At 45.8% G+C, this 139,744-nt stretch overlaps 6 protein-coding genes, 1 long non-coding RNA gene, 1 other non-coding gene and 2 pseudogenes across 63 annotated transcripts; 7 read left to right on the top strand and 3 right to left on the bottom strand.

The window, feature by feature from the left end:
- Positions 1-6,972: 6,972 nt before the first annotated feature.
- Positions 6,973-7,334, top strand: Cox7b-ps4 (cytochrome c oxidase subunit 7B, pseudogene 4; annotated as a pseudogene).
- A 4,245-nt stretch (positions 7,335-11,579) lies between these two features.
- Positions 11,580-11,686, top strand: LOC120095499 (U6 spliceosomal RNA). The gene has a single exon (XR_015632467.1). It is a non-coding gene; the product is annotated as a U6 spliceosomal RNA (small nuclear RNA).
- An 8,013-nt stretch (positions 11,687-19,699) lies between these two features.
- On the top strand, positions 19,700-29,991 carry Znhit3 (zinc finger, HIT-type containing 3). 2 transcript variants are annotated; one of them, XR_015630916.1, is made up of 6 exons: positions 19,711-19,803; positions 19,950-19,981; positions 21,509-21,583; positions 22,507-22,587; positions 27,203-27,641; positions 29,307-29,991. XR_015630916.1 is itself a non-coding variant. In NM_001398850.1 (5 exons), the coding sequence occupies exons 1-5, from the start codon at positions 19,718-19,720 to the stop codon at positions 27,382-27,384; spliced, it is 456 nt and encodes a 151-aa protein (NP_001385779.1). In that variant the 5' UTR covers positions 19,700-19,717; the 3' UTR covers positions 27,385-27,896. The 2 variants fall into 2 exon arrangements, 1 of the variants encoding a protein (NP_001385779.1); NM_001398850.1 differs by lacking the exon at positions 29,307-29,991 and having other exon boundaries at positions 19,700-19,803; positions 27,203-27,896.
- Positions 27,555-60,832, top strand: Pigw (phosphatidylinositol glycan anchor biosynthesis, class W). Of its 5 annotated transcripts, none has more exons than XM_087573503.1 (2): positions 27,555-27,641; positions 59,158-60,832. In XM_087573503.1, the coding sequence occupies exon 2, from the start codon at positions 59,160-59,162 to the stop codon at positions 60,675-60,677; it is 1,518 nt and encodes a 505-aa protein (XP_087429629.1). In that variant the 5' UTR covers positions 27,555-27,641; positions 59,158-59,159; the 3' UTR covers positions 60,678-60,832.
- Myo19 (myosin XIX) lies at positions 27,714-57,148 on the bottom strand. 4 transcript variants are annotated; one of them, XR_015630914.1, is made up of 27 exons: positions 56,942-57,148; positions 56,193-56,320; positions 54,742-54,885; positions 52,377-52,515; positions 51,911-52,059; positions 49,502-49,615; positions 45,644-45,776; positions 44,455-44,524; positions 43,908-44,010; positions 43,250-43,346; positions 43,060-43,136; positions 41,342-41,432; positions 40,821-40,992; positions 39,070-39,143; positions 38,206-38,327; positions 37,938-38,051; positions 37,507-37,683; positions 37,027-37,179; positions 36,020-36,127; positions 35,116-35,186; positions 32,862-32,965; positions 32,183-32,300; positions 31,628-31,794; positions 31,390-31,519; positions 30,434-30,519; positions 29,340-29,639; positions 27,714-28,473 (listed from the first exon to the last, which is right to left on the bottom strand). XR_015630914.1 is itself a non-coding variant. In NM_001163736.1 (26 exons), exons 3-26 carry the CDS (start codon positions 54,751-54,753, stop codon positions 28,342-28,344), a joined length of 2,895 nt encoding a protein of 964 aa, NP_001157208.1. In that variant the 5' UTR covers positions 54,754-54,885; positions 56,193-56,320; positions 56,942-56,999; the 3' UTR covers positions 27,714-28,341. The 4 variants fall into 4 exon arrangements, 2 of the variants coding, with proteins under 2 accessions (NP_001157208.1, XP_087429833.1); XR_015630915.1 differs by having other exon boundaries at positions 32,183-32,248; NM_001163736.1 differs by lacking the exon at positions 32,183-32,300 and having other exon boundaries at positions 56,942-56,999.
- A 67-nt stretch (positions 60,833-60,899) lies between the features above and the next one.
- On the bottom strand, positions 60,900-66,655 carry LOC148003016 (uncharacterized). Of its 2 annotated transcripts, none has more exons than XR_015631897.1 (2): positions 66,408-66,655; positions 60,900-61,019 (listed from the first exon to the last, which is right to left on the bottom strand). It is a non-coding gene; the product is annotated as an uncharacterized LOC148003016 (long non-coding RNA). The 2 variants fall into 2 exon arrangements; XR_015631896.1 differs by lacking the exon at positions 60,900-61,019 and adding an exon at positions 65,613-66,329.
- A 95-nt stretch (positions 66,656-66,750) lies between these two features.
- On the top strand, positions 66,751-98,631 carry Ggnbp2 (gametogenetin binding protein 2). Of its 32 annotated transcripts, none has more exons than XM_087573056.1 (14): positions 66,751-66,851; positions 67,438-67,633; positions 76,482-76,562; positions 77,747-78,000; positions 80,294-80,392; positions 84,172-84,297; positions 84,385-84,498; positions 91,465-91,668; positions 92,599-92,773; positions 92,859-93,053; positions 94,094-94,241; positions 95,252-95,526; positions 96,650-96,898; positions 97,995-98,626. In XM_087573056.1, the coding sequence occupies exons 2-14, from the start codon at positions 67,541-67,543 to the stop codon at positions 98,196-98,198; spliced, it is 2,217 nt and encodes a 738-aa protein (XP_087429182.1). In that variant the 5' UTR covers positions 66,751-66,851; positions 67,438-67,540; the 3' UTR covers positions 98,199-98,626. The 32 variants fall into 32 exon arrangements, with proteins under 32 accessions (XP_087429182.1, XP_087429177.1, XP_087429180.1 ...); XM_087573051.1 differs by having other exon boundaries at positions 91,465-91,674; XM_087573054.1 differs by having other exon boundaries at positions 66,751-66,867.
- A 2,616-nt stretch (positions 98,632-101,247) lies between these two features.
- Dhrs11 (dehydrogenase/reductase 11) lies at positions 101,248-111,945 on the top strand. Of its 13 annotated transcripts, none has more exons than XR_015630805.1 (7): positions 101,248-102,243; positions 105,840-106,049; positions 109,551-109,645; positions 110,217-110,346; positions 110,878-111,013; positions 111,206-111,271; positions 111,393-111,945. XR_015630805.1 is itself a non-coding variant. In XM_087573034.1 (7 exons), exons 2-7 carry the CDS (start codon positions 105,930-105,932, stop codon positions 111,432-111,434), a joined length of 546 nt encoding a protein of 181 aa, XP_087429160.1. In that variant the 5' UTR covers positions 101,977-102,243; positions 105,896-105,929; the 3' UTR covers positions 111,435-111,945. The 13 variants fall into 13 exon arrangements, 9 of the variants coding, with proteins under 9 accessions (XP_087429156.1, XP_087429154.1, XP_087429155.1 ...); XM_087573034.1 differs by having other exon boundaries at positions 101,977-102,243; positions 105,896-106,049; positions 110,921-111,013; NM_001014119.2 differs by having other exon boundaries at positions 101,985-102,243; positions 110,921-111,013.
- Ube2i-ps4 (ubiquitin-conjugating enzyme E2I, pseudogene 4) lies at positions 107,520-108,288 on the bottom strand (annotated as a pseudogene). The gene has a single exon (XR_015631895.1). The product of XR_015631895.1 is annotated as a ubiquitin-conjugating enzyme E2I, pseudogene 4 (transcript).
- Positions 111,946-113,462: 1,517 nt separating the features above from the next.
- Mrm1 (mitochondrial rRNA methyltransferase 1) lies at positions 113,463-119,752 on the top strand. 3 transcript variants are annotated; one of them, XM_087573443.1, is made up of 6 exons: positions 113,522-113,827; positions 113,941-114,140; positions 114,298-114,391; positions 116,979-117,111; positions 117,193-117,312; positions 117,454-119,752. In XM_087573443.1, the coding sequence occupies exons 1-6, from the start codon at positions 113,720-113,722 to the stop codon at positions 117,531-117,533; spliced, it is 735 nt and encodes a 244-aa protein (XP_087429569.1). In that variant the 5' UTR covers positions 113,522-113,719; the 3' UTR covers positions 117,534-119,752. The 3 variants fall into 3 exon arrangements, with proteins under 3 accessions (NP_001102302.1, XP_087429569.1, XP_087429570.1); NM_001108832.2 differs by having other exon boundaries at positions 113,463-114,140; positions 117,454-118,846; XM_087573444.1 differs by lacking the exons at positions 116,979-117,111; positions 117,193-117,312; positions 117,454-119,752 and adding an exon at positions 114,525-114,930 and having other exon boundaries at positions 113,522-114,140.
- Positions 119,753-139,744: the final 19,992 nt, after the last annotated feature.

Genomic DNA, 139,744 nt, shown 5'->3' with positions numbered 1-139,744 from the left:
TCAGATCTCATTACAGATGGTTGTGAGACACCGTGTGGTTGCTGGGATTTGAACTCAGGACCTTGGGAAGAGCAGTCGGTGCTCTTAACCACTGAGCCATCTCTCCAGCCCACCTTACCCTCTTTTAAGATAGGATCTCACTATATATCCTAGCTGGCCTACTACACACAGAAATGTGCCTGCGTCTGCCTGAGGTAGTGGGACTGAAGCCACGTGTGACCACATCTAGCTTAAAAAGTTCTTTGATCCTTAAGCCATCTCTGCAGCCCTGGGAATCCACCTTTTAGATGGTCCCTGTGTGGGAATCCTGCACAGATCCTCCTCTAAAAGCCCCACGGAGATCCTCCACTGTCCTCCCTGCCCTCCAGTCTTTGCTTTGAAGCAGTGGTTTTCAACAACTATGCCTTTGAAAGGGAATCTATCCTAAGTGGCCCAATGCTTCTAAGAGCAGGGCCAGTGGCCTGGCTTCCCAACATCTCTGTATTCACAGCTCCATGAAACACATACATCTGTGGAAACCGAGGGACTAGGAGTCCTCTTTCACTAAGTACTTGCTACCTTTGCCAGAGTGAGGTTTCTGCATACACAGATCTGACCAAACTTCCCCCATAGCTTGCTAGTAGCCAGAGTGGTGGCCAATAGCCCAAGTAGTTCCTTTGTGGAGTGGAGAGAGGTTGAATTTTTTTTTTTTTTTTTTTTTGCTGATCTGATCCACAACCTTCCTTATGCCCACTCTGCCCCTATTCCTTAGCTTGGGTGAGGGTTTAAAGAACAAAGCCACTGAAATCAAGGTGTTTCTGGCATGGTGGCAGGGATTCTACTGACAAGAACTTCTGGAATCATCGAGAGTTACGTTATAGATCCATTGCCAAAGTATCCAGGGCTGTCTTTAGCCCACTACAGCCATTCACTGGCCACCCCTGACTGTGCTAAGACTCTGGTAATGATCATGGGAGACCTTTGAACTGCAGTCACAGACCACCAGCTCCCGCCAAATCAAAAGCTAAGAATGTCATCGATAGCATCTGTGATCTGTGGCAAATCCTGCCCTGCTCTGAGGTGACGTACCTGGGTTATTAAAATCATTCCTATTCGGCTCCAGAATCAACTTCCTTTGAGATGAGAACTGTATTTCGCATTTGGGTTGAGAACTGCATTTTGTATTTATACGTTTAGTCCCAGCACTTGGAAGAGAGAGAGGCTGGAGTACCAGGAGTTCTAGGCTAGTTTGAGCTACATGAGACCTTGTCTCAAACAAAAACCTAACAACAACAACAACAACACCTCAGAAAACCCAACAGTGAAGGTTGGAAACAGCACAGTGATTAAGAGCACTGCTGTAGGGGCTGGAGAGGTGGCTCAGTGGTTAAGAGCACCCGACTACTCTTCCAGAGGTCCTGAGTTCAATTTCCAGCAACCACATGGTGGCTCACAACCATCTGTAAAGAGATCTGATGCCCTCTTCTGGTGTGTCTGAAGACAGCTACAGTGTACTTATATATATAATAAATGAATAAATCTTTAAAAAAAAAAAAAGAGCACTGCTGTAGTTGGGTGATGGTGGCTCATGCCTTTACTCCCAGCACTCAGGAGGCAGAGTCGGACAGATTTCTGTGAGTTTGAGGTTAACCTGGTATACGGAGTGGGTCCCAGGACAGCCAGAGAAACCCTGTCTTGGGGAATGGGGGGGGTAACGCACGCTACTCTTGCAGAAGACCTGGGTTTAGTTCCCAGCACTTACCTGGTGGCTCACAACTGTCAGGAACTCTAGTTCTAGGGGATTGTCCCTTTTCTGACTGGACACCCTGTGACTCTGTCAAGATAACACAACAAACTGGCCTTCTCAGAAGTGAATTACTGTTTGTTGCTACATGGAGCTTGAAGGCATATGGTAAGTAAAAAAATTTGAAAGCATTATGCTAAATGAAGGAAGACCACACTCCATGAAGGACCACATATCACCTGATTATATGAAATGTTTAAGCCATGTAGAGACAAACAGAGAGGCAGAAAGTAACTTAGAGGCCATCTTGGCTGAGAGGGTAAGAGAATTTTTGAAGCCATAGGTGAGGTGTCAGGGTTCCTTTGTTTTAATTCTCACTGGGATTTGAAGGTGATTTGTCCCTTGAACGAATACAGGAGTTAATGACCAAAGTCATGTGTTAATGGTATTAAGGGGGTGGAAAATGCCTTTAATCTCAGCTCTTGGGAACAGAGGCAAGAGGACATCTATACGGAGGTCAGCCTGGTCTACATTCCAGACCAGTCGGGCCTACACGGGGAGAGTCCTGTCTCCAAAGACAGCAACTGCAACAACAGAAAACTATCAGGCACTGACAGCATGAACTGAAGTTCCCAGGAGAATGAACACCACACCTGTGATAAACATTTTATGGCTGACTGATTAAAATGCCAGTAACTGTCAATAGCTGGGCTGTTACAGATTGGGAAGTGAATCATCGTGGGCTCTCTACAGCACCCTAACAGCCAGTTAGTGCCTGCCACCTCTAGGTGTGACCTGACATCCTTGTGACGGGCAGGAACATCGATTTGGAATTTACAAGCGTACATCTAGCTTCCTTTGCCCTAAAGGCTATAAATGTCACCAGATAACACCTGAGCAGAGATGTCCTTGCTTTGCGGTCACCACCTACGGGAGACTGGCATGGAGGAAGGTCAACTCTGTGGAGGTGGAGGTTCCTCACTTCACCTTTACTCGGTGGGCTGGCCGATCTTAGTTATCAACCAAGATTATTATTTCCTGGGGAGAGGGAACCTCATTTGAATACTCACCTCCATTCGGTTGGCCTGTGGGCACATCTATGTGGCATTTTCTTAATGGTTAATTGATGTAAGAAGGGCCAGTCCGTGGGAGTGGTGTCACGCCAAGGCACATTCCGCCAAGACTGTATAAGAAAAACAGCTCAGCTAGCTTGTGGTGGTGCATGCTTTTAATCCCAGCACTCCGGGGGCAGAGGCAAGCAGATCTTTGTGTTTGAGGTCAGCCTGGTCTACAGAGTGAGTTCCAAGACAGTCAGGGCTACAGAGAGAAACTCTGTCTCAAAAAAAAAAAAAAAAAAAAAAAAAATCCAGCACTTGAGAGAGACGAGTAGATTTCTGTGAGTTGGAGGCCAGCCTGGTAGACCAGCCTGGTCCACAAAGAAAATTCCTGGCCAGATATGGCTACACAGGGAGATCCTGCCTTAAAGACAGGACCAACTGAAAGGAAAGGTAGCTGCACATGAACTAGAAGGAGCAAGGCTGTAAGCAGCCGCCTACCGCTGGTTTCTGCTCTAAGCTCCTGATTGGAGTTCCTGCTTTGGCTTCCCCCACCCCCACCCCATGACAGGCCTGTAAGTCACATTAGCCCGTCCCTCCCCGGGTTGATCTTGGTCATGGTATTCTCATGGCCTGAGAATTTATGACATTGCCTGGCTCTTATGACAAGTGTCTTTACCTGCCCTGCCGCTTCAGCAGCCCCACCAGCAATGCATTGTCCAAGAACCTTGATTTAGGTAGTGGTGATGCAAGCATTTAATCCCAGTACTCCGGAGGCAGAGACAAGCAGTTCTCTGTGAATTTGAAGCCAGCTTGGTCTACAGAGTGAGTTCCAGAATAACCCTGACTTGAAAAACCAAAACCAACCAAACAAACAATCCCTTAATTATGATTCTCTTTGTACTGTTACTATTAAAAAAAAACAAAAACAAAACAAACTTCATAAAAGCATTAGTACAATGGAAGATGGTATTGGAGGCTTAAATCTGTGTGCCTAGGCCATGGTTGCTGTGTTTTATAAAAAGATAAGGAGGAAGGAATGTTTGGTGGAGGTGCAGTAAGGTGTGAGGAAAGGGGGTGTCTCTGCAGGCCTATGCTGAGGCATCCCTTCTCCCTGAGGGGCCAGCCACACAATGGTATAGCATAGAGTAGAGTTTATTCAGGGCATGGGGAGGGGAGTTGAGAAAAGAGGAGAGAGAGAGAGAGAGAGAGAGAGAGAGAGAGAGAGAGAGAGAGGAGTGGAGGCCAGCGGTGAGCAGAGAGAGTGGGGAGGGGAATGGAGAGAGAGAGGGAAGAGGGGAAGAGGAGAAAAGAGCAAGAGAGTAAGAGAGTGAGGAGGGGGCAAGCAGTCCCTTTTATAGTGAGTCAGGCACTCCTGGCCGTTGCTGGATAACAGGGGGCGGAGCCTAGACTAAATGCCAACAATGATCGCTCATATTTGGCTCCAGAATAAAATGATCTCCCTCATTTCATTTGAGGTGAGTTTTGCATCAGTGTTGGTTACAGGGCTCCAAATAATTATGCACTTTAGATTTATTTATTTATTATATTATATAAGTACACTGTAGCTGTCTTCAGACACACCAGAAGAGGGCATCAGGTCTCATTACAGATGGTTGTGAGCCACCATATGGTTGCTGGGATTTGAACTCAGGACCTCTGGAAGAGCAGACAGTGCTCTTAACCACTGAGCCATCTCTCCAGCCCCCAATTATGCACTTTAAAAAGTGCTTTAGAGCCCAGCGTGGTGACCCATTCCTGGGGTCCCAGCACTAAGGAGGCAGAGATAGGCAGATCAAGAGTTCAGCTACCCAGTCATTTTGAGGCTAGCTTGGACTACATGAGACTTGGCCTCAAAAACAAAAACAAAACAGACAAATACCACAGCCAACCAACCAGGCAAATAGTGAATTGTTCGGTGTGTGAATTATATCTCAACAAAACTGTAAAAGACAGTCATTCATCTTTACCCAGAGAGGGTCTGTTGGTACCTTGTGGGTGACAGCAGTGACTTACGTTGTCTTACCTCATGGCCCTGAGTAGCCTTTTCTGGGGTTAAGTCCAATAGGAGAATAAAATGATCTGACTGAGGTCTGGCTGTGAGAATTAGGTTCATTCTGGTCGTCTGCTTTCTTCTCTGCTGATACTGGGAAGCCAAGCCCTTGGGGACCACGGGAATGTGAGTAAACACTCTGGGAAGCTCCACAGAAGATCTTATCCCAGCCCCCTGCTGCTGTGAGCCTGTTTCCTTTAGTGTAAGCACATTTGGAGGGGGAAGGGGGAGCATGGGCCAGAAAGAGGACCTGTCTCCTATTTCAAGGCGTTTTTACGCATCTGTTGCTACTGTAAGACATTTAAGGGTGTGCTTTCTGTCCACTCTGCTATCTTACAACATCCTTCTCTTGTCACAACTTGTGATCCCCAAAGCTTCCCTCAGCCAACTAATCTAGCAGTTCTCAACCTTTCCAGTGCCGTGGCCCTTCAATACAGTTCCTCATGTTGTGGTGACCCCTCAACCACAGAATTATTTTCATTGTTACTTCATAATTTTGGTACTGTTATACATAGGGATGTTAATATTTGTGTTTTCCAATGACCTTAGGTGACCTGAGGGGGTCGTGACCCACAGGTTGAGAACCACTGATCTAATCCATCTAAGTTGCATAATAAGCTAGGTGTGAGAGGAAAAGGGGATGGGCTGCAGCCATTTCCGGTCCTGGCAAGGCAGGGAATTTGTCTGGCTCCTCTCTCCATTGTAAGACTCAAGGTTGACCAAGCCTTTTCTCAGTAGGTACTGAGGGTACCTGGAGTCACAGCGTATCTTCCATGATCGGAAAATGCTAGGCAAGTCCTAGAGACAAAGTTGGTTGGAGGCAGAGAAATGGCCTTGAAGGAGCATTGGAGTGAGGTAGATCAGGTTTGGAGTCCCAGCCCCATCCCTTCCTATACAGCTACCTAGGTAGGTGCTTGTGCTGTCTGGGACTCAGCTTTTCAGTCTGTACCTCAGAGACAGCTGAGTTCTGTCACTGGGGTGCTGCAGGCAGGGACTGTGTCCTTCATGAAATCAGGATCCTGATACTCCAGTATGAGGGGCTGGAAGGTCCAGGCTCACTGCTCTAGCCCTTCATCCCTCATCACCTGTCTCTGCATCAGTCCACTGTCCTCACATGCCTGCCCCCTGCCTCTCCATTTCTTAAGCTGGAATCACCATCACCAGTTAACTCCTCATCACCTCAGCTCAGTCAACCTTCCCCATCGCCCGCCCACACACTGCCTGCTGTAAGTGCTGCCTTCTAGGTTTCTGTATCACCTAGCCACGATGCTGTCAAACAGGAGGAGTGCTGATAGTTTACAGCTAGTTATCTATCAAAGTTGACGTTTATTGAGCCCTTCAGATAGACCTATCTCTTCGAATCTGGAGAACTAGGACTCAGACCTCAGCTTAGACTTCAAAGAACTTGTTTGCCTTGACTGTGATGACAGGCAGCGGGAATCTGTATGTCTCTAGAACAGAAGGAGGCTAGGAGTGCCACGCCCACTTGTGCTACTTTCTTATAGAATCATAGGGAATCAGAGGTTTAGCTGTTTGAGCTTACTCCAGTAAGAATACAGCATCCGCAAGTGTCTGGGCGTCCAAACTGCCATGACCCAAACAGGCAACCTCAAATCCCTCAAATCCCTGCCAGGTGAGTTGCACCCCAAAAGGGTTTTTCAAATACAATGGCATTTATCCAACTCCTACCCAAGGAGAACACTGGTGTAGTTCATATAAACCCTTTGGGTGCAGTTGGTTCTTTTTTTATTTTTGTCTTTTTGTTTGCTTGTTTGATTGGTTTGGTTTTTTGGGTTTTTGTCCATTAAAAAAGAGCCTCCAGCTGGGTGATGGCCATGCACGCCTTTAATCCCAGCCCTTGGGAGGCAGAGGCAGGTGGATCTCTGGGAGTTAGAGGCCAGCCTGGTTTACAGAGTGAGTTACAGGACAGCCAGGGCTACACAGTGAAACCCTGTCATTAAAAACCATAGCTAGGGGGTTGGGGATTTAGCTCAGTGGTAGAGCGCTTGCCTAGCAAGTGCAAGGCCCTGGGTTCGGTCCCCAGCTCCGGAAAAAAAAAAAAACAAAACAAAAAAAACAAAACAAAAAAACAAAAAAACAAAACAAAACAAAAAAAAACATAGCTAGGACCGCAGAAAGCCATTTTGTTTTTCAGGACTCTGCAAGGGTAGCTGGGGTGAATTTGCACCCAGGTAGCAGCTGTACCGCAGTTCCATCCTTGTCTCCGAGATGCTGCCCTTGGCCAAAAACGCACTAAGTCGTCTCAAAGTTCGAAGCATTCAGCAAGTGGTGGCAAGGCAGAGCCATCAGAAGAAGACACTACTTTCCATGGCAAATATGGAAATGCTGTATTAGCAGGTGGAGGCATCTTCTGTGTTTCTGCATGGACATATACAGCCACACAAATTGGAATAGAATGGAACCTGTCCCCTGTTGGCAGAGTCACCCCAAAAGAATGGAGAGATCAGTAGTCATGCCAGCTGATACAATAATCAAGGAATAATCAACTCATAAATGAATGCCAAGTCAAAGAATCATGTACTCAATAAAACATGGCAGATTGAAGAAAAATAAATAAATAAAGTACCTTTGAAACCTTAAAAAAATAAGAAAAACATAGCTAGGACTGGAGAGATGGCTCAGCAGTTAAGAGCATTGACTGCTCTTCCAGAGGTCCTGAGTTCAATTCCCAGCAACCACATGGTGGCTCACAACCATACATAATGGGGATCTGCTCTCTTCTCGTGTATCTGAAGACAGCAACAGTGTATTCACATACACGAAATAAATAAATCTTTAAAAAAACCATAGCTAGCTAGCTAGATGATATATATAGATATAGACAGTGGTACCCATAGATCTTGTAACTCTTCCCTCTCCCTTTTTCTCCCCTTACTCCCTCCTCTCTCTCAAGTGTCTTGAGAAACCTACCCTCCCTGCCACCCTCTACCTCTGACCGTAAGCCATACTGGGTTTGCGTTGGGGGTGGGTGTTAGACCTTTCTCTGAGCCTTGAACATCTGGACTTGGTTCACCTTGTGTCCTAGACTGGGCCTAGCCAGGTGCAGCAGTGCAGGCCTTTAACCCCAGTGCTTAGGAGGCACGGGCAATTGAACCTCTGTGAGTTTGAGGCCTGTCTAGTCGACAGTGCCAAAACAGCCAAGACATACAGAAAAAAACCCTGTTCAAAACACCAAACACTCAACCCCCCACCCCAATAAAAGGGCCTAGGAGAATTTTAGGAGAATTAAATTGAAATCTTGCATAATCTAGTCCTACAGTTCCTACTCTGGGGTCCCACCACCTCTCCAGACCCCACAGACACCAGAGGGCTTGAATTCATATTCCATGGACTGCACGGACCTCACCATCCCCTTCTGGATTACACTAACGGTCCATATGTGGTTGGATGCAGTTTGTCCCCTACAGATCTCTGTGTTGGAGGCTTATACCCACTGTTGTGATGTGAGAGACAATAGGGCCAGAGGCTGGAGACATGGCTCGGCTACCTCGGAGCTGAGCTGCTCTGGAGGACCTGTGTTTAATCCCCAGTGTTTACATCATGGCTCCCAGATGTCTGACTCCAATTCAAGGGCAAGAGTCCAGACCTCAAGTTGCAAATCCCTTTGCTGAGGAATCCTGATGTTTCTGTTTGGCCTTAGAGTGGAGGGAAGGGATGTGGGCATGTATAGAAACTGGTTGGGTCTTATCTCTGGAGATGGGGGTTGGGAGGAGACAGCCAGCCAGCCAGACAGACAGGCAGACAGACAGACAGACAGAGACAAGACCATCTCACTTTCTGGCGTGTGCATGGGGCAGTGTACATCGTGCTATCGCATAGATAGCAGTACCCAGTAGGTTTGCTGGCTAGAAGGAAGACAAGACCATGGAAGGTTATAGGACCTTCCTCCGGGGTTTGTTTTCCTACAGAATCCATAGGGCAGTCCTGGGATGGGGGGGGGGGTGGCAGTGTCAAATGCCTGTGACTTCCAGGTCAGGTACAAACACAGTCTGTCTACCTTAGAAGCTGCCTGCCCTCTGGCCTGGCATTGCCTTCCCAGATCAGTTTGGTTTTTTTTTTTTTTTTTTTTTTTTCCGGAGCTGGGGACTGAACCCAGGGCCTTGCGCTTCCTAGGCAAGCGCTCTACCACTGAGCTAAATCCCCAGCCCCGATCAGTTTGGTTTTTAAATCTGTGGGGAGTGGGCAGATCATCTCTGAGGATGATCAGTCTGAATGGTAGTGGCCTGGAGTAGTCTGACTTCAGAATGGTGGCTGAAGGCAGAGCCATTTCTCTGGTCAAGTCCAGAACACTTCAGCACTTTGGCCTGGACAGCACTCTCGGGCGCTAGTGGTACTCCATAGAGGGGACCAGTTGTGCTCACATAGAGGGCTAGCCATGGGGAGGAGAGCTATGACATGGCAGAGGGGACTGATAAGTGCCCATGTCTGAGTGGCCCCAGGTTGGTCAAGAGGAGGAATTTGGAGATCAGAGCGCTTTGTGGTCCTGCAAGGCCTGGGAAGCCTCAGCAGTCTGGCATGGCTTCAGCTCAGGATGGGGTACATGGTTCTTGTTAGAGATTCACACCGTCTATACACCATCCAGCCCCTAAGCCTGGGCTACCTTAACTGGATATACTCCACAGACTTGGTTTTCTCTGTGGGCAGTCCCTGTCTTAAGGTTCCAGGACCCCAAACCTTCTGGGAGGGACCAGCAGTGTGTGTGTGTGTGTGTGTGTGTGTGTGTGTGTGTGTGTGTGTGTGTGTGTTGTAGTGGGTGTTTGGTGTAAGCTGTTGAGGTTTGGTCTGTTGTAATGTATTACTGTAATGCTAAATTTTATACTGGAAGGTCTAGGCCTATGAGTGACTTACCAAGTTTACAAGCTTTTGTTGTGCAAACCTTGTTCTTTGATTTAAATAAAATTGGTTATAGTCAATTACTAGAGGAATTAGAGGTAGGTGGGTTTTGAGTTTACCCGAATTGCTGTAGTCCTCAAGGAACACCCCAGGACCTGGCTCCTTCAAAGTTCCCTGTAGGCAAGAGCCATGCCACTTGTTTAAAAATGCTTCCAAAACCAAAATGATAACGTGTGTGTGTGTGTGTGTGTGTGTATCTGTGTGTATCTGTGTGTATGTCTGTGTGTGTGTTTGTGTGTCTGTGTGTCTGTGTATGTGTGTGTATGTCTCTGTGTGTGTGTATGTCTGTGTGTGAGTGTGTGTGTGTGTATCTGTGTGTATCTGTGTGTATGTCTGTGTGTGTGTTTGTGTGTCTGTGTGTCTGTGTATGTGTGTGTTTGTCTGTGTGTGAGTGTGTGTGTGTGTGTGTGTGTACTTGTCATGACTTACATGTGGACGGTACAACCTTCTGGAATCAGCTCTCTCCTCCCATCATGTAGGTGCCAGAGATTGAAGTCAGGTCAAGTTGGTAGCAAGTGTCTTTACCAGCTGAGCCATTTTGTGTCTCTCCCTCTTTTCCAGACACAGTCTGTGCTGGCTGGTTTTGTGTATCAACTTTACATAAGTTGGAGTTATCACAGAGAAAGGAGCCTCCCTTGAGGAAATACCTCCATGAGATCCATCTGTAAGTCATTTTCTTAATTAGTGATCAAGGAGGGAGGGCCCCTTGTGGGTGGTACCATCCTTGGGCTGGTGGTCTTGGGTTCTATAAGAAAGCAAGCTGAGCAAGCCAGGGGAAGCAAGCCAGTAAGTAACATCCCTCCATGGCCTCTGCATCAGCTCCTGCTTCCTGCTCTGCTTGAGTTCCAGTCCTGACTTCCTTTGGTGATGAACAGCAATGTGGAAGTGTAAGCTGAATAAACCCTTTCCTCCCCAACTTGCTTCTTGGTCATGTTATTTGTGCAGGAATTAAAAACCCTGACTAAGACACAGTCTCACCTCTAATTGGTGATCCTCCTGAGGGCTGAAATTACAAATGTGTACCACCATGTCTAGCTTATTAATGTCTTCCTTTTTTCTTTTTTAAAACTACAGTTTATTTATTTTCTGCGTATGAGTGTTTTGCCTGTATGTGTATATGTGTTCAATCTGAGTAGCTGGTGTCCTTGGAGGACAGAGAGTAGGTTGGATCCTTCAGAGTTCCTAGGGTCACAGGTGATTGTGAGCCACCATGTAAGTGCGGGGAACCCAGGTCCTCTGCAGGAGGACAAGTGTTCTTAAGCACTGAGCCATCTCTCCAGCCCCTTGACATCTTTCTTAATGATATAAAAAACCAAAACATTTAAAACCATTAGATAAGTCTTTTAGGCAGTAGATAAGTCTTTTTTACTTCCCAGAAGATGTTTACTGTCCCAGCTGCATATGTAGCAGAGGATTGCCTTATTGGGTATCACTGGGAGGGGAGTCCCATGGTCCTGTGGAGGCTCCATGACTCAGGGTAGGGGAATGCCAGGGTGCTGAGGCAGGAGTGGGTGGGCAAGTAGGGAGCACCCTTATAGAGGCAGGGGTGGGAGTGAGGGTTATAGGGAGTTTGTGGAGGGGAAACTGGGAAGGAGGATAACATTTAAAATGTAAATAAATAAAATAACCAATAAAAAAAACGAAAAGAAAAAAGATGTTTACCGCTGGACTCTGAAACACACTATCTTCGTAGATGAGAATGAAGGCTTCGACTGCCTGTGTCAGCCTGTCTATACCCTGCAAACAAACCATCCTTGCACAGGCCTCCCTCAGGTCTTCCCCTGAACTTGCTGGGCTCTCAGGAAGAAGGAAACAGGTAATAAGAGTGGGGCAGGTGCTCGCTTCGGCAGCACATATACTAAAATTGGAACGATACAGAGAAGATTAGCATGGCCCCTGTGCAAGGATGACACGCAAATTCGTGAAGCGTTCCATATTTTTGAGCACCAGTGGAAGGGGAAGCCCTGGGTCCTGCTAAGACTGAACCCCCAGGGAACTAGTCTATAGGGGGAGGGCGGCAATGGGGGGAGGGTTGGGAGGGGAACACCCATAAGGAAGGGGAGGGGGGAGGGGGATGTTTGCCCGGAAACCGGGAAAGGGAATAACACTCGAAATGTATATAAGAAATACTCAAGTTAATAAAAAAAAAAAAAAAAAAAAAAGAGTGGGGCAGGTTCTGGAATGTTCAGCAGCTCAGAGATTCCTAACAGTCTTCAGGGCCCAAAGAGGAAGGGCCCTGCAGGTCACTGATCAAACCTGAGCCTTCATGTGCTCTTACCGTCTGGAGACTGACCATCTAGTGTACACCCTGAACTTTGAACTTTTCAGTCCTGTAGATGCCTCCTCTTTTTTTTTTTTTTTTTTTTTTTTGTGGTGGCAGGGGAAGCCTGGGTTGCGACAGGGTCTCTCTATGCAGTCCTGGCTGTCTTGGACTTGCTATGTGACCAGGCTGACTTCAGTCTCACAGAGATCCACCTGCCTCTGCCTCCTGTGTGCCACCATGCCTAACATAGATGTCTCTGTGCAACAGAGGTGGAAAAGAAACCATGCTGAGTTAACGCAGAAGCAGAAGAGCTGGGTGAAAGCCACCTTTTTTTCCTTTAACATGTAAACGGCTTTCAGGAATATTATGAGCCTTGCACCTTTGACATGTCAGCACCAGGCAGCGTCAGCCTAAGGTGACTTCCACATCAAATGCATTCCATTTCATTGTAATTACTGTGTCCGTCTGCCATTGTAGTTGGGGATTCATTGCACTCAGAGCTTATAAATACACTGGGAACAAAAGGCATTCAATCGGGCTGGAGAGGTGGCTCAGCGGTTAACAGCACTGACTGCTCTTCCAGAGGTCCTGAGTTCAATTTCCAGTAACCACATGGTGGCTCACAACCATCTATAATGAGATCTAGTGCCCTCTTCTGGTGTGCCTGAAGATAGCTAAGTTACTTATATACATAAAAACTAATAAAAAAAATTTTTTTTGGTTCTTTTTTTTTTCGGAGCTGGGGACCGAACCCAGGGCCTTGTGCTTCCTAGGTAAGCGCTCTACCACTGAGCTAAATCCCCAGCCCCCATAAAATTTTTTTTAAAAAGGCATTCAATTGTTGGCACTGAATTTTCTTTCTGTATAGACTATATAAAAGTCCTTCAGGGGCTGGGGAGAAAGCATTCTCCAGGCAAGTATGGAAACTTAGGTTGGAATCCCTGGCACTGACATAAACAGGCATGGTCCCAGTGGGCCAGATGGAGGCTACCTTGGAGCTGTATTTGAGGGGCACATGACCAGTCCATCCATTGTTGGAGTCTTGTGCACACATTGATAAGACGTCATCTGGGCTGTCATGGTGACCGGTGAGATGAGCACGCAGAGTAGACCATCTGTTCTAGCCCATGAAGTAGTTAAGCTAACCTCTGACCCCACTCACATTCCTGGGGCACCCTGAGAATGATGCCAGAAACAAGACAGCATGTCAGAGGTGGTTCACAGGAGGGCATATGGACAACTACCCCATACCAATCCACTAACAGCCTGGCCTGGGGGTTCAACCCTACCTACTACTTTGTAAAACTACAGAAGCTCCAGAATTTAGCCACTCACTGAATGGTCAGAGTGCAATCTTCCACTTGGATGACCTTCCTTACCAAGGGAGAAAGTTAGTAAGGTGCCAAGTTAGGAAGAGTCACAGCTGTTTTGTCTGGGCTTTTGTCAGTTTTGCACAATAACCAAATAGTGTAGTCAAGCATTACCTAGAACCGTGCACCAGTGCCTGGCCTCAAATCCACGTCTCCTTGTCTCAGACTCCCGAGTACTGGAATTATAGACTTTTTTCACAGGCTCCAGGTCACTTTATAGAGAACTTCATTGAGATCAGTAAATCTGTTTGGGGGGTAGGGAGGAATGGTGGCATGTACTTATCATCTGAAATGCCAGAGGTGGGGATAGGAGGATCCCTGGGGTTTGATAGCCAGGTTTAGTGAGAGACTCTGCCTCAGGCAGAGTTGATGACAGTGGGCAGACAGCAGTATTTGTACGACTCTGTATCCTGAATGCTTGAATTAAAGGTATGAGACATTACACCTGGTAAAATTGCAGATCTACTGAGGAAAAGCAAGACAAACAACCAGAGACCGAGTGGAAAGGGCTTCAAGGTAGGGTTACCCCTCACTACATATATTTATACTTCAAAATATAAGTATAATTTGTTTTGTTTATTTAATTTTCATGTGCATGAGTGTTTTGCTTTGCAGGTATGTTTCATGTATGTGTGCACATGCCTGATGCTCAGGGAAGTCAGAAGAGGATATCAGAACTTTTGGAACCGGAGTTTCAGATGGTTGTGAGCTGCCGTGTGGGTGCTGGGTTCTAGACCTGGGAAGTCTTGGAAGAGCATCAAGTGCTCTTAACCACCAGGCCACGTCTCCAGCATTTTTTTTTTAAACCCTTGTACTTCTTACAGCTTGATGCTCACACCCATCTATGAGCAACCACTACCAGGACCCAGGGGAAGGCTGTCCCCATTTCTATGGAATCGTGCTCATGTTTATGAGCTGTCTCATTTCCAGAGAAATCATTTTTGTAAATGATTATTTTTGTAAATTACCTCAGCCCATCGAGCACTTGCAAAATAGCACTGCTGCCAAATAAACTATAAAACCGTTGAGTGGCATCAGCATTCATTCAAAGCTGGATGTGGCAGAGACGGGCTCTCTCTGTGTACCTCTGGCTGGGCTGGAATTCCCAGGACACAGAGGATCATGAGTTCCAGACCATATAGCAAGACTGTCAAAAAAAAAACAAAGTTCACACACACGCAAAAGCTGTCTTGCCTAAAAAGAAGTATCAAGGCCTCTTACTTCGGAATCTCAGCTGAGATGAATACCAAGGATGTTGGAGGCATAAAGGACAGGGTACAGCTAGTAGGGGGCAGATGCAAATTACTACAAAATTCAGAGCAATGTGGATTAGCAAGCAGGTGGAATGAGGAATACGTGTGCCTGCCATTGCCTGACAGGAAGCATTTCTCCGAAGAAAGGACACATTTACTGGGAGCTACAGGAGGGACAGAAATGTACTGCCTCAACCAGGAAATGCAGAATTCCAGGAAGATGAGTAGAGAGCAGGGAAGGGAGGGGTGAAAGTGAGCGGGAACACTGGCCTGGAAAGCAGTCTTCAGGAGGAGGTCAGCGGGACTGGCCAGGGTGTCTGATAGCGTTATCACGGGTTTAGCTTATCCGCCAAGCACTAACACAGCCCTGAGCACTGCGAAAACAAGTCATAGTTTGGACGGCAAATTAAATGCACCTAATGGCTGCTTCGGAGAAACCCTGAGCCTATCAACTCCTTTTCAGGGGAACGGAAAAGGAAATGAGTGATGGTTGTTTGATGGTTAGAGTTCGAATGCTATGTGCTTCCACCCACCCTTGGGATTGCAGCCTGAATTTAACGAGGTTCCTCCTGACCCATTCCCACGTTAGTGTCCAGCTCTGTGGATGAGTCAGTGAATTAGGTCCTGTAAAAAGTTGACGAACAGAATCCCTGTGCTTTAAGCAAGGGCAGACAGGACCAGCCTACACCCACTCTGGAAATTTCCCAAAATACAATGGTCCATCCCCTTTGCTGTGAATTTTCAGGACCATAGGGGCTGCTTGCAATACACAGCCCTGATGTGGGAGCATGTGCCTAGGATCCCAGCATTCAGGGTGTTGGGCAGGAGGGTCAGAAATTCAAGACGACCCTTGGCTAGTGAGTTGGAGGCCATCTTGGTCTCTATGAGACCCTATATACCCCTCACCTTGAGAGGGCATCGTTCCTCAACAGGGGGACAAATGTTTGCTAGTTATGTGTGGAGGGGAGGTATGTGTGGGAGTCAGGGGACAACTTGCCAGAGTCAGTTCTTTCCTACCAGGTTGGGATCTTCAGGTTTGGCACCTATGCCTGCTAAGCCATTTCTGGGGCCTACCCTTTCCTACGGATGGAAATGAATGTGAGCAGGTGAGCCCACGGGAACACTCTCCTGAGACCACCGTTTCTCAGTGTCGTTCAGTGGGAGCACGGGATGGATATTTTAGAGTAGCAGAGTGGAGCCAGAATGGAGCAAAGCACGACCTTTTTTTTTTTTTTTTTTTTTAAATTAATTTCTTTATGTAAATGAGGGCTGTCTGCAATACACCTGCATGCCAGAAGAGGGCATCAGATCTCTTTCTAGGTGGTCATGAGCCACCATATGGCTGCTGGGAATTGAATTCAGGACCTCTGGAAGAGCAGCCAGTGCTCTTAATCGCTGAGCCATTCCACATGTCTCCAAACAACTTTTTTTTTTTTTTTTTTCGGATCTGGGGACCGAACCCAGGGCCTTGCGCTTGCTAGGCAAGCGCTCTACCACTGAGCCAAATCCCCAACCCTTCCAAACAACTTTATTAACCCCAGGTCTCCAGTAAGAGCATAGGCGGTACAGGTGAGAAGAGTATACACTGTGATGGACTCTCAGTATCCCAGGCAAACTTTTTATGTAGCCTTGAATTCCTGATCCTCCTGCCTCCACCTCCAATTCTGGGATTAGAGGCTTGCATCACCATGTCAGACTTGTGCATTGCTGAGGCTTGAGCCCAGGACCTCCTGATGTTAACCAACGAAACTACATCTCCACTCTCAAGAACAGATAGATCTGCCCTAGCTCACCGCTTCTCAACCTTCCTAATGCTGGGAGCCTTTAATACCGTTCTTCATGTTGTGGTGACCCCCAACCATAAAATTATTTCAGTTGCTACTTCATAACTATAATTTTGCTACTGTTATGAACCGTAATGTCAGTATCTGTTTTCTGATGGTCTTAGGAAGCCCCGATAACGACCCCACAGGTTGAGAAACCCTGCTCTAGTTATAACTCCAAGTTCCCCAAGCACAGCCAGATTCTGATTAGGCTAACATAGGTGGCCAGCTTCCAGATGGACTACCACTCTCCTGGAGTTTACATGAGCTCCGGCTTAGTTTCCAGTCTAGCTCTTTTCTAAACTGCCAACTTAATCTGCATAAAGTGGGGTGTGAGCTGGGCTCTTAAGAGTATGCGCTACACCAATGCAAAGGCGGCCTGCAGCGCCCTCTAGCGGTGGCTGTTGCTGGTGTGCAACACTGCGAGAGGCTCCAGAGTCTCCCAGGCGCCTGTCTGCTGGCTTGGTGCCTGAGTTCTGAAACCTTTCTTTGCTGTCTTGCTTCTCTCCAAGGTTTTTCACTGCTCTTCAGGCTCTTGTGGAGGACTATGAGGCATCTAAGATGGGTTTAATAGTATTTCATAGACAGCCAGGGTGTTCCCATTGGGATCTCAACTGTGGACAACTGGAATCATACCGTCCTCGGTATTCCCCTGCCTGGTCCCCATCACACTTCCTTTCCTGTCCTGGACATTGGATAAAGACTGACAGTTATCTCTGAAGCTAGGGGCATCCAGAATAGAGGGAGCAGCATCTCCACCACAGAGAGTGTGCGTAGGAGAGATCCCCAGTTTCAGCCTCTACGTACAAATACACAATAAAATCTGGTGTGGTGGGAGACATTTTATACCCTTACCACATAGCACACAGATTCAAATGCGATCATGGATCAGTTGCTGCCCTTCTCTGGTTGTTCCACTTTAATTTGGACCTTCTAGAAAGCTTTGTGTTCAAACCAGAAGTGGTGCTTCTTTTGAGGACTAGGAAGTCAAAGGGTTATCGGGTCAGTGTGGATTCGTATTGGATTCTAAGCAAGCTCTGGACATGCTGACAGAGGCAAAGAATGAGCCAAAGGGGCCTTCTGCTTTAGCGGAAGGACATGGTTTAGGGCCTGGACAGCATTCCATCCGTTCCGTGACACTGAAGAAGGATTCTTGTTCATTCCCCATACTTCCTACGGAGGCAGACGGAATTGTACTGGGCTGTCCTGAGCTACGTACCCGACACTTAGTAGCCTATGCTGATGGGGTCAGTAGCAGAGACCCAGGAGAGTAGAATCCTTCTGAAGATTATGGCAATAGCCCTCTTGCCAGCTACCTGTTAAAAATTATGTATGATTTCTATTTGCCTTTCAATAGCTCAATTTAGATCTGAACATCTACTTTCATTGATAATAGGGCTCATAGGTAGCAACCAAGCCCTCTATGACCCTCAAAGAATGGGAGTCAGGGTTCAGGCATGTCCTAGTTTGCAGCAGGTCCATCTCAGCAGGCTCAGATGCTCATGGGCACACTTATTAAAAGGGACCCTAGAGCAGGGCTGGTGGAAATAGATGCAGGCAGATCTCTGTGAGTTCAAGGCTAACATGATCTACAGAGTGAGTTCCAGGACAGCCAAGGCTATACGAGAAACCATGTCTCAAAAAACAAAAACAAAACCAAAAACAAACAGACAGACAAACAAAGGACCCTAGAGCCCGAATGGACCACACAGAGGAGCAGGCATTGGGGGCGATGGGCATGATTTAAGGTTCTGGAAGCTGAGGTTAGGCTGGACCAAATTCAGAGCTTCAGAGAGGAGCAAGATTCCTAAAAAAACAGGATTTGAAGTAGGGTGTGGTGACACACCCTGTAACACAGACTCTTAACACAACTGACTCCATGATGGACATTCAATTCAGGCTTTAAAACTCAGAATGTAGACAGCACCACCTGCTAAAACTAGAACAAAGGCCTAATCTCTCAAAGCCCATCATTCTGGGTAAGTCTCTAATGTACTACCTAGCTTTCTAGCTTCTGTAGTTCTGCTTCTGCTAATGATTGCTAACTCAAGTATGTTAACAGATAAGGTTTTTGTACTCAAAAGCTCAACCTGAGAACAGCTCAATGCTACACTGGGATCCCAAACACTCAGTGTAGTCGCTAATGTAGACTTCCATTTGGCTTAACCCACGTCTGAGCAGTCTTCTCTGGTGAATAGTCTACACCTTTAATCACAGTACTTAGTTGGCAGAAACTGATAGATCTCTATGAATTCAAGGCAAGCCTAATCTACATACAAGTTCAAGACCAGCTGTGACTCTGTCTCAAGAAACTAATCAACCATGACTATGTCTGTAACTAAAGTCTATAACGGCCTTTGAGGCTAGTTATATCCCATCTTTTCTGACGCGTTAGCCTGGATCCCTTTAGCCTAGCCACTGATCTGCTCTATGGTCAGTCCACTCCCGCCATGGCTAGTAGTGGCATGAAGCACAAGAGAAGCTAGGGGCAATAGTTAAAGAACGCTCCTTTTCAGAGTCATGCAAATGCACGGCTTGACACTAAAATTCCAGTCTCGGGGCTGGGGATTTAGCTCAGTGGTAGAGCGCTTACCTAGGAAGCGCAAGGCCCTGGGTTCGGTCCCCAGCTCCGAAAAAAAAGAACCAAAAAAAAAAAAAAAAATTCCAGTCTCTTCCTTCAACCTCTCCCCATTCTGTTTTCACTTCAAGCCTAATGGTCCTAGGGAAGAGACCATTTTCTAACCACCCCTAGTGTAGAACTCACAGTTGAGATTCAATAAGCATTTGTCAGCGGCTCAACCTCAAGAAATGTCTTTTGGGCTGGGAGAAATAGCTTAGCGGTAAGGAGCGCTAGCTGCTGTTACAGAGTTTGCTTCCTAACATTCCCATTAGAAAGCTCCAGGGAATCTGACATCTTTTCTAGCCTCTTAGGGCAGAGGCATCCCTTACTCCGACACAGGCGCACACGTATACAAACAATTTTTTAAAAATGTCTTTGACTAGGCATGGTGGTGCACACTTGTGATGTCAGTGTTAGGGATGAAGAGACAAAAGAATCCTGAATTCCGTGGCCTGATCTAATCGTTGGAAAACCCCCTGACGCAGCTGCTCTAAATACATATCGACTGTATCGACACTCTATATGTGAGGCCTGGAACAGAGAACAGGATCAATCCATTGCTTCTGACTGCCAATAAGTGCGGAGCGCTGTGATTGGCCCTCGTTTTTGGTAAAAGGGTGAGCGCAGAGTCGTCTGGGAAGTCATGGCGTCGCTAAATAGTAAGACTGCGATCTGTGTGATCTGCTCGGAGAAGCCGAAATACCGCTGCCCAGCTTGCCGCGTGCCCTAGTGAGACAGAGCTTGTGGGGTTTGGGTACCGGGTTCGGAGGGAGACCCGGGTTGCGGGCGGGAGGCTCGCACTGCAGCCGGTGGTTGCGGGCCAGGGATGCGTGCTGCGGTCGCTCGTGCTGACCGAACCTTCTCTCTTGTTACAGCTGCTCGGTCGCCTGTTTCCAGAAGCACAAAGGTAAGATTCCGGATCACCGTCGCTTGCTCCTTCTTTGTACTGTGCAGGCCCCATGCCCCTTAGTCCCATGACGCAGGAACCCGAAGCAGAATTCCCGCCAGTTCAATGCCAGCCTGGCTACAGGCTGAGATCCTGTCTCAAAACAGCCCAAAGCAAGTCAACTGCTTTCTTGGGAAAGTCTTAGCTAATTTATTCGTCTTGACAACATTCTAGTGTAGCCCCTCACTATTGCAGAAGCTGCCTTGGCTGAGGTAAATTAACCAGCAATGGTTGTCTTTAAAATAGTGGTTGTTTATTGTTTACAATAGGAGAAGTTTTCTATTTCTGTGTGTGATATTTTGACACAGGTTCTTTTCCTTTCTTTTTTCTTTTGTTTGCTTTTCAATAAAGGATTTTCCTGCGCAGCGCTGGCCGTCCTGGAACTCGCTCTGTAAACCAGGCTGACCTCAAATTCATAGAGATCCGCCTGCCTCTGCCTCCCAAGTGCTGTTTTATTTTGTGCTGAGACAGAGTATTTCAAATTCACTATGTATCCTACACTACTCCCAGACTCACGATCCCCATGCCTCAGCTTCCCAAGTGCTGGGATTAAAGGTGTAAGCCACCACCGCCCAGCTGAGACAGGTTCAGGCTTATCTATCACGGTCATGCTTTCTCGTCCCCAAATGCTAGGATTATAGGACTACAGACATATGCCACCAGAACTGGCTAAAATAAATTCCTGACCTGTTGAGGAAAAAGAGCTGGAGCAGAAGAGATGGCTCGGCCGTTAAAATCTTCTTGTTGCTTTCCCAGAGGTTCTGAGTTTGGTTCTCAGCACCTGCCTACTAGGAGGCAGCCTGTAGGTCCAGTCCCAGGGGATCTGATACCCCTCCCCCTTCATGGGCTCTGACTCCCTCTTCTGGCCTTCGTTAGCACTGCATGCATGTAGGTAGTCTCTCTCCCTCTCACATTGTGCTGTTCCCCCCCCCCCTCCCCTCCACACCCCCCCTCCGTCCGGGGCACAGACCTATCCCTGCCAAGATGCTTTCGTTCTGCCTGCTAAAGCTCTCTCCTTTACGTCTCTGGGCTTCCTCAGGTAGACTTAAACCAGACTTTTCTCACTTTCTCTATGTTTTCCACGGTTATTAAACCCCTCTGACCTGGAAGTGATGACCGTCCTTCCCGTCTCTGTTCCTAGTGGCTCATGGTACATACATGCAGTGTGTGCAACTGTTGAGAAACTGTTGTGCTTATAGAAGTCACTGCCATTAATCCTGGGGAAGGGCCTGTGAAAGTGTGGGGGTGGGGCACAGCTCATAACCACTTCAGTTCACAAGCTCAGCTAGCTTCCTCACCCCTTCTGCCAGATTCAGAATTACTCGTGGTTCTCTCTGGCCGCTCGCTTGGTTTGACCTGTGTCTCCCTCTGCGTCTCTCTCTACCTAGGACACATTCAGGACACTGGGCTTGATGGGGGATCTGCAGCCTTGTTGGCTGGCATGGAGGGGTTGTGTTTGGGTATGCCTGACATTTATGTCTCTCTCAGAGCAGTGCAACTCTGAAGCACGTCCTGTTGAGAAAAGCCCAACAGTGGTTCCCGTAAGGACTGAGGAAAACAAAGGTGAGGTGGTTGGGTTGTTTTGTTATTGTTGTTTGTTTCTTGAGACAGAGTTTCTCCGTGTAGTCCTGGACATCATTCTATAGAGCAGGCTGGCCTTCCTCTCTGCCCCCTGAGTGCTGGGATTAAAGGCATGTACCACCTCTACCTAGCATGGTGGTGGATTTTAAACAAGCGACCTTGAAGGGATCTCAGCTATAAATGGGAAGGAAAGGAGAGGTGGTAAATGGGCAGGATACAGGAGGATGCCTTTTTGGGGAGCAGCAATTTCAGCAGCCCTAGTCTCAGGGTGGAGCACAAATTGTTGCAGGTGGTAGCATGAGCATCCTGAAGCATGGCCCTGGGGAGGGGGCCCTGGGGCCTGGGGTTAGTCTCACGTAGGAGGCTTCCTTTGAACTGGGTCACCTCCTTGCTGGAGTCTCCTCAGATTTAGAGCGGTAACAGGCTGTATTCCACTCATGTATTTCACGTACCCATGCTTTCATTTGTCCGTAATACCTCCTGGGTGTTGTGGATCTGCATCCCCTTTTGTGCCTCATAGAGGTTCTTAAGTGTCAAAAGAGCTGGGCCATGTGTCCTTTGAGGAACGCCTAGTATGGGCTTGGGCATATCTGCCTTTGCTGAAAGCGTGGGTATTATGCTTGTCAGGGTTTTATAGGGCCTAGTTTAGTCATAGCCCTGGATCGTGACGAGGGCAGGTAGTGTGCTATCTGCAAACCAGACTCCTTGCCTGCAGACCATAGGAAGCATGAAGCACCCGCATTCTGCCACCTTCCCTTTAGTTAGTTGTGAAACCAGAGAAGCAAGCTGTCCTTGTATTTGAACATGACTACTGGTGTGCCCTCACTGTGGCACTCCTGCACATACCTTGCCCACATGGTTGCCCTGGCTTTCTGAGGCCTGACATTGTGCTCTACACTCCTCAGGTGACGACTCCTCTATAGCTGATTTCCTCAACAGTGATGAGGAAGACGATAGAGTGTCTGTGCAGAGTTTAAAGAATCTAGGTAAGTCTTTGCTAGGCTTGTTAACTGTTTTTTTTTTTTTTTTTTAAAGATTTATTTTATTTATTATATATATAAGTACACTGTAGCTGTCTTCAGATACACCAGAAGGGGGCATCAGATCTCTTTACAGATGGTTGTGAGCCACCATGTGGTTGCTGGGAATTGAACTCATGACCTCTGGAAGAGCAGTCGGGTGCTCTTAACCGCTGAGCCATCTCTCCAGCCCGGCTTGTTAACTGTTAGCCATTTTGTTTGTGCTCTAAAGGCAGTGAAGCCTGGGAGAGTGGAGCATGGACCAAAATCTCATGCAACAGCCACCTTTGTGTGGCTCACTTTACCCTCAGTGGTAAGAAGAGTCACCCGACTAAAGTGTCCGATCACACAGACAAGCTGCACTTGGCAGAAACATGGTTTTCCATAGAGGCATATAAAGAAATGACAATAACCAGTTGTAATGAATGATGTAAACTATTGGCTACACCTGGGAGGGACATGAAAACATGTTCCAAGAAAAGAAGCCGTGTTATTGAAGAAACTGAGGTCACAAAAGTCTTGTTTCTTGAGAGTTTTCTCATAAATTCTGAAAATTCCCTTGATATGACTGTTCTTGGACAGTATTCTGACACCATTTTTTCCTTAGCATAGAATGTGGTTGGGTCTCAGTTGTTTCAGTAGGAAGCTCGAATATCAGGACTACTGAGGCAAGGCCTCTGCTTCTGGGTGATAGATTCTCTCTTAATTTTTATTTTTTTTTATTTTTGTGAGAGAGTCTTATTGTACAGTCCTGGCTGGCTTAGAACTCACTGTAAACCACACTGGCCTCGGACATGATGCCATCCTCCTGTCTCCATGACCTCATGCTGTTTCTATCTTGAAGAATTGCTATTGTGTACTGTGTGTGAGAGTGCGGTGAAGTTCTGAGGACAGCTTTTCAGGAGTCATTTCTGTCCTCTGACTCTGGGGTCTGGGGATCAAACTTGGTCCACCAGGCTTGCACAAGAAGATGTCCTTACCTGTTGAATCACCTCACTTGCGCATATATATATTTATTTATTATAGGTGAGTATATTGTAGCTGTCTTCAGACACACCAGAAGAGACCATCGGATCTCATTACAGATGGTTGTGAGCCACTCTGTGGTTACTGGAACTTGAACTCGGGACCTCTGGAAGAGTTGCCAGTGCTCTTAGTTTATCTTTAAAGATTTACTTTTAAATTCTGTGCACCTGAGTACAGGGACTGGTGGAGGCCAGAAGGGGTGTTGTGTTCCCTGGAGCTGAGGGGTTGTGGGCCCCTCAGCATGGATGTGGGAACTGACACAGGTCTTCCAAAAGAGCAGCGAGTGCATGTGACCACTGAGGCACCTCTCTGTCAGTGCATCCCGCCCCGTGGGCACATGGAGAAGTCAGGACAGCTCTGTCTCAGGGACGGGACTGGTCATCAAGGCTTGGCAGTAGCACCTTTACCTGCTGAGCCTTTGCCAGCTCTTCTTTTTATCCTTTTAAAATGGGATTTTTTTTTTCTTTTTTAAGGAGGTAAAGAGATTGCTTAATTGATAGTGCTTACAGTATAAGCTTTATGACTTGTCTTTAACCTGTAGCATCTCTATTTATTTAAAAACAAGGAAAAGAGCTAGGTGCTGTAATCCTAACATTAGGGAGGTAGCCACAGGAGGATCCCAGTACCTTGTCGGTAGTCAGTCTATCTAAATAGGTAAGAGACGCTGCAGTGTGTGTTCCCCGCACCCCGTACACACACACACTAAGGTGGAGTGGACTGTGTGGCATGAACCTTTATCTCAGCACTCCCAGCCGGGGCTACACACTGTGAGACCCTGTCTCAAAAAAAAAGTAGAGGACAGTTGCAATTGAGGAAGAAACACACTGTGGACCTCTGGCCTCCAGGTGTTACACAAATGGGATTTATTTATTTAAGATAGTCTCATCGTGTAGTTCTGGCTGGCTGGCTGGCTGGGAATGTGCTGTATAGACCAGGCTGGCCTCAAACTCTGAGAGATCTGCCTGCCTCTTCCTCTGCAGTGCTGGGATTTGGGGCTTGTTTCTAAGGCTACTATGCAATGTAGCATGCAGTCTTGTCTAGCCATGGGATTCTGGCAGCATATTGGTTTCAGAGCTCCCATTTTGCACATGCCAGATGTTATGTTGGGATCCTACTGGTTTGCAGGTTGGCATGATTCTGCTCTTCAAAATATAGTTCATTTTCTTTGCTTACCTTTCTCCTTTAGCCCCAGATTAGGAAGTTTTCTAGCTTCCCTTAGTACCTTAGATTTACTGGTATTTTAGTACTATAGTCACATTTGAGAACAGTTGATTTGCTGGCCTTACAGCAGTCTGTGGGACAGAGACCTGTATTCCTGTCTTCAATGTTCAGTTTACAGTGCAGTCATAAAAAAAGACTGGGTAATCACCAGAGGGGGTATGGTGTTCACCCACATTTTAATCGTGTGCACGAATGCTGATGCCACAGGAACCAGAGGAGTCGGACCGTCCTGGAGAATAGAGTTGTAGGCCAGTGCTTAACCGTTGAGCTATCTCGCCAGCTCAATCATGCAGAGTTTTGTAGCACTGCTGCTGTGGTCCTTGTAAGAATGCTGTGGAGTTGTCCTGGCCTTTGGGGTTGGGAGCTGAGGTGGGACACAGTGTCGGAAGAAGGCCAAAAGACTGATGGTCTCAGTCTCTGGCTTTGTAACTCTTAACTGTACTGATTGCTAGCAGCTGATGGCTTCTGGAGACTTAACACTCTTCTTATTCTATGGCTGAAGACTGCTGCAACTCTCTCTCTCTCTCTCTCTCTCTCTGCTTTCTCTACTTTACAAATCTGTGCTTTATTAAATGCTGGAGACTTAACTCTTTCTTACTGTTCTGTACTTAAGCGTTAAACTCTGGTGAATCCACACATGCATTTAGCGTCGGGTAATTAAGTGAAAGGATTTATTGCTAGAGCTCCTTTCTCTGGTGAGGAGCCTCTCACTGGCCAGGGTAGGCTCAGATTGTAGCTCTTTGAACCAGAGAGGAAAGGAGTCACTGTCACTCACAGACCACATACACTGGGCGAAGTGGAAAATGGCTACACCACCTTCCTTTATTGCTTTCAGCCTTTGTATAGCTTAAAAAGTTCTCTACGTAAGAAAGAATTACCTCATAGGTAAGATGTTAAAAGGGGAGTTTCAGAAGAATATCAGTAGTTCAAATATCAATCTTAGTAGTTCAAAGCAGTGTTTTGTCCGGTAAAGTTGTAAGTTCAAAGCAACAGTCTTTACATGGTCTTGCCTTATAGTACACACCGGTGGCTTCATTCTTGGACCTGAATGTTTTCCTTGAGAACAAATTTATCCCAAGTCTGTATCTCTTTTCAGTGTAATTATGAATGAAGGCTTATTGCATTTATTATTATTCAGCCTTTACTTACTACTAGGAGTGGGCACAATTTATTCTTGATTCTGACTTTATTACATCGTTCTAGAAAAACTAAAACCATCTTTTAAAACTTTATTCCTAAAGTTATTTGAATCAAATCAGAAATTCTATAAAATCATTAACTCATCTAAATAGCATTAATTTATGGAAGTTCATCTTCATGTTTATCTGCAGGAAGTGTGCTCAATAGGGTGGGCTGATGCCCAGGAACCCTTAGGCTATGTAATAGTGGCAGGAAAGGCACATCAGCTCCAAGAAGCAGTCCTGGGGTGAAGTCTCTTGGGGCTTTGATTCTCTGAGCTCATCCATCACAGACCATGCAAAGACAGTGGGTCATCTCTGGGAAAGTCACCATCTAGCTCACCTTTCCTAGATGGCTCCTCAGATAACTCTTATTGGTGCTAATCTCACAGGCCAGAGGAAGCATTGAGTGTCCCCTGTCATTCTCCACCTTACTCCTTTGAGGTGGAGTCTCAGTGAACCTGGCTCACACCTTGGCTAGGCTAGCAGTTTGCAGAACCCTGTGACCCACCTGTCTGTCTTGCTCAGTGCTGGAGTTATAGGTATGCACAGGACCACGCTTAGCCTTTAAGTGGGTGGAGGAATATGAACACTGGGCCTCATGCTTTGCACAGCAGGTACTCTTAACCATTGTATTTTCTCTCCAGCTCATCTCTTTTGTTCACATGTATATTGAAGTTTAATTTGTGATACAGTAATCTTTCTGATGTCCAAGGCAGCTTGATTCCAGAACCTGTTTCTCAAAAACGGCACAATGCATATAACTGATGCACTTTAAATCATCTAACTAGATTTGGATGCAAATACGTACATGTAGTTATGGTAAGGAAAAAAATTCACATTTGGTACAGATGATTTTAAAAGGGTTTTTTTATGGGGAGGGGTTGTTTTTTGAGACAGGGTTCCTCTATGTAGTTCTGACTGTCCTGGAACTCGATTTATAGATCAGGCTGGCCTTGAACTCAAAGATTAACCTGCCTCTGTCTCCTGAGTACTGAGATTAAAGGTGTGTATTAGGTTTTGATGCTGGTTGGTTGTACAATCTTAGGATATGGGGTGACAGCATAGTGGTGGAGATATAAACTCTTCATAGTTGATTACACTGGAAACACTTAGATTTCAGCCACTTGAACTTAAAGCTGGTATTGATCTTTAAGGTAAATCAGAAACTTTAAGAAGCTTACTGCTCAACCCGCACCTGAGGCAGCTGATGATTAGCCTTGATCAGGGCGACAACAAGGCGAAGCTGATGAAAGCCTGCATGCAGGAGCCCCTGTTCGTGGAGTTTGCAGACTGCTGTTTAAGAATTGTGGAACCATCCCAGAACAAAGATTCTTAAAACTGGATATGCTGTCTGCTCAAGCCGCCCGCCCACTGCTCCGAGGAGGAGGTTTTCAGGCTGTGGTAGCACGTGTGGGTCTTTTCTATCACAGCGCTCGCTGCAGAGCCTTTGTGAAGAGGAAACTTGCAGCCCGGAGAGATGGCTCAGCAGCTAAAGAGCGCTGATGCTTTTCCAGAGGACCCCAGCACCCACTTGACTACTTAACAACTGTAATTAGCTCCAGAGGATTGGACACCCTCTTCTGACCTCTGCAGGTACTGTATGCATGTGGTACACATCATATATACAGGGAAACTACATACATAAAGTACTTAGAGAGTTGGCTATTTATATTTAGATGGTGGGTCTAAATTTTATTTCTTGTACAGTTCAGAGTTACATCATAAATACCAAGTGTATCCATTTGAATCGAAAACTGATAGTGTTAAGAAATTTAAGGTGTGGTTCTCTTGACCCTGTATTGTTCATTGTCCTTGGTAACATTAAATAAATCAGTTTATTAAATATTATTCTTCCCTTAATGAATTATATGCAAGTTTTCCCCCAGCCAAAATTCTAGAGCCAATTTTAGGGTGACTTGGCCCTTTAAAGTGCTTGTGGATGGCCCAGTGTCCATCTTGCTGTAGTGACATTCTGGATGGACAGTTACATCTGATGAGTCTGAGCCTAAAGACAGTAAGCTGGGATGTTGTGGCCCTAATCCTGGCTTGGTACCCAGCACCCCCAGATCCTGCCAGTGCTGAGGCCATAGCCCTGGAGGGTGGCACTTTGGCCATGAAGCCCTGGCTTAGGCTGGAATCTGCTTGCACGTGCAGTTGGAGTCAGTTGGAGTTGCTGTGGGAATAGCTTGGCACTTGTGTGTGGGATCAGATGTCTTTGGCAAGGCAGCTGGCAGGAAAAGGGCTTGTGGAAACAAAGCAGTAAAGATCACTCAGGCAGGTGGGGGTAGAAGAGTCACACTTGGACTGGCCTGTGTCTTTCTAGCAGCAGAATCTGATTAAAGCCAGTAACATTAGAGGCTGAAGGGTCAGGGCAGATGTCAGCATACTGAAGTGGAGACTTCCTGCAGTGGAACTTTATTGAGCCCTAGGGAGAAAGAAGATGCATCCTATGAGTGGCAGGACTCAGATAAATATAGGAATAAAGTCTCACATCCATTCATTGTGAGACAGGAAATACTAGGAAGGCGTCTGTTACTATAAGGGTATTGGCTGTCATCTTGTGACTAGTTATACCTGGAAGATCAGAACACTTCTGTTTACCCCTTGTCAATTTCAGAGAGATAGTCTATACATATATAGCATCTTGTTGACTGCATTTCTTTCCTCTGGTCCCTTGTACTAGGCTAAGTATTAACCCAGGCTTACAGAGGAGAATATGGAAGTTCTGAGATGTGCCATCACCGAGGTTATCCAGGGAAGGGGCTGAGCTAAGGCCAGGCTGTGAGGGTCTGCTCTCAAGTGGAACAGACTCTACAACACAAAGGGCTGGGCCATACGTTGGCTGACAACCAGGAACCATGTGATAAAATCTAAGAAACTGCCAAATGCAGTTTCATTTGAGGTGACAAATTATAGCCACACTCAATTCTTACAAGTAGGACTAATTATGTTCTACGTAGGCTAACCATGGCACTCTCTAGTCTTTACACACCTACCCTGTAGGATGTTGCTTGTACCCACATGGTGGAGGACACATGGCTGTGTGACATACACACCTAACTGAGGAGCTCATATTGTGGGGCAGAGCCAAGCCTTCAAAGGCACACTGTTTGGAAGGGTTCTAGAACTGAAGGCTCTTAAGAGTCCAGGTCATTAGTTGAAACAATGGCAGTAATCCACACCTGTAGTTTTTGGCTTACCCAGCAGGGTTAGGAGCCCGGTGCTGCTCCAAGCTTTGTTCCCTGCCTTTCTCAACAGGTCTCCCATGACTATCCCAGAACGAGAACATACCTGGGGCAGTGCTCTGATGGATGTGATACCAGCCTGATCTTGTTGTGGTGTCTGGACTTTGTTGCTGGGGCCGCTTGCGGGAAGCCGAAGGCAGGCATGGGCTACCAGTTTCCTCTGAAAGCCACGCATGCCATCAGCTGAGTTGGCTAGCACCAGTCCCAGGGGCCAGAGGTGGATTATTGCTCCCAGGAACCTAGTGTGTGCTGGGGACAGCGAGGAACGCAGGGTACCGGGAGCCTGAGGCATGAGTTTTTCCTCCATACCATCCAGTTCTTTAGAGGCAAGACAGGCCATTCTGATCTTAAAGAGAAAACATCCCTTTTAGCTCTCTTTAAAAAAATAAAATAGCTGGGTATGGTGGTACACACCTTTAATTCCAGCACCCAGGAACAGGCATATCTCTCTGAGTTCTAGGCCAGCCTGTTCTACATTCCAGGCAGCCAGATGTATACAGAGAAACTCTGTTTTAAAAAGCAAAACAAAGGGCTGGAGAGATGGCTCATCGGTTAAGAGCACCCGACTGCTCTTCCAGAGGTCATGAGTTCAATTCCCAGCAACCACATGGTGGCTCAAATAAATAAATCTTTAAAAAAAAAAAAAAAAAAAAAAAAAAAGCAAAACAAAATAAAAGGTGACGTGTGTATGTAGTGTATGTGTTGGGTGTGAGCATGCTTGTGAAGGTCAGAAGGCAGCTTTTGGGCCTTTGTTGCCAACCGTGAGGGTCCCTGGGGTTGAACTCAGGTGGGATGGGCTTGGCAGCAAGCCCCTTTACCTGCTGAGCCATCGCACAGCCATCGCACTAGATCTTTCTAGCAGATAGAAAATCATCTTGACAAGGTAACTGGAGGCCTTTGGCTGCAATGCCCTGAACTAGACTGGCTGCACATGGCAGAACGTAAAGAAACCGCAGTCCTTTGACAGTTTGTTCCTGGAGCTGCACATGCCACTCAGCCAACCTCATGAAGAGGACGGACACAAGCTGAGAGGCTTTGTGGCCTAACAATACACCCACACCACAGCGGCAGACATTCCCTCTCGGCCTGTCAGAAGCCCAGTCTTCAAGTACTGCCCACCCTGGCCCCAGTCATACTCACTCTCCACTTATGCCATGCGTGCTTGATGACTGTGGCAGCTATGTGTAACCTTCTGATGTGTTTCCGAGTTAACCAGGACCGAAAAGCTAAGCAAACAGCAGACATCAAAACCATTAGAACTATTAGTTGCGTGGCCAGCACCAGAGGGAAGTATGAAATCTGTTCTTCTAGTGACACACTCTGTCAACACAAAAGTCGTTCCTGAGGGGCTGGAAAGATGGCTCTGTGGTTAAGAGCACTTACTGCTCTTGCAGAACACCCAGATTTGGTTCCCAGCACCCACATGGTGGTTCACACTCTCTTGACTCCAGTTCCAAGAGATCTGACTCTCACTTCTGGCCTCCAAGGGCAGCTGCATGCATAAGGTAACACAGTCTTACACGCACATATAGGCCCCCTACCCCCTGCCTCCTGACATGGGAGTAAATCTTTTTTTTTTTTTTTTTTCTTTTCTATTTTTCGGAGCTGGGGACCGAACCCAGGGCCTTGCGCTTGGTAGGCAAGCGCTCTACCACTGAGCTAAATCCCCAACCCTGGGAGTAAATCTTAAAAAATGCAACACTGTTCAGTCTTGCAGATACCCACACACTGAAGGGCCATCGGGAGCTCTCACTGCCAAGGGCCCATCTCAGGCTCAGTCCACAGCAGTGCCTAAGGAAGAGGAATCTGGGTTATCTGTGCCTTTACAACCTTTCGTTTGTGTAGATTTGTACCTCTGTGGTATAGCTCTTGCCTAGCATGACTGAAGCCCTGGGTTTGACTTGTGGCATTGCAAAAAAACAAATTCATATTGTTTTCTTGGAGACAAGGCCTCTACGTAGTCCAGGCTGGCACCAAACGAGATCTTCCTTCTCAGGCCCCCAGTGCTGGGCTCCCAGGTGTGGCACTATACTTGGCCTTTATGAGATAAGCCTGCCAGGATGGTTGGCCACACCGCCATGGACCAGCTCACCTACCTGCCTGAATGATCACGGCCGCCCGCCTCTGCTTCTCCTGCTTTTGGAGCCGGTGTCGCCTCCAGCCACACTGGATGCAGCGGGCACACTGCTCTAGCATCTGGGCACGCCCACATTCCAGAAGCTCTAGCTGAGAGAAGGGAATCTATTGAGGTGTGTGGCCTCTCCTCCTCCTCCTCCTCCTGAGGAGGGCCTACACTCAAAGCTGTACCTGTAATTCACCCCCCAGCCAGTTTACCATGGAGTCAGTCATGAAAATCTTTGTCCTGCCACAGTATAGTGGGATTTGTGCAGTCTTAGCTGGGTCACTGGGAGTGGTTGCTGTCTGAATTAAAGCTGGCAGAGCATGGAGAATGTCCTGTAGTAGAGGCTGCAGTGTGGCCTCCTTGGCACACAGAGGCTGCTCTGGGGGTAGGAGAAAGGCTTCATTAGTCCCTGCTTTCCTGTATGCTCCGAAGCCTGAAGAAATGGACTGTGCACTCCTAGAGCTCTTTAAGCCTCTTTCTTGCAGTTCTAGATCTAGTCGTTTCTTTCTTATCCCCTTTTTTTGTGAGTAGAGATAGCCCTTGTGTCCCCCAAAGTCCTGGCTGTTTGGGGGTGTTCTGAAGCCTCCTTGGGCAGCTGGCAAGGGGAGTTGGAAGCCTGCAGAAGGGAATCCCAGGCTCCTTGGCCACTCCCTCAGCCCCACCCCTTACCCCTTCCAGTCAGTCATGTGTAGAAAAGGGAGAACACACCCAGCTATGTGATAGTCCTCCCAGACTTGCAGGGCTGCCTCCTGTGTGGGAGGATTTACCTGAGGGCTCTGACCACAGTTAGCTGCCTAGAGCCTCTCTGGAGACAGAGGCCACCAAAGCAGATGCTGGAGACGAGAGATGAGAGACATCCACAAAATGGACCAGCGCCCAGAGGGGCTTGGAAGAGAGACAGGAGAGCAAACCATGGAGAGAGGAGAAAGAAAGGGAGAGAAGGGAACGTGACACAACTCCTAAGAGGAAGAGAACTCGCTGATGGGGCCCAGAAGAGTGTGGGTTGGGGAGCAGCTGTGGTTGGGCTGAGATCTGTCCTTGGGTCTGTCCCTCCACCTTTCCTTAACATTTCTACATTCCTAGAATGGACAGCTACACTGTCAGACAACTTCTCTCCCCAGCCTTACTCACTGCTACTGTGTGGAGTTGCTCACATCCTCTGGCTTATCTCATGCCTGAAGCTTCTGTCCAGATTATGTCATGTGCAGTGGTTGTCACGTGGTTAATCCAGTTTATCTCCTCTCGTGGGATTAGCCAAAATGCTCACCCATGTCCACCTCTCCCTGGCACCAGAGGAAGCTCTCTGCCTACACTGTTGTCAGCTAGGGTTTATTGCTCACATTATTCCAGCAACCATTAGTCTCTGAACCCTCCTCCCCAAGGATGCACAGGGAAGTCCTCCGTAACTTAGGGGTGAACAAATGATGAAAAGCAGGCCCCACTCACCAGAGGACCCTTTGGCAGGACACAGGCTCCTGAGGCCAGAGGATGTACGAGGTCGGAGTCTTGTTAGCAATTTATATCTTTCCATGAAGTTCTGGTGAGAGACCCTAGAAGCCAAAGCAGGCAAAAAGAGAATGACTTTGTCAGCCAGGTCCCTAGCTGGAACTCAAAGCCAGTGCTGCCCTGACGATCACACTGGATGAATGGAGGAGGGTGTGTTCTAGAGATGCCCAGGGTCACTCAGTGGGAAGCCTGCAGATACCATGTAAAATTGAGTTTGTGGCTGGCAAGACAAATAAAAATGCCGGTTGCCAAGCCTGACAACCTGAGTTCCATCCTGGAGACCCATCCGGTGGAAGAGGAATGGTCTTGCTAAGTGGTCCTCTGACTTCCATGTGGTGTGGTAGGCGTCCCTGGTGGCAGTGGGGTGCTCACACGCACTGAGGACAGACAACATGTGCCTGCACGGTTCTTGAAACACTCCAACTCGGGTCTCCCCAAGACTAACCCATTTTGCTAAACTGTCCTGATTCAACCATCTGCCCCAGAAAACAGCAAGTTCTCTCTACAGCCTGGAAGCTGAGGCCTCACACGAGTCTGAAGAACTGTCCAGTTCTCTTTACTGTCAACTATATCTCAGTTTGCCCCATTGCTCCCAGTTTTCACAGCTAATCCTGCTCCATGATATCAGCAACAGCCTCCTCACTCAACTTCCGTCTATCCTAACCCTGCACCCGCCCTCCAGTGAGCAGACAAGGATTCTCTGAGAATACAAGATACTGCCACTCCCTTCTCACACCAGCAGCTTCCAGTGCACTCAGAGCAACTGTGACGGGTCTCGAGCCTGCTCCATCTGGCCCCTGTTCGCTTACATCCTGCTCCTTCTCGGTGGCCCAGTCCCCTGGTACCTCACTATGGCTTTTCTCTGTTCTAAGTCTCCCTGGCGGGCCCTTTCCTTTTCTCTGGGCCTACACGGATAACCAGCCCGTGGATTCTCCCTGCATGCCAGCAACAAATTCTGTTTCTCAGCACTAGTTGTACTTACACTTGTGTGTAGGTGTGTTATCTGCGTTAAGTGTGTGCATGCCTGCACAGGTGAAGGCTTTAATTTGACAATGGAAGCCTTTCTCTCTAGCTCTCAATTTTTTTGAGAGAGAGTTTCTTATTGAGCCTGCAGCTCACTGACTGGTTGGTTACACTGGCTGGCCAGTAGACCCATGAAATTCTGTGTCCATCTCCCAGAACTGGGACTACAATGCTTATTGCCATACCTAGCTTAAATAACATGGACCGTGGAGACCCAGACTTCGGTCCCAGCAAGCTCTTTACCCATGAGCCATTTCCCCAGACCCTTTTAAAATTTGTTTACTGATTCTTTAAAAAATTGGCTTTGTAAATTAAAAACATTATATATATGAGAGTTTTGCCGGCGTATATGTCTGTGTAACATGTGCATGCCTGGTGACTGTGGAGGCCAGAGGAAGGATTCCGATGCCCTGGAACTGGAATTAATAGATGACTGTTAGCTGCTATGTGCATGCTGGGAATTGAACTCCAGTCTTTCTGGAGAGTAGCCAGTGCGCCAAACCCTAGACCCTTAAAAAAGATGTATTTATATTCTACTTAATTACATCTGTGTGGAGTGGGTGGGTGGGTGTGGGTCTGTACCTGTAAGTGCTGACACCCATGAAGCCCGAGGGGTCGTTGGAGCTGGACTCTCAGGCAGTGTGATCTGCCCTGTGTGGATGCTGGGAACCAAACTTGGGTCCTCTGTAAGAGTAGTTTGTACTCTGAACCTCAGAGTCATCGATCTCTCTAGCACCCACCCAGCCCTTTTGTTGATTTTTGAATCATTCTTACGTGATTCACTAGGGTCTCCCACTCTATCTCAGTCTGGCCTCAAACTCGCTATATAGCCCAGGCTTGCCTTAATGTTGATCTTCCTGTCTCGTTTGGAGTGCTGAGATCATAGGTGTGCACTACCGTGTCTGGCTCATACTTAATGTTCTTGTTTCCATGGGAGTGTAGTCCTACCAGGGCAGAGATTATAGAGTGACAGAGTAAATGTACAGGTGCTATCCCTTGCCTTCCAGGTAGACTGCCACACACCTGCCATCCGAACACCTGCCATCCACACACCTGCCATCCACACACCTGCCATCCACACACCTGCCATTCTCCTAATTCCCACCTCCCAGTCTGTCCCAAGTTCTGAGTGCCACCAGGCTTTGGTCCTACAGCAATGTGGCTTACTTACCGGATGGGAAAGCCAGCAGCACTGATGTGGATGGTCTCCACAAGACCACAGGCCTCTAACTGGTTCAGGACCTATATGGGTGGGGAGAGAAAGCAAGTACGGGCCAGGAACGTCATTTCTTCTGCCTCTCTCGTCCTGACCTTTACCGACAGGCAGAATTGGCTGATGGAGATATCTGTCTCTGTGGGAATCATGAGAAACCGAGAGGGCCTGATAATCTCTGCTAAATAGGTCCTGGTGAAGCTGCAAAGGTCCTGTCTGGTACCTGGCTCTTCCTATAGCTAAGGCTCACAAAAACAGACGCAGGCCTGGTTCTGTCTCTCACATCCGCAGGACTGACACCGCTTCACAATACAGAACTGCCTGTTCTCTTCCTGCATCAGAGTTGCTCGAGCAAAAACGGTTGTGTTTGATTTGAACCCAAACTTCACCAAGTCATCTTTGGCTACACAGGCACATTTAGCAGGTGACTGTGGGACATTCTTCAGTGCTGTCCAGAACTCACATATCATCTATTATTCTCTCAGAACCTGAAATCCTGAGGAATGATTTAATGTAAACTGGAAAATGAGACTGACAGTCCAGAGATAGCCATACTTCATGGACTGTGCAGATATTGAACAAATCAGAAAACACCATTACCTTGAGCAGTTTCAAGTCTCTTGTCAGGGATGGGCTAGGTGAGCAGGGAGCCAGATACTCTAGCATCCCCGTGTGCCACCTTGGTCAGACTTTGGTGGAGTGTACAGACCATACAGCCACTGGTGACTACCCTGTCAGAGCAGGGAAATAAGCCCGTCCTTAATGTGAGGCCCAGCCTAAGAGACTGCCGGTGAGCATCCCATCTGGAGATGCTCTCCTCGTTATTCTTGGTGAGAGGTAGCGGTAGCTCAGGGTTAGTTACCTCTTCCTGGAGGAAAGTCTGCGGCTGACTCTGGCTGTTGGGCTTGATGCAGCGAATGTAGTGGGGGGTTGTTTTATGCAGGACCTGCAGGAGCTGTTCCAGTGAGGCCTGAAGACACAAGAATCTGGGGTTAGGACTGGGGCAGCTCAAGGTCCTAAGCTAGATGCTAGTTAGTGATGGTGTTGTATCTTTGGAGGCCCTCCCAGCCTTGAGATCAGGCTCACATATACCCTGGTGATGACTGGAAGTTTTTAAAGAATGTGTGCAAAGCACCCTTACTTCACACCCTTTATTTATCAAGGATGCTTCTGGACCAGTGACTCTTACTGACTTAGCCTCTGGTCTGGGGCTTTCCCTGTCCTCTCTTCCCCAGGATCATTTTCCTACAGAACAGCTTCACACCACCCCTGCTGTTCCATTATTAAGCCTGCTCCATGTGCCAACTGGATGTGACTCAGACATCGCTTAGCTCAGCCTAATGACACACAGGCTGTGTGGGAGCTCTTGGTAGTGTCTGAGGCTCTGGCTGTAGCACGCTCATCAGACAGTAAACTTGGTAGTATAGTGGGGGCTAGCATTTGAACAGAAGAAATGAAAAAAGGGACAGGGTAGGTGAAAACACTGTTGAAGGGCAGTGGTCAGGAAACCCCAGGAAGGTGAGCAGCTTGAACAAGTTTCACATGTTATCACATGACCACATAAACCAAGGGATGTGGTAGTTTGGTCTAGCCAAGCACAGGGTTTAAACAGGGCAGTCACAGCTCCATATAGTGTTACTCTCCTATGATTACCCCATCAGCAGAGGCTGAGAGTCGCCACATTAGACCTTATCCTTACACCCGGTGATGTCTTGTCTGTTCCCTGTCTTTTACACTGAAGCATAAACTTGATGAGACAGGGACCATTTCTGCATCGCACATCACTGCTCCCCAGTAAACAGCCCCAGTCTGAGGAACACTCAGTAGACCATTGTATGGAGCACTTCATGTCAGCACCACTAGACCCACCTTGAACTTGGACACCACAGTCAATGCAGGAGCCCTGCTCTGGCCAGACAGCTCCTCCTGGGTCTTCTCTTCAGGGTTAGCAGGAAACAGCATCATGAGCAGGGGGTCTTGGGATTGCTGCAGGAGCCCAGTCAGCTCAGGGGGAACAGGGTCCTATTGGGAAGGGCAAGGGTGGCAGAGAGGTGAGCTGCTTCCTAGTGCTGGCTACCCGTCCCCAAGTACTGGGCTTCCTGGGAGGGCAGGCTAGAATCCCAAGAAGACTGGGCCTGCTGGCCAAGAAGACATGGACAGCATGGACCACTTCACGGCAGGTCAGGATGGATTAGCAAAGATCTTAGGCAGGGCTCAAGAGACGAGCCTGGATTTTGAGGAGAGGACACTGAGGAGAAAGAGGATGCCCTATAGGAACTACTTTGTACATGCAGCAGTGACTCAGCTTTCTTACCCAGGAGCTATATATATGCTGTGGCCCAGGCTTACCTTGTTCTTTTCCACTAGGCCCGCTGTGCAGTACCGTACAGGTCCTGCGAAATGCATCACCACAAAGCTGGGCTCCCGGCTGAGCTTGTTATGGCCCAGGCAGGGCCTGCCTGCCAGCGTGCTCTCAATGCGTGTCTGTAGTTGTGCTGCACTGCTCGGACGGTTAAGGCGGCATTCCTATAGGATGGGAGTGGGCAAGCATCACAATGATGAGGTCTTCCCACACCTTCAGCATCCTTGGTGTCTGGACCCATGGTAGCAGAGTTGTAACACAAGCATTATAGCAACTCCAGGGAAAGCACAGGGATTAGCACAATAATTTGTAGATGGGGGAGAGAGATGGACAAAAGAGCACACAAAATAATCACCAAGGCACCAGAAAAGCCAAGAGTCTAACTCTGTTGCTTGGCTCACTGGCTTAACCTCCTTACCTCATTTATGAGGGAACAGATGCTGATGGGGCTCCCTTCGAGGAGATCTAAACAGGTCTGGTTGTCCTGGTAGTTGACAAATGACCACTCCAGGCCCTCAACTTCATATTCCTCCTAGGAGCAGGGATGAGAGAAAGCAAGTTCCAGTATAGCATTAAGGATATATACAAGAGTATATTAAAACACCTCCTTACATACAGTTGTTATTTATCAATAAAACAAGGAACAAAGGTGCCTCCAGGATGACTTGCCTTGACCTATTCCTCACCTGCTGGGCCCTGAGGTAGTGAGCCACGAAGTGCTGCTGTAGCTTCTCATTGGCATAATTGATGCACAACTGTTCCAGACTGTTGTCAGGAAATGACTCAAACCCGTACACATCTAGCAGACCTGGGAAGAGAGGAGAGAGCCATGGGGCTACCACATGGTGGCTGGCCCCTTGCTGAGGCCTCAGTCTTGGGATGAGGTTGGGTGATGACAATCAGCTACTCCCACAAGCCACTTATGTAGGTCCCAGGACTTCTTCCCTCCCCCATACCACATCAGAGCGAGTAGAAAGCCAAAAATCTGAATGAAGGGCAGCCAGGCATTAGCCCACTTTCAAATCTAAATCCCCACAGGCTTTCCCTTGTGGATACAAGTCCTGTTTTTTGTGTGATACTGGGGATGTTCTCTGTATCAACCTTGTTCAGAGGACCTTATCTCAGCAGCCTAGCTGATGCCCACCTCTTTAAGCAAACTGTGTTGGCTTTAATTTCTCCCTATTTGACTCATCCAACCCAAAATTACAATACTGCCCTCAACTGTGTCTGACTACCTTCCTGGGACTGGAGCTAAGTATCTAGGAGAAAAAGGACCATTAGGGATAAGACATAAACTGGTCTGAGAGCCACGGACATGTCATATGTGGGCAATCAAACAGAAATATCACCAAACTCCTGGATGGACAGATGGAAGGACGGACGGACAGACGGATGGATGGATGGATGGATGGATGGATGGATGGATGGGGACAGTAGTAGAGAGAGGAAAGGGGCTGCTCACAGGTACCCAAGTGACCCAGGACCCTTCCTCCACCCAGGGTCCATCTGCTTATTTTCTGGAGTGTTTCCGGCAGGGTAAGCCCTGTTACCTATGAAGGCAGTCCATGAGCTGAAGTCTGCACAGATGCTGCTGTTGATCACAGATACCAGCCAGTCGAATAGCCTGTTGATGGGAAAGCATAGGATGTGGTGAAATTGCCCTTCCAGGGGGTACCACATGCTAAAAGGCCCTGAGTTCTGAACATGCCAGACCAAAGGCTAAGTCCTCTTGTTTCTGGCTTGTGCAATTTTGACCTACTGCAGAGGCAGGCTCTGGGCATTTACATTTCCAGGTATACACAGATCTAATCTGTCAGGCAGGGTGTAGGTCTGCATCAGTCATGTGACCCACTGCCACCTAAGGCCCTGCCTAGAAGATGTAGGCAAGTCCCAGTTGTGTTTGTAAGAAGCTGAGTACACTGAATGGCCCCAGAACATGCTTACAGAGCTGCCACATTCTTCTCAAGCCTGCACAAGGGGGCCAAATCACAATAATAATGGCACACCCTACTCTGAAATTGTTGCTGGCCCCGAGAAAATGAGACCGCTCTACAAGGTGATACCAAGCACAGGACTGTTCAACAGACCCCTTTCCTACACATTGCCTTCCCCATTTTCCCCATTTTGGAAACAGGGCCTACATATAGACTCTAGTATAGAACTAGCAACCTCTACTTCAGCCTAAAATGTGCTGGGTTTAGAGGTGGCTGCTATGCCTTAGTTTCTCTTAAGGCATACTTAAGTAATCTCTCTCTTTTTTTAAAAAAATATTTATTTATTTATTATGTATACATAATACAGCTTTCTATCTGCATGTGTGCCTGCAGGCCAGAAGATGACCCCAGATCTCATTATAGATGTTTGTGAGCTACCATGTGGTTGCTGGGAATTGAACTCAGGACCTCTGGAAGAACAGTCAGTGCTCTTAACCGCTGAGCCATCTCTCCAGCCCGTGTAAAATGCTCTTTAGCTAGAAGCTTGTTCTAAATTTCCATTGTGTAGCTTTAGAGTTACTTAAAAATCCTTTGGCTGCTGGGTGTAGTTGCACTCACCTTTAATTACAGCACTGACAGTGAGGTCCAGGCCAGCCAGAGTTACACAGTGAGACCCTGTCTTAAAATAACCCAAAATACAAAACCCCCACAACTTCTGACCTAAAACCTGCTTTGAGGCAGAAGTACCTGTCTCTAGTTGGCATGGGCTTAGAAGACCTTAGATTCCTGGCTCTGAACAGGGTTGTCCAAGATCTCACATACCTATATAAACACCGGCTGTCATAATCTCAGGGGAGCCTGAGCTCCTGAGAGCCTTTACAGGGTACTCTGAGGGTTCTCAGAACTCAAGATGACACAGTATTTGACCACATGGTCAGAGGACGGAGGTGCCTATGTCATGTCCCAAGAAAGGTGAGGACCACCTTCCCTGCTGCACTGGGCTCCAGCTTCTTATATGGGGCACTGACTGGGAACTGAGCTTCTGGCTCCACTACCATCTCTCTAACTGCCCGGATGAAGGGTACGGTGACAGAGGAGCCCATCTACTACTCAGCAGTCTGAGCTTGGACCTGTAAAGGTGGAGATCGCCTTTGGAGCAGCTTCTCCATTCAGTACAGGCAGAGCCCAAGGCAGTGTTAGGGCAAACGTGGAAGCCGTGCCCTGCATCTCCTGGGAGCCCAGCAACTGGTCTGTGTCCTCCAGCCTCCTCCACTTTGGACCTATATCTACTGCCTGACAATGTGTGGTCCAATCCCAGACAGGCTAAGAAGCTATGGGGAAGTGAAGGCCCAGAGTAAATCACTCACCGTGCATAGATCAGTTTGGCCAGACAGTCTCTGCGTGTGTCACACTCAGCTCTGGAGCAGGGCTTCTGGAACACCTGCTGCTGCTTGCCTGCCTTGATGGTTCGAATCTGCATGCTCTCCAGCAGCATGTTGTCTGGGAGCTGCAGCAGCAAGGCTGAGGTCCTGACAGAGCCTGGGAGAGGAGAGTCCTCCTTAGGCAAACACCCTCACTGGAACCGAGTGGACGGACGGAGGAAACACAGGTTCTGATGGATGAAGAGGCTTGCCCAAGGCCTCCTTATGTGGCAGAGGCAGGACTTGAAGTCACAGTGTTACAGTTGGACAAATCACTTTCCAAGCCACCTGACTCTGATTGTTAGAGACAACACTGTTGGCTTCATCAGAGGCTCAGGATAAAATTATCCATGGTGGGCCCTACAGCAGACGGTTTAATCAAGGGTTTAATCACCCTTTAATTTCCCACTGCAGTCCACTAACACTAGTCATTCCTGCCAGGTGCATTTCCCATCCTCTTCTCTCACCCTTGGTACCATCCATCAGTTGGCAGGGCTGGGCTTCATCCTCTGAGTCAACGAAGTGGACATTGCCAAGGTGCAGTAGTCCAGCTAGGACCTGAAGGGCGGAAAGGACAGTCAGGAAGCGGGGGCTTGACCTGATCAAGAAGGTGAGTCCTTATGCTGATATCACAACAGAAGGGAGCTCCCGATGACTGCCCCTTCTATTTCTGTCAGACATGATTTTGTATGGTTGAGATCCCACACAATCTCATCAGCATTCTGTGAGGACATACCATGAGGGTGCCCATAACAGAGTTAGGAGGTTAATGTCAGCCTAGGAGAGAGGTGAGATTAGCAGACGTCTAGGCAGCAGGACTTCAGAGAACTTCCAGAGCAACCAGCAGGGCCTGCCTCCATCCATCCTCTGTCCCACTGCTTGCTCTTCAGAACAGTCCGCACAGGAGTACTGCTTCTGTTAGTTACTGGCCGAGGCATTTCTGCCTGATGGGGCTTAGCCATGGTTTCCTGGGCCCTTCCTCAGCATTGCTGGGCTGTGATAGTCCAGCCTAGAGGAGGAGCTGACATCCTGGTGTTGGCTGTAGGTGCCACCCTTCTGCCTGTGCCTTCAGTGACCTATACAGGCAACTTCCAAGAAGATGGCAAGGAGAACCCTTGGAAGAACCAGTAACCTTGGAACCCCTGGACCTCATACTAAGAGAACAGAGCCTCTCCTGCCATTGCTGTCTGGTCCCAAGACAGATTATCTCTATATGCTACTGGTCTTTTGGTCCCAAACTACCAGGACAGTATGGCTGGGGCACATCTTCAGTGGAATGGATGAGTCTGGCAGTGGGAGACCACCTTTCTGATCAGGGTGTCTTCCCTGCCATGTAAGTATGTCACTTCCTCTGGCCTGTCTCCATGGACTGCCCTTTATCTCAGCGTCCATACTGGGAATGGCACTTTAGCTTCTTAAACACCCTGTGGAGGCCATCAGTATCCTCTTCCTGCAATGGCTTCCCTGTCCCTGTCCCCAGCCTACCCTATACATTACAACTGGTGGCTTTAGGGGATGAGAAAGTGAGGAAAGCAGTTGGCCTTCAGCAAAGGCAGATGAGGCCAGCTGTCTGGGTTCCCAGAGGGAGAAGGAGAGGCAGAGGACAGGGTCAGGGAAGAGGTGGGCATTTGGAATGACAACTCCTGAAACCAACTTTGTCACTTAGTGATGCCTTAGGTTTCTCTACCTCTGCTTTTCTCAAGTATAAAATGGAAATAATCTTTATGTTCAAGAGACTGTTGATAAAACCAAGTGAGCTAAGAGGTGTGAATAATTTTTTTTTCTTTTTTCTTTTTCTCGGAGCTGGGGACCAAACCCAGGGCCTTGCGCTTGCTAGGCAAGCGCTCTACCACTGAGCTAAATCCCCAACCCCATGAATAATTTTTAAGCTTTAAAGTGTTAGACAGCAGGAAAAGATTCTTCATTCTTGTCATGGTAATAAAACCCGCCCTGAGGTGCTTGTGTTTTGAGCTTGTGGGTCACTGCACCATGTTAATTACTAAAGGACTACATGATGTGTCACCGTCTTATGACCCAGTCCAGAGTGGCAGCCAGCTCCTTGGATATGGTACAATAGGGCCTGAAGTCCTAGGCGCTCATGGCAATAGAGTCCCAAGTCCAGGGACAATCCATGGAAAGGGCTATGGTCACCTCTGAGTGTAAGTAGCATGGCTTTTCTTCTGACCTTAAAGATGTTGTTCTGGGTGGGGGTGTCGATGCCCAGATGGAGCATGGCCTCTCTGGTCACCTCGAAACAATCCTCTGAAAAGAATCCATGTCACAGCCCAGTGGTCAGCAGGGTCAGTGGGGGAAAGGAGACAGGCCCTGGGTAGAATGGGTAGGGCTTTGGGGCAGTCTAGGGAAGCTTCTCCTACCTTCCAGACTGCTTTCTGGATTGGGTAGCCAGGAGAAGGCAGTTCCCTCAGGGAGGCACCACTGGAGCCTTTCTTCCTTGGTGGCTCCTTTGCAAATCTGCGGGAAGGGGCGTACAGGGGGCTGAGCAGGGCTGGGGAGCTCTGCAAGCCTGGGGTTAGAATGAGGAGCAAGAACTGGCAGCAACACTGAAAGTCTGAGCACAGAGCACGGGGTAAAAGGAACATCTCTGGGATGTCTCCAGCCTCAGTGAGAAACCATCTTCCTGGAAGGCTGGCGGTCTGATGCAGAATACATGACTCTCGCAGGGGAGCCCTTATCTCAATTAGGGAAGTGTATATCCTCCCCAAAAGAAGCTGCTTCTGGGTGCCAGGGGCCCTAGCAATGCCCTGAAGAAGCCCAGTTCAGGGAAGGAATAATTCCAGAGCAGCCCTCATGTTGTGGTGGGAAAGTGCCTCTCCTAAGGTGTCCTCAGGTTAGTGTGGGTAGTGTAACTTCTACTTAGACAGAGCCCTGCTCAAGGACCTTCTGTCTGATAGAGGAAGCGAAACATGCCCTGGGGCCCAAACTGCTTGGTGAGCAGCTCTGCTGAGAGCAAACCAAGGGGCCAGGTATGGAGAGTGCTTGGGCTAGAGGGACAGCCTTGCATGTGACACAGACCTGGTAGAAGATGTGGAAGTTCCTCTCACTGGCGGCCTGACAGGCCACACGGGTTTTCTCTAGGAGGTAGGTCTGGACTGCAGCTCCTGTCATCTGTTGGGCTCTGGTGGAGAAGCAGGGCCCGTTATTACTATCCCTTCATCCCACAGCCATTTATTAGGACTCTGTCTCAGACAACACTATTCCGAATGTCTTTGAGTGGGACATTCTCTTGTGTGTAGCTCACGTAGGCATGACAATCACCTGTGAGCCAATGCCCTAGCTTCTGGCTCGAGGTTTTATTCCAAAGAGGCATTTAACAAGAAATTTCTGAGCACAAGAAGCCATCATGAGTGCACAGCCCATAAGAACACTATAGCTCAAGGTCACAGTTGATTTCCTAGGTTAAAAACAGGACACCTCCAGAGTCCACTGAGTTCGAGAAACCCACAGATACAGCAGGTAAGCTCTGAGGATTGTTGCCCATGGTGACCCGGGTGGGTGGCTACCCAGTTGCTTCCGGTCCCCATCTCTGCTGTCCCATTTGCTGAATGGCAGTAACTATTACCTGTTCAGCTGGAGCTGGATGAACTTCCCAAAGCGACTGCTGTTGTTATTCCTCAGTGTGCATGCGTTCCCTAGAGATCACATCGGTGGTTAGACCACTCCCCAGGCTTGCAGGATTTTCACAAGCTGCTGTGGCCATGTCCCTGTCTCTTATTGCCCTGTCACCTAAAGGCCCCTTTGCTGATTTCTACGCCATGGGGGTCAGGATTAAGGAATGGGCACATGGGCTTTGGCAAATGGGTTCTGAACCAGGGACAGGAATGAACAAGCCTAGGTGGTCAGGGCTGATTTTTTCTTTTATGTGTATGAGTGTTTTGTCTGCATTCATGTATGTGTACCACATATGTGCCTGGTACCTGCAAGAGGTCAGAAGAGGTGGTCAAGCCCTTGGAACTAGAGTTATGGGATGGCTGTGAGCCATCATGTGGATGCTGGGAACTGAAGTTAGGTCCTCTCCAAGAGCAATCAATGCTTTTAACCACTGAGTTCTCTCTCTAGCCCCAATCAAGGAAGCAGTGAAAGCAAGGTGCTGCTATTGGTTTTAGACACAGACGCAGCACGTGGACTCCAGGCCCAACATAGACACTGAAAGGTACACCACCATAAGCCAGGGTGTCACTGCACACTCCTTTAATCAGGGCCAGAGGCTGGCAGACATCTGTGAGTGTGAGGACAGCCTGGTCTTCATAATGAGTTCTAGGATAGCCAGCCAGAGCTAGATAGTGGGGGAAAAACAAAAAAATCCCAAACAAACCAAAACAACCCCCTTCCCCTAAAAAACAACAACAAAACCAAAAAACCAAAAAATCTCCCAAACAACACCCCCACACAAGCCATGCCACCTCTGACAAATGTCCTTCTTTTGGAACATTAGGAAACTCAACAGAAAGGTAAGATTTAGACTAGATGAGTTGAGGCACTTTCTATCTGTTCTAGATGTGCCAGATGGCACCAGCTCGATCCAGAAAGGGGCCTCGCAGATGCTAGGCTCTAGCACTAAGCTGTATCCCGGGTGTATAGTAGCACCTTTAATAGACAGAAGCTGAGGGAATCCAGGAAGAAGTTGGAACCTAGATAGTGAAAGAGTCATTCTCCAACCCAGAGAGAGGTCTTAAAGTTCTCTCTCTCCGGGAAGGCGGTGGGGCCCAGAGGAAATGGGACTGGAGTACAGCAGAGGACACTGAGCTCACCAAAAGCTTCCATGACAGGGTTGGAGTTCAGGATCCGCTCTTCAATCCGCTCTGCCATCTTGTGGTTCTCACAGGAAGTAGGTGAGGCAGCCACCACAGCATAGAACTTCATCAGGCATCGGGATGTCCATGTCTGTAGCAAAAACAGCCATGCGGGTAGAATCTTCATTCTTATTCCCTCCTGCTACAAGCCCCAAGAGAGAGATGCCCACCAGAGTGTTCTATCCATCAAATGTTGCTGCCTGCACACATGCATGGCTGCTGAATTCAGCTGTGCCTTGGGCAATGCACTTCCTACCTCTGAAGTGGGGGTGCACACCTCTGCTTCTCTCAGCTCAGAAGATGCTCTAAGGAAAGAGGCTGGAGTGCTTGAGGGACACCCCACACCCCAAGCGCAGACCTGGTAGGCTACCTCTGAGGTCTCACTGCTATTAGTGATTCTTTTATAGGAGGCCTTCTGTGCATCTGCTCACAGACCCTGGAGAAATTAATAACTAGTTTATGAATCTATTTTTAATCTTATTTATTTACCTTTAGGACAGGCTATCACTATGTAGTCCTTGCCAGCCTAGAACTTTCTTTGTAGATCAGGCTGGCCTTGAGGTCACAGAAATCTTCCCACTTTTGACTCCCCAGTGCTCACTCTCCATGCTGAGCTACATCCATCCCCCTGCTCCCAATACCAGGTTTCTCTGTGTAGCCCTGGATGCCCAGGAACTCACTCTAGACCAGGCTAGGCTGGGACTCAGGAGACGGAGTGCCTCTGCCTCCTGAGTGCTGGGATTAAAGGTGTGCCCTACCCTGCGCCTGCCTTGCTACATCTATTTTTTAACCGATGGAACAAAATAGAAAAACGATAGAAAAAAGCCAAACCTAGATCTTTTCAACTTTATTTTCATAAAACCTACTATTGGCTGAGCATGTGGCGCGTGAATTTAATCCCAAATCCCCAGAAGCAAAGATAGGTGGACTTCTGTGAGGGCCAGCCTGGTCTACAGAGTGAATTCCAGGTCAGTCAGGGATGCACAGAGAGACTCTACTTCAATAAAAAACAAACAAACAAACAAATCAACAAAAAACAACCTACTAAATGACATTGCTCTATTTTAAAGTCAATCTAATAAAATGTATACTCTTTGGTTTTAATCAGCCAAAATGAGATATAGTTCTTAAATATCTAAAACTCTGTCCTTTTGTCTCCTTAGAGATTATAAATGTGCACCACAATATTAAAAGAATAGATTGGGACTGGAGAGATGGCTCAGTGGTTAAGAGCACTGACTGCTCTTCCAGAGGTCCTGAGTTCAATTCCCAGCAACCACATGGTGGCTCACAGCCATCTGTAATGGGATCTGTAATGCCCTCTTCTAGTGTGTCTGAAGACAGTGACAGTGTACTCATATACATAAAATAAATAATTAAAAAAATAAAAGAATAAAAGAATAGAGTTGGATCTTTCCATGTTCACTTTGTGTCCTATCACCTTGATAAGTTACTCTACAACTTTTCCCCTGATTTTTTTTTTTCTTTTTTTAGACAAGTTCTTATGGTTCAGCCTGGCCTTGAACTCCTAGCATACCACCCTACCTCTTTTCTTAACAAATTCTTTAGGTTGGAGGTGTTCGCTTTTTTCTATTTTCTTTCAGACTTTGAGGGTTTGTAGCATTTCTTCTTTTAATGCTTGGCAGAATTCACAAATGCAAGTATCTGGGGTTGGCACTTTCTTTGCAAGAATAATATCAATTTAACTTTTTTTAAAAAAAGATTTATTTATATATACAGTATTCTAGCTGCATATATGCCTGTGTGCCAGAAGAGCGTGCCAAGATTACATCACAGATGGCTGTGACCTACATGTGGTTGGTGGGAATGGAACTCAGGACCTCTGGAAGAGCAGCCAGAGCTCTTAACCGCTGAGCCATCATCTCTCCAGCCCAACTTTTTTTATTTTTTAAAGAAAGATTAGTTTATCTAATTTTATGTGTCTATGTGTGCAGATTTTATCCATCATTTTTAAAGGCTGTGTTTGCTGGGAACGTGGCTCAGTGGTAGAGCGTTCACCTTGTGTGTATATGGGCTGCAACTCAAAACTTACACTGCAAAATAAAATCCTTGGAATTCATTTGTTTTTTTTTTTATATCATTTGTTTTCTAGCTTATTATTTCTCACTGTCTTTCTTCCACTGACTTTGGGTTTGATTAGTATATAACTTTGGTAGTGCCAAGAAATGAACTCAAGGCCCTGCGAACGCCAGACAGTTAGTCTACCACTCAGCTCTGGGCCAGCCCACTGTGCAAGCAAGCTGAGTTCTGCATTGTTTCTGTGCTTGTGGCTGAACCCAGGCAACTGGTTTTTTCCTTTTTGTTTAAGGTGTACAGTGGACGGAAATGTTACCTCCAATTAATATGCGAATAATAGGGGGACCCTATTCCCCATCCTGACTATACCTGGAAGTGGGTCTTTTATTTTAGGTTTTAATTTTATTTTATTGTGTTTACAGGTGTTTTGGTTGCAGGTGTGTCTGGTGCCCATAGAGGCAAGACAGTTAAACTATGCAAGTGAGTTCAAGGTCATTCTGGTCAACTTACTGAGACCTCATCTCAGAATTAAAAAATAAAGTACAGTCTAGGGTTTATATCATAGTTCTTTGGTAGCATGCCTGTGTAGCACATTCAGGGTCCTGGGTTTAATCTCTTGTCCAGCAAAAATCCAAAAAAAAAAAAAAAAGCCAATAAGATTGCTTAACAGGTCAAGGTTCTCAATGCCTATTCTGATGACCTGAGTTCCAGGCCTTGGATGCACACGGTGGAGAGAGAGCTGACTCCCAGAGTTGTCCTCTGGCCTCTACACATGTGCTGTGTTCAAGTGCCACCCCACCCGCAACTAGTTAAAAGTTAAAAAAATAAAACAGAAAGCAGGCCCAGCCCTTAGTCATGATGGCTACTCAGTGAAGGGTTAATGAGTTCTGCTTGTGTTGGTCTTAGGCCAGGTTCTCCCCAGTCCTATAGTACTCTGACATCAGTGTAGGCAAAAAGGACTTATAGTCCAAAGAATCCCTCATAAAGGCTGTGGGAAGGGAGAGGCAGCTGGGTGAGGCCTGAGTTGTCGGCTGTAGAAATCCTTGTTTATGCAACACCCGTCTCGCCTCCTGGGGTTCCTCTGTCTGTAAGGCCCTCTGGCCATAGCGGGAGCCTCTCACACACTGACAGCCCTAGCAGGGTTTTGAAGTCTGTCCACAGAGGTCAGGAGGGAGCATCAGATCTTCTGGAACTAGTTCCAGACGCTTATTAACCACCACACAGTTGCTGGGAACTGAACCTGATGCTCTAAGTGTAACAAAATAAAGTGTCTCACTACCTACTCCAGGCTGGTGAGTGATCTTCCTATATCACTTCCTAAGTCCCGGCATTACAGGTGTGTGCCATCATGTCAAACGACAGAGGCTCCTTCATGCTCACACGGAAATCCCATGCTGGTGCTGGCCCTCTATTCCGTTCCATTTCATAACTGAAACGACTGAGGCCTTCGACGTTACAATCCTTTCTGAGGTACTTGATCTGTTGTACGCGATGCTGGCCTCCCTGACTGCTATTTCTAGAGATTCTAGGGGCATCGCCAGTGAGAAGGTCGAAAGGGGAAAGCAACTTACCAGCATGGCAGCAGAGCTAGCAGTGGAGGCTGCCCTGGAGCCCTGCCTTCTGACTTCTGGTGTGGTGCTTGCTGACCACCGCACACAGACTCCCTGGCAGCCTACCCGTGAATGACTAGGAGGCCAATGATGCCACAGGCAATGGCCCTTGCCTTTCTGTTCACCTCACTAGGTATGAAGGACCAGATAAAAAAACTGATACTCTTACCTTTCCTGCTCCGCTCTCTCCACTGACCACAATGGATTGGTTGATCGGCTCAATCAAGCTCTTGACATTCCTGTAGGTCTGCTCACCCACTGTGAAGATGTGGGGTTTTAATTTCTGGAATATCAAATAGTCACATGAGTACTGGTTTTCAAGAGTGGGTGATCCAATGACAGCCTAGACTGGTAGGCTACCAGGAGTGGTGCTAGCATGGTTCCTCCAAAAAACACTTGCCCGGGCGCCAGAAGTTAGGCCTAACTGCAGAATACCTACGGCTGATTCATCCACCGAGGCTCTCTCATCATGGATGCAGCTAGCTTCTGGCTCTCTGTGACCTTATGCTCTTCTCTGATTTTATTTCTTAAACTAAAAAATAATTATCTTACGTGTATGGGTGTTTTGTTGCATGTATATCTGTACCACATACATACAGTGCCCTTGGAGGCCAGAATCTGATGTCAGACTCCCTGGGACTGGAGTTAAAAAGATAGCTGTGAGCCAACAGGTTGGTGTTAGGAATTGAATCCTAGTACTCTGGGAGACCAGAAAGTGCTCTTTTTTTTTAAACTTATTTTTTTTTTAAAGATTTATTTATTTTATTTATATGAGTACACTGTAGCTGTCTTCAGACGCATTAGAAGAGGCCATCAGATCTCATTACAGATGGTTGTGAGCCACCACGTGGTTGCTGGGAATTGAGCTCAGGACCTCTGGAAGAGCAGTCAGTGCTCTTAACCACTGAACTCTCTCTCTAGCCGCCCCCTTCCCGTTAAGGATGGGCAGGCTGGTCCACATGGTTAGAACCTGCTCTGTAGCTGCGGATGATAATGAGCTTTTGATTTTGCTGCTTCTACCTCCCGAGTGCCACTCTACCTGGTTCATACAGCCCTGGGGATGGAACTCAGATCCCTGTGTGGCTAGGTGAGCACCTGGCCACCAGAGCTTCCCTACGTTTTCTTTACCAGTCTGATTCTGCTGCTTATTTATTTTATCGTTTGGAAAAACATCCTTTTCACTCACCGCCTGTATTAGTTAGGATTTCTATTGCTGTGGGGAAACAGCGTGACCAAAGCAACGTGGGGTGAAAGGGTTTATTTTGCTCACACTTCTATATCAGAGTTCATCTTTGAAGGCAGTCAGAGCAGGAACTCAAGGAGGGGAGAAAAACCTCAGGGCTCTTGCAGAGGCCATAAAGGAGTGCTTGCTCATACTGCTTTTTATAACACCCAGGACCATCCAGGACCACAATAGGCGGGGCTCTCCCACATCAATCACTAATTAAGAAAATGCCGCACAGGTCTGCCCACAGCACAGTCTTATGGAGGCATTTTCTCTGCCGAGGTTCCCACCTCTGAGATGAGCCTGGCTGCTTGTGCCACGCTGTCATAAATTAGACAGCAGACTAGCGAAGAATTAGCGGGCTAACCTGAAAGATGAGCTACGTGAGGCTTGGAGGCACTGATAATAACCTGCCGCAGACCTCAGCACGTAAGGACGTCTGTGGGATTTGAATTCCAAACCAATCTTTTTTCAAGAAATACTGCCCTCAATGTGCTGACATCCGGTTGGGCAGTGAGGAAAAGGCAGGGACCATGACCTGACATTTGCCTTTGAGGAGCGGGCAGGTAGTGTGTCAGACCAGGTCAGGATAGACTTCTGTATACTCCTCTTGGATACTGCTCCTTACATAAACTGGAGGGCAGTGCCATCTGCACCATGCCTCACCAGCCCAGCCAGCAATGATCACCGACAGCTTCCCGAGAGCTGTCTGTCTTTCTCTAACTGACCTTGCTGCAGCTGCCTAGTAACTGGACTGTTAAGAGGCCTCAAGTGTTCTCTGTTTCTTTCACTTTTATCATTCCCCTGGCAGACTCTGTCCAAAGGCCCATCTCCACATGGAGTAAATTCTTCAGGTTGTGGGAGTTCTGCCCCGTGTATTCATCTTCAACCCTTTACCAATCACCTCTCACCCCAGGCTTTCTCCAGCCAGCCAGCTGGTTCTTGTCTCTTCCTGAACACATGTCATTCGCAGCCTACACCACTGCCTCCCAGCTCTCAAATAATTTATTCCTGTCTTTGTATTGTAATTTATTCTCAGTATAGAAGAACATGTGCTGACTGTCCAAAGACAATCCCTTTTATATACGCTTTTATTCTTTTCTGAAAAGATAGCTAAGGACACAATCACACCTGAAGACCCTTCATTACAGTAGTGAAACTGGTACCAATAAATCCTTTGTTTGATGTTCCTCTGTTAGGTTTCAGTCCTGATTAACTATTCGTATTGTACCTTAGTTATGTGTCCAAATTTCTGAGAGTTCTTGTTGGGCTAGGACATGGCACCAGTAGGCTTTGAATGACTGCATCACTGTTGCAGATGGAGAAGGATGGAGGGACTGCAGGGAGCCTTACCTGAGGCTGAGGTGCAGCATGGTACTCTTGCATCAGTTCTGGTGCATAGAGTTGAGGGATGTGCTTAAAGGGGTTCAGAGCTACCAAGGTACAGCCAGCATTGGTATAGAATATGTCTTCTGTGTACCGGGCCTGCAGGCACCTCAGGACTGAGGCAAAGATGGTGTTAGCAAAGTCTGGCTCAAATACAGACAGAACCCCAGACACACATCCGTTAAGCAGCCTTCCCTCTATAATTAGCTAAGTGCCATTAGAACCCTGTAGCTCCCCAGTGAACAGACATAAGATCTAATTAAGACGAGTCCCAAACCTAGAGCAAAGCCTGCCCTGGGGAGCCCAGGTGCAGTGCCAGGCTCCCTGGGGCAGAGGCCAGGTCAGGAGTCTCAATTTGTGGACTGAACTGAGGAAACAATGCTCAAGACCCTTGTTGCACCCCTATGCTTTTGAAGAAGAGGAAGGCCCATACCTGTTTCCAGTGTCACGGGATTCACCTTGGTGAGGTCATCCAGCTGGTGCAGTGGGACCTCCCCACCCAGGAACTCCCTTAGGTCGCCCTTGAGGGATGTCCTGCCTTGGGTATCAGAGCCTAAACTGTGGCCATTCACCTGGAGGGGAACAATATAAGAGCCATGAGACCTGGGTCTCAGACCAGTTGGCAGGTAATATGGGTGGAGCCTGCAGAGGAGAAAGAACAGGTTTCTACATGATCCAGGTGGCTCGTGTTTCAGCTCTGCTGCTTATTAGCACGAGAGCCTGGATAATTCACCTTTAAGAGCTACGTTCCCCACCTCTGCCATAAATAAAGGAAGAAAAACTCAACTACCAGGTTATGGGGGAAGAGAGACACACAGAACACTTGGTCAAGGCCTCGATAGTATGTATTAGTAATCAATGCCGTCCTGTCTCCTCTGCTGTGAGCTCCAGCTGAGGCAGTTTTTACAGGCTACCAGCCTTACAGAGCTGCTGTCTATCCTCCAGGGAGGATAGAGTGGAAGGAGGCTCAGCTGGCTGGAATCAGCTCAGGAAGGCCAGAGTCTCGGTATGATGTGTTTCTGACAAGACGGATGAACTCTCAATGCTTAACCCCTCAGGAGCAGCCAAGGTAGCTTGTTCCGTTTGAGCAACACCGTGATGAGTTTGTTTTAAAGACTGTGAGGCTTGGACACATCACAACATACAAAGCAGCCTCTTGTTATCTAGGGTAACTGCTGCAGCCAGCACAGCTGGATCTTTGGAAGGGCAAGAACAGATGAAAGAAGAGCGAAGGGAAGGGGAGAGGAAGGAAGAGAAAGGAAAGGAGAAAGAGCCTACTTAAAAACAAAACAAAACCCAGCTACAATTTAGGAACAGTTCTGATTCAACTGGGAGTTGAGTATGGTGATGAAGAGCTTGGATTAGAAAGCTAGATTGTGCTGGGTGGTGGTACAGGCCTTCAGTCCCAGTGCTTGGGAGGCAGAGGCAGGTGGATCTCTGAGCTCAGGCCAGCCTGGTCTACCGATCGACAGGACAGCCAGGGCTACACAGAGAAACCCTGCTCAAAAACAAAAAAAAAGTCTAAATGTTCTTTACAATGTTGTGTTTGGATACTGTGACAGGTGACCTCAATGTCCTTTTCGATTGCTTTCCTTTGTTTTTCCACATTCCTGATAAAGAATGTGGCAGGTGACCTTGAGGCAGTCATTCTGTCTGAGCCTTCTCTCCAGAAGGTTCATAAGAGCACTGTGTAGCACATCCTGCATTCCTCACGGAAACAACATACTCAAACTTAGTGCCTCCTATTAACAAGGGCCACACACAGGCCAGTCACTAGTATAGCTGTGGTAAAGATGATTACTTTCGGAATAAGGAAAAAAGAAAATGCAACAACGTAGAGCAGTCTATTTCCTGGCAAATGGCTCAATAGTCCAGTAGCATCTGCCATGGCTTTCTTGAGCCTGACCAGTCCTACCTTGGTTATTCTGCTGGGGCTCTCTAGAGCACAAAGTCCCTGAGCCCTTAGTATTGAGCAAAATTTAGTAAAATAAAATTTCATCAAATACATAAGTAGCTCTCTGGATCTGAGCTACTTATAAAGAAAGGGTGCTACGTGTATGAGATAGAGCTCCATGGTGAAGGGTGGTTCCCACCTTGCAGGCCAGGAATACCGGGCCTTTTCAGAGGCAGAATGGCAGACTCCACCCACGCTACCTGCCTTCTCCTACATTTTTGCACAGGCTCACCTCCTGTCTGTACTGTTCATGTTCCTTCTCCACGGGGATAATTCTTTTTCTCTTTTCTTCTTTTTTTTAAAAGACAGACTCTGTCTCTCTCTCTAGACATTGAACTCAGAAATCTCCTTGTCTGTGTGCTACCTACCATGCCCAGCTTGCTTGACTAATTCTTTCTTCTCCTCTTCCTCTTCTTCCTCCTCCTTCTCTTTCTCTCTCTGTTTCTCTCTCTCAGACAGGGTTTCTGAGCTCTGGCTGTCCTGGAACTCATTTTGTGGACCAGGCCTACTTCAAACTCAGAGATTTGCCTGCCTCTGCCTCCCAAGTGCTGGGACTAAAGTGACAGTCTATCAGGGATTTCTGTCAGGATATGCCCCCATTTTAGGTTATCAACACGATTTGGACTTCTTTACCTATCTCCCCTTATTCATTCCAAGGAAAAGAGTCACAGAACCACAAAAAGGGAGTCATTCAAGTTAGCTATCAGGAAGCGTCCTGGGATAGCTATCTGAAGAGAAAAGAAGGGTCTTTCCTGTCCTTCACTAGAAGCACCGCAGCCTTTATTCAGACAAGCAAACAGGAAAGTGCCTGGTGGTGCTCAGTTACATCAGCTTGAGGGATTACCTGCTGGTGCATCGTGCTTCAGTGTGGTCAGCCAGAGTTCTGTGTCACAGACACTGGCAGTACTGTCTGTCAACCTGGTCATGAGGCCATCACTCCAGCAGAAGACTCAGGTGTGTGGGAATCGCCCACAAGTCATCTCGAAACCTGTATCGTGAGACAGAAGACAAGGGCCACACACAGGTGAGGGCCTCTCTGGGATGACTCAGTCCTGCTCCTCCCACCAAGCAGGAGGATCCCAAATGAGAACCAGGCAGGCCCGGGCAGAGAGGGAGCGTCTGGGCATCCCTTTGCCAATTAAGAAGTAAGGCACCTTTGCTGAGGGCCTCCAGAGACTGACTTCTGGGGATACTTTCTGATGTTTCTCTTACAGTGAAAGGCCAGGGGCAGTTTTAAGGGAAGTAAGTAAAGGGCTGGGGTTGCAAAATCTTCTGGGTCAGTATGCCACGGAGAATGGAAACATGAGGGAGAGACAGCTTTGGCCCTATCATCACCACTGGACAGACATGCCCTACACAAATGTGGCCAGCAGCTGATGGAGTCAACACTGATATCCCTGGGAACTGCCGTGTGAGAAGGGAATCATAGTTCAGTTACTGGATGGGTATGTGACCTCAGGGCAACTCTACTGCCCCAGATTCTCACCTTGAAAATAGGGACAGTTAAATCTACCTTACATAGAGGTTATGAAGGCCAATGAGGTCAAGGTTGGAAAGCACAGTACAGATCTGAATCTCGTATCACTGTGCAGGAACGTTAGTATTATGCATAGAGTTGACGATCCATTTGGAGACACTAAACAGGTAGGGAATGCCCACTGTCCGAAAGACGAGATTGAGACTGGTTGCATCTGCCTGCGATCTCAACACACAAGAGGCTGAGGCAGGAGGATCTCAAAGTTGAGGCCTGTCTAGGCTACACTGTTAAGACAAGGTGAGACCAGGAGAGAGGAATCTATTTGAGAATACCTGTATGAGGACAGTATCTGAAAAATGGTGAGCCTCAGACTTGGGGTGTCCCAGGCGCCCATCCCTGCCTAACAATGGAGGGGGGGCGAGGGTGAGGGACATCTAATAATGGACTGAAGAATTAACCCTCATACAGACTTTTTTGAGCCTCTGAACACACCTAGCCTTTAAAGAACCAGGACTAGGGACTTCCATGAAACAGGGAGAGGGAAAATTCAAGAAAAAAAGGGTATCAGGACTGTGCTGGAGACATCATCACTCTGTATACTGCACCCCAGCACCCAAGGATCTCTGGAGACTCAGCTGGAAGCTTATCTTGAGGGGGAGGCCAATCAGGAGACCACAACAGAGCAGAAGTTAGAATCCAAAGCTCACAGCCCTCTTAGAATGTATTACAGGGGCTCTCTAAACCTCATTTTTATACAATTGCCAATGATATAATACCATACCGCAAAGCGCAAAATTATGGCTCCTATGGGCAAGTACCTGCGAGAGAGCTGAGTAAATGCTGGTTATTACTTTGCAGCGTCAACTCCTGGTTGAAGTCAAATCGAATCAGAGCAGTTTTCTCCAGTTCTCCTGCTCCCTCCTCTCGAGTTTACCACCAAGAATTTCTGGAAAGGGCGTGACCACAGTAGGCAGAAGAGAGTAATGAATAGGTTAAGGACCAAGGCAAGTGGCAACCAGACTGCCACCCACTCTGCCTCTGCTTCAGTTTTCTTTTTGTAAGAAGTACAGCAGGAGGGCTATAATGAAATGATCTGGGCAAGGGTCCTAGGGGACTCAGACTGCTTTGCTTCAGATTTCTGGAGGGAGCCAACACTTCCAACACAGGCAGCGTGCCCAAGGTGCCCAGGGCTTCGGGATACCACTCCGGAAGCACCTGGTACTGAGAGAATGCGTCCTTCCTGGGAAGGTGGCTATGACCCTAGTCAAGGGCGCAGTTTCCTTACGCCTCTCCCTGGGTAGGACAAAGAAAGGGACAGACCTTTCAGCCAGAAATACCCCTTCTGTAGCCCCCTGCTGTCAAGCTGAAAAGTGACCGTGAAGGTCCTTGTCCTGGGCAAAAGCCACAAGCTGTGTGCTACCTCCCCTGGGTCATGAGAGGGTAAAAAGAGAAATGCTGAGTTAGAAAGTGAGAGGCCTCTTTCTATTTTAGCTCTGAGAGACACAATGACCTCCCTACCCCGCCAGGCGCTGAGGGGTTTTGGATCTAGGCGGGGAGTGGCACTCACCGGTCCCACGGCCCCGGCGCCCAGCGTGTAGTCCCGGCCCAGACCGATTGGAAAGGCGAGTGGGCAGGTTGAAGCGGCGGGAAGAGCCCGTGGAGGGAAGAGAGCAGAGAGAACGGGAGCGGCCAGGAAAGAGAGCCGGGACCTCCGGGCCGCCGGCGGACCGCAGCAGCGGGAGCTAGATGGCCCGGAGCCCGCCGGCTCCTCCCTAGGGGCGGGGCGCGCACACGCGGCGCGGGACGCACGTGGCTTGTCCCAGGCCGCAGGCTGGCTAGCGGGTTACCGGTGAGGTGAGGTCTTTGGACACTCTGGGGTAAGGTGTGGTGTTTCTGTGGCCTCTGAGATCTGGGTGGGAAAGTGCGGTTTCCGAGAGCCCTGGGGCTAGCCTGCTGCGGGTCACCGTGCCCGAGGCTGAAGCGGGCTCCTCGGACCCTCTACCTGACCCTCCTTGTCCTGGGTCGGAGGAGAGACGCCCCTCCCACGGACCTACTGCACGACTTGGTCTTGAGAATATCCCGACCAACCCAGCCCAAGACACTGAAGGGCATGGGGAGTCAGAGGGGTGGGGACTGTCACCATCCGGGGCGGGGGTGCGCGGAATCTGCGGTCCCGGAAGAACAGGCTGCAGCGAGGCGGCCGGAAGCGCGGCTCGCGAGGCGGAAGCGGAGGATGCCCGCAGTTGCAGTGGGAGCCTGTTCTGTCAACGCCAAAGACCCTCAGTCAGAGGGGCAGGGCGTGGCCGTGGAGAGGGCTGTCAGGAAAAAGATCCAAGGGCCTAAGGAGCAGGGCAACTTACGGTGAGGTGCTGATGTAGGGTCTTCCCTTCAGGGACATTATTCACTTCTGACCTTCGGATGTGTTTTCTATGGGTGCAGCTTTTCAGACATTAGCATAAAAAAGGAGCCACAAGCGCTGGTATGCACTGTGCATCCATTCTGTCCACCTGCTCCTTGATCTGAAAATATGGCTTTGTGTAAAAGAGGAAAAGAGTAACCTGGGGCTCATGCAATTCTTCTTTATGTACCCAGTGTTGGAAACCAAGGGCCCTAACTCTAAGATATATTTACAACTATTTTCTCTCCCTTCCTGAAGTTTTTATCCCCCACATTTTTTTTAGACTTATTATGTATACAGTGTTCTACCTGCACGCCAGAAGAAGGCAGCAGATCTCTTTATAGATGATTATGAGCCACCATGTGGTTGCTGGAAACCGAACTTAGGACCTCTGGAAGGACAGCCAACACTCTTAACCTCTGAGGCATCTTTCCAGCTCCTGAAGTTTTATTTTAAAGATCGGTGTATATATCATGATGTGCATAATGTAATTTTATATGTATAATTGTATATTGGAGAGAAAGAATATGAATTATGCTGGGTAATAGAAATTCATGACTGTGATGCCATTTGGGTTCGTATCCCAAATTTAATTTTTTACTAAGTTTAAGACTAGGTATGGCTACATCCTGTGGTAGCACATGCCTTAATTGCAGGGGATGGGCTAGGGCAGGTGTATCTCTGAGTTCAAGGCCAGACAGATCTACATATTAAGTTTCAGGATACATAGTGAGACACTGTCTCCTCCCTCCCCGTACACCACCCCCCCCCCCCCAAGAAAGAAAGGCCTCTCTAGGCAGAGGCCTGAATTGAGGCCAGCCTGGTTTACAAAACAATTTCCAGGACAGCCAGGGCTATACAGAGAAACTGTCTCAAGAAGAAGAAAAAGAGAGAGAGAGAGAGAGAGACAGACAGACAGACAGACAGACAGAGACAGACAGAGTCAAGGTTGTCTGGGAGCTAAGCCAGTTTTGTTTTGAATTTGCCTTACTTATATTGAAGATAAAACTTTGTACTAGAAATTTTAGACTCTTAACGTGTCAATGTTGACTTCTTCCTATAGTTTTAGGTTCTAGGAGAATCAGGACAATTCTGCTCAGAAACCAGTAGGGCTTTAAGTTCTGTTCTGCCCACATGTGTGTTTGTATGAAGTGTCTGATCCCTTGGAACTAGAGTTAGACAGGTGTGAGCTTCCATGTGTGTGCTGGGAATTCAACCCAGGTTCTCTGGAAGAGCAGCCAGTGCTCTTAACCACCGAGTCATCTCTCCAGCCCTTAAACTTTTGTTTAAATAAGAAATGGGTAAATTCAAGTTAGGTACATAGGTATTTACCGACTTAGCAACAATGTTGTGTTCCTCAAATCTATTCTTTGTTCTTTTCACAGGAATGGAAAAAATGTCTCAAAAGCAGCTGAAGGAAGCTTTTGTCAGTAACCTCAGTGGGACCAGTGTTCTGGAAGTGACCCAGGGCCTGTGCTTTCCTGCGTTCTGTATCCTGTGTAGAGGCCTTCTGATCATTTTCTCACAGCATTTGTGCTCTTTCTTGCACACCTGGACCACACAATTCTTCATGGACTTTGTTGTCTTGATAGTCCCCCTAGTGATCACTCTGACTGTATTGTCTTCCTTTATCCTCCTTGAGAATCTCACTGTGATTGTCTGTGGGGCGTGGCTGTTGTATCAGATATACCACAGGAGGACTTGCTATGCCAAAGTACCTGTCCAGAAAGTCTTTGCAAGCTTCTTGAAAATCAGCCTAGAATCAGAGTACAATCCAGCCATCACCTGTTACCGGGTCATTAACAGTGTATTTACTGCTATTGCCATTTTGGCTGTGGATTTCCCACTTTTCCCTAGAAGATTTGCCAAAACTGAACTTTATGGGACAGGAGCAATGGATTTTGGAGTAGGTGGCTTTATTTTTGGGGCTGCAATGGTTTGCCCAGAGGTTAGAAGGAAATATACAGAAGGGTCTAGATTTAATCATCTTAGAAAATCGCTGTATTCTGTCTGGCCATTAGTCTTCTTAGGAATGGGAAGGTTAGTCATTATAAAATCCATAGGCTACCAGGAACATTCAACTGAGTATGGAGTTCACTGGAATTTTTTCTTTACCATCATAGTTGTGAAATTAATAACATCACTGCTTTTGATTATTTTTCCTTTAAATAAGTCATGGATTGTGGCCATCAGCATTACTGTGTTGTACCAGCTTGCCCTTGACTTTACTCCACTCAAGGGGATAATTTTGTATGGCACTGATGGCAGGGGCACAAGAGTTGGCTTATTAAATGCTAACCGAGAGGGAATAATTTCCACCTTGGGGTATGTGGCAATATACATGGCTGGTGTACAAACAGGATTTTATGTGTTCAAGAGAAGAGCACAGGTCAGAGACTGGATAAAAGCTACTTGTTGGGTATTCTCGGTGGCTGTTGGCTTCTTCATTTCTCTTAATATAGTGCAAGTAAACGTAGAAGCAGTATCTCGAAGAATGGCCAATTTAGCCTTTTGTCTGTGGGTGGTTGCCTCCAGCCTGATGCTGCTTAGTTGTCTGTTACTGAGTGGTATCGTTTTGAGTTTTGCCAAATTTCTAATTAAAGGGGCTCTAGTTCCATGTTCTTGGAAACTTATACAGTCTGCTACTACAAATAGACAGTCTGAATCTCTAATCGTAGAAGCTGAAAAGAACAAACCCAGTTTTTGTTTGATCACAGCTCTGAACAGAAACCAGTTGTTTTTTTTCTTACTGTCAAATGTAGCAACTGGTCTGATTAACCTGACGGTGGATACATTACACACTGGTGCCTTTTGGACCTTAGCTGTGCTTAGTATTTATATGTTTGCCAACTGCTTAGTTATATATGTACTTGACTTACAAGGTAAAACCATAAAGTTCTGGTGATAAATGGGTAAGAAATATGTATTTGATTAGCATTATTTTGGTGGAGTAGAATAAGTGTGGGGGAAATGTGTTCTTAGCAGCCTAGTCTTAACCATATTTTATTATGAAGTTTCGATCCCCTATGAAAGAAATTAAACTTTACCTTTTTTAAGGAAGACTCCTGTGCCTGTACCTGTACTTGGATGTTTAACACATATCAACATTATGTAAAATAAGCCAACAGAAGTGGTACCAAACTTTAATCCCAGAAATGGGAGGAAGAGGCAGTCAGATCTCTCTGATTTGAAGCCAGCCTTGTCTGCATGTTGAGTTTCAGGACACCCAAGGCTATGTGCAGGGACCCTTGGGGGAAAAAAGAGAAGCAAACAAAGTCTTGTTACTTATTGGAACTTAGAAAACAGCAGTATTTTAAAGAGCTTGTTCACAGGATTTTGCTTTGCCCAGAGCTCACAGTTGTACTCCTACCTCAGGCTCAATGCTGGGATTTCAGGCATGAGCCCCCATACCCACTTGTTGGTAGTTTCGACACTGGAAGATGGATGGTGGTAATTTTTACTTTCTTTCTTTTTTTTTTTTTTTTAAAGATTTATTTATTTATTATATATATAAGTACACTGTAGCTGTCTTCAGATACACCAGAAGAGGGCATCGGATCTCTTTACAGATGGTTGTGAGCCACCATGTGGTTGCTGGGAATTGAACTCATGACCTCTGGGAGAGCAGTCGGGTGCTCTTAACCGCTGAGCCATCTCTCCAGCCCCTTTACTTTCTATATATCATTATCGCACTGTATTTGTGGTTGTTTATATGAATATATGATTATGTGATTATGTTTGTATTATATGTTTATATTAAGATATGAATTGTCACTTAAAATTTTTATGTGTATATATAGTTTGCCTGTATGTATGTCTGTGAATCACATGTGTGCAGTGACCACAGAAGTCAGAAGAGAGGGTGGATGCCCTGAGACTGGAATCACAGATGATTGTGAGCTGCCATACGGGTGCTATGAATTGAACTTGGGTCCTCTGGAATACCAGCAAGTAAGTGCTCTTAATCGCTCATTTTTCCCGGTTCCTTCTTTTAGTCGGGAATCTCACTGTATATCCTGGCTGACCTGGAACTCAGTATCTCGCCTAGGGTGGCCTCAAACTCAGATTCTGCCATTCTGTTTTCTGAGTGCTGGCATCAAAAGCACGTACTACCATGCCCGGCAAATTGTGGATTTTTCAATTCATCTTTAAAAAAATTTTTTGTATTAGATTTATTCATTTATTTATGTGTGTTTTGTCTTTATATATGTGCATCACAAGCACGTTTGGTGTCTGAAAAGGTTGGAAGAGCATTTGTTCTGAAAACTGGAGTCAGGGGTGGTTGGAAACAACCATGTAAATACTGGTCCTGAGTGCTCTTCAAGAGCAACGTGTGCGCTTAACTGATTGAGCCTCATCTCCTGTTCCCTCAGTACTTCTTTTATACTGACGTTTATCTTTTAAGAAGCAAGTGTTTAAAACCAGATACATTCCAAGCCAGCAAACAGTTAAATGCAATAAATGATTGAGTTGGATGACATAGTTTATATATACGTAATAATTAAAACAGGTTTTTTTCAGGTACCTGGTAACATTTACTTTTTTTCCTCAAAGACAAACTTTTGATACATGATCTTATTATGTAGCCCATATGAACTTTAAACGCTCCCTGTAGCCCAAACTGGTCTGGAATTTATGATTAGTCAGTTTCAGTTTCTCAAGTACTAGGATTTTAAGTATGTCCCCCTCAGCCCAGCTATACAGGTTTTAAGACTGATTCCTTGTTGTCTACTCTGTTCTAGGAACACCGTAATAAAGCACACCTAAGTTTGCAACTTATAATTATAGCATTCAGGAAGCTGTGACAGGAGCTAGAGCTCAAGGCTAGCCTGGGCTACCCCATCTCAAAATAAAAAGATAAAACAAATTTCTAGTATATTGGAGCTTGCGATTTAGTGAGGGAAAACATATTAAGCTAATAGAATACTAAGTCATAGGAAAAATAAAACACCTATGGTTTGTTACAGATGTGAAACTAATAACCAATCTGGGAAGAAACAAAAGTTTTCTCCATAAATGGGCATTTTTAAGGCAATTCTGAAGCTGATGGATGATACATGTATCTGGGGAAGAGGGTAGAAGAGTAGATGGCAGAGAATATTCAATGTGTGATGAATCTGTCAAGAAAAGTTGGGAGGGAATCTAGGTAACTCAAAAAAAAGTGTGGGCTATAAGCTGGAGAAAGGGACAAGGCAGCCTTAATCATGGGAAAGAGAATCAAGAAAATCAGTGAGAAAAAAAACGAAAGTACTTAGACTAATAGAACTGGTTACATTAAGGCTTAGTTGTCTACTGAGAACTGGAATCATTTAAAAGCTGTTAAGTCTAAAGATTTAAAAAAATCACTAGATCTTTAGTTTACCATTCTGATGTCTTTTTTTTTTTTTTTTTTTTTTTTTTTTTTTTTTTTTTTTTGAGTAGTCTATATAGCCTAGGCTGGTCTCAAACTCATAAAGATCCATCTGCTCCCAAGTGGATGCCACCATCTTGGCCAATGCTTATCTTAAAAGCAGGCATAACACTGGCCAGCTATCCTGACACAAACCTGTATGTGATCCTAGGATTTGGAAGGTGGAGGAAGGAGGATGAGGAGTGAAGGGCCAGTCTCAGCTCCACAGTTTGAGACCAGGCTAGATGTGTGTGGGGGGGTGGGGAGTGGATAAGAATCAATGAAAACGGGGTTGGGGATTTAGCTCAGTGGTAGGGCGCTTGCCTAGGAAGCGCAAGGCCCTGCCTGGGTTTGGTCCCCAGCTCCGAAAAAAAGAAAAAGAAAAAAAAAAAAAGAATCAATGAAAACTTGCTTTTCTGATATCAAGTTTATGTCAGGACCCCCAAGGCTATGTGCAGGGACCCTTGGGGGAAAAAAAGAGAAGCAAACAAAGTCTTGTTACTTATTGGAAGTTAGAAAACAGCAGTATTTTAAAGAGCTTGTTCACAGGATTTTGCTTTGCCCGGAGCTCACAGTTGTACTCCTACCTCAGGCTCAATGCTGGGATTTCAGGCATGAGCCCCCACACCCACTTGTTGGTAGTTTCGACACTTGGAAGATGGTCAGGGTTTTTAATTTAGTAATTATTAGCCATCTAAATTATTTGGGTAGTTTAGATACAGGTTTGCTATTTTAAACTAGTTGTCTTCATATTATAGACTATATGTTTTGTGGTGCTGTGAATCAGAACTTCAAGTATCCTGGGCGAGCATTGTACTGAGCCACATCCCTAAATCTCAAAAAAAAATTTTTTTTTTTTAATTTTATTGAGTACACTGTAGCTATCTTCAGACACTCCAGAAGAGGGCATCGTATGCCATTACAGAAGGTTATAAGCCACCATGTGGTTGCTGAAAATTGAACTCAGGACCTCTGGAAGAGCAGTCAATGCTCTTAACTGCTGAGCCATCTCTCCTGCCCTCAATATATTTTTTAATGTAAATATACTGAGTAATAAATGTGTTTTGTTTACTTCAATTTCTTAATTTAATGGCTAATTTAGTGTTAATATGACTTTGTATTTGCTGACTACAATTATATCTGATTTTATTTTCAAGTAAAAAATAAGACTTGAAATTTAGCCAATAAGATTATAGTATGTAAATTAAGCATGACTAGGAAAGTTGATTTTTCTGCTGTGTCACACACTGTACCAGTACCTCACAGTTTATCTATTGGAGCAGCCAAAAGAGGCATAATAGTTTATGCCTAGTATAAACTAGTATATTCATTTAGGGAAAGTAGTTATCTTATGACAGTGAACATCTCATTTGGTCTGTTGCTTATTGTCAATAACTTTTTTTTTTTTTTTCTGAGACGGGGTGTCACTAAATAGGACAGGCTGGCTTGGAACTCACTGAGATCTACCTGCCTCTCCCTCTGGCATGTTGGGATGTGTACCATGTCTAGCACTTTTTTATTTGATATTATGGTATTTATTTCTGTGGTACTGGATACTGAACCTTGGGCTTTGAGCCTGCTAGACCAAGTGTTCTACCATTATACCCTCAGTCCTCCATACTTTTCTAGTCTCACTAAGTTTATATCTTGATAATCACAGGTGTTAACTAAAAAGGACAAAGTGTACACTGTTTTTCTCCACTCCAATTCCTAATGTTCTAAAGAAAAGCTACTGAGCTCACAAAATCAGAATTAGTAGGCAAAACTCCCTCTGATTTTTCAGAAGAGAAAGACCACAATTTACTGAGCTCTGTCAGGTACAGGTGCCAGGAATACAGATGAGACAAAATCCCTACCTTTAAGGAGCTTACATTTTCATTTATGTTTATTAAAAAGGTATTTTTACTTAATTCCTATTTTGAGAAAGGGTCTGTGCAATCCAGTTTGGCCTTGAATTTATGATAAACTCCCTGCCTTGGTCTCTCCAAGTGCTGGGCTTGCAGGTCTGTGCTACCATGCTGGGCTTGTGTTTCTATTTTTAATTGATTAAATAGAATTTCACACTATCAGATCATGAAAAGGAAAATCCAACTTACAGGTTTTCAGATGTACTAATTTAAATAACATGCCACTGATTTTACTGCCATATCAAATATAGCCATTATAGTGAAAACAAGGTATCCTAGCTTGTCAACTGCCATTTTCTTCATAGCCTAATTCTTTGCTAGTACCTGGTGTGTATTTAATAGTGAAAATATTAAAGTTGGCAGCTACTTATATATTGGCTCAATATTCATTACCAACCATAACCTAAAATTCAAATAATCAAAGTAGGTGCATGGATTGTAGTAGTTGTAGACATAAAGCACAAGATTCTCTAAAAATGTCTGTAATTTTACTATGTATTCTAACCTGTCAGAAGTGCATGAAAAACTGGATTTAAGCCGAGGATAAAACTGTTCTACTTTTAATATGGCCTAAAGACATACTTACTAGATAATCACACCTTTGGGAATACACAATGGTTCTTCCAGTTTATTATGTCACCTACTCTAACAGTGACCACACAATGTGATAAGTCAACATGGTTAAGGATGCACTATGGACTTTTTTTTTTTTTTTTTTTTTTTGGTTGTGACTTGAAAGACTTCATGTGATCAAAATACTTTTAAAGGTCAGTAACAACCGTTTTAGCCTATTTTACCAGAAAATATTCGATCTGTCCTTAAGGTCAGGCAGTTTGTACAAGCAGCGAATGGATTTATCATTAAAGCCATCGAGACGAAACAATTGCCATCTTTTTGGCTTCACAATGGGCCCCCTTAGACTAGGACCTGAGAACGTGGCAGTGGTCAGAGTGCAGAGGAACTGTCTTTACAGCAGCTCTGGTTCTCGGAAGATGGTCAGACCGAAGGGCCTTTGGCCACTGTCAGTACTTTGCCCAAGGGAGTCCCTTAAGTTAATATTAACTCAAGAAGTTCCTTTGGTCAGAACCTATAACATAGACTACAGCTCAATTTTCTATTATAACAACAGGTTCTGCACGTATTTTCCATCCTGTCAAGATATCTTGACGCTGTCCCCATAAGGCGGCTGGCTTTGGGTCAGTCAGGGTCGCAGAGCCCTTTCCTCCAGTCTTCCAGTGGTGGAAGTCCGCATGTGTCAAACCTGGAAAACAAGGTCAAAGGTCTCTCCACTCACTGTCCGTTCTCTAGACCTCGACCGCCTCGGCTCCTCATCGCTCACCTAAGTCTTATCGGGCCCGGACCTGCTCCGTCCACCCGGAGTAGGCGCTTTTCACCCCACCGGTCCCCAGAGAGCAGATCCTAGTTCCTTACGGGCAGGGATCCAGGCTACTCCTGCTCAGCCTCCCTACTGGCCCTATTTCTCGATCATCTTGGTAAATCCGGGCCTCCGCGCAGGCCAGCCGCGCGCGACGGCACAGGGAGTTCCCCCCACCCCGACACGCCGATTTCGAAAGTCGGGACACGAGCGAGGTGGCCGCGGTCTCGCGAGAAGAGGCAGGCTCCGCCTGGAGTTCGCGGCCCCTCCCGGCCCCACCCTCCCCACGTCCCCCGCCCTCCCTCCCACACTCCCCGTGGCGCGAGCGGCTGACTGAGCCTGGAGAGGAAACGGCATTCGCAGCCGCGCTCCCGCCCAGGCCGGCCCTGACGCGGGCCTCGTCAGCCGGTAACGGGGAGCAGAGGTGGGGGTCAGGGAGGCGTCCGCGAAATCAGTGAAGGTCAGAACCGAGAGCCCTCCTCCGACCTGGGTGAGGACAGGGTCTGAGCTTGCCCCCCACCCCAACTCTGCAGAGCCGAGGCGGGGTCGACCCCTCCCAGGGGCGGGGTGGCGCCGGGCAACTGCAGCCTAGGGGCCACCCTGGGCGGGGCGCTCCGACCGGGGAGAAGGGGTCAGCGGCGGGCACCAGGCATGGGCTGTGGAGCCGAGGCGGGGATGGGCTCCTGGAGCCCGGACTCCCGAGCCGGGCGGGGATGTCCCGGGGCCAGCAGGTCCTTTCCGCCTCTCCTTTGGACCCTGACTGGAGGCCAGCGGGCGGGCGGGGGGGGGGCAGGTGGGGGAGGGCAGGCGGCGCGAGGGGGCGGGTCCCGGCCCTGCGGGGCGCTGATTGGCTGGGCGCGTGTGGAATCGGGTGATGGGAAACGCAGCGCGGCTCTCCCGTCCTTCTTGCTCCGCGCCCCCCCACCCCTTTCCCCCGTGGCGAATGTGCTGCGAGGTGGCGGGTGCTTACGCTCGCGGGGTTTGGCTGTTGCAGGCAGGAGCTGGGAGGAGGCAGCAGCGGCAGGAGCAGCAGCGGCGGCGGCAGCAGCGGCAGCTGGGAGGAGGTGGTGACGGTGGCAACGGCAGCGTCGGGAACGATGGCGCGACTGGTGGCAGTGTGCAGGGACGGGGAGGAGGAGTTCCCCTTCGAGAGGAGGCAGATTCCCCTCTACATAGACGACACTCTCACGGTGAGCGGACTGGGCCGGGTTGGGCCCGCTGCTCCCCTGGCAGCTGTTTCCCCTCCTCCCCCTCCCCCAGGCCGAGCGCTGCGCACTAGAGAAAGAGTGTGTTGCAACTCCTAGGCGAGGCCGTCTCTCCGACAGGCCCCACAAACTCGCCTTTGCAGTGGCCCCCTTAGTACCCTTGGCAGGCCCCAAATCCAGCGCCCCGAACGCACTTAGAGGTCCTCTTCTCAGGTCTTCCTCCCTTTCAGAACCCTTGGCCTTTATGTCTTCCTTTCAGACGCTGCTTTGCCTAAGCACGCGCCTGGAAGAAGGGTTGAAGGAGCTGGGGCGTTTAGGGCCTATCCTCTACAGAAACCACTTACCCTCCGGGAGGCTTAATTATCTGAAAATGTCGCAGCTGCATTGCTACCTGTGTATTTTCTGTTTTAACACTATAGCTATTACTACATAAACGTAATTACAGAGGCTAGAGTGACATTCTCTTGCACAGTGAAGATTCCACCTAAATGATTTGATTTCCTAATAGGTCTCATAGTGCCTAGCACATTATAATTCTTGAAATGATTGTGTTAAGCCATGACTCTTCAAAATGGGCCTTCTTGGCATTATTTGGTTTACAAGTAGCCCAAGACCAAATTACTGACTGTGTAAAGTAGTATTAAAACCTGACTGCTCGCTGTGGATATAAGAACACAAACGTGGGAAGATGGTTACTTGGTGTAGGTATGCCTTTGCCGACCCTCTGCTTCTGCTCTGTGTTGTAGTACTGTTTCCTTTAAAAGGAAATGGCAGAAATTTGAGTTGATTCTGAGCAGGAAGTGAATGCAGTTGCTTACCACAGTTAAATGAACCTCCTCTGAACAAGTTTTGAAATCTTCATTTTGATGCTGACGCTCTTGGATTTTACACTTGCCCATTGTGATCTGATGTAGATCAGTCTTCCAACCTTTGACTCTTCTACTCCCAGGCAGAACGGTTATCTTCCTGAAAAAAATTTTTGTAGTTATCTACTGAAGGTTTTAACATTTTATGTAAAATGCAAGTCATTGTGGAGATGCCAGTCTGAGCCTTTCTTTTTGACAGCCTCAATTAAGAGGTTCAGTACTTTAAAAGAATTAGGGGAGCTATTGACTGGTTCACCTCTATGGGACTTTGCAAGGGAAAGCATGCTTTAAAAAAAAAAAGAGTCAAATGATTTGACATAAAATAGAATTTGTATTAGAAATCACTTGTATGTATTGGTTATGGTTTCTTATTTTCTTGAATTTTAATTATAATGGACTTATATTTAAAATACTTAAAAGAACAAGCTAGAACACGAGTTAAATGATTTCTTTCTCAGTGTGACAATGCTTGGTCATAGTTCATTTGTTATTACATTCTGTCCCCTTCACCATAAAAGCTTCAAAAACACAGTTCGGTAACAACCTTTCTGTGCAGGTTCACTTTTTCCCCTTAATCCTGAGGGTTTTTTTAATTATATAATATGAAAACAGAAAACCATTGTAAATTTTATGCATTTGTAAATTTTAACATAACTTATACTCTCCTTTCACATAACCACCCTTATCGTGAATGTAGCACATTAGTCAATATTTAGTTTATAAAGTACTTTAAAGTGAAAAGTATGTATATTCTTGACAATGTGAGTTTCCAGTTTTTTCCATGGATAATCTTACACTATGGTTTAGTGTCACCTGCTTTTGCTTTGTACAGTGTGAATTTTGCTTTTATTACAGACTCATTACAAAGACAATTTAAGCCTATTTAAATAGCTTCAAGTAATAGGTATAATTTTTCCTTGGTTAGGAATGGATTTTTGTCACAAAGGAATTAATTTTGATAGTTTGTCTTAGAAACTCGTGAACTATCATTAAATGTCATTAATGAATGGGTATTGAAAATTCATGTAAAGCTGTGCCACATTTAGGGACACAAGCTTCTTATCCTTCCCAGTTCAAGGGAGAGTATAGAACAAGACACCTGTTGGGAGGGAAGTGGGAAGAGGAGGCAGAGGTGTGTGTTATGTAGTGGTCTGTTGACGTTTGATGGCGGTGTTTGCCTGAAGTTAACTTGGTTTGATCTTTGTTCCTAGGAACCCAAAGGGGAACCTTGTGATCTTTGAGTAAATGGTTTTAGAAATCTTGTTTGCAGAAAAAATGTTATCCTAGTTTATTCTAGTTATCACTGCACATAGGCAGGGTTGAGATACACTGGAACATTTTATACATGTGTGAGTGTGTGTGTGTTTGTGTGTGTGTATGTATACATGTATATAGGTTTATGCATATTCATTTTGTGTATGTATGTACATGTAGATGTGTATGCCATTGTATATGTGGTGTATATGTGAAGATACAGGACTGTTGATGGGGAATTGGTTCTCTTTCCACTGTGTAAGTTTTGAGATGGAAGACAGGTTGTCAGGCTTTACAGCAAGAACCTTTATCCACTACACCCGCCATCTCTCTGGCCTTCTTTTTTTTTTTTTAAAGATGGGGTCTCAAATTCCTGAGCTAAAATGATCTTTGCTATTTTAGCCTCTAAAACGCTAAGATTAAAGTTGCGTACCACTACTTTTTGTCATTTTTTAAAAATGTTTTTAATGGTTGTACATGTTGTATGATATTCCATAGTATCACCCTTCCATGAGGTTCTGACTTCTCATTTTTGAATAATATTGTAAGAATATAGAGAATGCACTGAGTTAATTTTTTCCCATTGGGCTTTTGGAAGTAGAATTACTGAAGGATAAGAACATTTTACAAGTTTCTTGGTTCATGTTGTTGAATTATTGCAACATTTCTAGAAGATAGCCCTTTTAATTCAAATTGATCCAGATGAACTGTAAACTGGGATAACAAAATGGTTTAGTGGGTGGGTAAAGGTGGTTGCTGCCAAGTACGATGATGGGAGTTCATTCCTTGGGATATTAATGGTAGAAAGGAAGAACTGATTCCTGCAAGTTGCCCTCTGACTCCTACATAAGCACCTCTGGCATGGATGTGCCCCCTACAATAAGAGTAATAAATAGACTAGGAATTGATAGGAGTTTTAAACTGTCTGAATTTAAAAGGCAGAAAATGGTAACCCTAGGGGATTAGGAGTTTAGCATTTTCTTTCTTTTTTTTTTTTTTCCGGAGCTGGGGACCGAACCCAGGGCCTTGTGCTTGCTAGGCAAGAGCTCTACCACTGAGCTAAATCCCCAACCCCAGGAGTTTAGCATTTGCTACAAGTTTAGTAGTGTGTTTCTTTCAGCTCTTTAATATTACCTTTCCTAATGCCTGCTGGACTTTTCTGATGCATGTTAAAAGTATTTTGTTTGTGAATAATGAGACATATACAAAAGAGTAATACTAAAGTGACATTTTGATAAATATAAACTTAATTGATTAGAGCTCATGGAAATGGTCTGAACTTTTTTTTTTTTTTTTTTTTGGTGTGTCCAGTAAAACTGGGGCAGATGCTTAAGAGTGAAAGTCAGTAATGGATGCAGTAAACTTGACAAAGCAATAATTGCTGTGCGATGACTTGTTCTATTTGGGTGGCTCTGCATAGGCATTCTCATAATGCAGCTGAACTGATGACTCCTGAAACCTCACCTCATGCACTTTACAGGGTTGTCTTCCTTCAGGTAGCCTAGGGTCTGAGGTGAAGTCAACCAAGAGGTTTGAAAGAGTGGGGAAAGTGATGCTAGCCTTTCCCTTTTCTTACTGTTCTCTTAAAACATCAAATGACATACACTAGCTGACTAGAGGACGATGAAGTAAAAAAAAGTTGTTATCCGGCTGGAGAGATGGCTCAGCGGTTAAGAGCACTGATTGCTCTTCCAGAGGACCTGAGTTCAATTCCCAGCAACCACATATATAACCATCTATAATGGGATCTGATACTCTCTTCTGGTGTGTTTGAAGATAGCTACAGTGTACTTATATATAGTAAATAAATAATTCTAAGAGAAAAGGCTGTTATCCTAAAGGTTCAAAAGGCAAGGATGAGGCAGAGACTATAGTTCAAGAGAAAATATAAAGCAGCCAGTTCAGGAAGAGTCTGATCTTGATAGTTACGCTATCTAGTTGGTAAGAGTATCAACGCCTGTTTATTTGTCCTTTTCTCTCTTTCATTTGTATGCACAGCATATGTGTCTATGTTTTATTGGTGTTTGAACTCAGTATCTCCCATATGCTATGCATCTACTTCTGAGTGAACATCCACATACCTTCAAAAAAAGTTTTTATTTTTATGTGTGTGGTTGTTTTACCTGCATGATGTATGTATATCTGTGTGTCTGGTGCTCTTGGCCGCCAGAAAAGCAAGACTGATCCCTTAGAGCTGGAGTTACAGATGTTAGTGAGCCACCATGTGGATTCTGGGAGTGAAACCTGGGTCCTCAGGAAAGAGCAGCTCTTAACTGGTGAGCTGTCTTGCCAGTACCACCCCCCTGCCTTTAAATTTTCAGATGTGGTTTCAATAAGGTGGTTAGACTGGCCCACAAATGTACATTTATTTATTTGTATGCATGTTTGTGTGAATGACCATGCATACTTCACCCCCACTCATATGTGTGTAGAGGTCAGAGGAAAACTTGAGGGAGTTGTTCCTTTTTAACATGTGGGTACCTGGGATTGAACTCTGGTCATCAAGTTTGGCAGCAAACACTTTACCCTGCTGATCTTGCTGGCCCTGGCCTGAACTTTTGATCCTCTTTCTTCAGTGTGTCAAACTACTGACTACTACCTAATTTTATTTTCCTTCCTTGTGCTCTGGAGCCTGAACACAGGACCGCTCATATTAGAAAAGTGCTATACTCTGAACTATAAGTCCAGCTTGACAGTTAAATTCCTTAGTCTCTTAAATTCTGTGAGGTGATTCTGAAAAACCTGTGAGTTAATTGAACAGCTTGTTTTTGTTTTGTTTTTACCCCCAGTGCTGGAGGTCAATCCTAGGGCCTTGTTTGTGGTAGACAAGAGCCACATCTCTAGCCTGTGAGATTAAAAATTAACTATTTTTAGTTGAGTTTTCAGGACCAAAATTTGGAGTGATGATGATGATGAGGTAGAAGCATAGGTAGGTTTTTTATTTATTTATTTATTTTTTTTTTATTAATTTTTACTTACATGAGTACATTGTAGCTGTCTTCAGACACACCAGAAGAGGGCATCAGATCTCATTACAGATGGTTGTGAGCCATCTGTGGTTCTGGGAATTGAACTCAGGACCTCTGAAAGAGCAGTCGGGGCTCTTAACCACTGAGCCATCTCTCCAGCCCCAGGTTTTTTTTTTGTTTTTGTTTTTGTTTTTGTTTTTTTTTTAATGTAGCCCAGGCTAGCCTCAAACCCATGACTTTCCTGCCTCAACCTCCTGTGTGCTGGGATTATAAGCATGTACCATCATGTCTAGCTTGGACCAAGGCTCCTAATATCAGGCTTATTTAAAATTTGAGTAAGTTTGACTATAATAAATATAGTGGACAATATATGTTATTAGATAATTCTGCCTGTACATTAAAGTGGTTATAGCTACAGCATTATATGAATGACTTTAATTTTACTTAGTAGTGTTGGTAGAGGTGATGTCAGAGTGCTTAGAGCATACCCAGTAAGTACTGAAGCTGCAGCAGGTGCTGTGTCCACCCATTGGAGGTAGTAAAGAGAAGGCTGGTTGGGAGCAGTGGCCTTTAATCCCAGCACTCAGGAGACAGAGGCAGGGGCATTTCTGATTTCAAGCTTAGCCTGGTCTGCAAAATGAGTTCCAGGACAGCCAAGGCTACATAGACAAATCCTGTCCTCAAAAGCAAAGATGAGATGGGTCTGGGGGGATAAAGCAGAAGAAACAAGATGTGATTGATAAACTTGAAAATTGGAAGCTTTTAAGCAGTAAGATTAGGGCATTTTGTATATGCATATTGAAAACAACTTTTTTAACCAAAATTTTCTTTTACAAAGTATTAAAATACAATTGCATTCATTTCTAAAATGAAATCATCGGTATACAGTTGTAGTCATTAAGTAAACTAAGTTAAATGCTATATATTAAAGAGAAACATCAATGAGGCAAATGTATGAATGAAGACACTCCTGAACTCCTCCCCCCATTTCATTGAGCATGAAAAATCACCAATCCTTTTTTTTTTTTAAGATTTATTTATTTTATATATGTGAGTACACTGTTGCAGTTGGATCCCAACATGTAAACCAACATGTGGTTGCTGGGAGTTGAACTCAGGATCTCTGGAAAAGCAGTCAGTGCTCTTAACTGCCTAGCTATTTGTCCAGCCCCCCAAAACCCACCAATCTTTTAATCCTTTTCTTGTACATTATTCTGTATCCACATTTTCTACATCTGATTGAATCCCTGGATTTTATTTCATTTTTGGTGTGACACTCCACAAATCTGTATCATTGGCTGCTGCTTTGGTGGTTGAGCATCTTTCTGGGTGTCCAGTGTTAGTGTCTATGCAGCTTGAAGAAGCGTTCCTTCTCCTGAAAAAACTTTATAAACAGTAAAAACTGTGTTGAGGTGGAAGCTAGTCTTACAAGGTGATAAACTTACTGTAGAATTGGAAGCAGGGAGCATTGACTCCTTGATAAGTGTGTGTATTGAAACACACTTGGAAAAGAAAGCCTCACACAGTAGCTCATAACTGTAATCCTAGCACTTGGGAGGTGGAGACAGGAGGATCAGGAGTTTGAGGCAACTCTTTTTTTTCTATAAGGTAAGCTATATACATGCAAAATTGTCTATGCAGTTTTGAGTGTGTGAGACTGAAATCCTCTGGATGACCTTGAACTTCAGGTCTTCCTGTCTTAAATGCTGGGATTATATAGGCTTGTGTCTGTATGCACATGAGGATTTATGCAATGTTGGGGATTGAACCTAGAGCTCTGAGCATGCTAGGCAAGCATATATCTACTCCACGCCTCCAGCCTGGGAAGGATCTTTTTAAGGCAGCAGTCAATGAAGTGGGTCTTATTATTCTTGTTTTGCAAACTCAAATGGCTCTCTTTATCTTGACTCATTGGGTATATAGGAATTTGAAGCCCTTGTTATCTGGGAAAAGTTTGCCCTTGTATGTTTGATATTTTTTACATTGTTTTAGTTAAGACAGGTGTGAAATATATATACATATATCTGTGCATAACTTGTGTGCCTGGTGCCCTCAGAGGTCAGAAGAGGGTATTGGATCCCCTGAAACTGGAGTTGCGGACAGTTGTGAGCTGCCATGTGTGTGCTGGAATAGAATTCAGATTCTCTGTGTGAACAAGTTGTCTTAAGTGCTGAGCCATCTCTCCACTCCTGTGCATATGTGCATATATTACTGTTTTGAAGGCATACATTTTCACCTGTCTCTGAATTTATGATGCTTCCTATTTCTTACCTTAAGCTCTCTCCTTGGTTGATATATAACTTCACAGATTTAAAAAAAAAAAGTCTTACTCACATGTGCTGGTGTGCCTGTAGGTGCATATGTGCACATGAGTATAGTACAGCAGAATCCAAGACATTGGATACCTTGGAGCTGGAGTTGCCCTCCCTCCACTTCATGGATTTTAAAATCTGTAATGTTACAGATGAGTGAAACTACTAATTTATATCGTCACACACTGAAGCCTCTTAAGTTTCTCTGGTAGTAGTTTTTTTTTTTTTTTTTTTTTTGTTTTTTTGTTTTTTTGGTTTTTTTTGGTTCTTTTTTTTTCGGAGCTGGGGACCGAACCCAGGGCCTTGCGCTTCCTAGGTAAGCGCTCTACCACTGAGCTAAATCCCCAGCCCCGGTAGTAGTTTTTAATAACTGAATAAATACCTCAGTACTTCCTTTTTCATTATACATAGCACAGACCTTTACTAAATACTAGATACTAAGTTACATAAATGCTAGTTCTAAGTTACTAGTGAGTGAGTGAGTGAGTGTGTGTGTGTGTGTGTGTGTGTGTGTGTGTGTGTGTGTGTGTGTGTAGTTGGGAATTAAACCTAGAACCTTTAGTAGATTGTTAGTACTAGCTGGGCTACTATTCTGTTGCCGAACTATATCCCATATCAAAATATGTCTTAGTTTTCAAAATACCATTTCTTTGTTGGGGTGGGGGGTGGGTCAGATGTCCCACAGTGAACATTAGAAGTTAAAAGACAATTTGAGAAGTTTATCCTCTTCCTTTCACCATTTAGGTTCCAGGGTTCAAACTCAAATTATCAGGCTTGATGGCAAACACCTCGATGGCCACCTGAGCCAGCTCACTGGCCCCCAAATTAATTTTAACAAATAAAAGTCTTCTATTCCACAGTTATAAGCATCTCACTCAATTCTTGTATCTAATTAAATATTAGTGTCCACTACTACTTTAGAAAATACAACTTATTTTTACAATTGCTCCATGAAGTAGATCCTAGAAATTATTAATCTTGTTTTACAAGTAAGGTAATATAGGGGTTAAATAACTTGCCCAGAGTCTTGACAGACTCTTAAGTGCCAGAGCCTGGATTTCTACTATGTGTTTGACTTTAGTGCCTTTGGTCCTAATGACCACACTATGTCTGGCTTTAGAAATTTATATACTTTTGGCCAATGGGGCAGCTCAGCAGGTAAAGGTATGTGTCCACAGAGAGAATTTGATTCCCAAGATCCATGTTATGGAATGAAAAAGCTGACTCCTGCAAGTTGTCCTCTAACACACATGCGCATGTGTTTGTGTGTGAAATTTTAAAATAGAAAAATTTGTATACTGAATATCAGGACCCCTTTTTGCAGGAGACAGTCTAGCTTTATAGATGTTTCTGTCCTAATATTTTATAAAGAATGCTGTAGAATGTGTACAAAGAATCCGATGAGTGATATCTGTTTTGCTTGCCTTTTAAGATGGTGATGGAATTTCCTGACAATGTTTTAAATCTTGATGGGCATCAGAATAATGGTGCACAACTAAAGCAGTTTATTCAGGTAATAGTTTTTAAATCGTTGTTTTCAGTCATGTGTGTGTTTGTTTGTTTGTTTGTTTGTTTTTTTAAAATTTTTTGTTTGTTTTTTGTTTTTTCCCCCAGAGCTGAGGACCGAACCCAGGGCCTTGCGCTTGCTAGGCAAGCGCTCTACCACTGAGCTAAATCCCCAACCCCCTTTTTTTAAATTTTATATTTAGCTATAACTTCTAATTTCTTTTTGTTGTTACTTGTTTGTTTGAGAGCAAATCTCGTGGTTCTGGCTGGACTAGAACTCTATGTAGAGTAGACTTGCCTTGCACTTACAGAGATCTGCTTGTTTCTGCCTCAAATGAGCTGGAATTAAAAACTTGTCTCTCACCACACATTAGTTTTTTTTTCTTGTCATTTTTTTTTAAAACCTAGGCTTTTGCTCAGGTATTAATAGTGTACTGAAGTTGATTTCATTTTTACTATGGCAGTAAATATAGTTATGTACCTGATTTATAGATTACTCATGTGAACGAATTGGGTTGTGTTCACATTTTACAGGTCTAAAAGTCTTTGATTTTATCAGGTCATCTTTCTTAGTTTTTATAAGATAGGGTGTGCAACATTTTATTAAGAACTTGTTGGGGCCAGGGATGTCGCTTGGTGCCAGAGTATTTGTCCAGCATGTGTTAGGCCCTGAGTTTGATGTCCTGCACCACCAATATATATATACCATATATATTTTTAAATATATATTTAAGGTCAGTCCTACAATGTGAATTTCTTAATTTTTGTATATTTATTTAGACATAAGATACTTTTTAAATTCTCAAAAATACATGATTAAGATAATAGGAAATGAGTTGTTAGATTATTTAAGAACTCTTTACTTTTAAAGATCATTTTGAAAAGTTAATGGTAAAAATGAAGAAATACTTGAATATTCTTTTCTCATTATCTTTCTGGAAGTGTTAGTTGTAACATAACTGTTACCTTCCTTAAGTAGAAGAAGTTACTTAGCGGGGTTTTGCCCATTTCTCTGTTGCTGTGGTTTCCATTCATTTTTGTTCTTTGTCATAACTAGTAGGTTACATTCATGTATGCTAGCTTATTAGTTATTAATTGCAGGCCTGGTTCTTTCCCAAAGATAGAAGCCAACAGTAATAGAAGAGTAGTTTTATATCTTAAGAAATTTTCATTTTTCTTTCTCCCTTTCAGCGACATAGTATGCTTAAGCAACAAGATTTAAGTATTGCCATGGTGGTAACATCACGTGAAGTCTTGAGTGCACTTTCTCAGCTTGTCCCATGTGTTGGTTGTCGTCGCAGTGTGGAACGCCTCTTTTCTCAGCTTGTAGAGTCTGGAAATCCTGCCCTTGAACCCCTGACAGTAGGGCCCAAGGGAGTACTATCTTTGACTCGAAGCTGCATGACTGATGCAAAAAAGCTTTATACATTATTTTATGTACATGGGTAAGTATAGTTAATTAAGAAGAGTGCTTTTATTTCAAACAACTTTATAACAATAAGGTCTTTCAATGAAGGGAAACCTCTATATTTGGTTAGAGCAAAGACTGAATTTAGCAGTTTTATTGAGTAGCCTCTAGTTTCTGATTTCATATGGAGAGACTAAGCAAATAATGTATTAAGTATAAGTTAAAAAGAAAACAGTAGGGCTGGAGAGATGGCTCAGTGGTTAAGAGCAGTGACTGCTCTTTCAGAGGTCCTGAGTCCAAATCCCAGCAACCACATGGTGGCTCACAACCATCTGTAATGGGATCTGATGCCCTCTTCTGGTGTGTCTGAAGACAGCTACAGTGTATTTGTATATAATAAATAAATAAATCTTTTAAATAAAAAGAGAGAAAACAGAAAGATGGGTGGGTAACAGAGAATGAGTGGACTAAAGTAATATGAAGAGTGATCTGGCAATGGGCTTCTGATAAAGAAATAAGTAAAGGGAGGGATCCTACATCTGTCTGGATGAAGGAACAAAAGGAATAGTAAGCATAAAGGTTCAGAGGTTAGAATTTTCTTGACATGTCTAAGGAACAACGAGAGTGTGTTGGTTAAAGTCTGCTGAGTGAGGAGAACAGTCATAAAAGATGAGATCAGAGGAGTAATAAAGATTCAGTTGTGGTCGTCAGTGCCGTATAGGTCATGCTAAGGTTAGAACTCTTGAGTACACAGGAAGCTTGGAGAATTTTCAGAGATGAACAACACAGTCTCCCTTGAAATTTGGCCTATAGTATTGTATTGAAAATATCATGAAGAGAGTACAAGGGTAGATACAGAAATCAAGAAATGGGTTCTTCAGTGTTAAGTAGGGAATACAATGTCAGTTACAGGTGATAAAGATACCAAGAAATGATAGGATCCTGAAATCTTTTGAGGACTGAGTAAATAGGATTTTTGTATAGGTCGATAAGGGAGGGATAGCTTTAGTGATGATTTTTAGATTTGTGGTATAAAGTAGTCTAGGCAGACCAAGGTACTTCTTGTCAAGACTAATGGATTCAGTAGGACCCACATGGTTTAAGGAAAGAACCAGCTCCAAGACACTTTTGTTTGACCTCCATGTGTGCTTGAACTCACCCACATACATGTATGCATACATACATATGTAAATGTCATTAAAAGAGTTTTAATGGAGGTGGTAGGGACTTCCAGTTTGTTGTTGTTTTGTTTTGTTTGAAATTTATTTTGAAGTTCAGGGGACTGATCTTAAGACTTAGGCAAATGCAATACCTCTGAGCTCCAGCTCCAGCTTGAAGTAGAAGCAGCTTTAGAGTTTTTTAACAGAGGAGTAGCATAATCTGATATTCTGAATTAAAAGGATTGATTACTCTTGTAAGTGAAGCCTAGAATGTAAAAGGCAATGGTGGCAGTATGGAACCATTTGGGAAATTGAAGTTGATTAAGCTAGAGGTTGGTAGGTTGGGCAAGGGATATAAGTGTAGATCTCTATTAGGGTTATGAAAGTTGATACGCTTTGCTAATTAATTGGATGTAGGATGTGTGTATTCTGTATACATTCAGTATATTTTTTACATTTAGTACTCGTGTGTATGCTCACATGCCATAGGTCATGTGTGAAGGTCCGTGGACACTTTAGGGAGCCAGTTCCACCATGTGAGTCCCAAGGCGTCAGACTTGGCAGCAAGTTTCTTTACCCCTGAGCTGTCTTGATAGTCCAACATTGTTTATTCATATAAAATTTCTGCAGTTTACCTCTCAAGAATAGTATTTATATAACATTTGGGAAAGGAAGATGGGTGAAAGTCATGTAAACAATGTCTAAAATATCGGAGTATCAGACAGACCGATAGCTACCAGTATAAGAGTTGTAGTCTAGGGCTGGAGAGATGGCTCAGCGGTTAAGAGCACCCGACTGCTCTTCCAGAGGTTATGAGTTCAATTCCCAGCAACCACATGGTGGCTCACAACCATCTGTAAAGAGATCCGATGCCCTCTTCTGGTGTATCTGAAGACAGCTACAGTGTGTACTTATATATAATAAATAAATAAATCTTTAAAAAAAAAAAAAAAGAGTTGTAGTCTAGGGAAAGAAGGCACTGAGCCAACTGAACTGGCTAGGTATGGAGAGGGAAAATAAGTGTAGACTGCTTTGTGTATTTACTACAGAGACAAAGTCAGGGAAGGTGATGTCTCTGTTAAATATACCTTCTCACAAAAGGGCAGCTAATAGAAAATTTTAAAATTTGAAAGTGAAATGATAAACCTTTAATGGCTTCTTTTTTACTAGGTCCAAACTAAATGATATGATAGATGCTATTCCAAAAAGTAAGAAGAACAAGAGATGTCAGTTACACTCTTTAGATACACACAAACCTAAACCTTTGGGGTAAGTAGAAATAAATGTCAAAATGTTCTATCAATGTTAAGTAGATTAATATTAGTCATATTTAATAAAAAGGATAACTTGCTAGTTTTGTTAATTGGATTACATTCTGACAAATGTCAAGATAGCATGTTCTTGGGTTCTATGGATCTTTCTGAATTGAAACTATAAGGTCACTGAGTTAAGTTTTTTTCCTTTATGTTTCAAGAGATAAGAATTTTGAGAAATTTATGTCACTAATTTTAAAGTTTTCAAAGTAGTAATATTATTTGATTTGTAACCATCATGTTTAAATTGTTTTCGTCTTTCTTATTTTTAGGTTTCCTAAATACTTTTTCAAAAAGTAGACAATGTATTTTATTAAAGATAAAAAAAAAAAAGCCTTACTCAGTTATGGTGATGTGTATTTGTGTAACTAATTTTCAGTTTTCTTGGTTGGACACACAATACTGGTTTGCCCTCATTTTCTGGCACAGTGCCACAGTTGTTTGCTGGTTTGCCCCAAGTATTCTTGGGGAGGATAGAGTCAGCATAATTTATAGGGAGTTTGAAATAAATTTTGGGGAAGAATAAGGTGATATAAAACTGTTCTGAGTTAAATATCTCTGTCATTGGAGCCATTTTATAGACTTATTTCCCTCTAAAATAAAGACCTGAATATCCAGGTTTTTCCATGCCCAGGAAAAACATATTTAAAATTTTTTTCATTAGGACTTGGTGTGTAGCACAACACTTGGAAACAGAAACAGGCAAATCCCTGTGAGTTGAGGCTAACCTGATCTACATAATAAGTTCTAGGCCAGTCAGGACGATATAGTGAGATCCTGTCTCACAAAAATAAACAAAAAATCATGAAAGCTATGAAATTCAGAGAAGTAGAAAGATCATGAAGTAGAGACTTTATTATTTGAGATAGCATCATCACCTTAGCTTGTCAGGAACTCTGCTCAAAAGATGCTCCAACCTCAGCCTCCTGAATACAAGTGGACACTGCAGGGACTCCTGCAGTCCTGTGTATCTTACTTAGATTCAACACTTAACAAACTTTGAAACATTTGTTTCATTCATCTGTTTGCCTTTTTCTTTGCTGAAGTATTTAAAGAAACTTCAAGGCATCCTGCCATTCTCCATTGACATGGGTCTCTAAAACTATGAATATTTTCTTTCATACCTACAGTAGTATAGCACCTATTGGAATTAATTATAATTTGATACCCAGCTGATACTCAGATTCACTTGTGGTGCTTAAAAATATCTTTTTGGATTTGTTTGAGGTAGGATCTGAACAACACCCATATATTCCATAGTATCTAAATACAGAGTACTCTGAAACCAATGAACATTTGTACAGTTTACAGTTTTACAGTAGTTCTCAAGCTTCATATCCTTGTGGAATGTGTTGTTGTTGTTGTTACTGTGGTTGTGGAGACAGGGTCTCATGTAGTTCTGGCTGGCCTCTAACTTTTTGTATAGTTTGTATAGTGGAAGATTACCTTGAGCTCCTGATCCTGTTAGTACCTCTCTAGTACTGAGACAGCAGGCATGGACTAACTACCGCATCTGTCTTTAATACTTGTTTTTTTTCTGTATTTGTTAGAGGAGTCCTTTCTAAATGTTCATTTCAGTCGTCATTTTCTCATTAGAAAGTGAGCTGATTTTGTTTTCTTCTTTTGTGGTTGTTTATTGAAGACTAATAAAAAGCAGTAGATAGCCCAGCACCTTACATACCTGTTCTCACTGCTGTTTTCCTGTGAAGACCAGTTCTTCCTGTTTTGCTCCAACTGCTACTCTGGTTCTGCAGTGACTTGCTTTTTTGTCAGTTGTCTATGAGGCTACATCTTCATATCTTGTAGCTTACAAAAATAAGTAAGTCTCCACAAACTTCATGTTCTCTTTCAAGTACAGCATCTCTACATGGAAAATCAAATGGTTTCTGAAGATTGTTGATTGAATGTGAAATTAATGTAATGGAGCTAGTTGATCTTGGGTAGTGTAGTCCAACTAAAGTAGCTTTAGTTATTTCCCAGTGTGTGTAGATAGTAGTCAGTGAGTATAGTCTTGTTTACTCAGAATACCTGGAGTAGGTAGAGTACTTTGAAAGGCTTCCACAATTGTTTACTGTTAAGTCTTCATTTTATGTTTCTTCCCTGTTCCCTAGCCTCAGATTTTTAATCAAATGTTTTTCCAAGAAAAGTATACTCACTGGGTTCCAGCTTTATAAAGAACAGTGGTTGAGTTGCCTTTACTGAGAATGTTCTTTTAGCTGTGCAAGTAAATCCTAGGTTTTTTGTTGTTGTTGTTTGGAAGTTTGGTATCTGAAAGAAAGATCCAGGCCAGACTTGTAGGTGAGAAGTTAGCAGTTAAGGATACTTTGAGAACACAGAATGTAAAACAATGTAGAGAGAAAGTAGAGCAAGAGCAGAGAAGATAGGAGGTTTCAGTTAATCAGAAGAGTATGGCTGGATGGGTAGGAGGGGACCAAAGAAGGATGTCTCAGATTGGTCTGGTCAGCATACTGAATGTTCCTTAGTCACTGAGGACCCCAGAACAGACACTGGTTTACAGCACTGTTGTAAACAATGGTGGTTGAGTAAATGCAGAATCTAGATTGGAGTGGATAGAAAATGAAAACAAGGTTGTACTGTGTTAAGCCTTAGATGGAAAGTACAGGAGTAGAAGAAGGAAGTGACTTTGAAATTCTTCAGAAAGCATGTCTTAAAGGAGACATACAGAGCATAAGGCCTAGATTCTGATTTGAGTGGTAGGTTAACTGTCATTAGAGGAATGTGAGACTTGAGACAGTATTTAACATGCAAGATAGAGCAGAAGTTGACATTTCATTGTCAAAGTAGGTAGAACTGAACCTCAATTTGATCTTTCCCCTTAGTGGGATTAAAGTGCTCAATTGTATAATGACCTGTTAAGCTGAAAGTTGAGAAATTCTTATTTAGCTATGAAAAGACTTGGGTCTTACCATCTTAAGGAGGTGTGACATTGAATTTCTAGGATTGTAATGAGACCTGTAGAAGATCAGGCAGGAGCCAGTTCAGAAGTAGTAAAAAAAATCTAGAAGACTCTCCCTGAGTGGAATATAGACAGACATTTGTGTAGGAATGCACATCTGCCACACAGCCAACATGCATGACCAGTGTCACTGAAACTGGTCTGGGAGGAGGGGCTAGGAAGTTCTCAGTAAGTGTAAAGAAATTATGTGTGTATGTAGTACTCACTAATTTAGGCTGTTTAGAGTATTCATCTTAGTATGCTACTTTTATTAACTATAAAATTTACGTACTTTGTTAGATTAATATGTGACTTTCACGGCTACTTGGAAATCAAAGTTTTGTTGCTAGATCTAGCTGTAAATAAGAGTGATTTAATCATTTAATGATCACATTAAAAGAATTTTCACTTGGTTAAAGATTGATCCATGTTTAATAGGTGAAAAGACTATCACTTTTTAAGTGCCATTTGGCTTTAGAACATTTGAAGTATATTTGCTTGTAAAATGCTTAATATATAAATGAGTTTTTATTTTTATAACTGTAAATAATGTTAAGTTGTATCAACTAAACTTGATAGTCAAGTGTTTGATGTAAATGTGTGAAACACATTAAGTAACAATGTATTATGGTTAAATATATAATTTATTATTCAAATTTGCAGATTTATCTACTAATACCGTAATATGTTAAAGAATTCATGATTTTAACATAGACCTTAGAGATTATCTCTTCAGGTTATCTCAGTGTCACTAAGCCTTGTACCATACTGTACTGCAGTGAAGGGAGCAGTAGCAGTGTCAGTTCAGAGAAGTTAAGTACAGATAAGAGAAGTAGTGAAGACCACAGGAAGGACAGCAAGTGTAGGATCATTTTCCATTATGGACCTTTCCAGGGAACAGCCAGGTAAAACCAAGCAATCCTTTATTCTGCCTTTTTAAACCTTTTACCTCATGTATACCTCCTTTTCACTAATATTTATTCTTTTTACAGAGGATGTTGGATGGATGTTTGGGAACTAATGTCCCAGGAATGCAGGGATGAAGTAGTTTTAATTGACTCTAGTTGTCTTTTAGAAACACTAGAAACGTATCTTCGAAAGCACAGGTAAGTGCAAAAGTCATTATGATATAGTGGGGAGGGTATCTTAATGTCTGACCTTCAGAGTAGCCTGACACTGGCTAGTCCAGTGACAGGCTTCCAGTATTCCAGTTGTCCTGTTAATATGTGCACTAGGAGTCATGGTAGGCAATTTTTTTATGAAGTGACTTTGAGTGTTAGTCTTTTTGTGTCTTCTTTTTAAAGACCTATTCTTATAATTATTAGCTTGTTTTTTTGTTTGTTTGTTTTGAGACAGGGACTTTCTATGATCCCTGGCTGTCTGGAATTTATTATGTAGATCATGCCTGCCTCTGTCTCTTGTGCTGGGATTAAAGGCACGTACCATGACCAGTGTTGTTTCCATTTTAAACTTTGTGCGTGGGTGTGCGCACACACATTTGTGTAGCTTATAACCAGAGGTGATGTTGGGGTAGTTCGAGCTGGAGTTACAGGGAGTTGTGAGCTACCTGACATGGCTGCTGGGAGTCAAACTCTGCACTTTTACATAAGTAGTTTGTACTTATTCTCAATCATAGAAACAGTTTCTCTGGTTTTTGTCTTTCTCTTTTTCTTTTTTCTTTTTTAAAATATTTACTATTTGTTCCAGATTGGTCTTTCATGAAACACGGGTTGACTGAATCTATTGAAGTATAGTTAATCACTTTGGAAAGTATAATATTCCTGGGTTTTTTGTAATAAAATCATGCTTGATAGATTTTCAAAATTAAATTAGCAGGTTTCAGCCTAGAGTTGTGTGGCTCAGTTAGTAAAGTACTTGCCTAACATGCATGAAGGGTTTGACCCCCAGCCCTAGCATAAATTAGGCCTGGTTAAACTATATTGCAATCCCAGTGCTTGGGAGGGAGAGGCAAGGTGATGGTGAGTTCAGGGCAGCCTGGGAGACAGGAGACCGTGTTTCACCCCAAAAGCTTTTTGATTTCTCATTGGAGATACATCTTCTGTAATTATTTGTTAGAATCTTTAAATATTTAGAGTTAGAATATATCTGTTTCTTGTAACCTCATAGTTTTCTTTTTTTTTTTTTGGTTCTTTTTTTTCGGAGCTGGGGACCGAACCCAGGGCCTTGCGCTTCCTAGGTAAGCGCTCTACCACTGAGCTAAATCCCCAGCCCCATAGTTTTCTTTATATAATACTATTACAAAGGAACTTTCTAAGTGTCCTTAGCATTTGGAATCCCTTAGGAAGGAGAGAAACTGGTAAAGGAAACATCTAGTGGATACTGTTTTTTTGTTGGTGTTATTGGGAAAGCTCTGCTATTACAGATTTGTTACATTTGGCCTCGGGTTCACTTTATTTTTTGTTCTTTTTTTTTTTTTTTTTTTCTCTCGGAGCTGGGGACCGAACCTGGGGCCTTGCGCTTCCTAGGCAAGCGCTCTACCACTGAGCTAAATCCCCAACCCCTCGGGTTCACTTTAAAAAAGAAGAGTTATAGCCTGGTGGCTATGCTTTTTATCTCAGTACTTGGGAGACAGGTGCAGGCAAAGGAGGAGTTTGAGGCCAGCCAGTTCCAGGCCAGCCTGGTTTACAGAGTTAAGTTCCAGGACAGCCAAGGCTACACAGAAACCCTGTCTCGAAAAACAAAAAGAATTATAAACACATGTGCTAACAAAAATCCATGTTTTTGGTCCCCAGCTCCAAAAAAAAAGAACCAAAAAAAAAAAAAATCCATGTTTTTTTTTTTGTTTGTTTGTTTGTTTTTAAAGATTTATTTATTTTATTTATAGATGATTGTAAGCCACCATGTGGTTGCTCGGAATTGAACTCAGGACCTCTGGAAGAGCAGTCAGTGCTCTTAACTGCTGAGCCATCTCTCCAGCCCCAAATTCATGTTTTAAAAATTGTCATGAAGGGTTGGGGATTTAGCTCAGTGGTAGAGTGCTTGCCTAGCAAGCGCAAGGCCTTGGGTTTGGTCCTCAGCTCAAAAAAAAAAAAAAAAAGTCATGAATTAATGAACTGCATACTCAGCTCCTTTTTTTTTTTTTTTTTTTGTTATAAACTTTCTCATCTTTGCCTTTTTTGATTGGTTTTCAAAATGTAGACAATATACTGATGGTTTGAATTTGAGAGGGGAGACTAAATGACATAAAGTGTTTGTCCTTCCTCCTTAAATATGAATTGCTTCACCCTGAAAGTGTCCTTAGGGTCGTATAATAATTTAATGTTTTAAAGTTTCCTATATTTTGGCTTTTAATTAGGTGATAGTAGAGTATTTTATAAATATCCTAAGAATGAGAAGAAAATTTTGATTAAAAGAGTAATTTTATATTTAGAAAAGAAGTTGAGATTGCATAGAATTTGTTCTACCCATTAAAGCTTTATGACATTTCTTTTTTGGTTTGTTTGTAAATATAATATTTGTTCATGGATACCTATACCACAGCTCCTTCTGTGGTGGTGAGAGGCTCACTTCTCTCCTTTCACCTTTACACGGGTTCTGGGTTTGAACTCAGATTACTCAGCCGAGGAAGCCGAGGAAGCACCTTACGTAACATGGAGCTCTCTCAGATTAATTACATTATTTTATGTGTATGTACGTGGGACTGAATATATGTTTGTACATCACGTGCGTGCAGTGCTTACAGAAGCTAGGGGAGGGTGTTGGGTTCCCTGATGAGGGCGCTGAAAACAAATCTGTGTCCTGTAGAGCAACACATGTTAGCTTCTGAGCCATGCCTAAGTTTTTAAGACAATATAGTTGGTGGGTGGTGGTGGTGGTGGTGGTGGTGGTTTTGTTTTATTTTTTGAAACAGAGTTTCTCTGTGTAGCCCTGGTTTATCCAGGAACTTACTGTAGACCAGACTGGACTTGAACTCAGAGAGATCCACCTACCTCTGCCTCTGAAGTGCAGTCCTTAAAGGGATATGCCACTTTATCTGGCTAAAAATAGTAACAGTATTGGTATAGGGTTTATTATGGGATTAGATTAAATTGTAAGGATTGACAACATAGTACTGTTTGCTTAGGAATATATTTGACAGTATAGTAATGTCAGAGTGTTTGCAGAACCTTGTCTCTCAACTTTTAACTTTGTCTTTGTTTTTGAGGATCTGTTTCACTTGCTTTCTCAATATTTGCTTATTTATTTTATGTATATATGAGTACGCTGTAGCTGTCTTCCTTCTTAAAAGTTGGATAATGTCCATATTTTATATATATATACATATATATACACATATGTGTATGTATGTATATATATATATAGTACATCTCCTTTACTCATCTATTGATGAACTATAGATTATTTCCATGTCTTAGTTATCACAAATATTGCTATGGTGAATGCGGGCTTGCAAAACATACATAATTTATTCCTAGAAATGGGATTCCTCAATCATGGTAGTTTTATTTTTTAAAATTACATTTTATTTACTTGGATTGGTGTACTGTGGGCATGCACAGACTAAAGAGTGCATACAGAGGTCATCGGATAACTTCTAGTAATTGGTTCCTGCCTTAGAGTTTTACTGCTGTGAGCAGACACCATGACCAGTGCAAGTTTTATAAACGACAACATTTAATTGGGGCTGGCTTACAGGTTCAGGGGTTCAGTCCATCATCATCATGGGTGGGAGCATGGTAGCATCCAGGCAGGTATGGTGCAGGCAGAGCCAAGAGTTCTATATCTTCATCTGAAGGCTCCTAATAGAAGACTGACTTCCAGGCAGCTAGGGCGAGGGTCTTTTTGCCCACACCCACAGTGACACACCTACTCCAACACCTTCTAATCAAGCCACTCCCTGAGCTGAGCATATACAAACCATCACAGTTCCCTTCTATCATATAGATCCTAAAAGTTAAACTCAGGACTCCAGTCTTGGCAGCAAGTGCATTTACCCACCAAGCCGTCTCATTTGCCTCAAGTTTTTATTTTGAGGAACCTTCATATTTGTCTTATTTAGCTTTTTTGGGGGGCGGGGGGCTCTCACTGAGTAGCCCTGACTTCCCTGGAACTCTCTCCATAGAGTAGTAGGCTAGCTTTGAACTCACAGAGATCCACCTGATTCTGCCTCCTGAGTGCTGGAATCAAAGGTGTGCATCACCATTCACAGTGTGTTGACATTTTTATGATTCCATCCCAGCATGCAGCAGTAATTTCTCTGCATTCCTATGACCACTGGTTTTTCCTTTGGGTGTTCATTTGACATTTTGTTTATTAATAGTAACTATTTTAGTAGGAATGATGACAATCGTGGTTTTTGGCTTTGATTGGCTTTAATACAGCATTTCTATGTAGGCTAAGCTGGCTTGCTCCTTCTGCCTTTTCCTCTATGTTGGGATTACAGGTGTAAAACACTGTGCCTTGTTTATAGGAATTGTTTACATTCTGGATATTAATTGCTATCCAAACACTTTCCCTGATTCTGTGGTTTCCTGTTACTAATAATTCCTTTTCTTTTTCTTTTTTCTGCCTTTTCCCTCCTTCCTTTCTTCCTTTCTTGTTTTCTTTGTTTTGTTTTTTGATACATGGTTTATCAGTATGTTCTTGGCTGTCCTGGAACTCACCCTGTAGACCAGGCTGGCCTCAAACTCAGATATCTGAGATCCTTCTGCCTCTGTCTTCCAATGCTGGGAGTAAGGTTCGTGCCACGACCATCTGGCTTCCTCTTTTTTCCTTACTTTTTATTGTAGTAGTGTGTGTGAATTATGTGTGTGTAGGAGCCTCATGGAGGTTAGAAGAAGCATCAGGTCCCTTGGAATTGGAGGCAGAGACAAGTTGTGAGCTACTGTGTGTGTGCTGGGAACTGAACCCAGTCTTCTGTGTAACAAATACTCTTAGCTGCTGATCCATCTCTCCAGCTCTAGCTTAGAAGTTTTTAGTTTAATGAAGTCCCTGTTGTATATTTGCTTTTGTTGTGTTATGATCCATGTTGTGCCATGTCCAAGAAATTGTTTCTTAGTTCAATGTTGTGATATTGTCCCCCTATATTCTAAGAGATTTATAGTTTTAAGTTTTAATATGTGTACCTTGAATCCATTTTGAGTTAATTTTTGTATTTCTGTATGTATGTTTTTCAAAGCATTAGTGATGTAGAATGAATGATTTACTGTAACTTGTCAGTCTTACTACCTCCTAACCTTAGAGGCTTAGGAAGCCTCTAACTTAGCATAAAAACATAATTATCTTCTATTGGACCAGAAAGACCTGGCCCATGATAGTTGCAAGATAAAGCAGAAAGATGTGCAAGACTGTACCTATACTCACTGCTATTTCCACCTTCTGGGGAGGCAGAGCCATGGAGATTGTATAAACCCAAGAATTCAAGAACAGCCTAAGCAATGTAATTAGGCCTCTCACCCCAACTGTTTGTGCATGTAATGTGCATGTGTGTATAGTTACATATTCTCATAAGGCCACATGTAGAGGCTAGAGGTGTTAATATCAAGTTTTTCCTCTATCAATATTCTCTCTCCCCACCACCCGCTCAGAAGCAGGGTCACTCACTGAACCTGGAGCTTGATATTTTGTTAGATTGACTAGTGGGTAAGCCCCTGAGATTCACCTTTCTTGCCCTTAAACTCTGGGGTTACAAGTATGTGCTGCCAAACTCATCTTTTTATGTGGGTACTAGGGATCCAGACTCAGGTCCTTCCTCATGGTTACACAGTAAGCTCTTTGCTCACTGATTCATTTCCTAGGTCTCCCTTGCTCTCTTTTTAAGATTTATTTTGCTTTTAGTTTTGTTTATATGTGTAGGTTTGTGCACATGAGTGCAAGTACCTACAGAGGTGAGAGGAGAGCATTGGATCTCCTATAGCTGGAGTTGCAGGTATTTTTAAGCTTCCCAGTGTTGGTGCTGGGTCTGAATTCAGAACCTCTTGAAAGATAAGGAAACATTGAGCTCTAGAACCATCTCTCCACACCTCACACTTATCTCTTAGTAGTAATGGCTGGCCTAGAACTCACTATAGACCAGGCTGGCCTGGAACTCAATGCCTCTGGATCTGTCTACTTCTGCCTCCTGAGTGCTGGGATTAGGGCATGCAGCCACCACCACCTGGCAAGCTATCTTTTATGTTGTTAAACTATGTCTTCTCTCTTCTATGTTATACTTTTTTTTTAAAAAAAATTTTTTTTCAGGCAACTTAAACCAGGGTAGAAGATACTGAATTAGAAGGACCTACAAAAAGATGGTGAAAGTCAGTTATAATAGTTGGGTTCATATTTAATCCAGAACTAGAAGAAGTTGAGATTAACTGAGGTTGAACCTAGGTGATTCTCTGAGTGATTGTTTTTAACTTGAGGTCAGAGAGGACATCCGAAGAGAATGTTGCCCTGGAACACTAAGTGTAAGCAATTGTCTGCTAGGTGTCTCTAGTGTCTCACTATTTTATATTATAGGTCTAGCCTCAGGCAAGAAGAATGAGATCTTGGTCATAAGTCATCATCATAAACTTGGCTGAAGCCATGGATGTGTGCCCATGGGTGCAGGTGACCACCAAGTTTCCATGAGAAATGAATTTAAGTCAGAGAGAGTCAATATTTTTTTTTCCATCACAACAGCTCTCTTCCGACAGTCAATTAGTAATATTGTAAGCTTGGTGTTTTATCCAGGTTCTTTCTTGTTTTGGGATTCAGAAATAAAGAAATTAGGTTCTGAGGGTCATGGTGGTATATACTTAGATTTGAATATACTTGAGGCGGGGGAATCACATGTGTTTTTTGAAACAAGAATATATCTGCCTTAAGCCCATTTTTAAAGTTTAAAATCTTTATACTTGAGCCCATATTCTAGTTTAAAGTCATTTCTAGTTGACAAAGCTGCATTCATGTAATCTTTAAATTTGCATTTAATGTGGATATCTTTATTTTGTCTTATTTTTATTATTTTTTAGACTTTGTAACTCTGGCTGGCCCTGAACTCTCAGAAATCCATCTGCCTCTGCCTCTGCCTCTATAGTCATACCCCATTCTTAATTTTGAAAGTTTGTTTGTTTGTTGTTTTAAAACAGGTTTTGCACTGATTGCAAAAATAAAGTCCTCCGAGCATACAATATCCTCATTGGCGAACTTGACTGCAGCAAAGAGAAGGGCTACTGTGCTGCCCTTTATGAAGGCTTGCGGTGCTGTCCGCATGAGCGACACATACATGTTTGCTGTGAAACAGACTTCATTGCACATCTCTTGGGTCGTGCTGAGCCAGAGTTCGCAGGAGGGTATGAGTATGTAGTTTGCTAGAATGGGCTATCTAGCGCTTTGCTTCATTTTATTACTCAAAGTTTATTTCTCTCACCTATGCCTCACTACATAAGTGTACACATTAAGGTATGCTGTAAAGATTATGCTTTCTTTATTGAATGAAAATATGGAAAAAGTGTTCTGGTTTTTGGTTTAGTCCTCTGCTCCTTAGTTTTGGAGAAGAGATGGACTTTCATTATAGATTAACATTTTTACTTGAAAATGATTGAAATTAATATTTCTTCATACATCCTGCTTTATCATGTTTAGATTTTATTCACAATTTTGCATACAAGTTAGGTTTTTGCAGCACGGGGGTTAAATGCTTTATTGAATGTAATTCATTGTATTATATAACTATTAAATTATAAAAGAGCCTAAATTAATATCTCTGGCTTTGTTATGAATAAGAAATTAGAAATAGGTTTTTCATAGGCTACATCAAGCCCATTCTTCCTTTGGGTTTTATGTGTGTCAACTCCCTTTTGAGTTCCTAGTGTCATCTAGCAGTTTTTTAATTCCTACTAGACTAGCCCTAGAAGGCCTTTGCCTGTCATTGAATCACTTTGGAATTGCCTTTTTTCCCATTCTTCCTCAAACCAGCTTACCAATCAACTAAAAAACAGTTGGCATTTTGCTGGAAGTTGAAAGGAGCCTACCATATCTATGAGGGAAACCGCTCCATGGCACTTCTGAGCCCTAAGACCTATTTTCTTAGAGCCAGTTCCTGAATTATCTTAATGTTTTACCAGTATTAGAATTCAGTTTTACTTGCATATATATTTCTTATTGGTGAAAACCGTGTGTGTGTCTGATTGTCAGATAGACTGACTGTGTTAACAATCTGAATTTTCAGGTTTTACTATTTCAGTAAACTCTAAGAATTAATGTTTGATTGTTCTGAACAGGCGACGAGAAAGACATGCTAAGACAATAGATATAGCTCAAGAAGAGGTTCTCACTTGCTTGGGGATTCATCTTTATGAACGACTGCATCGAATCTGGCAAAAACTACGGGCGGAAGAGCAGACGTGGCAGATGCTCTTTTATCTTGGTGTTGATGCTTTACGTAAGAGCTTTGAAGTAAGTGGATCACTTCTGACGGGGTTCTATTAATCATGAGTCTAATCTTTTGGATTTTTCACATTCAACTTTGTTTTTATAATAGATGACTGTGGAAAAAGTGCAGGGTATTAGCCGCTTGGAACAACTTTGTGAGGAATTTTCAGAGGAAGAACGAGTTAGAGAACTCAAGCAAGAAAAGAAACGCCAAAAACGGAAGAACAGACGAAAAAATAAGTGTGTGTGTGATAGTCCTGCTTCCTTACACACAGCAGATGAGAAAGCAGTAAGCCAAGAAAAGGTATGTATATGTTGTTCTTGCTTTTGGTAGAGGTAAGACTGTAGATTTGGGCATTTTTATTCTTTTTACTTTTTTTTTTTTTTTAAATACGAGGTCTTATAATTTGTATGACTTTTCCTCCAAAATCATGGGTAAATCACAACATTTAATGCATGCACTTGTTTATAAAGGCAGTGTGCTGGATTGTTGTTTCTTCATAACAAAGTCAAAACATGGGTTATTGTTTTTGTAACTGACCCGCCACTTCTCAATTAGAACCCCAATCTCTTAAGTACCCAAACTTTTTGTGGGTTATACTTAAGCAGTATTTATTATAATAAGTAATAAACTGGGGATATCATAAACCATTTAGAAAATTGTAAGCCTACTCTCTATTAATCGAATAAGATTTAAAGATAGGTCAACATAGTGAAACCTCATCTCAGAAAAAAGTAAGCTTTCAATATCTGGCATTGTCTCAAGATGTAAGAGATTTTTGCTTTTTTTAAAAAATTAGGACAAATACTATGTGTTTTTTTTTATTTTGTTTTGTTTTTTTGCTTTGTTTTATTTTTGAAGTGACAAATTGACTTTTCATTTTTGGGGAAGTACCTGCTAAATACACAAGTTTGAATAAGCAAAGTTTGTCTCAGTCATTCTTTGAAGTGAAATTGTTCTTAATTTAGTTACCAAAGTGTAGGGTATGGGACAAAAGATTTTTGCTAAGTGTTTAACAACTAAGGGGATACAATGACTTCAGTACATTTTGGTTGCCCCAGTCTTCACTAACTAAGGCTGGACTAGCAGTGTCTTAATATGGCGAAAAGGAGCATAAAACATTTTGCCTCTAAGGAACCCTTTCTCAAAAAGTTGGAGCAGCCCTCTTGTCTCAAATGGCTAGGCTTACTGACATGAGCCTCTGGATGTCTCAGTGATTTTTGATATGGATACTCTTAAAATTTTTAACCTATAACTGCTATTTTAATTAGTTAATTAGAAGTTAAAATGCAGCCACTGTGTAAGTAAATCTTTTTATTGTCTCTTAATGTCCATCTTCAAAGGAAACAGACTTCATGGAAAATAGCTGCAAAGCCTGTGGCAGCACTGAAGATGGTAATACTTGTGTAGAAGTAATTGTTACCAATGAAAATACATCATGTACTTGTCCTAGCAGTGGCAATCTTTTGGGGTCCCCTAAAATAAAGAAAGGTGAGTAAAGAATTGGTTTTAAAAATTAACTCTTGCTGGGCAAGGTGGCACACACCTTTAATCCCAGCACTAAGGTAGCAGAGGACCCTGACTCCAAAAAAAATTGTTTTTAGATAATTTATTTATTTTTATTTTATACATATTGATGTTTTACCTGCATATATGTTTGTGTGAGGGTGTTAGAGCCATTGGAACTGGAGTTACAGACACTTGTGTGCCAGTATGTAGAACCCAGGTCCTCTGAAAGAACATCCAGTACTCTTAACCACTGAGCTAGCTCTCCAGCCTCCCTCCCCCAAAACAAAATTCAAATATATTCTTCTAATAGAAGGGTTTTTAGAGATTTTTGGAATTAGTTGTTTTTTGTTGCTTATTTATTTTATGTATGTGAGTACACTGTAGCTGTCTTCAGACACTCTAGAAGAGGGTATCAGATTTCATTACAGCTGGTTGTGAGCCACCATGTGGTTGCTGAGAATTGAACTCAGGACCTCTGGAAGAGCAGTCAGTGCCCTTAACCACTGAGCCATCTCTCCAGCTCCTGATAAGGGCATCGGATCTTATTACAGATGGTTGTGAGCTACCATACAGTTGCTGGAAATTGAACTCAGGACCTCTGAAAGAACAGTCAGTGCTCTTAACCACTAAGCTATCTTTTCAGCTCTGGAATTAGTAATTTTTGCTTTTCAAGACAGGGTTCCTTTTTAGACCTGCCTATCCTGGAACTTACTATGTAGACTTGGCTGATCCCAAACTCTGAGATCTGCCTGTCTCTGCCTATTAAGTGCTGGGATTAAAAGCATGTGCCACCACTTTCCTGCTGGAATTATAATTTTAAAGTTGCTTTATTACCTCAATATCATATGATCATCAGATACTTAATATTTCTTTTTTTATAAGACACAAAACATGTAAATGCTAATCATGCTTTCATTATGTTCTATAAGCAATAAACTTTGATATTTCCCCCTGGGTGCTGAGTTTATGTTTGTTGTCACCTGCTGTTTTAGGCATGTCTCCACACTGTAACGGCAGTGATTGTGGATATTCATCTAGCATGGAAGGAAGTGAGACAGGTTCTCGGGAAGGTTCAGATGTTGCCTGCACCGAGGGGATTTGTAACCATGATGAACATGGTGAAGATCCCTGTGTCCATCACTGTGAAGACAAAGAAGATGATGGTGACAGTTGTGTTGAATGTTGGGCAAATTCTGAAGAAAATAACACAAAAGGAAAAAATAAAAAGAAGAAAAAGAAAAGCAAGATGTTGAAATGCGATGAACATGTAAGTGGTGATTTGCAACTATAAATCTTTGCAGTTGAAAACAACTTACTTGAATTGGCATGCATAGGTTAATTGATAGGGCTTTTGTTTTCAAGATTTATATATTTATTATATACAAATACACTGTAGCTGTCTTCAGACACTCTAGAAGAGGGTATCAGATTTCATTACAGCTGGTTGTGAGCTACCATGTGGTTGCTGAGAATTGAACTCAGGACCTCTGGAAGAGCAGTCAGTGCCCTTAACCACTGAGCCATCTCTCCAGCTCCTGATGAGGGCTTTTTAAAAATGAGTATTTTAAACTGGACAGTGGTGACACATCCTTAATCCCACTACTATAGGGCAGAGGCAGGCGGATCTCTGAGTACAAGGCTAGTCTGGCTACAGAGTGAGTTGTTGTCTTGAGAAAACAAAGAGTGAGTGTTTTGTATAGTTTCATTGCTTACTCATTTTGTGGGTGTGGATATGGGGAGGGAGTGTTCATTTGTATGGAAGTTCTAATGAATCGTACATCTGGCTAATCTTTTTATAATACTTTGCGATTATTTTTCTTTAGGTTTATTTTATGTGTGTGAATATTTTACCTTCATTTATGTCTGTGCACCACATGCCTGCTTGGTCCCTGCAGGGGATAGAAGAGAGTACAGGGTTTCTTGGGAATTGGCCATTAGAATGACTTTTGTACTACCATGTGCGCGCTGGGAATTGAACCTGGGTCCTCTGCAGGTGCTCTAAGCTGCTAAGCCATCTCTCTAGTCCCAATGCTTTATTTTAATTAGCTATATAATTTTGAGAAATTTGTTAGTTTTTCTCTTTACACAAAGTAGGATAATAGAGCGTTTTAGGTTCCATGAAGATGAAGTAAGATTGTATAGCAGGTTAGCATGGGCTGAATGGCGTGAATGTAAATATCAGTGGTCGTTGCTAACCTGCTATGACTTGTCAAGCCCTGTCCTGTAAATTTGTTTGTTTTGATTATTGACTGTCTTGTCTGGATTGTGAAGTCTAAGCTGGAGCTCACTGGGCACCTGGGCTGTTTGCTGTTGCTTCTTGGATAATAAGTGCTGTTCTTTTCCCCTCTTTTCCCCTCTTTTCTTTGGGAAATCTCTTGCCCTGGTTTCAGATCCAAAAACTTGGAAGCTGTATTACAGATCCAGGTAATCGAGAGACCTCAGGAAACACCATGCACACAGTGTTTCACCGTGACAAGACCAAAGATGCACATCCTGAGAGTTGTTGCAGCACTGAGAAGGGTGGGCAGCCATTGCCTTGGTTTGAGCATAGGAAAAACGTACCACAGTTCACAGAACCTACAGAAATGTCATTTGGTCCTGACTCTGGAAAAGGTGCCAAGAGCTTAGTTGAACTTCTTGTAAGTAGTTCACCATATCTTACTGTGTATTGGGGGAGATATTTGAAGGTTTCAGGTAGGAAACAGATGACTTTCTATTTTTCACTGATGACTTCTGTGACTTCTGGAGCACATTGTTTTATTTGTCTCAAAGTTCAGAGCATTGGGAGAGTAAGAAGTGGCATCATGTCTAGAAATCTGAGTTATTGTAAACAAAATTTATCCACGTGGCAGTTTAGTACTTACCTTTCTAGATCGGGAAAGAATATTAAATAAGTATAATTTCAGTATCCCAAAGGAAGAGTGAGGAAAGATTAACAGTTTGGCTCATGCTCAGCCACTTAAGAGTTTGAAGCCATCCTAGGATGAGACCCTGTTTTAAACCTCCTATACTCCCTACTCCTAGAACAAAAACAATAAAAAAATACCTTGAACTAAGGCTCGCATTCCAAGATAATTCCTTCAAGTGGTATCTAGGAGGAAAGTATAACTGGCCTTGGGAGAGCGGTAAATTGATACTGCCTCCTAAGGGATTAATTTAACTATACTGGATTGCCAGTGTCCGCTGTATAGCGTGTGCTTGAGCATGAAAAGGAAAGAAAGAAGACTGCTATCCTGCCATTTAAGTCCTTGTGGAACTGTCTTTGGGAATATTAAGAATTTTATTATTTCTTTTTTGTGTATGTTGTAAAGTTCAGTGGTGATTATATATAACATTCCTTTAAGATTAAAAAAAAGTCATCTTTTACTTAATTTGTAAAGATAAAAGTTTCAACGTAGGACCAGCTAAAGATAAGTCTGCATATTTAAAAATTGGTGATTATTTGCATCTATCTCTAATTAGTCACTTTTAAAGGCAGAGAAGTATGGTAAAAGGTAGGCTCATAGGTATATAGGGGATAATTACAGATTCAGTGTTTGAAACCAAGCTGAGTTAGGTTTTATTTTCTCTAGTTTCTAAGATGGGTTGCATGGTGCTTATTCTGTAAGCAATGCAGTTAGAGATTGTATGACTGGGTGGAAACTAAAAGCTAGACTGCTTTAATTTTTAGTTGCCCCACCAACCATAGTGTTTTGCATTCTTTGTCATGGTCTTAACTACTGCTTTAATTTGCAGGATGAGTCTGAATGTACTTCAGATGAGGAAATCTTTATCTCACAAGATGAAATACAGTCATTTATGGCTAATAACCAGTCTTTCTACAGCAATAGAGAACAATACCGACAGCATCTGAAGGAGAAATTTAATAAATACTGCCGCTTAAATGACCACAAGAGGCCCGTTTGTAGTGGCTGGCTGACAACGGCTGGAGCAAATTAAATAAATAAAATAGCTCTGTCTTTCAATGAAACACTCAAGATGACTACTGCGCCTTCTCTTTTAAAAACTCCTAATTTAGTGACTTCTGGCAAAATTTTACCTTAAATCTTAAATCAATGTGATTCCTTGTTTTGGGAGACGGTGGAGGTAACCTCATTCGTTTGTTCTTTCTTCAGGCTTGTGTCTTTAGTTGCGTGGCTACGCAGGCCTGCCTATGATTTAAGCCATCTCTTCATTAAACGTTTCTCTTCCTGTGAGACTTACTAAAGCAACTTAGTGGCAAAAGTAATGTTGTACTTACACTTCTGTACAGAAATGACAGTGAGCTGGATATATGGTTTACAGTAGACATCCACTTGCAAAGCGTCTGGACAAAATGTTAAAGGCAATGTGCAAAATTTAAAATAAAGAGTATTTATTAATACGCATAGTAGAATGTGGTGTACATGTTTCTACTCAGTATGGTGGCACTTTAGTATTTACCACTCGTGAGCTGTGTACTTGGCCATTGTTGATGGAGTGAGCATGAAATGCAGATGAGGATAGAGATTCAGGTCGCCCAAGACTGAATTCTTCCTTTGATGAGACTCGATAACTGGGAAAAAGTTTCTAGTCTTGTTCTTAAAGAATAAATGCATTTAAACACTGGCTAGCATCTTCCTTTCTCATGAGACTTGAATTGCCATACTAGAAGTTCCCAAAGAGGCAACAGAAACACCTTAGAAGAGGTTCTTATTGACATAAAAGAATGAAAACAGAATATTGGTATTCAGCCTTTAAGGCTGGGAGGGAAGGAGTCATGCTAGCTGACTACATTTTACATTTTCCAACATGAACTCAGTATGGCTTTACAGTTCAGGGCTTATCACAAGCTGTCTTGAGTACTGAAGGGGAGAGATTCCCAGAAATAGTATTTTGTTGCCATTTGATAGGTCGGGTCAATTATGGAGAGATGACCATTAGTAAGATAGTTGTAAGACTCTTGAGTTCCATTCCCAAAACACACTACAGGTTAAGACTGGGTAATGGGGGTTAAAAGGAAAAGGACTAAATACGTACAGTATGAATCTGTCAAAGAATAAAAACAAAATCAGATAAAAAGGAAAAACCCCAGTGCTGGGCATCAAGAGACAGATCCTGAGACTTACTGACTTGCTGACTGGTGCTCCAGGCCACAGAGAGACCATGTCTCAAAGAAGATGGGGTCAATAAGGTAATGCAATGGGGAGAAGGTGTTTGCCACCAGCCCTCAAAACCCAAGTCCGGTTCCTGGGATGCACATGGAGAGAACTGACCCCCACAAGTTGTTCTCTCTTGCTGCGTGAGGCATGCATATCTTCACAAGTATGTACATGTATTTTTGTCTGTTTTTGTTTTAGAAACTTGCCATGTAGATTAGGCAGGTTTTGAGCTCATCTGCCTGCCTGTTTTTCGAGTTCTGGCATTAAATATGTGTGTCACCACATATGTGATAAAAGAAAGATGGACTGTTTAGGAGGAACCACACCAGTTTACTCTGCCCTGCACACACACGTGCCTGGGTACTTGCATACCAGTGCCCTTAGCACACAATACCCAAGAGTAAGTTGAATAGCCCCACAAATGCATAGTTAGGGTTTTGTGCCTCTGTGACAACACTTGGCCCCCAAAGTAGTAGGATATCATGTCTGGGCAGTGGAGCTGGAGTGACTTGTAGGGGCTTCCTGTCAACTGGATTTCAAATGGGTAACGGTGATGCTTAGGTTCAGTTTTCATCCTTGGCATCTTTTGTTGGTAAGGCCTCACTGCAGCTCAGACTGGCCTTGAACTGAAGTTGATCCTCTTAGCTCAGCTTTGTTAATGTATGATGTATTTATAGGTGTGAGCCACCACACCATAGGTAGTTGATGGCATTTCTTTGATCAACTTCTGAATTGTCTTTAAAATGGATTGTAGATCACTGAGCAACATATCAAAACAACTTTTTTTTTTCTTTTTTTCGGAGCTGGGGACTGAACCCAGGGCCTTGCGCTTGCTAGGCAAGCGCTCTACCACTGAGCCAAATCCCCAACCCCTCAAAACAACTTTGGAAAGATACACTTATGTTTTCTTTACTAGGTATTTACTCTGCCAGATGAACTAACACTCCTGGCTACGTAAGAGCCACAAAAGCAGTAGTTTTAATTATTGCCCTTGTGGCTATATGAAGGATAGCCAAATGGGTGCTTCTTAAGTGAAAATTTTTTATTCCTATTTTTAAAATGTGCACTGGTGTTCTTGACTGCCTGTATGTTTGTGTGAGGATGTTGGGTCCCCTAGAGCTGGAGCTCCAGATCATTGTAAGTTGCCAGGTGAGTGCTGGGAATTGAACCAGGATCCTCTGGAAGGGCCAGGCAGTGGGTCATCTCTGGCCCCGAGTGAATTTACTTTTTCTTTTAAAGTCAGGGTCTCACTAGTTGAGACTGAGCTCAAATTTACCATGATGCCTCAGCCTCCTAGGACTGCATCAACTTGGCTTGTGTGACTGCTAGGCTGGTGCCTGACCTTTGAACTACTTACCCCTCTCCAGCAATCATTAAGGATGGCTGTCTGAAGAAAGTAGACATCAGACTGTTGGGTTTGTTTGTTTGCTTTTTTGAGAAAGGGTTTCTCTGTAACCCGGGTTGTCCTGGGACTGACTCTGTGTACCAGGCTGGTATCAGACTCAAGATCTGCCTGCCTCTGCCTCCTGAGTGCTGGGATCAAAGGCAGGCACCACTACCACCTGCAATATCAGGCAGTTTTAAATTCTGAGTGGCCAGAAAATAAGAGTCCTGCTGTGAACAAAACTGACAACCTAATAATGGAGAATAAAATGAAAAGGGTTGGGCACATTCCTGTCCTAGGACTGGGCTGCCAATCACACCTATTTATGTGCCAGTGTTACTGTTTTCTTTTTGAGAAAAGTTCTCGTGTTCCGCTTGGCCTGGAATTCACTCTGTAGTAAAGGATGACCTTGAATTGGTTGACCTGTCACTATGTCCCCTCACTGGCTTGTGCCACCAGGCCGTGTAGTAGAGCCCTCTGTTGAATCTCCTGCACAAGAGAAAAACAACAAAAATCATATAAGGGTATATTATGTATGTTTAAAGATATGCCTGCCACGTGGTGTTTAAATTGTCTACTCTTGCGGGTAACAATTGATGTACGTCGTGTAACATTTGCACCCATGTAGGACTTGGGAATGGGTGCAGTCAGACAGTTGGAGACCATAGTGCCATTTAGGTGTAGAGTACGATACTTGGGTATTTTAATTATCTACTTCTTGGCTAGTAAGGCCAAAGGATCGGGTACAGTGAATAATAGCCCTTCCTCAGGTCAACTGGTGGCAGAGACACTTAAGCTTTTTTAGACTGAATCAGTGTCAGTCACCAGTGGTTTGGGAGGGCACTAGAGAAATCTTTAGTTCCCCCATCCTGTCCTCAGGCCTCTGGAAGTAGGAGTGATTAAGCAAAGGAGGCCTTGAGTGCGTGCGTTCTCTTTCTCGTAGCAGGAGACTCTCCACCACAAAGGGAAGCGCTCACCGTAAAAGCAAATTACCGGCTGTCAGGGCCCACTTCCGCGCCAGTGGGCCCCTACCCTTAAGGCTGTGCGGTTTCCGCCTACCGCGGGAGGGACAGGCTCGCGCGGGGACGTGGGCGTGGCCGGAAAAGGCGGCCACTCCGACGCGATGTGGCCCAGTGTGGAGGTCCCGAGGGCGGAGCCCCGGCCGGAGGCCGGCCCGCAAGGGGTTGGGTCTAGGCGCAGCTCCAACATTTCCAAGTTGCCCGCGCCCGCCCCAGCAGTGACCAGGGAGCTACCGAGCTTCAGTAACTCTAGACTAAACTCCGCGATCCCAGTGCCTAGTTCGCCGAACGAGGTGGGCAGACGGCTCGGGACCATGACCAGAGCTGGCATGGAGCGGTGGCGCGACCGGCTGGCACTGGTGACGGGAGCCTCAGGGGGCATCGGTGCGGCCGTGGCCCGGGCATTAGTCCAGCAGGGACTGAAGGTTGTGGGTTGTGCCCGCACCGTTGGCAACATCGAGGTAAGGCTCCGCTGGGCAGCGGGAACGCTCGGGGGCGGGTGGGTGGGGACATCGTTTCCACGGGGTAGGGCTCTGAGTCGGGGAGGGAGAGTGGCGGTGGACGGAGCCAGAGACCCTGCTCTTACCAGCCTGCTACCATTTGCAACGGCCTTGAGGACAGGAGTTTAGTAGCGAGAGGACCTACCTTCTCTCTAAGTCCTATTTTTATAAAGAACCATTCACTCCTGATAACCTGAGCCACAGTGTACCAAATTCTGACCCCTGGTATTCTCTTCTCTTACCCCTGCCATCTTGTCCCCCACCCCACCCCCCAACACCCCATACTGGCAGGTGAAAGAGGAAGCCAGAGGTCAAGGGCTAGCTAGGCAGCCAGGGAGAAGGAAAGAAAACTGGCTAGCCTAAGTGGCTAGGCTAGTTTCCTCTTGTCTCCAGACCTCATCCAAGCCACACTGAGTAAAGTGCTAGCCAACCAATGAGCAAGAAGCTAGAGGTTTTGAGTGACCCACGAGTGAAGGTGGGGTTAGGGTGGAAGCTAGCTCTCCTTTCAATTAATATCTGAGGCTCAATTCACATGCCATGAGCCTAAATGGTGACTGGAATATTTACTTATAGATTCTTCTCCCCCCCCCCCAATTCATTTTCCTAGGTGGGGCTGAATAGGTGAAATAGGGCATTAAACGTGTTAAGTCTTGAGAAGACCAAGTGTAATGGATCCAGAACTCCCTAGTTTTTCTCTTGATATGCTTTTGGGGGTTCCTAGAGTTATGAGCAGCATCAGCTCAGAAAAGATGGGGAGGTGATAGCCATTTGGGAGAAGACAAGAGAAATTCCCATTGTTTGCCCTGGCAGGACCACCATCAGGTGTGTGTGTTAGTCCTTACCTGCAGGGCTCTGTCTTCACCGTGGCTCAAAGTCCTCTGACAGAAAAGGGTAAGGAGGCCTTGGGTGGAGGCAAAGGGAGAAGGTGTTGCAGGAAGGAGGACTGTCCCCTCCCCAACTACTGACCAAAGGTACACTTTATAGCCTCTCAGATAATCCCAAGGTCACCTGCTTCACCATTGCCTCACTTCGCCCCTCCCTTTCCCTGGAGAAGTACAGGGCCCAGCCCCAGCTTTGGAGCCAAGAGGATTAAGGCCAGGGATTGGACAACTGGATTCCCTATTTTTTTTTTTTTTTTTTTTGTTTTTAGTTTTGATTCCCTAATTCTGAGGTCACTTTTGCCTTCTCTTCCACTTCTCTACCCTAAGCTAGCCAGAAAGGGAATTCCTGAATCCTAAGGGAATCTCCAAGCAGATCATTCAGCCCTAGGGTGGGTGCATGTCATTAACAGAGAACCTCTTTGCTGTGTGGGGACAGCCCCGATTTCAGGTCATTTTGGAGAGGAAATGGAGATGGCAGAAGTAAAGCAAGGAGAGGCAATGGCAGGAGAGTAATGTTCTACACACACACACACACACACACACACACACACGCACAGGCACACACACAGACAGACACACACACACAGACACACACACACAGAGACACACACAGATACACACAGACACACACACACAGACACAGACACACAGACACACACACAGACACACACACAGACACAGACACACACACACAGACACACACACAGACACACACAGACACACACACAGACACACACACACAGACACACACACAGACACACACACACAGACACACACAGACACACACAGACACACAGACACAGACACACACACAGACACACACACACACAGACAGACACACACACAGACAGACACACACAGACACACACACAGACACACAGACACACACACAGACACACACACAGACACACAGACACACACACAGACACACACACAGACACACACACAGACACACAGACACACACACAGACACACACACAGATACACACACACAGACACACACACAGACATACAGACACACACACAGAGACATACAGACACACACACAGACACACACACAGACATACAGACACACACACACAGAGACATACAGACACACACACAGACACACACAGACATACAGACACACACACAGAGACATACAGACACACACACAGACATATTCAGACATACACACATACAGACCCATCCACAGATACACACACACATAGACACATAAACATACACACAGACATATATACACACACAGCTTTGCTGTTGGGGATTTTTAGTCTGGAGCAGGGTGAATTCCTGGGTTTCTTGCTCACTATCTGTTTTTATTTGTTGGTGAATTTGTTGATATCAAAACTAAGTTTGGATTCTGGTATTCTACTGGGAGAAATCCTATTCCATGAGGTAGCTATGAACAGTAAAATCAGGTGGTAGGGGGCTTCTGAGTCCCAGAGGGGTACCATTTTTTAACTTGCAGAGAGTTACAGCAGGAATGAGCCAGACATAACATTGGGGAGGCAGAGATAGACGGATCTCTGTGAGTTCAAGGCCATCCTGGTCTACCTATCAAGATCCAGGACAGCCAGGACTACATAGAGAGACCCAGTCTTTTTTTTTTTCTTTTTTCTTTTTTTTTTTCGGAGCTGGGGACCGAACCCAGGGCCTTGCGCTTCCTAGGCAAGCGCTCTACCACTGAGCTAAATCCCCAACCCCCAAGAGACCCAGTCTTAAAAAAGAAAAAGAAAAAGAACAGGAAAGAATTTATTTGGTCACCTGATTGAGCCTTTTATTTCTAGCTTCACTGGGAAGGAGGAAAGGGGCTCTAGGCCAGGGCAGTTGGCCAAATTGGCCTTCCTCTAGGGCAGCTTCTCCCCGCACCCCACTGCATGCACACAGTCACCTTCACAAGGCTCAGTCACTTACTGGCCTCCCACAGCCTACTTGCTTCCAACTTCTAAATGTCAGTTCCCTCTATGCACAGTGGCTCTGCTTTCTCAGGGCTCTACAGTATGTCCTGAGGACTTGACACAGGGAGTGTCTAGTGGCTGGTGTCTAAGAGTGGGTGGGGAAAACTTAGGCTGGGGTGGGCAGTAGGGATTAGAGAGAGTACGTCTTGACATCCCGACCACTTGTAGGGAGAAAGAGGAGATTGAGCTGCATTGAGAGCTCTGTACAGGACTCACCTTTAAGTTCTGTCTGCCCTCTGGGAAGAGAAGGTGGCAGTTCAGACTGAGCCCTTCTGGGAGGGAGGGACTGCCTGATGTTAAAGAGAAGAGAATTGGGGCCTTGGGGTAACCAGCTCAGGGTCTCTTGGCAGAATGGTGTAGCATCAGAGGTATATATAGATTTACTTCCAGGTATTGGGGAAAGTGCCAAAGAGAAATTTCCCTCTTGTCCCAGGACCCCTGCCTCCTCCTTTCTCTTTAGCACTGAAGACTTTCATGTATATGTGAGATTCCTTCTTAATGGACTTGATTATTCTCTTTCACTCGGGGAGTTCCCTATCCCCTTGGACTTTGACCAAGCTTTGGGGATGGGTAGACCCTGCCTCTCTCATATGGCCAAAAGATGGCTGCCACTATCGTGAGCGTTCTGGGTAGTGTTGGGGGAGGGGAGGCTGACCCTGGGTGAGGAGGTTTGGGAATGAGCAGCACACCCCAGTTAGACCCCTGTTGGGTTTCATAGGAGCTGGCTGCTGAATGTAAGAGTGCAGGCTACCCCGGGACTTTGATCCCCTACAGATGTGACCTGTCAAATGAGGAGGACATCCTCTCCATGTTCTCAGCCGTCCGATCCCAGCACAGTGGTGTGGACATCTGCATCAACAATGCCGGCATGGCCCGGCCTGACAGCCTGCTCTCAGGCAGCACCAGTGGATGGAAGGACATGTTCAATGTAAGGTTTCCAGAAGCGGGGCCAGAGGCTGGGTGGTGAGGGGAGAGTAGAAACCAGGGGCCTGCAAGACAGAGGGACCTTGGGGACAGTTTCCCACCGGGGCAGTTTTTGATTTCCCATTTACTACTCGTTTCACAAGGATAGTGAGTGGATAAATATCCTTCCAGCTGCTGATAGTTCTTAAACTGTGGATTAGTTGGGATGGAAGAAAGATTGCAGGGGAGAGGACTATAGTTTTGTTTTTTTTTAATGTCCCCACCCATGCTAGATACTTGGGATCATGGTTTTAGGGGATGAAAGGGAACAGGGATGAGAAAAGTTAGATTTGCACCCAGCCCCGCTGTAACTGTGCGGTTCAGGCAAGTTCATGAAAGCCTCTGAGCTTCAATCCTGTCAAACTTAATTGGTTTACATTACCTGCATCCCTAATTAATTTTGACCCCTAAATCATCAATATCACAAACTCAACTGTCTCTGGGTATGGTCTATAGAGTGTGGGAGAGCACATGACTTTGTAAAGGGGTGGGTGGCCCCTGCTACAAGTTGGTTGCTCCCCTGCTGTATTGGCAGATCTTTGATTTAAGAGAAATGGGGAGTCTGTCTTATGCTTCAGAGCATGTTCAGGCCAGGGGCTGGGGAGATGGCTCAGTGCACGAACGTGCTTACCATTAATACCCAGGAACCATATGGTGGGAGAAGAGAGTCAGCTCCTGCAAGTTGTCCTTTGACCTCCGTATGAGCAGTGTGGCGCGTGCGCACGCACGCGCGCGCGGGTACACACGCGTGCGTACACACACACCCACACACACACACACACACACGTAAATAAGTAAATGTAATAAGAGCATGTACAGGTCAAACGCAACCTAGAAGACATGTGTTTCCAACATCTGGGCTGTCTTATAGGGCAGTGGTTCTCAACCTGTGGGTCATGACCCCTGTAGAAGGGCATCAAGTGACTCTTCCACAGGGGTTGTCTGAGACCTCCAGAAAACACAGATATTTACGTTATGGTTCATAACAGTAGCAAAATCACAGTTATGAAGTAGCAACGAAAATAAATGGTTGGCGGTCAGCATAAACACAAGGAACTGTATTAGGGTCTCAGTATTAGGAAGGCTGAGAACCACTTCTTTTTTTTTTTTTTTTTTTATATATAAACAGTTTATTTACTCTAAACAGCAACACAGACAAAACGCCATATAAACACAAAGGAAGTGGTGCAGAATGGAGATGCTGGCCAACTTTGGATCTGAGGCTCATAAGCAACAGCCCAGGTTTCTGAGAAGGACGAGGGTAGGGAAGGAAGGAGGGACAGTGTGGTTCTGTCATACAGCCAGCTGGAGGCCAGAGCTCTGAACAGTGGGAAGCATGCCTGCATCCGAGCGCGACGAGAAGAAACTAGCTCCTAGGGGCTTACCAAGTACAAAAGTTTATCATTTTACAGCAGTTGAAATACTGACATCAATATTAAAATAAAAGCAAGTTTTACTCAATAATCAAAAATACAAAAGACTGAATATGCCAGTGGCGGAAATGGAAAATGGCGCCCGCTCAACCCTCCCAGGCTACTAGTAACTGTACGGAGCGACTTAGATCTGCAAAAGGTTGTAAACAAGTTCTTGCCAAGCCAATCCCTTCCTCGTCATGGAGCCCGGGCCGCTGCTTATGAGGGGGCAAACTTCTTCGCTTGTGCTCGAACCCTTTTCTCATATTCCACTCTGTTTTGGCAGTAAATTGTATAGGCCTCTGCTTGAGCTGGGTCTTGAATATTTGGTTCATTTAGAAGTTCTTGTATTCCTAATAAGATCTGTTTGATCGTAATAGCTGGCCGCCAGTCCTTGTCTTCCTCCAGGATGGACAGGCACACTGTGCCAGAAGGATACACGTTTGGATGAAACAGTGGTGGCTCAAATTTACATTTTGGTGGTGAGGACGGATAGTCATCTTTGAAAAGCATCCGTAGCTTGAACAAGCCTCCTTCCCACGGAGTCCCCTTCTTTCCAGGGATAGCACACTCCCAGTTCATCAGGTTCATCGTGCCATCAGGGTTCTTTGTTGGGACAGCCACAAAGCCAAAAGGGTGGTCCTTCCTCCAGGCTTTCCTCTCCTGCGCAAGTCGCAAGTCGGCTGAGGGCAATCCCCGACATATTCAAAGTCCCTGGGCGACCGCGGCCCGGACCGTCGCGGCGGCAGAGGCGGCGGCGCTCCTTTGTCTCGGGACTTCCCTCCGCGCCCCATAAACAAAACCTTTCTTCTTTTTTTTTTTTTTTTTTGGTTCTTTTTTTCGGAGCTGGGGACCGAACCCAGGGCCTTGCGCTTCCTAGGCAAGCGCTCTACCACTGAGCTAAATTCCCAGCCCCAAGAACCACTTCTTTAGGGTGTGAAAGCATTTGAGAGGCTGAAAGCGACACCATAGCCCTCCCTGCACCTGGCATATTAATAAGTACTTCGAAGTGGAGCACTGAACAAGAAAATGAAGCCGTGTCTTCTGGGAGATCAGAGTGCTAACCCTTACGTGTAGATGCGTCTATCTAAACCTGGCCCTCAACTTGCCTATCTGTAAAATGAGAGACCCCTAAGTGCCCAAAGGCCCCTTTGTTTTGAATATCACCTAAGTCCATTAGCCCCTTCCTAGTAGGCCCTAGACCTAGGAGGCTTCCTGCCTGCTCCTAGGAGTTCATTTGTCTTCCATATTCCCCACAATCCCACCCTGTCCAGAGGACCAGAAACGGGGCTGAGCCCTTTCTCCATCCTAATACCCAAGAGCTGCTGAGGCAGTCCTCGCTGAGGGTGTCCCGTCCTGATGCCTGGGTGACACCTGATAAAGTGAACCAGCTAATCTGCCAGCTGCCCCTCTCCTCTGGAGAGGGGGGAGGCAGGAGGATCCGATGAAAACTTTATCTCTGCTGGCCTCTCTGGCAAGGCTAATGGGTGGAGCAGACAGTAGACTGGTGCTTCAGAGCAGATAGGTCATTAGACCTCTGCTCTAAGAATGGTGAGGACTTGAGGTCAATGCTGCCGGGAGTGGCCAGCAACCCCACCCTCTGAAGATTCCCCACACCTGGGACTGTTGCCAGGGTGTAGGTTAAAGGCAGGTGTGTGAGCCTCCGCCATACATGATGGGTGGGGATTACATTCGTGTAGGGTGGCTGAGAGAGGCAGGGAGAGGCGGGCTGGGTTCTTTGTATGAAGAAAACATTTAGGCCGTTCCAAGAGGCCTTTCAATCTGTTTAGGAGGGAATAGATCTGGACACTGTCCCTGACAGGTTTCGTGAGGGACAGAGGTCTGACTGTGGCAGAGTGTCCTGGGCTTGGGTGGGAGGCTCATTCCTAGAGACTCAGCCAGGAAAGGAGCTGCCTCGGCTGTCAGCTAGAGGAGGCAGCTGTGAGGGGCGGGTCATCTGCAGAGAAGACACCCCCATCCTGGCCACCCCCGGAGCTCTAACGCCTGCTCATGGGGCCCAAGCTGGAGACACTGTTGCCTTCCCTGGCCCACAGGTGAACGTGCTGGCCCTCAGTATCTGCACTCGGGAAGCTTACCAGTCCATGAAGGAGCGGAATGTCGATGACGGGCACATCATTAACATCAACAGGTGAGACCTGTGGCTCAGGTCTTGGGACACCCTTCAGCTAGAGATCTATCTGTCACAGCTCATTCAACCTCTAGACAGCAGTTTCTTCTGTAGTAAAGTAGGGATTTAATATCCAAACAGCATGATTCTGACGAAGGGGAATGCCCACTTCTGACAGTCTAGACTGGGCAGCTCAGCCCCTGCGGTCCATAGCCAATGCCTGGGACCGAGCACCACCGTGCCTCTTGTTCAGGCCCTGGGATCAATCCACTCTGTGATACAAAGAGACTGCACAGGCTCTGCCATAGGAGTGCCCATTATCTGTTGGGGGCATATATCAGTAAGCACACAGACAACATTGGGAAGCTGTCTGACTGCAGTCGCGAGTGTGTAGTCAGCTTCCAGGCAAAGCAGGTTTCAGGAGCTGGTGCAGACTACAGAGACTAGATTTATTCCGTGGACTGGGGTAGCCATCAGAGCCCCCTCCAACGAGGTTCCCTCTGGGTGAGTAGGCTGACCAGGATAATAGGAGCACTGCCCATGCCTCTGGAGCTTTACTCTGTCCTCTCTCCCCTTCCCTTCTTCCACCCAGCATGTGTGGCCACCGAGTCCCACCCCAGTCTGTGATCCATTTCTATAGTGCGACTAAGTATGCCGTCACTGCACTGACAGAGGGACTAAGGCAAGAGCTTCTGGAGGCCCAGACCCATATCCGGGCCACGGTGAGGCTGTGGTCTAGCCCTGGTGGGAATGGCGTGGGCCCAGCCCTCCTGCCTGTGCATGCCCAGGAAGGCCTGCTGAGCGCCTCTGGGCTCAACAGTGCACAAATCCTGGGCACTGCTGCACCTTACAGGGACTGTCACCTCAAAGCCAAGGGCCAGACTCAGGCTTTGAGTGGGAGAGGGACAACTTGAAGGGAACATGGAGTGAGACCAAGGGAAATCACACACAGTGACTGGATACCAGCTCTCTGGGCTCTTCCCTAGACAACCACATGATTGGGTAAATCACTGAGCCTCCCTAAGCCTCAGTCTTCACATCTGTGAAATGGAATGATGCTTTAAGGAACACCATTTTATAAAGCATCAACCAAATACATAGAAAGGGCTCCATGTAAAGGGTCTTGTGAGAGTTGCCGGTCGGAACTCTCAGTGTTGACTTTGGAAGGAGGAGGACAGTTGAGGACATGAGACAGATGTCACTGTGAAACAGGAGCCCTGTGGACTAGATCCTTTCCCCTCAACCTCCTCAAGGCCTATAAAGTTCAGGCTGAGCAGGACCTCTCTGTTGGCCCAGTGTATCTCTCCAGGCTTGGTGGAGACACAGTTTGCCTTCAAACTCTATGACAAGGACCCTAGGGAAGCAGCTGCCACCTATGAACACATAAAGGTGGGTCTTCTTCTGGGCCTAGGAAAGCCACTCAGTCCCTTAGTCCCCTTAGACTGTACCCTCTACTGAGCTTGTCACTCCTGGGGGTTGGTTGGTGTGGGAATGTGGATGTTAGAGTCCCTCAGGGTGGGAAGGAACTTGGGTCAGGGTCAGGACTCCTCTTGTCTCAACACCCTCCACCCCTGCCCTCAGTGTCTCAGACCAGAGGACGTGGCCGAGGCTGTCATCTATGTTCTCAGCACCCCTCCACATGTTCAGGTGAGTGTGGCCTTAAGGAGCTGTCTCCCCACTGGGAAGAGCCTAGCCGTGCCCAGCAGAGGGGCAGCAGGGAGTCCCTAAGCTAAGGGGGTGCCAGCCTCAAGCCTTCTGCCTTCCACAGGTTGGAGACATCCAGATGAGGCCCACAGAACAGGTGACCTAGTGTTCTGTGGGGAGTGCCTACCTCCCCGACCCTTCACGGCTTGCCTCCTGCCTCTGGATTTTAGGTGTTGACTTCTGGGCCCTGGATCTTACTTTCTATATCCACCTCACTAAGGGACAGACAGTTCGTCAGGTTATTCCCGTTACAAATGTGAAAAAAAATGGGCTGGGAGAGAAGATGTAATTGCAACTATTTTATCTAACTTCTTCCGAGTCCCCCTCTTGGGGCTCCCTCACCTTTGCTCTCCTGTGACCTAGGAAAAGGATGTGGCTAAAAGGGGCGTTGCTCTATCCTTTTTGTACCCTACCCCCTACCCCTTAGTGTAGGAGCAGCAGAGGCCTCATCTTTTACCTGTATGGTTGTCCAGGGCTCCAGGCTCCCCTTTCCAAACCCTCCCCTCCCTCAGCTTTCCAGCCAGGTTTTGGCCCTTTCTCTGGGGTCCCCACTGCTACAGAGTATCAGGGTCTGTCTCCTACATTTCACCACAATTAAAGAGCAAGATTGCAACCTCCTCTGCCTTCAGAAGTATCTTTCAGGTTTTTCACCCTTGGTGATCGGTGTGGTTGGTGTCTCAGAATTTCTTCCGGGAAATGGAAAGGTGGGTGGATTTGGAACATGGCTTCTAGAGTAGGAACAGGGGATGGTTAGTTTGAGGCCAGCCAAGGAGCCAAGGATACACATGTCTCCAAAACACACAAGTGAATAAGTCCGTACAGTGGCTGCACTAGAGGACCCAAGCTTGATTCCCAGAGTCCATGGGTTGATTCTAGTCCCAGGGAATCCTACATCCTCCTCTCTTCTCCTGGGACACCGGACACACATGTAGTGCACAGCCATACAGACAGACAATACGTCCACACACGTGAAAGAATTTCGAAAAATAAAATAAGTTGGAGCCAGGTAGAGTGGCGCACACCTTTAATTCCAACATTTGAGAAGCATAAGCAGTGGGGAATCCCCGTGAATTTGAGGCCAGCTTGGACTACACAACGAGTTTCAGGCCATCCATCAGGGCTGCTTAGTGAGACATTGATTTAAAAAGGGGTGGGGGGAGGGGAGAAATGGCTCAAAGGTTAAGAGCATTGGCTGCTCTTCCAGAGGACCCTGGTACAATTCCTAGCACCCACATGGCCGTTTGCAACTGTAACTTCAGTTCTAGGTGTCCCAACCCCCTCACAGACATACATGCAGGCAAAACACCAATGCACATTAGAAGAAGAAGAAGAAGAAGAAGAAGAAGAAGAAGAAGAAGAAGAAGAAGAAGAAGAAGAAGAAGAAGAAGAAGAAGAAGAAGAAGAAGAAGAAGAAAAAGAAGAAGAAGAAAAAGAAAAAGAAGAAGAAGAAGAAGAAGAAGTATTAGGAAAAGGGAAAAAAAGTTTAAAAAGATATTTTAAAAGACTGGGCTCGGGTTGGGGATTTAGCTCAGTGGTAGAGCGCTTGCCTAGGAAGCGCAAGGCCCTGGGTTCGGTCCCCAGCTCCGAAAAAAAGAACAAAAAAAAAAAAAAAAAAAAAAAAAAAAAGACTGGGCTGAAAAGAATTAGTAGAGTCTGAGCAGTGAGCAAAGGAGTCCCAGCATTATTGTGGGCTAAGGGCATCGGTCGCTTGATAGGCTCATTGGGGCTTTTCATTTCAGTCGTGGGAAGATGGGAAATGTTCTTGGAGTTCTGCTGGCTAGTGCTGAGGGTCTGACAGGATAAGCTTCTGAGATAAAGTCCCAACTATGACATTGTGCCTGGATGTAGGAAGCCACCAAGACCGACAATTGAACAGGTGGCCGAACCATTGTCATAAGTTGGTTTTTGCAGATGAGTTCTTGAATGCGGCTATCCCAGTCTCCTGACTTCTCCCTTTACCCAGAGCAGTCCAAGGTAGGGAGGTTAGCTCAGCATCTGCACAGCCTCTCAGCTCGCCAGCGTCAGTGGAGGCAGTGCGAGCCAGTCCTGTTGGGGGTGCTGTGGAGACATGGTTGCCGCCAAGCCCACGCGTGCGTCATCGGACAGGGGGCTGGGCCTCCAGAACCCGGAAGCTGGGGACCCACGTGGGAGTCTGGGAGGCGACTGTCTAGGCTCGAGTGTCAGGTCGTGGGCAGTCTTTGAGCGGGGACGAGGTGTGGGAGGCTAACGTGTTCTCCCCAGCAGTCTGTTACAGAGTTCCGGGCGCTGCTGGAGCAATGCTACTCCTCTGGACGGTCGGATGCTTCAATCGCCTCGTTGCCCGCCATTTCTCCTCCGTGGCTCGGCCCGGGGAGCGGCCTGGCGGGGAGGAGCTGAGTCGCTTGCTTCTTGATGACCTGGCGCCAGCCCAGAGGCTGGAACGTCTGTTTGGCGTGTCCCCATGCCTCCTGGCCTTGCGGGCCGCCCGCCGGCACGTGGCCCGGCTCCTGCTCCAGGCCGGTAAGGCTGGACTGCAGGGGGAGCGGGCCGAGCTGCTCCGGGTGGCCGAGGCTCGGGGCATCCCTGTCTTGAGGCCCAGGCGGCAGAAACTGGATGCCTTGTGTGGCTACCAGGTGCACCAGGGCGTGTGCATGGAGGTCAGCCGGCTGCGACCTCGGCCTTGCGATGAGGCGGCAGACACGAGCTCAGGCGACGACCCTCAGCAACTGTGGCTCGTCCTTGAGGGGATCCAGGATCCCCGCAATCTTGGGGCTGTGATGCGCTCCGCTTACTTCCTCGGAGTAGACAGGGTCATCACCAGCCGGAGAAACAGGCACGGACGTCCCTTAACTCTGCCCCTCTCCCGCCACCACCCCCCCCAGCTGGAGGCGGAGCCAAGTTCCTAAGCACCTGGTGGGGATCCCGGGGGTGTATAGGGCGCGGGGCTTGAGATTTCCGGGTTTAACACGGATCGTGGGGAACCTTTGCAGCTGTCCGCTTACTCCAGTAGTCAGCAAGGCCAGCGCTGGGGCCATGGAAGTGATGGACGTGTTCGCCTCTCCTGACCTGGCGAGTTTTTTGCAGGTAAACCTGGGCGAGAGGGGAAGAAGAGGCAATGAGTCTAGCTCGAGCTCTTAAAGCTACCTCCAGGTAGCAGTGGTCTGGGGGTCGGGGAAGAGAAGGGGACGTGGTGGCACTGATTCCTACGACCTTCTAGGTCCCACCGGGAAGGATCCCAAGGCCTTTAAAATAGAGCCTCGTCTGGTTAGAGATTTCCTCGCCTCATTTACTTTATTTACTACACGACTTGGCCACCTGTGTCAGCAAGTCAATGTCTGACACCCATGGGACTTCAGCAGCACTCGAGAGAGCTGGTGGACAGGAGTCGTGGGTATTTGGAATAGAAAGTCAACTTGAAAGCGATTTAAACAAGGCTTTGCAAGGGGCAAGCTTTAGTGTACTTTAGCTGTGTATTTCCTGGATAGACCCTAGGGGGCAGCATTGCCTCGCGTTTGGCCGTCCCTCTGACCTCTGTCCTTCCCCGTCCCCACCCCCATCCCTCAGTGAGAAAATAACCTTGAAAAGAGGCCAAAGAAAGCTGTAATAAACTTATATTCAAACCACGTGTCTAATTTCAGATTTTCCAGTAACCAAGCTGAAAAGTAAAGAGAGCAGGCCTGATGACACGCCTATAATTCCAGGTTTTAGGAGGTGAAGACAGTAAGATCATTCATTGCAAGGCCCTCCTGGGCTACGTGAGACCCAGTCTTAACAAAACAACAACAACAAAGACAAAAAACTAAAAAGAATCATAAATTTATACAATATACCACAAATATTATCTTTAAAACATAACATTTTAAATATTAATGAAAAAAATTTGAGACAGGGTATTGTGTGGCCCAGGCTGGCCTCAAATCCACAGAAATCCTCCTGTGTCAACCTCCTAACAGATGTGTAAACCTCATCTTAAAATGTTTATACATAATACATCTCAATTTGAAATAGTCATATTTCAGTCCCTAATAGTCACGTGTACTAGGACTGGAGAGCTGGCTTAACAGTTCAGAGTGCTGACTACTCTCCCAGAGAACTGAAGCCTGATTCCCAGCACCCACATGGTGGCTCACCACCATCTATAATTCCTCCTTTCAGAGATTTGATGCCCTCTTCTGGCCTCCCTAGGCCTTGGATCTCTTTTAAGTAATTGATTTAATGTTTTTTTTTTTTTCCAAATCTAGTCTCATAGCTTCATTTTCCCCTTGTTTTAGCTCTTTGAGAAAAGGATTGGCTATGTAGCCAACCTCAGACTCACAATTCTCCTGTTTCAGCCTCTCAAGTTCGTGTGTGTGTGTGTGTGTGTGTGTGTGTGTGTGTGTGTGTCAGATTTGGTAGCCAGTGCCTTTATGCCATGAGCCCTTTTGTGGCTTAAGCTCCCATATTCATTCATTCATTCACTTTTGAGACAAGGTTTTTCTATATAGCCTTGACTGTCCTGGAACTCACTCTGTAGATCCGTCTGGCCTGGAACTCACAGGGATCCACCAGTCTCTTTCCCTCTACTCCCACTGTGGGCCTTTCAAATTCCCCATTTCCAAGGCTGACCATCTGTTTTTCTAGGACCTACCCTGCTCAGTTGTTCAGTCAGACATTATCTGATTTGTCTTGATCCCACAGCTATGCCCCCAAATCCTTTCTTACTGTTTCCTCTGCTACTCTCGTCTGAGTTCCCAGCTCCCTGGACAGGGGTTTGGGTCTCGGCATGGCAGACATGATTCTGCTGAGACCCAGGTCAGACTGCATCACTTTGCTCATAACCTTTCAAGCACTAGGTCTGTGAGATCTACTTGTAGTCTCAGTACTTCAGAGACTTAAGACAGGAAGACCACCATGGGTTCAGGGCCAGCCTGGGTTGGTTTTTTTTTTTTTTTTTTTTTTTTTTTTCTTTTTTTCGGAGCTGGGGACCAAACCCAGGGCCTTGTGCTTGCTAGGCAAGCGCTCTACCACTGAGCTAAATCCCCAATCCTGGTTTTTTTTTTTTGTTTTGTTTTGTTTTTTGTTTTTTAAGATTTATTTCATATATGTGAGTACACTGTCACTCTCTTCAGACACCCCAGAAGATGGTTGTGAGACACCATGTGGTTGCTGGGACTTGAACTCAGGACCTCTGGAAGAGCAATCAGTGCTCTTAACCTCTGAGCCATCTCTCCATCCCATGAGCTCATATCTCAAAAAAGCCAGACAACGGCTCAACACTTTTATATCATGATAAAAGCCCTATATTTCCAGTGGCCCTTGAGACCTAACCCTATGTGGCCATTGTCCTATCACTTGCCAACTTAACAGTCCTGAGGTATGACAGGTGGGCGGGGCCTTCATGCCTCCATACTTGTAGATCTCCCTGTCTGGAACCTTCTCCCGCTGTCTACAAGACACTCATTCCTTAGTTATCTTTAGATCTGCTTTCAGCCACACAGCTCGGATTTTATTCTGCGTGCTCTTGGGCAACCTCAGTGCCCAGAGCAGATCCTGGCCGGGTAGAGGTCCTGACTTCCTGACTAAGTTGAAGTCATCTCTCAGTGAATGTGTGTGTGCAAGGCTGGGCTCCTCCTTGACCATGGCTTTGATGAAGATTCAGTGAACCAGCACATGGTTTCCTTCCCTCTTCCAGGCCAAGGCCCAGCAGGGGTGGCTCGTGGTGGGCACGGTGGGCTGCCCAGGTCCTGAGATCTCCCAGTCCTCCAAGGTCCCCGTCACTAGCTGCTTAGAGTTCATCTGGGACCGGCCCACTCTCCTGGTGCTGGGTAGGTAGGCTGTACCTGCTTTGTATTTGTACGTGGACATCTGGCTGGGGCTCGCTAATACTGTCTCATCGTGTTCTGCAGGCAATGAGGGCTCTGGTCTGTCCCAGGGGGTTTTCGCCACCTGCCAGCTGCTCCTTACCATTCTGCCCGGACGCCACCTGCCTCCCGGCCTTGAGTCCTTGAATGTGTCTGTGGCTACAGGTGAGTCAACACCTTCCCTCTCCTCTCCTTTCTGACTATTTATCCCGAGCAAGCATTTCCTCTGTGCCTCATTTGTATGTGTAAAACAAGTCTCTTGTCCTGCCTGTGTTTGTGATCTTTTCCCTCTTCCCTCACGTTTAGGAATTCTTCTACACTCCATTTGCAGCCAGAAGAAGGGTTTCCCTGTACAGGAGAGAGGACAACGTCTCCAAGACTCCTGAGAACCCTTAGCTACGTTTGAAGGACTCAGAGAGGCCCAGTACCCAGGACTACCATCGTGGTCAGAAAAACAGGGCAAATGTGGGCTGACATAGACTGTCTGAGATGAGTCACACATTCATCCTCAGGCTTGGATGTAATGGACCCTCGACTTGTGAGATCCTATTTGTTGGCTACAGTCAGGAGACTTTAAAGACCAAAAGAAGTTTCATTTCCAGTTGGAAATGGTAGTTTGCTAATTCCCAGGACGGATTAGGACAGACAGTATCTGTCTTGGCTCCTGCTAGAAGTCAGGAGGCTGCCGTGGCAGGCGGAGGAACCACGCAGTCCAGTGCAGGGTGTGTGGAATGTGAGGGTGAGTTTGTTGAGGGAAGCTGAGTGAACAGGTACATAATAGCCCTATCTCTCAGAGTGATGGGGATAAGACTCCAGATTCCATCCACTGAGCCCTTAGCAGCTGAGTGGTCATGCCCAATCTCTCCAGTAGGTGGCAGTCTTGCTCTTTGCACCATAGTTTTGCAGCCCCTTGCAGGGAGACCCCTCTCTGCAGGGACCCATTAGAGACAGGGAAAATAGCCAACAGCTTCCAGACACTGGCCAGTGCAGCCCAGTGGAGGGAACCTATGATCCCAGGCCTTTGTTGCTTTTGAGTCTGAGAGGCTGTGAAGTCAGGGTCACTTTTGTGCAACCCACTAGGCTTGGACCCCTCCTCCAGCGTCCCACAAGTGGAGCAGAAGTGATATTACCGAGCAGTGGTCTCACTCTGGGCTACACATTGGAACACCTAATAAGCTTTAAAGAAACTAGGCCAAAACAGCAGCTGCTGTGTGCTGCTGGGAAGGGAGACCGGGTCTAATGTTCTGTGTACCTTTGGTGTCCTCAAACTTGTTATTTAACTGAGGATTTCCTTGAACTTTTGATCTTCTTACACCACGATGGCCAATGTATACGTTGCTGGGGATAGACCCCAGAGCTTCATGCAAGCACAGCATTCACCCCACCCAGCGAGCTGTATCTGAGCCCTGGGCTGGACAGTTCTTTGCTGTAGGTACCGTCCTGGGCGTTGTGAGATGCCATCCTCCCGATGACAGGGAGTCTATACCATCTCTTGTCACAAAACCAAAACTGTCTCCACACAGGGCCAGATCATCTCTGACCGACAGCCCTGAGTGTGGGGTGGGAGGACATCGACCCTTGAATTGTAACCCTGGAGGCTGTGAGAGCGGGGATGAGTTGCCTCCAGGCCTTCTCTGTATCCTCGAAGGATGTATGTAGTAGGTGCTCGATAAACAAACAAACAGCCCCTTCCCCTGTACTCTCCCTGGAGTTGATTTGTAGGATCCTAACAGCTATGTACACTTACTACAAAGTTTGAATCTGTTTGCAGAGGACCTGTAGTGTTGCTATTTGGGGAATATCTGACAAAAACATCTGAGGGAAGGGTTTGAGTTTGAGGAAATACTGTCAGTTCATCATAGCAGGGAAGACATAGCAGCAGGAGCGGGTGTGAGGCAATGCACCCCATCAAGGCAGGAAGTGGGGTGAAGGATGCTGGTGCTCAGCTCCCTTTCTCCCTTTCATTTAGTCCAGGACTCCAGCCATGGGATGGTGCTCCCCACACTCAGGGAGAGTCATCCCTTAGTCCTCCCTGGACACAGCCAGGTGTGTCTCCCAGGTGATTTCAAACCCAGGCAAATAATGAAGATGAACAGGGCCCGCAACTGCCTTAAAGCTTTCATCCCAAGAAAGACAGAGAACCCTATTGTCAGCGCCTTTCCCCACCGGGGTTCTCATCTTGAGCTGTGTGTCCCCAACCCCACAGATGCTGCAAGGTCTGCTGAGCTGGAGCCCAACAATGTGCTGCCTCTCTCGAGAGCCTAGGGCAGGGATTCGGGTTTTGTTTTTCTTTTGTATCGTCTTGTCATTTTTATTAACTCAAATAGAGATTTCTAACATTTCCTGTGCCTTGGAGCCATGGGGTAGGGAAGAGAGTGGCTGTTAATGCCCAGAGACACCAAATCAATTAATTAACAGTCTCCAGGGGTTGGAGAGATGGGTCAGTGGTTAGAGCAATGGTTGCTCTTCCAGAGGCCCTGAGTTCACAACCATCTGTGATGGGATCTGATGCCCTCTTCTGGTGTGCAAGTGTACATGCAGGCAAAATACCATATACGTAAATAAGTCAACCTTTAAAAATAAATAAACAAATGTCTCCGGGGAAGGAGCCCACTCTTGCCTTTCTTTGCTTCTCACTCTCAGAGGTGTGTGTGTGTGTGTGTGTGTGTGTGTGTGTGTGTGTGTGTGTGTGTGCGCGCGCGCACGCGCACGTGCGCCTCACAACACACATGTGGAGGTCAGAGGACAACTTTCTGGAGTCAGTTCTTTTACTATATGGGTTCAGAGGATTGAACTCAAGTCTTCAGGCTGAGGACAAGTGCTTCTATCCACTGAGTCACCTGCCCTGCCCCACTTTCTTTCTCTTTTGGAGGTCCTGGGGCTTGAACCCAGGGCCACACTCTTACTAGGCAAACATGACCACTGACCTGTATTGTCAACCCTCTTTATTTTTTGGAAACAGGGTCCCTGGCTTGTCTAGAATTTATCTTCTAGCCCAAGCAGGCCTTGGACTTGCAATCTCCCTGCCTTAAGCTCCTGAGTATCCAGGATTACCAGCCTAAGCCACCAGACCCAATTCATTTCTTTCTTGCTTGTTTTCTTTCAAGATTATTTTCTTTTTGTGTATTTTATTATATGTGTGGATATGAGAGCTTATGAATCCAGAAGAGGGTGAGCCAGTTACAGATCATAAGATGCTGGCCATGGGTGCTAGGAGCCTACTTGGATGCTCTGCAAATCCTACTATACACTCTTAACCACCGAGGCATTCTTAAGCCCCTCCTTTTCCTTTCTTTTGTAAATGTTTTAATTTTTCCGGGCATGATGGCCCCTGTCTTCAGACTTGAAGGCACTCCCTCTGTGTGACCTTAAGAGATTGTCTAAAACTGTGCTGGCTAGTTTTTTTGTCAACTTAGTACAAACTAGTCATCTGGAAAGAGAGAATCAGGGGGCTGGAGAGGTGGCTCAGTGGTTAAGAGCACTGACTGCTCTTCCAGAGGTCCTGAGTTCAAATCCCACCAACCACTTGGTGGCTCACAACCATCTGCAGTGGGATCCAATGCCCTCTTCTGGTGTGTCTGCCAATGGCTATAGTGTAGTCATATAAAATAAATAAATAAAATGGAAAGAGAATCACAACTGAGGAAATTCCTCCATAGATTGGCTTGGAGAATGCCTCTATCGGAATGGCCTGGATGCAAGTCCATGGGGCCTTTTCTTGATGAATAATTGATGTGGAGAGCACAGTTCACTTGTGGTCCTAGGATGTATAAGAAAGCAAACTGGGCTGGAGAAATAGTGCATCAGCTAAGCTCACTGGCTGTGCTTTCAGGTTCAATTCCTAGCACCAACAGCCATGTGTAACTTCGGTCTTAGGGGATCTGAGACCCTCTTCTGGTACCACACACACACACACACACACACACACACACACACACACACATATACAAATAAAAATAAATCTTTAAAAGAAAAATCCAGGTCTCAGTTTTCAAGGTCCGTAAGATGCAGATAAGGAAAGGCCACGCCCACCTCTGGAGGCCCATGCTGTTCCCTAGTGCACCTGAGGATATGCCTGGGGCTAGGGGCACTGGGATGTGCTTCTCCTTCACACTGGCCTCAGAGGTTTTTTTTTTGTTTGTTTGTTTTTTCTTTTTTGGTTCTTTTTTTCCGGAGCTGGGACCGAACCCAGGGCCTTGTGCTTCAGCGCTCTACCACTGAGCTAAATCCCCAGCCCCTGGCCTCAGAGGTTTTAAGGCCCCAGAAGTTTTAAGGCTCCACTCAGCTGCAATACAATGACTTACCCTGGGATCCTGGGAGCAGTTGGGGAAGGACTAGAGTTGAAAAAATATTTACAGAATTTCCTTTTGGCCAGCTCCCTCCCCATTTTCCCTCCATCCTGGTTGAGATGTTGAAGGTCTCAGGAGGGTTGGAAACTCATTTGGAATTTCCTCAGTAGCTGAATGAACCCCATACTCTCTCTATCCCCCTCTTCACTCTCACCTGGCCTCCCAGACTGAAATTATATATATATATATACATATATATATATATATATACATACATACATACATACATACATACACATCAGGAGGCGACGTTGTCGTCAAACCTTCCCAAGCCCGGGGGCCCTAAACTAGATCTCACGATGGCCCCTTGCAGGGCCAGGCACCAGGGATCCCCACAGTTTGTAAATGTAATCAACCTTGAGGTCTCTCACTTCCACAGGTGCAATTATCGTGCCCATCTGCTAATCCCTGATTAATGATGTTTACAAACAGGGACTCTACCCAGCACCTCAGCACCTCCTTCCCCCAGCATCCCCCTCCCTTCTGCAGACCCCTCCTACGGGCTCCTTCCTCCTCTGGGCAGTGAAGCATCCTACTTCAATGCTCACTGCACACCTGGGAAGGAGAGAACAGACAGGAAGCCTTAATGGTGGGGCTGGAACCCTGCCACCCTTCGTTCTTCCCCCTCCGGAACTTCAAGGTCATATGGTGAGCAGCCCGCCTCCCTGTGTGCAGTCCTTGGTGGGTACACGTCAGGTGCACTGTACCAAAAGCACAGAGAACAAATGCTTTCTAATCTAATTAATTTTATGCAGGCAAGATCTCATGCAGCCTCAAGCTCACTCTGTAGTCAGTGCTGGCCTTAACCCCCTGGCTTCTTCTGCCTCCATCTCTGAAGTGCTTGGATGATAGGTTTCTCTGATGTTGGAGATCAGGCCCAGCTGGGCCTAGTGCATCTTGGGTAAAGACCGTATCATCTGAGCTGTATCTTCAGCACTGGCCTTGAACTCACGGTCTCCCTGCCAACAGCCTCCCATCCCAAGTGCCTGCGTTGTAGACATGTACCACCATGCACTGCCCTGTGAACACCAGACTCTAGACAATTCCAGGTCTCCATGTTGGCCTTGGTTTAACTAGGTTGCTTCTTCTGTAGCTTATGGAAGCAAGGCAGTGCTTATGATATAGGCTTACACTATATAGGTTAGAGGGGAGGAGTCATATTCAGATATATGAAAAGAGACTTAGTGCAGTGCACAGGAAATAGTAGATGGCCAGTAAGTGTGAGCTTTGTCCCGCAGTAAACATAACAATGATGAAATGGGGCTTCAGAAGCCAGAAGATGCCCAAGGACCCCTCCCTCTCTCCTCGTCCTCTCTCTGGGGAGAAGGGCAGGTCCTAGCTCATTACTGGTGGGGGCTGGGGTGGAGGTGTCAGATTGGAATCACTCCTGGGTCTGTTCACAGCTTCCCCGTTTCATTAACACCTTCCCGGGGGTCTTTGGGCTCATCCTGCTGGGGGAAGCATTCCAGAAAGTTCTGACCACCTCCTACCCTTAAAGGCTTATGCTCCAGATGTGTACCGAAGGGTCTTGCATCAGGGGAGGCTGGCCGCTGACCTCACACCTGAGGGTCTGGGGTCAGGGACACAGCACCTGGAGTGGCCCATTCCTTGCCCTTCCCTGTCAGCCTCTCATCCAAAGGTTTGTCAATCTACCCCTAACCCCGCCCAGCCCCACCCAGGACTGCAGTGTGGTCCCTTCCTTCAGAATCCTCAATGTAAATGTGGCTCACATCTCAGGTCCGATTCCCACCTGCCTGTTCTGATGCGGACAAGCCTCTGAAAATTGCTTATCATTTGATGTTTTCTGTAAAACGAGAAGACTATACGTTTCAGGGGGCTGCACAGTGCTCTATAAATTGTGACCCTAGTGATTGCCAGCAGTGACTATCACTTCACTGTGGGCTGAACAGCTCCTGACATTACCTTCTTGCAGACAGAGCCTTGTTTTGTGGACTCGGGCAGTGGAGGAGAAGTCAGGCCAGAGTCCCAGGGCCTCCAGCTCTACCTGCTTCTTTCTACATTGGAAAAGTGTGGGATGAGGGTCGGGGGCATCACTGGGTTGAGGCCAGACTGCTCCTAAACAAAGCTCCCCTCAACCACAGCCCCACAAGGATTTTCACGGACACTGGCTCTCTGGATCACAGAATCCCATTTCAGAGAATACCCTCAATGGGGACCGGAAGGGCCAGCCCTGCTCTGAACTTTGCTGGCTCTTTGTCCCTCAGGCTCTCTGTTTTTTACTGAGGTCTGTGGCTGTCAGAAGGGAGATTCCTTGAAAAGCAGTTGACTCTGTGGTTTATTATCAACCTCAGATACTTCCCACAAATTGGGCAATTTTTCTTAAAAAGAGGAAGTGGGAACAGTAGATCTGGTCCCTTCTTGCAAGTGGTTCTAGGTCCTCGGTCAGCCTCTATAGGCAGGCAGGGGATTATTGGGATGACGAGGATGGTGATGGGAATGATGATGATGGGGATGATGATGGTGGTGGAGGTGATAGGGATGATGATGGTGGTGATGGGGATGATGATGGTGGTGATGGTGGTGATGATGATTGTGTGTGTAGGTTGGTGTGAGCACATATGAAGAGGTCAGAGGAGAACTTGCTGTGTTCTTTCCCACTTTTACATGGGTTCCAAGGGTTGGACTCAGGTCTGTCAGGCTTTTGCTGCAAGTACCATTCTTTCCCTACAGGGTCTCCCGTAGCTCAGACTAGCCTAGCGTCAAGCTCACTACATAGCTGAGGGTGGCCTTAAGCTTTTGACCCTCCTATCTCCACTGTGCTATGACTCCAGGAGCACACCATCATGGCTGGTTTACACAGTGCTGTGGACTTTGTGTCTGCTTGGCAAGACAGCTACACCCCAAGTCTAGTCATTTTGTATCCCAGGCCCTGGCATGGGGACAGGGCACCCTAGGTGTTTAAGAAACCAAATGAGTGAAGGGACTCTGAGATTGGACACTAATGTCTTCCCTTCCTATCTCCGTAGCAGGTTGGAAGGCACCCCAGGTTTCGCGTGGCCATTTCTGACTGACTCAGAGGAGGTAGATTGTCCCAGCTGCAGGTGCTTTTGATTCTCTGGGGGAAATGGGTCTGTGAAGGGCTAAAGGAAAGCTCCACAGGTCTCCATAGCCCCGGGGCTCTGCTGAGACCGTCTGCACCAGGGCCTAGCATAGACAGCCCCTTCAGGAGATGAGGTATCGGCAGGGCTGGGCTTTGTGTGAAGAGCTGCAACTTGTCTGATCTGAGCCCTGAGAACTACCCATCAGAGCACTGAAACCCTTGGTGGGTTTGCGGTCAAGAGCAGGAGCATATGGTGGTGTTTGTGATGCTGGTGATTAGGAGGCACACACCCTTACTAAGGCTCTCCAGCACTCACAAGAGGACTCACTCGCACTGAATTCTTCCTGTACTTTGGATGAAGGACTGTCACTCTGTTTGGCTTGTAAGTGGGAAATCATACTTGCCCACGGTCATTCTATGTAATCCAAAGGGTTTGGGAGGGACCGAGGGATGGGTAGGGACAGAGAAAGAATCCTCTAGCCTAGCACCACTTGGGAGGCCAGCTGCTGAGAGCCAGCCAAGTCTATAACAACCCCCTGCACCCAGTCAGCCTTCATCCCTAGCCCCCAACAGTATGGATGAACTCTGAGCTGATATCTCAGTGCAGGGGTGACACTTCTCACTGGGCTGTGCATGGGAAGTGTCGTAAGACCTGCGGTGACATCTTAGATCCACTGTGGGATACTGCAGAGAGAGGTCCCCTGGAGAACCCCGACATGTGTGTGAATCTTGGCTTTACTCCTGGTGCACCTTCCTGGAGTCTAGTTTTCTCCTTGTGAAGTAGAGCTTTCTCCCAGCGCAAGACCACCATTTTCTTTTTCTTTTCCTTTCCTTTCCTTTCCTTAATCTTTCTCAGAGCCTCCTTCAGAGATGCTACTCGACCCTCTACTCATGGGCCAGCATGTCACCCTGCCTCTGATTTCTGGTGATCTTCATCCTGTCTGCCTGCTCTGGCCTATTACTAGGGCTGCCTGGGGCTGCCCTCTCTCTGAGCCCGTGTCTGTACTCTCTGCCTCTCTCTCTTGTCTCTTTTATTTTCTCCCCTGGCTTCATTACCCCAGGGGCTGATCAATGGCAGCCGCTGGTTATCGATCTGGGTGGGCATCCAAGTGTGGCTGCCCCCAGGCCAGTATTGATGGAGAGAATCGGTACTGAGGCTGGGGTAGACTGTGGATAGGAGCTGGGGACCATGGGGGATGGAAGTGGGGCTCCCTCTCCCCTGCAGGGACTTGACAGTGGGACTTTCTTAAAAGCAATACCAGGTGAGAGTGCAGGCAGAGCGCTTCTGAGGACAGAAGGTCAAGGCTTAGTTCACGCTAACAAGTACTCATTGAGCATCTACTGTGTATGCTAGGAGGGGGTCGCAGCAGTAAACAAGCCAGCAAAACAAAGCAAACATGTAAGATTATATAACGCGTTGTACAAAAACTACAGCAGCAAGACCCTGCCACAATCCCTTCTCATCCTATCCCGGGGGTCTTGGGGGAGGACTCCAGGGTGTGGTATCTTGGAATCCTCCAGGGGCTCAAAAGACTAATCCAGTCCATAACTGGTCTCTAGCCCTAGCTAGGGTGGTAGAGAAGCTTGCGGCAAGTGACTCAGTTTATAGCCAACCCACAAGCCACCCTACAAAGGACCACTGTTTGTGACTTCTTGCCCATTAATACTGACCTTGATGTCAGGCACGACCCAAGCAGGGCCTATTCCAGACCACTTACTGCCAACAGAGATCCTGTTCTCTGCAGTCTTATCAGGTCAGTCTAGACTGGCCAATGCTACACACACCTAACTGGAGCTCGTAACACACAATAGGGGCGGAGAAGGTATTTATGCCTTCCCCACCGCAGCTCCCCAAATTCCAACTCTAACGCCCCCCCCAAAGTCTATCACATGTACCATTTCCAAGATGATACACGGGGCAGGGATTAAATAGAAGAGTGCAGGGTAGCCTCGCCTAGCCTTGGCCTTGAGAGAGAACCACAGGTTGGGTCCATTCCAAGTCAAGCTTTTTTCCCAGGCTCGCTTGGGATAGACCCAAGGGCCCAGGGCCACATATCACTGGGGTTTGCTGTAGGCTAAGCATTCCATGTACGCACATATCACAGATGCTCAGAGACAAATGCGAACAGGCAGGACACGCAGGCAGACAGGTTCAAACCTCTGCCTAAGCCCTGTAGGAAGACAGGGATGGGCCCGGGAACCTGAGCCCCCAGATAAGGTTCCCTCTCTCCATAAATCCATGGCATGTCCAGGGGCTTACTTCTCTAAAGGACCAAGTTAGGTTCCCCTCACAGTCATATCACTCGCCACCCTGTTAGCTGTCCCTCCTTTAGAAGTGTTGAAGGACTGAGGTGGGAGGGAACAGAGGCAAAGGGACTTCAGAGTAAATTCAGCAAATGTGGGAGAAAATCAGGCCTCACTGAAATCGGATGTTTCTCCAGGATGGGCAGGGCCATCTCTGACGTCAGACCTCAGAGGGTCTGGGGATTAGGAGTCAACTTCAGAGGGACAGAGAGGCAGATGGCCAACAGATGGACGGGGTGTCAGGCTGCCATCTTTCTACATCCAGGGAGAGACCTGAGCTGGCTTGAGGGGCTGAGTGTCTGCAGAGGCTTGAATGCGCTCAGAATGTGGGAGTCTAAACTCCTGATCCTCAGAAAAAGCCAAGGGGTGTAGGGAGCAGTCACGGAGTATAAGGACGTGCAACCACTATGCTCACTGGCTTCGAGGGAGAAGCGATGTTCAGTGGGTTAATTCTTATCCCTATAGTTACTGGAAAGCGGATGGGCCCGGGAACCTGTTACCACAGCTCTGCAGAAAGCCTCGAAATGGTCAACTGTTTTCGAGCTTCAGTGACTGAGCCTCCAGATCATTAGAATGTTCTCCAAATCATAGGAATAGAAGTCCCCTTGTTCAAGTGAAGAGAGAGGGTCAGAGGCATCAAAGAAGTCGCTCACAGCCACGTAGCTGGTGGGTGGTGAAGGCAGTACCTGAACTACGGTCCGCTCCATTCTGCCACAAGCAGCCCCTGCCAGGCCCTAAAGCTGCCATATCCTCATCGCTTTTCTCCTCTTCCAGCCCCGGTCCCCATAGGCAGCAGCTCTAGGATCTGGGTTCAGGCTTCACACGGACAAGAACCCAGGCAGACCTCCTGCATGGCTAGACCCAAAACACAGATATCTTCCAGTTCAGAGGACCTGGTCAGCCATAATCCTGATGGCCCCACTGGCTGAACTCTTAAAGCTCTTTCCCTTTTTTCCCTTATAGAATGATAGAAGGGACCAGACATGATAAGCCCAACCTATATCTATATCTATATCTATATCTATATCTATATCTATATCTATATCTATATCTATATCTATATCTAATATCTATATCTATATCTATATCTATATCTATATCTATATCTATATCTATATCTATATCTATCTATATCTATATCTACATCTATATCTACATCTATATCTACATCTACATCTACATCTATATCTATATCTATATCTATATATCTATATATATATATCTATATCTATCTATATCTATCTATATCTATCTATATCTATCTATATCTATCTATATCTATCTATATCTATATATCTATATATCTATATATCTATATATCTATATATCTATATATCTATATATCTATATATCTATATATCTATATATCTATATATCTATATATCTATATATCTATATATCTATATATATCTATATATCTATATATCTATATATATCAATATATATATCAATATATATATATACTGAGCCTGAAGGCCCTGGGCGATATCTTACTCAAGTGATGAGTCCTTGCACTCCTCCAGCGATGGGAAGCTCACTACCCCTAAGTCACCCATTTTAGCTCCAGCATCCACATGCTGCTACCTGCATCTCCTGGGTTTGTAAGAAGTTTCCACAGTAGCAACTTGACAAGACCTCCTGCTCAGGGATGTGTCTGCAGGGTTGTGCTTCAAATGTAGCCTGCCCCACCTCCTGTCCCATCCTTGCACAGGGGTGTCATACAAGTTCATGGGTGTGCATGTATGTTCTCCCTACAGCTTCTGCCCAGGAGCTACAGGCGGCTCTCTGGGTCCCAGGGACAGGCCAGATTTATGGTGCTGGGAGAAATATTTAGGCCTGAGACAGTTTGGTTGTGTTAATTATGGAAATCTAAAGATAATCTATATTTAATGCTGAATTTTGTCAAATTTGCTAAAGAATTAGGGGAGCGTGTGCAAATAGTGACACTTCAATGAAGAAGAAGGTGCAATTAAACTCTGAAATTTACAGTGGAATAATTGGAGAGCATGACAAATATAGTTATCAGCAGCAACTAATTAGGGGTCTGCTCGAGGTTTCTGGGCTTGATTAATCTCGCCTGGATGTTAATAAGTTATATGGGGCAGAGGATACTGGTTTGCAGCTTCCTTCTGCCCACTCTCATCTAGATCATTTGGTATGGTAATGTGATCCGTAACACTCATCCCTTGGGCCAAGCTTGCCCAAGGGGAAAATGCAGATGTTTCTTTGCTGAGACCCACCTCTCCAGGTAAGGATTGGGTGAACACCTTGAGCTATCCTCTCCTCACACCCCGATCGATTGGTAAATTCTTTTCTTTTTCTTTTCTCCCCCCTCCTCCTGCTCCTGCTCCTCCTCCTCTTTGTCTTCCTCTTCCCCTTCCTCCTCTTCTTCTTTCTTTTTCTCTTTTCCTTTTGCCTTTTTTGAGTTGGGGTCTCATGTAGTTCGAACCTCCTATGTAGCTGAGGCTAGCCTCAAATTCCTGATCCTCCCGCTTCTGCCTCCATGCTGGGATTGCAGGTATGCCTCACCATGCCTGGTTTGGTTGGCAAACTCAATGTCTCCCTTGAGGCTTGTTGAAACTGAAGGGGTGCAAAGCCACGTCTTGGGGTTCCCTGAGCCTAAATAGGTCGAATCTGCTCCCTATGCAGATGCAGCTCAGCCCACTCTCCTCACCTTATCTGTGCAGGAAGGTTCACTGAGCGGCTCCCAGCCCGATCTGCTACAGAGTCCACAAACAGCTTCTTGGCTCCAACACCTCTTTCCCTACCCGCTTCAGGATATGGCTGGCTGGAGTTCGGTCTGTGAGCCTCTGATTAAAGTTTAGACAGGAGCTGAGCTTCCTGCCTAGTTACAGCATGGCTGCCAACTGAGGAACTGTTGGTGAGCCCAGCTGTGGAGCCAAAACTACCTCTCCCTTCTCTCCCCCCTCGTCTCTTCTCAGGCCTATTAGCCCTCTCGGCTCTGCTGCTTACTTAGGTCTCCTTTCAAGAGCCTCCCCACCTTTCAGGGGTCTCTGTGTGACTAATTCCCACAAACCCTCTCTTCCACAACTTACCTTTCCTTGGGTGTACTCTCTGTCAGGGTCCCCAAGGCATCCACTGAGGAAAGTCGATGTGTCTGTCAGCTCTGTGACTGGGTCCTCTCCTGAACAGTCCCGCTGCTACCTCCTGACTCTGTGGTATCCCCTGCACAGGCCAACCATAAGCTGGCAGTCACAGCTGAGACTCGTGAGCATGTTTGTGTCTTCCATGTACCAGGTGACTCTAAACAGGATCTCTGTGTGAGCATGTCCCAGGAGGCTGAGATCCTGCTGTACCTGCCAGGAAGGGGTGTTGGAGGAGGACAGGGGCCTCCTGAGAGGAGGAAGGTAGCTTCTTGGCAGGCTTAGTTTCTCTTTCTGCTTTGGGGTCTGAAGAACTTTGGAGTCAGGGGTGGTTATTTATTTTTTTTAAAGATTTATTTATTTATTATATATAAGTACACTGTAGCTGTCTTCAGACACACCAGAAGAGGTCATCAGATCTCATTACAGATGGTTGTGAACCACCATGTGGTTGCTGGGAATTGAACTCAGGACCTCTGGAAGAGTAATCAGTGCTCTTAACCACAGAGCCACTCTCCAGCCCAGGGATGGTTATTTTTAAAATTACATTTATTTGTTTACTATTTTGGGGGTGGCTCATGCACCGTGCTGTGGAAGTGGGAGTCTGAGGACAGATGAAGGCATTCTGTCCTTCCACCACGTGGGTCCCGGAGACTGGACTTAGATTGTTAGGCCTGGCAGTAAGTGCCTTCGCCTTCCGAGATGTCTCATCAAGCCTGGAGCTTTTTACGTTTTTAAGGATTTCACTTGCTTTGTTTTTCCACGTATGGGTGTTTTGGTGCCATGTATGAGTGTACACTTTGTGAGGTGGGGCCAGAAGAGGGGGATCGAATCTCCTGGAACTGGAGTTACAGAGGCTCGTGAGCCATCATGTGGAGGCTGGGAATCAAACCATGGAATTCTGGAAAAGCAGCAAGCACTCTTAACCACTGAGCCATCTCTCCAGCCCTCTGGGGGCTATTCTTAATTGAGTCAAGGTCTGGTTTTGATTTTTCAAAGACAAAGGCATTGTGTCCCATCCAGGGTCATCAGAACCTCAGGAGAAGGGCTGCCTGGTCATCGGGGCCTCAGCTCCTTCCTCCACCTCTGTGCCCTCCAAACCTCCACTTCCCAGCATGACTTGATGGTCTTTAATTAAAAAAAAAAATGGGTCTAAGCGTCTTGCCCGCACATATGTCTGTCTGTGCTGGGGTTACAGATGATTGTAAACTGCTTGATGTGGGAATTGAACCCCGGTCAACTGAACCTGGTTAAGGACCAGTGCTCCTAACCGCTGAGTCATCTCTCCAGCCCCATGTAAGCTCCTCCAACCCCCCTCTCCTTGAGGCAGGATCGCATGTAGCTCCTGATCCTCCTGTCTCCAGCTCCTGAGAAGTCACATAGGTTATAAGCTTTTATGAGTGCTGTTTCCACCCATAAAGTACATTTTCCTCCCACGCCCACACCCACACCCACATCCGGAAGTCTTAGCTCCACTCAGCATGTCCTGACCCTTACCCTAATTGCACTTGCCAACTCCCTGTGGTGCCTGCCTGACCTTTCTATGGTTTAGTAGCTGCCTCGTGTGATGTCAGACTTCGCCGCTAGAGGGCAGTAGACTCCGTAGGCACAAGCTAAGCTTGAGCCCAGATGAGGGGCAGCCTGCCTTTGCTGAGCTGTCCCCTGGACTTCCAGCCTAAGGTCCTCACTACGGGATTTCAAAGCTAGAGGACTTAGGGACAAGGCATATTTCACCAGACCAGATCCCCTGTGAGATGTGTGTGGAAATAACAGAAGGAGCTTTTGATGGTACCGTCATATTGAGGTGTCCCCAGGACAGAGTTGATTTGGCTCACCCTCCAGATGGGGAAATGTCTTAGTCACAGCTGCACCTCACAGAGTCTGGCTGACGGTATGTCAGATGTTCAGAGGGAACTGGTTAAAGAGAGGCTCAGTGCCAATTGCTGAAGGAGATGTGGCCTGAGACAGCTGAAATTTGAATCCAGATCTTTCTGACTCCTGTCTAAGTGTCTTTTCTTCTGTCATAGCCTTTCCAGTCATTCAAGATCCTGGTCTAATCCTTGTCATTGTTACATTGACGGTAATTGAAAACGATGCCTTGGCTCTTAGACCCTATTTCCCAAACCTTTGGGTGCCCTGCGTCTGTGGCCGGGTCCCTGGCCTCTCTGAACGTCAGGCAGCTTTCTGTAAGCCGGTTAGGGGATGGTGTTTAGCCCCTTCTTCTCAGGGCTACGTGGGATGGAATGAGATGAAAGCTACCGAGACCCCTCTCCTCTAGAACCCCTGTGATTTAGGGTTAGACCATTTCGCCCGAGTCTTGTTCTACATCTTGAGGGCTGGGAGAGGGTTCTAAACACCCAACGTCCCCTCCAGCTCTCTCTTGGGGAAGAAGGATCTGGGGGTTTCCTTCCTCAGGAGCTCCAAGCCTTCAAGCTGCTGGAAGTGGTCGGACTCCGTTGCCATGGCAACATGGACCAGCCGCCTGCAGGGCCGGTCCTGTGCCAGCTGCATTGACCTCACTTAGGATGATTACTTTTCGGCAAATAAAATAATTATGTTAATAAAGAGGCTGTTCGTCCTTCACCACCACTGCCTACCCTGCTTGGCTTCCCATGCTCACCTGGGGCAAAAGCAGCTCCCCTGGCCCTTCTTACCTCCAGCCGGAGGCATCCTGCATCCCTTTGGTGGGGTGGGGACTGGGATGCTGCCTGGGTTTTAATTTTCAGCAACAGAAAACATCACCTGTCTTACCTTTGCCTCCTGGCCGACATCTGTGTAGAAGCTGCCAAGGTGAGATGCTACCGTCCATCCTGTGTGCCTTAGGTGTACTGCTGAACACCAGCCAGGCCTCAAAAGCTGTCATTATAAGAAATCCTGTTTATTGAGGGCCTACTGTGCATTCTTTGTGAATGCCTTTGCAAAAGGACTCTCTTTATTCCTTGTGCTGTGTGAGTTGGGATTTCAATACTATCTCCCAAATGTGAAGACTAAGGTGCCAACAAGACAAAATGCAGAGGCTTTTAAACAATGCGTGCACAAGCTTGTGCACACACACACACACAGACACACACACATACGCATGTGCACACACACACACACACCAACCTGCTATGGTGTGCATGTGGAAGGGACAACTCTTGGGAGTCAGTTCTCTCTTTCACTGTGCGGGTCCTGGAACTCAGGTCACTGGGCTTTAGTGGCAAACTCTGCCACCGGATCAGACATCTCACCAGTTCCCCTTTTTCTTTGAGACAGGGTTTCATGTAGCCCAGGATAGCCCCACACTTTTCATATGGATAAGGATGGCTTAGTAAACACTCTATTAACTGAGTTATATCTCCAGCCCCAAGCAATGAATAGGATACATTACATGGACTAAGTTATGATATGGGAATCATATAACACTACAGCTTTATTTCTCCCCTTGAGACAGGGTCTTATGTAGCTGAGGCTAGCTTTGAACATGTTACATAGATGAGGATGGCCTTGAACTTCTGATCTTCCCACTTCTGCCTTTGGAGAGCTGGGTAACAGGAATGTACCATCATGATGAGTAAAGATGTTCTAGGCTTGGGAACCTGGTAGCCCATTCTGCAGGGCATCTGTTTGACGTGGTGCTGGGGACAGAGCCCAGGATGCTATGTGTATTAGGCAAGTCATCTACCTACTGAACTATGTTTCCAGCCATGACCTTGTTTTCTTTAGAGACAGGATCTTGCTGTGTAGCTGGAGGTGGCCTCAAACTTGATGGGGCTCGAAACCTGCACTCTCTGTAGAGGCTGTCCTAAGAGAAACAGATCCTGCCTTGGGCTCACTGCTGACCAGGGTTTTCAGAAGGGAAAAGGGGAGCTACAGAGGTCAGGGGTGGGGCAAGGGAGAGGAAATTAAATACCTGCAGAAGATAGAGAGAACATCCCTTATCTTCTAAGACTCTCATTATAGCCCCATTTTACAGGTGAGAACAATGAGGCTCCCAAGCACTGAGTGAGTTTGTCAAAGTCACACACTGGACATGGAGTGAGGCTTCAGACCCAGATTTGCTTGGCCTGACTGTCTGGTCTCAGTGCTCAGTGGACATTGTCAGAATGACTGAGAGACAACACCTGTGTTCACTATTTGAGTCTCTTGTTAAGATAAAGACTTGCCGAAAGGGGTTGCCAAGATTTGGGCCACTTGGAAATTTATTTTTCCACCAATAAACAAAATAACACACTGTTGATCAGGGGTCAGAAAATTCATCTTAAATCTCATCAGTGATAAAGTTGGGGCTTTGTCAGGGATACATTGTGACTGAGAAAATCGAGAAAAGAAATGTATTTATTTAAAAAATTTATATTTATTTATTTGTGTAGGGGTAGAGGTGGGACACACACACAACACACAAATTGCATTTATTTATTTGTGTGTGAAGGTCAGAGGACAACCCCTGCAAATTGGTTCTCTCCTTTCACCATTTTGGTTCGAGGAATGAAACTCAGGTCACCAGGCCTGGTGACAAGTGCCTTTTGCCACTGAACCATTTCGCCCATTCCAGAACAAAGCTTTTCAATGGAAATGGTTGCTCACTGGATCTTGGGGGCTCCGTGACTGAAGGAGCACTGTCATCTCAATGTCATTAGGGTCCTTTGTAAAGATGTGTCCCAGACTAGCCCTTCCTCTTCTGCCCTTTCCCTTGAGTAGCACCCAACTCACGGAGACAATGTGCAGGCTGGGTTCTGAGCCGGAGATGCCTGCCAGGTGCACTAGGTGGCGCTCCAATACTGGCCAATGCTCAGATCGCGCCGGGGTCAGTGGGCAGGATGGGCAGGCACAGCTTAGGAGGAAGGCGGTCTCATTGGGCCTGAAACCCAGGGCTAGAGCTGTGCCAAAGGTACCTGGCATAGATGCCAGGCTGGGGACCGGGGGCTGAGCATCACTCATCCCTGACTTGTGGAGTCCCAACGTTTTTAGGTCTTAAACAGCAGCAGTGGGAAGGACGCAGAAGTCTGCAGGAGGGGAAGGGAGAGGGAAAAGGATGGAGGGCAAAGGGGAGGAGGGAGAAGGGGGAGGACCGAAGTGGGGCTACACTTGTGGAGCCAGGCTAAGCAACTCCTCTGGTGTGGAGATGCTATCCTCTCGCTGATTGCTGTGAACATGGGGTAGACATGTTGGTCTTGTCCTGAGAGCCTTGGGCTGTGTGTGTGCCTGAGGAAGTCGTGGAAGTGGTCGGTGTGTGTGTGTGTGTGTGTGTGTGTGTGTGTGTGTGTGTATGTAACTTTGCTCCTGGGGCATGATGCAGACACAGGCCCCAGAGGTCTGGCAGATTTTGTCCTATTTAGTTGTCTTAGCCACATGACCTTGGGTGAGTCACTGAGACTTCTTGGTTTTTGGTGTTTGGGGATCATAACAGTGGTCTTCAGAGTTTGGAGGAGACTTAAATAGGATTATTCACACAGAGCCACCCTTGGGAGATTGTGATCCCACTCTTTATTTTGTGTCCCTTCCCCAGAAACACTGTTGTTAACAAAGTAACTCAGAGTGAGGGTTTGGGGATGGATGGGGTGGAAGCTTCCAGAGTTGTCAGCAATCTCCAAACCCTGCTCACTCTGCGGGGTCCAATCTTCTAGAACATCTTACCTTAGAATTTAGCATTTCCCTGCTTAGAGTGCTGATTTATTTTTGTCAACTTGACACAAACTATAGTCACCTGAAAAGAGGGAACCTCACATAAAGAACTGCTTCCATCAGACTGCCCTGTGGGCAAGTCTTCTGTGGCATTTGGGGGGTGGGGACGATTGATGGGACAGGTCCCAGTCCACCACTGTGTGTGGTGTCACCCCTGGCAGATGGCTTTTGGTTGTGTAAGAAAGTAAGATGAACAAACCAGTAAGCAGCATTTGTCCATGGCCTCTGCTTCAGTTCCTGCCTTCAGGTTCCTGCCTGAGTTTGTGACCTGGCATAGAAACCACATAGAACCCCTCCCTCCTCAAGTTGCTTTTGGTCAGAACGTTTTAACCTAGCAGCAAGGGAGGACAGAAAGGAAGGGTCTGTAGCCACACTGGGCCATATAGTGTCCACCCTTCACCCTTGTAGGTCTCTCTGTGACCGTCAGGGCTCAGTGGACCCAGAGAGAACATGAACCCCAGCAACAACTTGGGAGAGGAAGCAGAAGGTAAGCTTTCCATGGGCCTCGTTCCAGAAGACTACCTCATGTCTGGTAAGAAAAGTGAGGCAGGAGAGACCCCGGGGGCTGCTGTAGTTTAGATCCATATGCTAGGTAAGGCCTTGGCCCTCAGACTGGCACTGTTAGGAAGTGGTGAAACTTCTGGGAGGCGGGCCCAGGGCAGTCTGTGGATGTATTCCTTTGAAGGCCCCTCACCTTCCTCTTTTACTTACCTGGCCTCCAGGTGAATAGTTTTACACTGTCATTTACATGCTCAGGCCATTGTCATCTCCAGGGTAAGCCTAAAACAATGGCTTTATGCACTGGAACCTCTAAATCCCCAAGCCAAAATCAACCTTTCCTTTCTTATGTGTTAGCTCTCCTGGGCATTGTTTATGGTGACAAAGGGTTAAGCACACAGGGACAAAACCAAAACCCTTAAGACTGGGATCGTGGAATGAATGAAGTGGTAGATTGATCTCCCCAGCCTCTCAGAGGGCTCAGGGACTGTTACCCTGAACTCCCAGGGAAGATACCCACATAGACTGGCTGGAGAGGTGCCAGCAGTTAGGAGAGAGGCAAGCAGGAGGGGTCTACAGGGGTAACATAAGGTCTCCAAGGGGGCAGACTCAATCAGGTAACAACTGTCCTTCACTCTCAGCAAATGTGGTCATGGGTGACAGGGTGAAGGGACCCCGATAGACAAGGTCCTTTCACCCTGTCACCCCACCAGCTGCAGGAGTCTCACGGTGTCAGGCTCTGTGGCGAAGTGACCCCCCTAACCTCTACTATCTTCAAGTACCCAGTTCATCTGTAAAATGGGGATAACACTGTCAATGGAATAGGACCATCATGAATGGTAGATTCCTAGAAGGTGCTAGGCTCAGGGCCAACCACAAACAGAAACTGCTTCTAGCTTCATAGTCAGCATTATTGTGGCCACTAACTCTGGAGGGCATGACCTGGAGCAGACCCTCGCCTTTCTTTCTTTCTTTCTTTTTTTTTTTTTTTGGTTCTTTTTTTCGGAGCTGGGGACCGAACCCAGGGCCTTGCACTTCCTAGGTAAGTGCTCTACCACTGAGCTAAATCCCCAGCCCCCCCTCGCCTTTCTTGAACCTGGTGTTCCTCCTCTTGTCAGATGGATTCAGAATACACGGGCTGCCTTCTCTACCCGATCACGGTGAGGGAATGAGCCGGTTTAGACTGGAGCATGTTGACATCAAGGCTCCAAGTCTGTGCCCCATCTTTTTATTAAACTACACTTTATTGACACACGTTCAAGGCATGAGGTGCTTGTGGAAGTCAGGGGACAACCTGCAGGAACCGGTTCTCTGCTTCTACCACGTGGGTCCCTAAGATCGAACTCGGGTCATCAGCCTTGGTGCTTTACCCACTGAACCATCTTGTAGGCTTGCACTCCATATTTCCTGGGAGCCTCCTGGGCTCTGGTGAAGCAGCTGGTGCACATGATGTGATGTCATAGCCTTGCGATGAGGTGCTGGTAGAGCTATGGAGATGAATGCTGGGCTCAGCTGAGAATTATCACTGCTCCCCAAAGGCATGAGGAAGTCAAGAAATAAATCTCCAGATGAAGACAGATTTCCTTGCTCTCCCTCCAGCTACTCAACTTGGTGCTGGACCTGGCTGAGACTGTAAACTGGCATGGGGGATTCTTCCCCTTTGGGGTGCATTCTTCTCCCATCTACTCCTCTTTGCCAATCCTACTCCCTGCTGGTGAGCTATGGAAGGACCTAGAGAACAATTGTGCAGCCGGGCTGTGTCCCACGAGGAGGCAGAAAACATCGTGTAACCTTCAGGTGTACAACCTGATGTTGGTACATCAACAAACAAGTGGTTCTGGAGGGCAGGCAGAGGAGCAGCTCTGTCTCTGAATAGCTCACCCTCACCCTTCATAGAGAGGGAAAGAGCGGCTAGGAACCATCTTCCTAATGGTGAGTTTTAGCTGGGCATGGTGCCGCTCAAGTTTGAGGCCAGCTGTGCGCACGCGTTTACACACACACACACACACACACACACACACACACACACACACACAGAGAGAGAGAGAGAGAGAGAGAGAGAGAGAGAGAGAGAGAGAGAGAGAAGGAACAGTTTATCACCTGTATCTTTCATGTTTATATTAGATTTAGAGATGTGTTTCCTTCCTAGGAAAACTGAAGAGGAGGTTTTCCATGGTGGTGGTGGCGGCTGGGGTGGGGGTGGGGTTGGCAGCAAGACAACTGAAGGAGAGGAGGCTAGCCAGGCTTCTAGGTTTCTTCCTGGAAGCAGAGGCTAAAAAGCAAGAAGGAGGCTAAATTCATATATTCTCTCTCTCTCTCTCTCTCTCTCTCTCTCTCTCTCCCCCCTCCCCCTGCCCACCCAGGGTCTCATGTAGCTCTCAAACTTACTGTGTAGTGGAGGGTGGTTTTGAACTCTGGTTGTCCTGCCTTCACGTCCTAAGGGCTAGAAGGAGTGCCCCACTGGGCCCAGTTTATGCAGTGCTGTGGACCAAGTCAAGGGCTCCGCTCATGCTAGGCAAACATTCTACCAGTTACATTTCCAGTCCATTTTACGTTTTTTAAAACCTTTATTATAAAAATTCACATATAAAATTTTAAGCTGGGTATGGTGGCATATGCCAGGGCTGCATGTGTGAAACATACCTAGAAAAAGAAAAAAAGTCATTCCATGAGGAAGGATAGGAGTGAGTGACTCACTGAATTCCAAGAATTCCTCCTCTGATCCCCATGGACTTCTCCTGAGCCCACTTCCTGGATTGAAGACCCCATTAACAATTCCCAGTAGCTCCGTCTCCTAACATTTGGGCCACAGTCAGTACGGACTCCGTGGCTTACAAGATCCTGTTCTTTGCCTGGGTGGATCTCTCTGGGTTACAGTGAGAGCGTTGGCAGGTGAGGGGGGAATCAGTCTCTTCAGTGTGGGTGTTTTGCCTGCATGCGTGTCTGTGCACCACATGCATGTCTGGTGCCCGTAAGGCCAGGAGAGCACATCAGACCCCCTAGAGCTGGAGTTAGACATGGTTGTGAGCCCCCATGTAGATGCTGGGAGCTGAACCCGGGTCCTCTGTTGTAGCAGCAAATGCTCTTAACCGCTGAGACATCTCTCCAGCCCCACGTCCTGGAGCTTCTGGTCCCCCTGCCTTCCCTTCCCCAGTGCTGGGATTGAGGGTCTGTGCTATATGTTCCTCTCTGTGTGAGACAGGGTCTCACTGTCCTGGCTTTCCTAGAACTTACAGATCAGGCCATCCTTGAATTGGATGGAGACTCTCCTGCCTCTGCTCTCACATGCTGGGACACAGGCATGTGGTACAAACTTTATATTGGTTCCTTGTTTTTTCAAGGCTGTCTGTGGTCCTGAACCTCTGGCCTCCTTCCTCTGTCTTCAAGGCCAGTCACAGCATGGAGCCCTTCTCATATCCCAGCATGCCCCTCTGGCTCTTCTGCCTCCCTCTTTATTCTGACTGCATTGGACCCACCCGCCTGGCCCTGTGTCGTTTCCTATTTTGGAGCGAGCTGGGAGCAGCCTTCCTTTAGCATGTAACACAATGAAGTCACAGGCTCTGGACATGGAATGTGGGGGTGGGGGGCATTACCTACTGACAGACAGTTCTTTCATT

The sequence above is a fragment of the Rattus norvegicus genome, chromosome 10 (genome assembly GCF_021556685.1).
Source record: "Rattus norvegicus strain SHRSP/BbbUtx chromosome 10, alternate assembly SHRSP_T2T, whole genome shotgun sequence".
In the NCBI taxonomy this organism is placed as follows: Eukaryota; Metazoa; Chordata; class Mammalia; order Rodentia; family Muridae; genus Rattus; species Rattus norvegicus.
Note: the sequence above shows the minus strand (reverse complement) of the source record. Positions and strands in the feature narration are given on the sequence as shown.

Coding starts and splice junctions, on each gene's coding strand:
- Znhit3 (NM_001398850.1), top strand. CDS start 19,718: ATGGCGTCGCTAAATAGTAAGACTGCGATCTGTGTGATCTGCTCGGAG. Junction 19,982..21,508: donor CTGTTTCCAGAAGCACAAAG/GTAAGATTCCGG, acceptor TGTCTCTCTCAG/AGCAGTGCAACTCTGAAGCA. Junction 21,584..22,506: donor AAGGACTGAGGAAAACAAAG/GTGAGGTGGTTG, acceptor TACACTCCTCAG/GTGACGACTCCTCTATAGCT.
- Myo19 (NM_001163736.1), bottom strand. Junction 43,137..43,249: donor TCCAGAAAGCAGTCTGGAAG/GTAGGAGAAGCT, acceptor GATTCTTTTCAG/AGGATTGTTTCGAGGTGACC. Junction 31,520..31,627: donor TTTTCATGACTGACTCCATG/GTAAACTGGCTG, acceptor CCCTTCTCTCAG/CTAGAGCTTCTGGAATGTGG.
- Pigw (XM_087573503.1), top strand. CDS start 59,160: ATGGAAAAAATGTCTCAAAAGCAGCTGAAGGAAGCTTTTGTCAGTAAC.
- Ggnbp2 (XM_087573037.1), top strand. CDS start 67,095: ATGGGCTGTGGAGCCGAGGCGGGGATGGGCTCCTGGAGCCCGGACTCC. Junction 84,499..91,464: donor ACGTATCTTCGAAAGCACAG/GTAAGTGCAAAA, acceptor GTTTTAAAACAG/GTTTTGCACTGATTGCAAAA. Junction 95,527..96,649: donor TGTTGAAATGCGATGAACAT/GTAAGTGGTGAT, acceptor CCCTGGTTTCAG/ATCCAAAAACTTGGAAGCTG.
- Dhrs11 (XM_087573028.1), top strand. CDS start 101,887: ATGTGGCCCAGTGTGGAGGTCCCGAGGGCGGAGCCCCGGCCGGAGGCC. Junction 102,244..105,839: donor GCACCGTTGGCAACATCGAG/GTAAGGCTCCGC, acceptor TGGGTTTCATAG/GAGCTGGCTGCTGAATGTAA. Junction 111,014..111,205: donor CCACCTATGAACACATAAAG/GTGGGTCTTCTT, acceptor CCCTGCCCTCAG/TGTCTCAGACCAGAGGACGT.
- Mrm1 (NM_001108832.2), top strand. CDS start 113,605: ATGCTACTCCTCTGGACGGTCGGATGCTTCAATCGCCTCGTTGCCCGC. Junction 114,141..114,297: donor ATCACCAGCCGGAGAAACAG/GCACGGACGTCC, acceptor GAACCTTTGCAG/CTGTCCGCTTACTCCAGTAG. Junction 117,313..117,453: donor GAATGTGTCTGTGGCTACAG/GTGAGTCAACAC, acceptor CCTCACGTTTAG/GAATTCTTCTACACTCCATT.